Source organism: Onychostruthus taczanowskii, unplaced genomic scaffold (assembly GCF_017590055.1).
Source record: "Onychostruthus taczanowskii isolate IOZ18803 unplaced genomic scaffold, ASM1759005v1 scaffold52, whole genome shotgun sequence".
Lineage (NCBI taxonomy): Eukaryota > Metazoa > Chordata > Aves > Passeriformes > Passeridae > Onychostruthus > Onychostruthus taczanowskii.
In genome coordinates this window covers 1-144179 of record NW_024502791.1, presented here as the reverse complement: position 1 = coordinate 144179, position 144179 = coordinate 1, and the positions used below count along the sequence as shown (strand labels likewise).

At 38.5% G+C, this 144179-nt stretch overlaps 4 protein-coding genes and 1 non-coding gene across 7 annotated transcripts in view; 1 reads left to right on the top strand and 4 right to left on the bottom strand.

The window, feature by feature from the left end:
• Window positions 1–3995, bottom strand: part of SAXO1 (stabilizer of axonemal microtubules 1) — a 7580-nt gene extending 3585 nt beyond the window's left edge. Inside the window, 3 exon segments of the mRNA XM_041416471.1 lie at window positions 1288–1357; window positions 2548–2670; window positions 3898–3995. Of these exon segments, the coding sequence (XP_041272405.1) occupies window positions 1288–1357; window positions 2548–2670; window positions 3898–3995 (291 nt within the window).
• A 15859-nt stretch (window positions 3996–19854) lies between these two features.
• HAUS6 (HAUS augmin like complex subunit 6) lies at window positions 19855–39250 on the bottom strand. 2 transcript variants are annotated; one of them, XM_041416493.1, is made up of 18 exons: window positions 38812–39250; window positions 37624–37716; window positions 36824–36896; window positions 35719–35851; window positions 35006–35156; window positions 31688–31753; window positions 31513–31564; window positions 31154–31327; window positions 30406–30587; window positions 29686–29815; window positions 28970–29045; window positions 27097–27187; window positions 26413–26460; window positions 25797–25881; window positions 24912–25091; window positions 23958–24093; window positions 22641–23616; window positions 19855–20665 (listed from the first exon to the last, which is right to left on the bottom strand). In XM_041416493.1, the coding sequence occupies exons 1-17, from the start codon at window positions 38949–38951 to the stop codon at window positions 22673–22675; spliced, it is 2754 nt and encodes a 917-aa protein (XP_041272427.1). In that variant the 5' UTR covers window positions 38952–39250; the 3' UTR covers window positions 19855–20665; window positions 22641–22672. The 2 variants fall into 2 exon arrangements, with proteins under 2 accessions (XP_041272427.1, XP_041272426.1); XM_041416492.1 differs by lacking the exon at window positions 26413–26460 and having other exon boundaries at window positions 25797–25857.
• LOC121342276 lies at window positions 25942–26072 on the bottom strand. The gene has a single exon (XR_005953519.1).
• A 363-nt stretch (window positions 39251–39613) lies between the features above and the next one.
• PLIN2 (perilipin 2) lies at window positions 39614–53484 on the bottom strand. The gene is made up of 9 exons (XM_041416494.1): window positions 53364–53484; window positions 51283–51339; window positions 51007–51202; window positions 50274–50356; window positions 49485–49770; window positions 48966–49150; window positions 48070–48204; window positions 47150–47440; window positions 39614–40576 (listed from the first exon to the last, which is right to left on the bottom strand). The coding sequence occupies exons 2-9, from the start codon at window positions 51310–51312 to the stop codon at window positions 40442–40444; spliced, it is 1341 nt and encodes a 446-aa protein (XP_041272428.1). The 5' UTR covers window positions 51313–51339; window positions 53364–53484; the 3' UTR covers window positions 39614–40441.
• Window positions 53485–79213: 25729 nt separating this feature from the next.
• Window positions 79214–143006, top strand: DENND4C (DENN domain containing 4C). Of its 2 annotated transcripts, XM_041416526.1 has the most exons (31): window positions 79242–79349; window positions 83730–83828; window positions 98898–99224; window positions 105028–105280; window positions 106253–106322; window positions 106943–107112; window positions 108594–108835; window positions 109677–109743; window positions 110372–110430; window positions 111746–111890; window positions 112236–112411; window positions 115972–116072; window positions 119171–119389; window positions 120379–120524; window positions 121674–121709; window positions 121935–122065; window positions 122881–123013; window positions 123436–123642; window positions 124338–124466; window positions 125190–125334; window positions 125667–125813; window positions 127992–128117; window positions 128957–129097; window positions 130389–131536; window positions 132366–132546; window positions 134180–134289; window positions 136918–137093; window positions 138113–138295; window positions 139811–140000; window positions 140962–141207; window positions 142518–143006. In XM_041416526.1, the coding sequence occupies exons 3-31, from the start codon at window positions 98914–98916 to the stop codon at window positions 142641–142643; spliced, it is 5514 nt and encodes a 1837-aa protein (XP_041272460.1). In that variant the 5' UTR covers window positions 79242–79349; window positions 83730–83828; window positions 98898–98913; the 3' UTR covers window positions 142644–143006. The 2 variants fall into 2 exon arrangements, with proteins under 2 accessions (XP_041272461.1, XP_041272460.1); XM_041416527.1 differs by lacking the exon at window positions 83730–83828 and having other exon boundaries at window positions 79214–79349.
• Window positions 143007–144179: the final 1173 nt, after the last annotated feature.

Genomic DNA, 144179 nt, shown 5'->3' with positions numbered 1-144179 from the left:
TAAGTGGTACAGGAGGGAATGCAGGATATGAACCATATGTTGTTGGAGGGTTAGGCACATCTCCCTATAACCAAGCAAGGTTTAATTAAAATTAGATTACATATCTGAAGATAGGCAGAAACAGCTACATGTGTAGCCTGGAGGAGATGAGAATTTGAAACTTTTAGTTGCAAAGTCATCTGACATGAACTGTGATAAGCAATAGCAACAACTTAAACCTCCAGTGTCCTTTGGTACATGATGTGTTCAGTGGGAAAGAACATAACAATACAGTAGGAAAGGTAACTTAATACCAAAGCAGCACTATTTTAGATGCCGTTCCAATATTTTAGTTATGATAATTAATTGAATACAATGTTCCAAACTCTGGGGTAGGTGTGCTGGTTTTGGCTGAAGTGGAGTTAACTTTCTTCACAGTGACTGGTATGGTGCTGTGTATTGGATTTGTGCTGAACACAAGAGTTGATAACACAGAGTTATTTATGTTATTCCGGAGCAGGGCTTACGCACAGCCAAGACCTTTTCTGATTTTTTATACACCATGCTGGTCAGGAAGTTGGCGGTGCTTGGGAGGCTGGGAGGAGACACAGCCAGGAGAGGTGACCCAAACTGACCAAAGAAGGAACATTCCAGACCATATGGCATCATGCTCAGTACATAAAGTGGGGGGAAGGAGACTGTGGACAGGCATTTGGAGTGATGGTGTGTGTCTTCCCAACTCACTGTCACCTGTGATGGGGCCCTGCTCTCCTGTCAATGCTGAACCCCTGCCTGCCCGTGGGAAGTACTGAATTACTTCTTTTGTTTGCTTTGCTTTTGTGCACTGCTTTTGCTTTCCTTGTTAAGCTGTCTTTGTCTCAACCCACGAGTTTTCCAGCCTTTCCCCTTCTGATTCTCTCCGTCATCCAGCCGGTAGGGGAGTGAGGGAGTGGTTGCGTGGGGCTTGCCTGCTGCTTGGTGTTAAACCATGACAGTAGGGATCACTAAAACCTAGCAATGCTTAGAGAATAGTACAATGAAAACTTGCAATTTTTGTTGAATCTGGGCTTTAAGAGAATTTATTCAGTATGCAACTTGATCTTTGAGGGGGCTTGGACAAAGATTTCCATTTGCAGTGTTTGGAAAAATACTGTAAATTATAACCAAATGTGGCTGTGATACCTTTTATTAGAGCTCTGGAGTTACACTTAAGGTGCTGACCTAAACACTGAAAAAAGACGGAAATATAAATATGTTTCAGATATGGAGAAGTTAAGGATATCTAAACACAGAAGGACAGATCCATACCTTGCACATAGCAGCTTTTTTTATTGGTTTCACCAAAGTTATTCCAATGAATACCATCTGGTGACATAGCCTATGCAAAATAAAGTGTTCAAAAATTTGTAGATATGGATATTTTGAACCTGTGGGTCATAGTCTTCACAACTCAAGTAATTCTAAATGGACATTTCCTGTGTGTTTGATGTAAAAATTGCAGTTTATGCTGTTGTAAACATGCAGAAGTTAGAATAAAGTAAAACTTTCAGTCATTTCAGCCAGGTAATTTTAATGATGCATTCACATGCATATTATTCCTCAAATTCTTTCATCATTTTCACTTCCAAGAAAAATATTGTCTGTGTACATTGGGACAAATCTGCAATAATAAGCACCAGTCATAAGCTATTATATTTGCACGGCATAAGAAAATGAAATACAGAAACACAGAAAACTATTTATCTACCTATCCATGTTAGCTAGCTGAAAGGTGAGCAGAGGGGAGGAAAAATCCTCTGACTTTCTACTTATGACTTAATACCAAAACTAGTAGTGTTGCTGTAACTGTGTAACTGAAACTTTTCTCCCAGTGCACGGGGAAGACAATTTGTGCTGCTGAAGAGGAGAGGGAAAAGCTCCACAAAGACAAGCCATCAAGTTAGTGAAATTGAGAAACAGGGGCATAGTTAGATGCACAGCTCACCTGTTTTACCAGCAGTAGAGCTGGAGTGCATTGTGTTTATATTTCTTGTATACATCTCTTGTACATTCATGAAATAACTCTGCCACAAACACAGAAAGGGTCTCATTCTTCATGAACTGCTCAGATCTAGGAAATTCTGTATATTTTAGATGTGTCTCATCCAGTGAATGTGTGGATCAGCTATGCCGTACCAGGAATATGTTCAGCACATCCTAAAGATGCTGTTGTGGGATCAACATACAGGAATACATACATTCCTATGGCCCTGCTTCCAGCTAGGATTCCTGTAGGCCTGTTAGGTATGGAAAGGAGATGAATTCAGAGAGATCTCAATGCTACCATTAATGCTGTGCTGTATTACCAACTACATGTTTCTGTCTGCATGATTCCTGCACAGCGTATTAGCATACATATAGAGAAGGAATATAAACTGCACAATGTTTTGATCTGTCTTCTTAAAAAGTGAAGTTATCTGTGAAGTCCTGAACAAAGCTGCAAGGGCAGCTCACCTTTGTAAGTGGTTCTTCTATCCATCTTGGTCCTGGGATATGTCTCCTCATCCTCCAGGAGAGACATGAAGATACTTGAGACATAGTGTAGGAGGAGGTAAGTAAATGGAGGTCAAATCCATATTCTCATGTCTCTTGACATGCGTTTCAGATGGTTTAGGTTTCTGTGGCGACACTTCATGAGCTATGTAATCTCTCCTGTGAAGAATAATTTCATTACTTCTTTCTTGTTCCAGAAAAAAATATGTTCTTTTTTCTGGACGCACAAAGAAATGAATACTTGCTCTTACCTCCACAAGATAAGAAAGTTTGGATATGATACAAGCAGTTAGTGAGATACACTAACTGGCCTTTTGCATTTTAAAACATGGACACTGCAAAAGGAACAGAGGCAGCTCTTGATAACCGCAGCCAGGCCAGGTTTCCCCTTCTTTCCACCCAGCAAGGGTAATGGCTTTACTCTGTTCTACAGCGGAATTACACCAGAAGACATAACTCCTTTTAAAGGGCAATAATTACAGCAGGTTATCTAGTGTGTATAGGAAACAAAGGAGGGAGCAGCCTTCCCAGACAACACGCTGGACACCAGTTCAGCCCAGGCTGGGGAGGTAACATCAGAACAGTTTTACAACAAAACATCAGTTGGGCAAAGAAACATCAGCATGGCCAGATAGTCAGCTTTTTCTCAGCTATTGCTTTTAAAGAGCTACTTAAGATACAGGGATAGTGCTACTTAACTCTAGGACAACCTTGCAGAACCACAAGACTGAGAAGAAAACTTGGCCATCCAACATTCAACATCCTGAACCTATTTCAGTGCCCAAATCCTTTGGTACAGGGCAGAGAGTCTGCTGCCTGGCACAAGCAAATTCACTTTCTTACGTCAGAAGTACTTCTCCACTGGTGTGCAGATCTGTTTAGATCACTGGCAATCAGCCAGGAGAAGCAGGCAATATAGGAGCTATTATAGTATTAATATTGCTCTTTGCTTCAGAAGTGGTGATGCTGAGTGGGCAGGAACCTGAGCCTCTGAATACACTGTATTAGTGATACATTTTAGCAAAATACACAAGGCTCTCAAAAGTCTGTGTAAAGCAGAAGAAGAGAGAATTCACATTGCAAAGTATTAGGTATAGTGGTAAAACAGAAATTCAGAAGTAAAAAATAACCAAGAACATCATGTAGATGTCACACACGTTCCAGCCACTTGGCACGCTGTTTTCAGCAATCTGAAGCAAATGTAGTTTTTAACAAGCACCAAGAAAAGACAACCTGGAACACAACAGACATTTAGCATCCTCAGCGGCAGGGAGAACCCAGTAACAGAGAGGGTCTTTTCCAAGGTAGTCACTGCCCAGTTCCATGTTTGAAACAGTCAGTATGTACCAGAGCCAAGAAACAGATCACAGGTAGGCAATACTTTACCTGGGTGATGAAGTGTTTTCTGGCAGTAGATACAAGAAGGGGATGGAGTCAGTGAGTTCTACATCAGAATGGGTACTGCCAGAGCTGAAAGGAGTCATCACTAAGCCACTCTCCATCATTTACAAGCTGCCCTGACTAACCAAGGAGGTCACAAATGACTGGAGGTTAGCAAATATTACCCCTGTATATAGGAAAGGCTGGAAGGAGGATATGGGGAGCTACAGGCCTGTTAGCCTGACCTCAGTGTCAGGGGAGTCATGAAGCAGATCATCTGGAGTGTCATTGTAAGACAAGTGTGAGACAACCAGAGGATAAAGCCCAGTCAGCCTGGGTTTGTGAAACACAGGTCCCAGATCCTGCTTGACCAACCTGACTGTTTCCTAGGACAAGGTGACCTGGTTAGTTGATGAAGGAAAGGCTGTGTCTACCTGGACTTTTGTAATGCCTTTGATGCCATCTCCCAAAGCCTTCTCCTGAGAAACTGGATACTCCTGGCTTGGACAGGTGCTCTCTTTACTGTGTAAAGAGCTGCTTGGATGGCTGGATCCCCAGAGTGTTGGTGAAGGAAGTTAGATCCAGCTGGGGCCCAGCCACCAGTGGTGCTCCCCAGGGCTCAGTATTGGGTTTAGCCCTGTTTGGTATCTTTATCAATGATGTGGATGGGGGAATTGTGTGCACCCTTACTCAGTTTGCAGATGACACCAAGCTGGGCAGGAGTGTTGATTTGCCTGCCAAAGGATCAGAAGGCTCTGCAGAGGGATCTGGACAGCAGGATCTATAGGCCAAGGCCAATGGCATGAGGTTCAACAAGGCCAAAGGCCTGGTCCTGACCTTCAAATGTGTGAGGGACTGAAAACCTGAAATACTTAATGTGAACCTGAAAGAGCTAATGTCTCAAATATTTGACAGAAGAGAAAAGGAATGTTACCATGCCAACTAGACAAGATGTGGTTAGAAAAGAGGATCTTGCAGAGGCAGCATAGTGTTTCTCTGGGACCAGCTTCCTTATCTTGGGTAACTATTTTTAAGAACAAATTTGAAACCATGAGACCATCCAACCCTTTCTAAAAAGTTTGAGAATAACAAGATGCAGATGTAAGGACTAGCCTATAAATAGTGCAACAGAGAGAGGTGAGGGTATGCATCCATCATCCATGCACCTGCCATCCAGAGAAAAGAGACCAGAGGCAGTAATGGAGCCCTGGGTGGTAACACAGATCTGTTTTCTCTGTCTATTTTTCTAACTCTCCTTTCTTTTCTTTTCTTTCTTTCTTTCTTTCTTTCTTTCTTTCTTTCTTTCTTTCTTTCTTTCTCTGCTTAAAAGTTTGAATCACTGCTGCTGCAGGCTGTTCAAAAATCACCATTGTTACGTGCTGTTCAGAAAAGTTTAAATCATTGCTGCCAAAGACCTTTCAACTTACCATAAGGCTTAGATCGTTCCTACCATAAATAAAGCTTTTTAATTAATCACATGGCATTGTTTTGCTGTAATTCAGTCCATGAGTGCTGCGAACATGGGCTCCCTCAGAGCAGGAGGCACAGGACTGCTCTCTGGGGACCCAACAACAGCCCCAGGCAATGCTGCAGGCTGGGGGTGAGTGTATGGAAAGGTGCCTGAGGCAAAGAGCTCAAGGATGCAGGTCAACATGGGCTGAGCATGAGCCAGCATGTGCCCAGGTGGCCAAGAAAGCAAACAGCATCCTGGCCTGTGCCAGCAATAGTGTGGGCAGCAGGACCAGGGAAGGGATCATTGCCCTGTGCTCATCACTGGTGAGGCCACCCTATGTTTACTTTTGGGCCTGTCACTCACTACAGAAAAGACACTGAATTGCTGAAGCGTGTCCAGAGAAGGACAACGGAGCTGGTGAAAAGCTGAAACACGAGTCCTGTGAGGAGTGGCTCAGGGAGCTGGGGTTGTTTATACTGGAGAAGAGGAGGCTCAGGGGTTACCCTATCACTCTGTATAACTACCTGCAAGGAGGGTGTGGCCAGCTGGGGGTGAGTCTGTTCTCCTTGGAAGGATGACAAGAAATGGCCTCAAGTTGCACCAGTGGAGGTTTAGAATGGTTATTAAGAAGAATTTCTCTACAGAAATGGTTGTAAAAGATTGGAACATGCTGCCCATGGGACATGGTTGAATTCCCCACTCCTGGAGATATTTAAAATCCATGTTGATATGGCGCTTAGGAATAGGGTTTACTGGCTAAGTTAATGGCTGGACTTGATGTTTCTGGGGTTTTCCCAGCCTAAAGGATTTTCTGAGGCCAAATGGGTGGTGTTAGTTGGTAAGACTTCAGTAGCCATTGTCTTCTCTTAGATTCTCTACTTAGTTGTCAGCAAAGACAACAGTGGTGTTACTCAAGATTATGCCTTGGATGACACAGGAAGTAAACATCAAGATCAGGCAACAGCCACTGTTTGAGGAAAGGGAAGCTCTCAGATCCATTTTAAAGGATCAGATCCTACTTATGAATTCATGAGTTCCTTCTGTGGATAAATACTTGGAACATCATTCTCTGAGGAGTAGGGAAAAGCCTCAGAACTGAATTCCATCAGGGTAATGGGCACAGTGTAAGTATGAGAACTTCTAAACATCAAGACTGAGGAATAACATAGCTGAGAAAAATAAACAGCCCAGCAATCCAACAGTGACAAGTAGAGTTCCTCAGCATTCTGTATTGGGAATGGTTTTATTTAATATGGTTATTAATTACATAGTCAAAGGGATCAAGTGCACTCTCAGCAAATTTGCAAGTGACACCAAGCTGAGTGATGTGGCTGACAAACCTGAAGGACAGGATGCCATTTAGGGGGATCTGGATAAGCTCAAGAATTGGGCTGGTGGGAACTTCATAACGTTTGCCAAGACCAAGTGCAAGGCACTGCAGCTGTGTCGGGGAACCCCCAGCACCAACACAGGCTGGGGATGAACAGATCACAGCAGCTCTGGGGAGAAGGACTTGGGGGTGCTGGGGGATGAGAGGCTGGACATGACCCAGCCATGGGCACTCCCAGCCCAGAAAGCCAAACGTGCCCTGGGCTGCATCCAAAGCAGCATGGGCAGCAGGGCCAGGGAGGGGATTCTGCCCCTCTGCTCTGCTCTGCTGAGAGCCCACCTGCAGGGCTGCATCAGCTCTGGGGTCTAAGATGATCAGAGGGATGGAGCAGCTCTTCTGTGAGGAAAGGCTGAGAGAAATGGGGATGTTCAGCCTGGAGAGGAGAAGCTTCAGGATGATCTAATTGTGACCTTCCAGCACCTGAAGAGAGCCTAGAGGAAAGACGGAGAGAGACTCTACAAGAGGATGTACTGACAGGACAAGGGGGGATGACTTCAAACTGGAAGAGAGTAGATTTAGATTAGGTATTAGGAAGAAATTCTTTACTGTTGGGGGCAGTGAGGCATTGGTACAGGTTTCCCAAAGAAGTTGTGGATGCCCCATCCCTAGGAATGTTCGAGGCCAGGCTGAAGGAAGCTTTGAGCAATCTGGTCCAGTGAAAGGCATCCCTGCCCATGGCACCAGAGGAGGAACTAAATGATCTTTAAATTGCCTTTCAACTCATTCTATGATCCTGTGATGTCTCTGAAAGGAGCTCAGTCTGGGTAGTGCAAGACTGAAGGGGTGTCGGGGACAGACAAAAGTGATACAGAGATTCTATCATCAGAAGGCATTAAAAGGTACTTTATTATTAGAAATCCACAGTTCTTATAGAAACAATGGTGGATCTAAGACCTGAATAGCTTTTAGGAATATTCTCTCACCTACCAGTCAAGAAGGGACAGCTCCTTCTTGTAAACATTTTGACAAACAGAGATTGCCTGCCAGGTGTAGAGATTGAAATAATAATTGTTTTAATTCTTTCTCTGAGCTTTCTCACAGCTTCCCAGGAAAACCCTGGGAGAACTATGTCTCTCTCTGTTCAGAGATATTTGTGGTAATCATCCATCTCCACTACCTCTGCAAAATGAGGACAGTGGGAACAAACTGATTTTTTAAGTAATCTCCATACTAATCAAGCTAAAATGCCACCATGGACTGTCTATCATTGGTGACTTCCTTTTTTCCACACACTGGGACCAGGCTAGAACAGGGTGGGCAATGCTCATCCTCTCAAAAAGAGGCTTGGGATCCCACCCTCAGGTTTCTTCCCAGAGCCATAGAAGTTTATGTTCCTTTCTGCTTTGAGTCAAACACTCTACAGTGAATGTGATTTACGGATTAAGGACTTCAGGAGCCAGCCCACAGGAATTACAGTGAGAGGAGGAGACTGGTTTTATGCCTCATACATCATTCCTGGCAAAATCAGTATTCCCTAATGAATATATGTCTTCCAGTGTGACATTTAGTTAGATATGAATTAGCAATTTGAAAGGAATTCTATACTTAATACAGTCCCTGTTAAATTAAACATAAAAATGTAGCACTTTAGGGCCAGCAGGTGGCTGCCTACATTTGTACAGGTAACCTCTGGTCTACGTTTAAGGGTACACCTCCACATACTGAATCTTTTTCCAAAGCAGCACAATAGGGGAAGGAAGCCCCAGAGGGCTTAAATAAAGCTCACTGTCTTTTTGAGGAGCCAGTTTTCTCACTTGCATCAAAATTCCTTCTGTGAAATGGTAAATCAGGAGGAGTCCTTGTGGATTCATTTCTGTCTCAAAGGAGTTTTGAGTCAGGACTTGAAAATGGAAGTCCTTACAGGGAACAAGACAGAACATTTGTAATCCCTGACAATTAGAACATTAGAACAAAACAAAAATTTGGAGTCCAAATCTCAGGGGGAAAAAAAAAAAAAGATGAGCTACTTCCTTAAGAATTTTATAAAATTTCCACTTTAATGTAACTGAAGGAAAGGCAAACAGGAAGATGTATAAAAAATGACTGTGCTCACTCTTGCTAGTTCATGTGACCTTTTTGGAATGGATTTTTTAACAAAAACCTTCCAACACAGCACTGAAACCTTCTGGCCACACTTGTGATCTTCCAGCATTCTTTGGAATTATTCATCTTTCTTCAAGGGAAAATTACCTGCCTATTCTTTCTGCTCCAAATCTGCTGGTTTCACATTGCTTTAGTCCTCCTGCTCTCCTAAAGTCCACGATGCAGCAGGCCAGTCTTCAGCTTGGTTCTGGAGTGTGTTGAGGAAGCCCTTATGTCAGCTTTTTATGATAAAACTGCACTGAGACCTAAGCAGGGAAAAGAGCTATGCTGCCTAGCTCATCACGGACCTGCACATGGCACAGCCAGTGCCATCAGTAGCACTTTGCAAAGAAGGAATGGCTGCTGAGGAACAAATTGATGGCATTTCACTAATACCTCAGTTAGTATTCCATTACATCTTGGCTGTATGCATAGGAATTGGAGGGACGGGGTTTGGAGTGACCGGGAGGGTGAGGGGTCCTGCAGATCAGCAGGACAAAGGTGTGCAGTGCAGGAACCTCCCGGAACACCCCACAGGAGCAGGCAGGGAACAGCTGCCAGAACACACATTTTTTCCCCTTGCAGACATTCCTGGCCTTATGAATGCTAAGGCATTCTCAACAATCCACGATGGGAAAAGGCTGGGATTGCCTGCAGATGGCAGTAACCCCAGGCTGCCGTGGTCTTTGCTCAGTGATGATGTTTTCAGCATGATCTGGCAACACTATTGGTTTTACACCTCAAGTATTTCCCCCTCCCTCTTGTACATAATTCTGCTTTCTTCAGTGAATTTCAGAGTGAATTTTATTGAATTTCCCTAAATTATTATGTATGCCCTCAGATTTTACTGTAATACTCACTCTATCATAGACAAAAAGCAGCAGAGGACCATCAGTGATAATTCAGCACCAACATATGATAGCATGAAAACTTTACTTCTGCACCCACAGAAAATATTTTTTTACTGGAAAATAATGGGAGAAAAAGAGCAAGACTCTTAACAACAAGGAGTGGAACAATACTAGACTTAGAGGTTTGCTGCACTTTACTACTCCTTCTGGCATGATAAATATTTATAAAATAACTGCATGATTCATCAGGACTGAAGGCACTGTTTTGCGACTGCAGCAAGTCAGCACATTAATGTCAGTGCTAAACAGTTAAAATTACCATGTAAGCATTTTGATGTTGCAGTTGTCAAATCATCCCCTTTTTTCTAAAAACTAATGATACCTATATTTTGGCATCTGCTATGCTTGCTTGCTTAGCTATGGGGTTGGGATTTTTTGTTAATTATTCTGATTTTCACTGTCTTCTGATTTTCCAAATTACATTTTTTCTTGACTGAGGTCTGTCAACAATCTGCTAATAAGATAACACAAGTACGTAAGGATGGGGAGGCTTACTAAGAATTATGGAAGAATAACAGACCCCTTGAGGGTAAAAAGAATACAGTTCTTCATTTATCTAAACAGAAGCTGAGATGAAATTCATGAATAATTTTTCAGCTTAAATTAAATACTTGTTTAAACCACGGAGGACACCCTGAAGTCACAGCTCAGAACCAGAATTCAGGATATTTGCTATGTGGCTTACTGTTGATAACTGCTGTCCACAGAGGTCATGGATGCCATAGTACTACTGCTTGAGAGAAAAAACTGCAGCCCATAAATGTCTGAACTGTAATTCAGGAGAATTTAACTCTCCCTTGCTAAAATGAACCTTCACAGGGAAAAGCAACATCTCCTTAACCATGTAATCTACTTCTTGTACCACCTGTGAATGGTCAGATTGAAAAAACAGCATAGAAATCTCTTGTTTAGATGGCATAATGATGCTGTGAAAAACAAGACAGGGATGTAAAAATGTGAGAATTGGGAATTGGGATAGGCTCTAATAACAAGAACTGATTGCCCAGTTATGTTGTAAAAAAAATCACTGAAGATGAGCCTTCATTTTTGTAAATACCTTCTCTTCCAAGCTATGGAGATACAGTCAGAGGCCCAGCTACCTGACTCACTTACAGAAGAATAGATGAGAGATGAGATGCTTGCAAAAGAAAGAAGATCAACCATGTGCAAATATTACATATATATATATATATATATATACATATTTATATGTATATCTCATACAAATATTAAATATGGAAGCAAAAGGAGCATATGAAAAGTAAAATGTTCTGCTTTTAGATGGTGAATAGATTTGAAACAGACAGTGAATGTACAGTAAGAGAAGGATCTCCCTCGAGAGAAGTTTGAAGCCCTTGTGACCATACCAGTACAAAAGCATGTTAACCACAAACATTCGGAACATTATCTGTAATTCTCACACAAATCAGAAACTTTTTCCCTTGTGCCATATCAGAAGACTGAAATCTGGATGCCAAACATCACTTCTTTCATCCCCACATGTTAAAATAGATGGTTCAGCCACCTTCAAATTAATAAGTAACTGTTGAGAGTAGGTTTTAACCATTTACAAGTATGCAGTGTTCACTGCAATTTTAGGCAGAAGTTTAGCAAAAGAGAAAGGTATCTGTAGATGTATAGTGCTCATCAGTGCCTAAAGAATGAACTTCCTCACTGCTTAATCTTCCAAATTTACTGTCATGGAAAACTGCTATGGAAAAGTCCAGTGCATTCTGGCAACATAAACCTCATGGAAAGATCACAAGCTGCTCTATGAATCCATGTAGCTAGAGAATTGAATGCAAATTTTGGGTAATTGTTAAAAGACAATCACTTCACTTTTGAAGGACAGATGTTCTTAAGGTATAAAAACCCCTTTTGATGAGAAAAAAAACATTAAATGAAATAAGTTATACATTAGGAAGAATTCATATTTCCTGTTGAACTGTTTCCTCTATCCACATTTATCCTGCATGGTAATGAAGGCCTAGACTTTGTCATTGAGCAGCATGGTTCTGTCCTGGCAGCCAACCTATCCAATTCTTTCATTACAGCTGCCTTTAGCAGAAATTCCCAATGGTTTCTACAAAAAAGCTGGTGCATCACCGCTGTTATGCCTACGCATGCAAAGCCATGCTCTCTGCCCTTTGTGTTAATGTGGTCATACAGTTTTGTATTCTTTCTTATTCCTACATACATATGTAAAACTTTCCAAAGTTTGTATTACAGGCATACACTGCTGATGGGAAATTTTAATTCTTTGATTTTCATTTCCCTAATCTCTGCCACTGCTTTCCATATAGTCATTCCTATGCAGAAAAATTCAAATTATTCTGGAAATTTAGATTCAGAAAGTCTTACACAGTCACTGCTGTCTTAGTGCAGTATACATGCATTTCTGATCGAATCCCTAGGCTAACTCCAGAGTCTAGAATAATATCTCTCACTGACACAATGCTTTATATGAACAGTTGATACACAATGTAATTAACAAACCACATGGATATTCTCAAAGACGTTTCTGAAAACACTAGAAAATGTAACAGGGCTTTTCTCTAGGATTTTTCTGCTTTGAAGAAGCAATATGTAAGCACGTAAATAACTTGTGAGTCCAATTAGGACCTCCTCCAGCCCTTTTGACAGACAACTAGGATCTCAGAAGGAATACCTTGTTCATTCACTTTAAAATGCAGCTCCCACAAGTTTCCCATCAGAAAAGACTTTGCAGGAATCAGGTATGTGCAAGGAATCAGGCTGTAAGCAGAGAAGAGGAACTTCTAGGAGAAACTAGAAGGACCAAATATGCTTAGAGGGAGGCTGGGGAGAAACACTGAAGGCACTGTCTCTGTCCTTACAAGAGGACAGACAAAGTAAAAGGATTTGAACATATTGGAGGGTGAGATAGGGGTCTCCTCGAGCCAGGTCTCATAAGCTCTTGGAGATCTATTTCACACCCAAGATAGCTCAGCTGTCTTAGAGGGCATAAAATCAGCAGGATGGCTTCTGTAGTAGTGTTGGAACCAGAAAAAGTTTTAATAAAAGGGAAAATAACAAAACTCTTTACAGAGAAAAACCGAGCCAGGTGCAAAAGGTTCATGCTGCTGGTAAAACACCTCACAAAAGCGATTTCTCTTATTTTTTTAGTTAATTGCTCAGGCGGGACTTTTTGGCTTCTGTCCAATTAGCTATTCTTAAGTTTGAGGTGAAGTCCCCCAGGTCCTATGAGATGTCTTTTCACCTAATTGAGGAGAGAAAATTCTGGGCTTCTTTCCTTTTTAAGGGGACAGAGGATAGTTTTGTCACTCTGTCAACAGGGCCCACATTCCTATAGGCGGGGACTATGGAAAGCCCTCAAAGGGGCATCCAGGACTTAAGGAGGAAGGACAAAGTGTGCGAGAAGGGAAAGGTGGCACCATAACACTAGGAAGAACCATTACTTGGGAAACCTGGACTTTGCTTTCAGTGCTCAGTTTGATTATATAACTAGGTAGCTTTCATTAATTGTAGAAAAATCTGGCAAAATATACACCGTGTATTTGGCCTGTTAAAACACCCTTACAGTACTGCACTTACTTGCAGGTGCATGAATTCGTGATAGATCACTAGCCAGAGGTACTCGTGCCCTTTAAAAAACAAATAGAACATACTGGAAGTACACCCATGTGAAACCTTTTAATGCTAAGTAGAGTGTATGAAAATATTTATTAAAATGTACATGAACATTTGAAATCTGACGTTCTTCATTCCTGCTTTTCGGCTTACACTAAATTGGTCATCAGACATGAAACCTCATCACAGGCTTTAATGGGAATGCAAGTGCATGTCTTAAACTAACCAAATGTCACAAATGAATGACGCCTTGCATATTGAAAGGACTATTTCGATAATGACATTGTGATTACTTTTTTATAAATATGCTTGGAAAGGCTCTTCTCATATAATGAAACTTGAAGTTTTCATATGTAATTTTCCTATTAGGCCTGTCCTAGTTTGGGACAGATTTGGGACAAAACTTCCCGAAGGTGTCTCCTCTAGAAAGCAAACTCCAGCAGTCTCTCCCCATCTAGTTCAAGAAAAAAACCTCCTTGGAGAAAACTGGAAAAAAACTTTATTTAGCGAGCAAAGTACTCACAAGCATGAAAAGAATGAATCATATTAAACAATTAAACCTCTCATTGCTCTGAAGAGGTAGCAAATTCAGAAAGTCCTTCTGTAGTTCAGGGAGTCCTTCCGTGAGGTGCGGCTTGGCTCGCTCAGACTCTCTCAGTCCCTCTGGGGCTCGGGCCCACAGCAGTCCAGGAGCCCCCTGGCGATTGTCCTGGGGTTCTGGACCAGAGGGAAGCTGAACAGCTCCAGAAAAAAGACGCGGAAAGTCCTGGAAAAACCTTTCTTGCCATAGCTAACAAGGAAAACCAGCAAAAAAAGCAAAGAAAAACTCCCTCTCTCCCTCTCTGCAAAAGCCAAGAACTCAGAGAGCACTGGACTCCATATCTCTCTCTCTCTCTCTGTGCTTTGAATGCAAGCAGTGAGAAATTCCACCAGTTTCCCCCCAGCTCAGAAATCACAGAAATTAAGATTGTCTGCAGCACATCAGTCCAGACCCACTGTCAATATGGAGTATGGTATAATTAAATTTACACAACAAACATCAAATTTTCCACAGATGAAGTTTCACTGGAGAGCCACAATTTTAAAGCATTTGTACATTTTGTTTTTCTTGGGGTTTTTTGGAACTGCTACCATGTTTTGCTGTAAATAGGTCATTAAAGACAACTGCAGGAACATCCCTGTTTTGGATGTGGATTAGGAAATACAACAGGGAAATACAAAGGTTTGACAATAAGTTTCATCAACCCATGGTGCAATGGATCACACTGGTTGGATTTGCTGTTTTACTTCTAAGAGAAAAACCTGCATTTTCCTGTGCCTACATTCTTTGACAGGATGGGTTTGCAATGGTGAATTTATTCTGCAATATTCAAATGTATTGAAAATAGCATATTTATAAGTGTATCTAACTCTGGCATTTGGGCTATATTAAACATATACCATAGCAAAGATTAACTTATGGCTAGAGGGCAAAAGCCATCTTTGTTTCTCTGGCTAACCTGGCTTGTTTTCCATTAAAGATACCACAAAACAGCGAGCTGCTGAATTCCACATATTTTAACATTATTTACATAAGCTTTTCACTGAAAACAATAATTATTTCTGCACCATCCAGTATCAGCTCCAGTCCTTTCTTCTTTTTTGCTGTTTCCGTCAGAGAAAACGTGCATTCACATTTAACTGAAGTTTATTGCCAGAAAAAAATAATTCTAGAAACAGAATGGAATATTTTCTTGAGCTGAAATGCAATATGTAACAATTCCAGATTCTTAAAGCAACAGTTCTACCTGCTCTGTTCTTTCTTAATATAAATAAATGCTCTTGTAAAACTGTCAGCTGAAAGGACAGCACTGAGCAATGGCCAGGACTTGCAGAGCACTTGCAGACCAGCAGCCAGCCAGAGCTAGAAACCCACAAAAAACTTCACATGCAACAATTTGCCATGCCGGGTTTCTTGGTGTCTTGCTATTTGTTTTCAAGTATCTAGCGCAGTATCTCCACGTCTATCCAAAAATAAGCAGCAGAAATATTTGTGACTAACATCAGCCTGCTGCCATCTTCTGGTGGGAAGTTCAGGACATAAAACAACAGCAAATACAATTGTTCCCATTATCTTGGACTTTTATCCCACAGGAAGAAAATGTGATAGTATTTGTGGAGTAATTACGTAGAGAGAAACAAGAAGGTCACTGATCTCACAGGGATTAAAGATCCTTTTCATAAGTCCCCTTTAAATGACCCTTTAGCATAGATGCAGTAACCTGGGCTGTCAGAGGGACAAGGTGTCTTCAGCATCCTTTCTTAATCCGCTTGCATTACAGTTAGGTAAGTTTTGATTTTTGCAAATATTATTTTTGTAAATTATTAATTTTGTAAATTATTATTCAGTAAATATTTTCAAAATTTCTATTTTGAAATAACATGTAGAAAGACACTCCTACTTATGCAGTAAGTTAAAAAACTACTGCCAGAACATTAAACTGTGTCTGATATAGTCACGATTTTCTAACCACTAGCACTTCCTACTATCTGAAAAGCAATGTTTTTTTCAGAAATATTAACTGATGACTAATACAGGCTTCCAAATCTAAACCTTCTAAGCATCAGGGAGAGCACTTAGAGATAAATGATGAGTAAAGTTTACCTGCCTGACCAGTATTAACACACAGATTGTTCCTCTTACTGCAGAAAATCTGCCTAAAATGGTAACCAGCACAGCTGGTCAATTCCCTAGAAACCATTCTTGGCTCCCACCAATGCTTTTATCATTCTTCAAGGCCAACAGCTTTGATTTGCAAGAACTGGCTGTTCATGCTCCCTGACTACTCAAAATACATTGAAAAGAGAACGTGTGACCACTGACTCTCAGTCTAGGCCCTGGTCTCTACTGGTATGACTGGCTTTCAGCAACCCCATCTCCCTGAGATCCATGGAAAAGACTGGGTCAAAGAAGAGGAACAGGTTAGGAAGCACTTAAACAAATGGCATGCTTGGGTCCATGGAGTACCCGCAAGCCATACAGGAGTATTGTAATGTAAATTTGAGGCTATTCTCTCTGTTGTTAAAAGGTAGTGACAACCAGAAGTTCCTTATGTCTAGGAGAAAGTAAGCATCATTCCTGCCTTCAAGAAAGGCAAGAAAGATTTCAACCTGTCCTTGTAAAGAAGGTTGAGTAAATAACCCTGGAAAATCAATTCCCCACACTGGCTGTCAAGTGAGCTGACGGAGATCATTTGGGATGGTCAGCATGAAAGGGAAATCATGCCTAGGCAAAACTGAAACCTTCTGCAAGACTGGGTTGGTACAGTCTTCTGTAGGATGAGGGACAGAGCAGTAGATACTGCATATCTTGAGTTTGGTAAGGTTTTTGTCACTGTCACCCACAACAACCTCATCAACAAACTGACAGAAGCACAGGCCAGGTAAGTGGACCCTGAGGCAAAACAAATAATGTTCTGAGGTGCTGGATTCAAAAAGCAGTGATCAGTGGCACAAAGTCCAGTCAGAGGGCCACCACCAACTGTGATCCCAGTGACTGGGAAATGGGGTAAAAGCTGTTATAAATATATTTATAAATTACATATACAATGGGATACATGGCACCTTCAGGCAGTTGGCAAATGGAGAAGTAGTTGATATACCCATTGTGTGTGTTGCCATCAAGAGTGATCTCAACAGGATGAATAAATGGGTCAATGGGATTCTTCACTAGATTTTAGTCTGAAAGCCTCTTGGAACAATGACTGTTTCTACTTGTGTCATTACTGAACTCCTTAAAAAAAAAAAAAAAAGACGGTGAATAAATCAACTATTTAAGCAATTAATAATGTCCCAACACCAGTGAAATGATTGCGTCCCTGGCTCCTGGAGTACTTTATAATAAATATGAGAAACTTTCCTGCAGCTTTCTCTGACTGGTATTTCTACATGCAAACTAGTAAAATGTATACAGCTGTAATAGAGAGACTGCCAGAAACATATAAACTATGTGTGACTATGGATTAGATTCACACCTTGAGATGACTGCCTACACATAAAAGAATCAGAAACTAGTGTTTGTGCCACAGAAAAACACCATCCAAAGTAAGATCTTATTTAGAAGTGATTAAATGCCCACAGTAGAGGCAAAAAGGTATGCAAACACTCTGCAGTTGTGCTTTTTGCCAGTTACACACAGAATTCCCCAGCTGTAAGCCCATGCACAATCTAGCAGCCACAGCTGAACAGCTCCACATAGAGTGTAGTATTATCTCCAGGGAGGATGGTCTGAAAGCATTCCCATACGGAAGAGCTACCTCCAAACAGTGCCCCACTGGAGTTAACCCAGCTGAACTTAAGCACTGCAGGGGGTAAGACAGAGCTCTGCTACAGTGTTTTGCATTGCTACCAATAGAGTAATTTCTCCAAAGTTTTTCTAAATGATGCACCACAGAAGACTGAAGCAGAACTGTCAAGCCATGAATTTAATTCAGGCTTGCTAAAAGACTCTTTGCCTGAAATTAATCTAAGTACTCGTATTATAAATCCCTATTCATTCCATCTTCCCCCAGTCTGTTTTGGCTGGGGTAGAGTTGATTTTGTTTACAGTGGCTGGCACAGGGCTCAAACCACTAATTTTGTAGTTTTCACCCTTCTGATTCTTTCCCATTACTTGCAGAAATTAATTCACAGGACTGTACTTGCATTTTTCAACGTCCAGTAAATTAGTGACATTTCAAATGTTCTTTCAGCTTTACTTTTCAATAAAAATAATGATGTATGCTCAGAGGGAACATACAAAGCACAGACTGCAAAGTTATGTGTTATTCTGTATATAACTTTAGAGCAATTCATGTTTTGTCACAGCTACAAATTGATTATTGGATATGCTGCTACCAGACACCATAACACTTGATACAATCACAAAATGGGTCAGGGTGGACATGACCACAGCAGGTCCAACCTCCCTGCTGAGGCAAGGTCATCACATTGCACAGGATCACACCTAGATGGGGTCTTGAGTATTTCCAGTGAGGGAGACCTCCACAGCCTCTCTGGGTAATCTTTTCCAGTGCTCTGCACAGTAAAGTTCCTCCTCATGTTCAGATAGGACTAACTGCACATCAGTTTGTTGACTCTTGTGCTATTGCTCAGCACCACCAAGCAGAGCCTGGATCCATGCACTGACACCCTGACACAGACACTGATGAGCTCCCTTATCAGTTGATTCTTCTTGAGACTGAACAGGCCCAACTCTAGGTATCACATCGCTCACTATATAATAAATACTGTAGAACTTGGAGGAAAAATACTCCAGGCACTTCATCAAACCTTGTGAGCAATGCATATGAGCTCTGGGAAGAAAACCTAAGTATAATCTTCCAAAGTTGAAAAAAAAAAAAGAGACCAAGGAATACAGAAGTTCATAAAGCTATCCTTTTGGAGTTTACACAGTAATAACAGGCGACTAACGTGTGAAATACTGGCTGCTCTGCAGTGCTGCACAAAATTGCAGCATACTCCCCTCTGGAAAGGAAAGCAAGGTACTGTACCTTACATCATATTGCAGCTAATGATAACACAGTGCATCTAACTTCAGAAGCCCAAATTACATCCTTTTAGTAAGTCAAACAAAGGAATCTTTTGATTAGGAAGTTCATGAGAAACTGAATTTCTCCAAGCTTAATGGGCAAGAACTTCTGACAGGTATCTTAAGATATTTAACACTGTACATTAGGAATACTGTATTAATCTTCAGCAAATACCTAGCTTTAAAGAAGTCAGAGAAATACAGACAGAGCTGTATTTCTGGCTGCTCATAATACCTTGATGTTCTAAACTTCCCTTACTAATCAGTAAATTACTGCTCTAAATGAGAACCTAGAATTTCAAATTAATTATGATGGATTTCCAATATAAGCCTAACCAAAAATTACCTAAGTGTCCAACACAAACCAGTGGACAGGAGAGCTACTACTTACAATACAAAAATCATGTTACATTTAACTGCAAGGACGAAAGATTCTGCTTTTATATGTAACTCCAAATGTGAGGCCAGGTCTTCACAGGAAACTCAACATTTTTAAATGCCATTTTTAAATCCCAAACTGTCAATGCAGTAACAACACAAAATGCAGTTTAACTTTACTTAAGATAGGCCACAGTCTTATTATCCACATCCTTACATGCAGCTAGCCTACAGCCCATCTAGCTACCTAGGCAATGTTTGTGAAGTCACCAGTGCCAAGCTCTAGAGTCCAGGTGTGGACAGAACACAGCTGGGCCTGCTCCAGGCAGCCAGTAGCTAAGGTGTTAACAGGATCATAGAACTTAGGTTTGAAAAGACCTTGGGCTACTAAGCAGCAATTCCCTCTTATCTGTTAATGTACACAGCCATTATACATATTACAGCTTCCTCAACCACCCACATGCTTTTTTACAGAGCCTGTCAAATTCTCTTTACAAGGAAGATGTCAAATACAGGCGGAGCTTCTTCTTAAAACCCAAGGTAACTGTTTTGGAAGAAAGGAGGAAGACAATCCAGAACAGAAAAACAACTTTATTTAACAATGCCTCTAAACACATGAAATTAGGAGTCAGTATTTTTACAACAATAAGTTTACCTCTTGGAATCTAGAGTTGTATTTTCTCCCATTACCACAGGCTCTATTACCTTTTACATCACAGCATAACGTTAATATCAAGTAGCATTAACACCACCACAAACAATAGTTTTTTTTAACTTTAGTGTAAAGCATTTATTTGGTAATATAGCTAAGGAAATATGCACTCCAGTGAAGCTTAGAAAAAGGGAACAACCTCTATCAACAGGTAAAATTGATGGCAATATAGACCAGAAGTCTCAGTAAGAGAGATGAATGCAATGAAATGTAGAGCACCAAGAAAAATTTCAGTCTGTTGGGTTGAGGGTTGGGATGGGTATGAGATGTGGATTAGGAGCAAATTAACAGATTGCACTATTTCTCTTTTGACATCTAATTTTTCCATTTTCTAGGGTTATGCCACTTATTCAACATCTACTGTTCAAAATATGCTTAAAAAAGAAAGTACAGTTCTGTATATAAATGATGAACTGTATATAGAAAGCCACAGTGAATATGACACTGACAGTGTTAGAGCAGGGAAGTGACACTCTTAAACAAGGAGACTGGAATAGAGTTGCCTTGCACACCAAAAGGAGTGCAACTTCCCAATGCAGACAATACTTGGAGAAGACGCTACACACTTAACTGAAGTATAAAATGCATTGCTCTGGTTATGCTGCTGCTTTACAAATTCTATCCTGATGAAGGTTCCTTCATGCCCAGCTTCCAACTCAACTGTTCTTATCTGAAAGAGAAAACACAATAGTTTGCACTCTATAGTATTCAACTATTAAGACAGAAATACTGAAGTTGTTTCATGTATTACATGTATTAATAAAGCGTATATGAAATGATACTCTAATAACCATTTGATAAGTGCTCCCATCAGTTGCTAGTAACACAGTTAAAGTTCTAAATAAAAACTTTCTTGCACAAAGAAATAAGTTTCACTACTCCTTGAGATTAGTTTATATTAAATTCCAAGTACTTCATTAAATCACAAAATCACAGCACAGTTAGCATTGGAAAGGACCTCTGGTGATCATCCAGACCAACCCCCTCACCAAGGCAGGGTCACCTAAAGCAGGTGACACAGAAATGTGTCCAGTTGGGTTTTGAGTGTCTCCAGAAAGGGAGACTCCACAACCTCTCCAGGCAGCTGTTCCAGGGTACTGCCACCCTCAGTGTAAAGAATTTCTGCCTCAAGTTATGGTGGAATGTCTTGTGCTTTAGTCTGTGGTCAAGGCTCATTGCCTCTTTTTTGGGCACCACTGAAAAGAGTCTGGCACCATCCTCCTGCCACCCATCTTTGAGATATTTCTGTGTATTGGTGAGATCCTCCCTCAGTCTTCTCTTAATGTCACTGCCAGGGAGTCTCATGAATGGCCAGACTTGGTAAGTTTCCTTAAAAGCAAACAATATCCACTGCCCTCCCCTAGCCAAACCACCCTGCCATGTCATCTCAGAAGGCTATTGGTAAAGTATGATTTCTACCTGTCTACTCCCAATGGCCATCCTGACTACATGGTGAATCCATCCTGATATTCCTCATGACCATTCCTTCTACAAGCTTGGTGATGATCTTCTGAATGATCGGTTCCACCACCTTTCCAGGGATGATGGTGAGGCTGACTGGCCAGTGGTTTCCTGGTTCCTCCTTGCCCTTTTGGAAGATGGATGTAATGTTGGCTTTCATCTAGTCATCAGGCACCTCCCGTTCTCAATTTCTCAAGGATAATGGAGAATGGCTTAGCAACAGTATCTGCCAGCTACCTCAGCATCCATGGGACTATCCCATTGGAGCCTGTGGACTTATGGGCATTAAGTCTGTCTAGCTGACCTTTAACTGAACCCTCTATGACCAGCCTTCCTCCCTTATCTTTGAGATCTGGGATTCCTGAAGGACAGCCCCAAAAGTAAAGACTAAGGCAAAGAAGGCATTCACTAATTCCACCTTCACTGTGTCTTCCACCACCAGGACACCTATCTGCTTCAACAGTGGCTCCACACTTTCCCTAATCTTCCTTTTCCTGATGTATTTATCATTGATATCCCTTGCCAGACTCAAATCCAAGTGGGTGATGGCCTGCCTCATCACATCCCTTGCATACCATCTGTTTTCATGGAAGTCCTCCATTACTAGTTCATTTTTATCAATGCTCTTCAATGATTTAACCTACATGTAACTAAACACTGCAATACTGGTTAAATAGTTGACGTTTCTGTTGGAAATGCGATAAGGGGATAGGCAGGCAGGATAGTTCTATCAACACCTTAATGAACTCACAGAAGTTTCAATGACATATGACACATTTCTGAATAGCCAAATTTATTCAAGAATAAACAAAAAGCTTCGAACTATCTTTGTGAATTCTCAAAATCTAAGTTCTGATTATTTAAAATCTAACTGCAGATTGCAGTTAATGCACTTCGAGGCTTTTTTCATTTTTTAAACCACTGCAGATTACAGCACAAAGTCAGATGAACATCTTTTATTATACTTGGAAGATGTTTGATAGAACTCTAGAACTAGAGGAAGCATGCTTCCTTTATTTTTAATGTCTCATCCTCCATGAGGAACAAGCATACAAATAATTTGTTTCCCTCCACTTCCACAGCACAGTCCAAATACTCAGAGGTTATTCATGGTAGTATAGTCAGTGATAGAATGGACAAAATCTTGATGCATAAAAAACACAGACTTCATAAAAAACACTTACCCTTCAATTTATGTATTAAGTCTAATGGGACTTCATGTACCATCCACCTGTTGACAGGATACCAGCAAAGATGACACGGATTGTTTGCTCTCATCAGGAGAGTTTGGCAATGGCATCTTGGTAAATCCTTCATCCATGGAAGGATCATCCTCATTTTCCTCTCCTTCTGATATTGTACTTAGTTTAGCTCTATAACTTTGAGATTTGTCTCTATTTTGTGTTTGATGCAGCTCCTCTTCACTCTTAGATGCAGTCTGTTTTAGCACTTCATGTGAGTTGGACAGGGACTGTATATCTAGGTCCAATTTTTTAATATCCTCATTATTTTCCGAGCCATCCATTAAATTTTCACTGTCCATTGTAAAGAAAATGGAGTCTGAGTCTGCAGATATGTTGGGATCCATACCATCACATTCTGGAAGTGTCTCACCCAATATTCCCATGTCAGGAGATTCATGACAGAGAGAATTTAACACAGATGTATTCCAGCACAGTATCTTATCCATTAGAAAACTGCGACAGTGGTCTGAAGGTAGTGTATTTGTTCTACTACCACTTTTCAAACAACTATCTGGAGTATTCATACTCTTCTCTACATTTTGAAAAGTCTGGCTTAGATCTTCTACAGAACTTCCATTCAAAGCAGAATCTAGTACCTCGGATTCAGTTCTCTCACTTTCTTGAATTCCAGACATTTTTGCATCTGAAGATTCAAATGTGTGACTTACACTCACCTGCTCCTGAGAACTAGATTCTGTAGAATTTAATTGATACTTCTTTTCTGATACAGGAGGATCCAAGTCAAACACAGGAGACACAGGTTTAGAGCATGCAAAGGTAAAGTCCACCTCCTGCTGCATACTGGGTGTAGCATTCATTGAAGATTCTTCCGTCACCACACCAGCTGAGGACAGCTCAAGGTCTACTGAGCCCTCAGTCTGAATAGCTTTTCTCCACGAACTTCTGATTTCAGTAACTAAATGGAACAAACCAAGGTAAAATTTTAGTACTTTCAATCAGTCTGGTTTTTTTCTGTCCCCTCAGTGACATAAGCAATCCAAGAGGGAATATGTATAGCTGCTTTATACTGTTTATGTTTCCCCAACACAAAGGGGATTCTATGTAAGAAAAAAAATCTCTTAAATCAAATTCAAAGTATTCACATCTTATTAGGTCTACTGTGTTGTATTAGAGTGAGCCATTAGAAAAACATGCAACATCACTGAAATAGTTATCTTTTTCTTCTTGTGTGACAAGTCAATGAATTAACCACATTTTTTATCAACAAACATTATAAAAACAGAATTTCAAACTCACTCAGATTTTCTGGAGTTCGGGGTATTTGATTCCTTGTTATAAATGGGTTAAAACACAGTGAGCTAATGAGATCATCTAATGCCATTCCTTTTTCTTCACCACTGTGAGGTGACTCAGACATCACCGACTTTGCAATCTGTAGGATGTCAGAAAACAGCAAATTCTAAGAAATCAAAATTATAATCTCTTCATTTCTGTCAGTTATGGTTAAAAGTACATCTCATTCTCCAAATTATCTGGAGAATCTGGAATATTCTAACTTTTCTGTTATTTAATACTTAGGTTCACAAAACAAAGATAAGGGACTGAAATCAGATTCCATTCTCAGTTCACTCATCATCTATGAATCCACCTTTCAAACAAGAAAGTGTGTTCAGATAGAATATATTTAAGACATTAGCCAAGAACTGCATAAGCTTGAAGACTAGAGATATATATTTCAAAAATTTTAGCAGATGAAAACCAACTCCCATTTCAGTTAAAAACGCAATTTACTTTCCAAAATAAGAAGTGGCACATTTTACAGTAACCCTTGTGAAGGAATTCCTCAAATATTAAATAGAATACCTAAAAGAAAAAATATTTACATTCCTGTTTAAAATTACCAAGTCTCTGTTAAATATTTAACCTGTGTAACTTAAGAATTCAACAGTTCTTTTTGTTTCTGAATACATGCAGTGTACTTCACAGACTTAAGTGTAATCATACCATGATTCTACTGAACATACTATTCACTTCACCATGATTTTTAAGCATGATGCCTGCACAAACTCCATGCTTTCAGTGTGTACTTTATCAGTCCACTCTAAAATTCTGTGACTGATAACTATCTAGCACAAAAAGGTACCTTTCGATGCATGTGGATTAGAGACATATTTTGTTATAATTAGTGATTTGTTCTCCAAACTTAGTGATTGTTTACTTAAAAACAACAAAAAAAAATTACATCCTAACCTCTTCTGCCAGTTCATCTCTGGCTTTCTCAAGAAGTTCATCTCTTTCCACAGGAGACTTTGGCTGGGTAACATTTTCACCTGCATTCTCCTCCATTTCTGAAGTAGGGAATTCTTCCTTTCCATTTTTTAAGTTTTTTTGAGGCATGGGTTTTTCATTTCCTATACAAGTATTCAAGTTCTACAGGAATACAAAGGAATTATTAGTAGTTTTAAAATCAAGAAAGGATATTAGCGTAAACTGCTGTAAAATTTCTTAACTGCAATGGCCCCAGTGTATTTAGTCAACAAAAAATATTTCAGTCTTGAATTCTAACTAAATACAAAATATTTTTACAACTGTATTCAAAGTAGGGCCTAAGCAGTGACTAGGATAGGTGTTACATACAACATAGATGACTCACTTGCAACAACCCTGATCACAGTACAGTGAACAGCTGTGCAATGGACAACTGTACATCCAAGCTGCTTTTACACAACTTAAATTTTTTACACTTAAATTTCAGATTTTCACATTTAGATTTCATTTACAACTTAAAGAAACAAAGTCTGACCACTGCCCACATCAAAATCCTGTTTCAGCAAACAGGGAATCAGTCACATACTGTATGTTATACAGGAAGTCAGATACAAGGGCACCTACTTCCTACTGTTCTTTCCTAAAGCTTAGCAAAGTTACTGAGAGTTAGCTTTTACAATTTTGCCAGACTAACTCAAAATGTGTAAAAATACTGCTCAAAAAACAATAAAAAGCCACCCCAAAAACCCCACAAAACAAACCAAAGCCCCCAAAAAACCACCCCCAAAACGCTTTTCCACAAAGTCTAAGTTTCAACCAATATAAAAAGGACATGTCATAAGTTTAACTTATTTTAAAGATATATACATTTTTAATTAACAGGTCTCCATTTTCAGATGCTTCTGACGACGACGGCACCAATGAGCTCCTCAAGAAGGGAGAGACAAAAAAAACCCAACAATTTTAGAGACAAATCAAACAATTGGAATGCAAATCTTAGAAGGCTGTTATACTATGTGTGCTCCGTATCTGTCCGTTACGATTTCCCTCAATTCGTCCCGGTCATCAGAAAGCAGTTTTACTCTAGGGAGAACAGTGTGACAATTAGAGCAGCTTTAGCCCTAGTTGTGTATCAGCCTCCCAAAAACAGTAAATTGATAAATTCTGCTATTGATTAGCACACAGAAAAATAAGGGATTTTTCAATACACTTGTAAACAAATCTTCTACATTCTACTATAAAAGATAACTGGAAAATCTTCTGCACACTTGACAACATTCTTTTTCCTACATAGTCTTTGTCTGAACCATTTCTGGCATCCACAAGTCTGTTCCTATGTAAACTTGAAATTTAACAATCACCTGGCTACCAAAAACTTCAGCTTTATCACTTCCAGTAACTTTCATGCCAATTGCATAGCTCTCAAAACTGCACAGTCCTCACTTGCTAGGAAAAGCAAACCTGCAGATGTTTTTGATGTTATCTGTCTGTAGCCTCAGAAGCAGACAAGCCTCCATGCTGTATGAAGTTACTGAAAGAAACCCAGGATTTAATTGTTAACTACTTTGAAAGTCTCTGAGACTTATATGCAACTACATCTACTGATGTCTAAGAATGGATCGCATTCCTTTGCTACCTCCCTTGGTCTCTTGGTAGGTAATGTTCCAGCATTTGTAGGAGTCGTAATGTGAAAGACAGCATTATTCACAAGGCCAAGAAATACACCTGGTCTAAGCAAATGACAAAGCGGAAAAAACTTTCTAGGATACCATTGTTCTGTGTTTAACCCTTTACTGGTACTGTAGGAAGAGTAGCTACAGAACAATGTGACTATAACTCTCAAGAAAAGTAATGAAAAAGCCTTGTAGAGAAGAAGCTTCTGTTCTCTCCACCTGTCTCTTAAATCTTCACAGCTGGAAAGCAAGAAAAAAACTTTACAATTTGACTGCTACTCCTCCTATTCAGCAGCAACCAGTTGATCAATCTGTCATCAGCTGGAAAAAGCAGCAGTTACTTTAGGACTATCTTGCTAAAGCAAGCAGCTGTGACGTAAGGAACGGGCTACTAAAATATTTCACTAAGACTCAAGTGATGCAAAATATTCAGGTCCAGTAAGTAAACTTTTAATTCTTCTACTACTTTTTTATCAAATTCTCATTAGGCATACCATCTTGAGGGTACTAATGGTGTATGGATCATGGTTTCCAAAGGCTCATCACTTTCCTTATGGCATTCTTCATGATGATAGTCATAATTACCTAGAAAAGCAACCCAAAAGTTTTAGTATTGCTTCCATTTTCTTCACTTAGGCTTCCCATGTGACACAAGCTCACTCACACTACTTCTGTAGACTACACACTGGATGGATTTTACACTTCAAGAAAAATAAATACAAAAGCAGGATAGCACTATCAATCCTTCTGCTCAGGCAGTACCTGTAGTAACAAATGCCCCTAGCAGCCAGCACCTCTTTCTGTTGCTCCTGAATACATGTTCAAGAAGCATGATTGTAACTGCTGCCCTGCACATATCAATCAGACTTTTTACCTTCCTCCAAACTACAGTGCCAGCCACATCATCATTATCCCCTCTTTTCCACATACACCTCACTTGTACAGTACATCAATTCCACAAAGCACAATTTCATCCACCTTTACCCCAACTGCATTAATCAATAAATATCTCTGTGGATATACTCATCTGTCTTGCTGCCTCAGTCCAAGCAAGGCGAAACTTTGCATAAGTAAATGTTAGAGAAGTAAATGTTTTGAACATTATTGGAGGTGCACACACCTCAGTCATGGACTGTCTAGAACAATGTACTAACTCTGGCACATCTTGAATACACAGCCAAAGTTTAATCTCAGTAGTTCTCTACAAATCCTATATTTCAGCTTCTGCAGGGATAAATGGCATTTCCTGTCACATTCAACTCAACACATTAAAAATCCAAGCTCACTTCCAGTACTTAGCTGAGGTCAGTATTTTGCTTTTGGTATTGACCCTATTAACAGACAGAAGTTAAGTTTTCTTAATGGCTGTATTATCAGATAATGCATCTCAACCACAGACAGAATGTCAGAGACCTCAATTTGTCTCAAGCTTTCTGATTCTACCAGCTCATAGCATCATAGTACAGTGCTTCAATCTTTTCAATTTTTAAGGCAAACTATGTTCAAATCCAATTCTGTAGCCTTTCCTCTGCAGCTTCTAAGCCTTATACCCACATACACTCAGATGCATGGAGCAGTGCTTTCACCTTTGTAACCAAAACTATCTTCCCACCATTTTTTTTGCATATTGAAATTCCAATATACCTCTGCTATGCCATTCTTCTTAAAAGGAACTCCAAATTATATGATTCAAGCAGTCTTCCTCCTTGCTTTGTAGCTTTTAACTTGCAACTCTGTACTAGTTACAGTCAAGACTTGGTCAACAAGTAAAATGAGGTCACACAGTAAAATACCATCAGATCATCAGCCAATTAACATGTGCAACAACCATGCCTGATCAAAGTGAGCTCTGATCAACACTATTAACCTAATGACTGAATGCAACTAACACAAATCAAGTGAAGTCCTCACCAAATGGCAGTTATTCAGGAATAAAGTATTTCAGAGTGCACCAGGGAAAGACAGTTACGTGGGAGGACTCCTTCAATTTCTTTTCCTAGATGGTCAATGGGAAAAGTTTTACCTTCTTTCTCTCTTTATTACTCCTCCAACCCAAAGTAACCTTTACAGTTAGACTGAATGTATTCTCTCGAACCCATGAATAAACCTTTGTACAGGGACATCTGCCTCAACATCTTTTGTGCAAAACAACAAAATATCAAACAGCTCAGCACTGGGTTTTTGCCAAGCTTCAGTGAATCTCCAAGATACTAGGAAGCTGAAAAATGCAAGGCAATTTTGGCAGAGTCATTCAGAACCAATTACCACAGATTGCAAATGTAAGAAGGGAACCTTTTTGACTCCACGTAACATTTAGCAGCTGTGGTGGTGGGGAAGAAGGAAAACAAGTTTCTCCTGCTCACCCACCTGAAAATAACTGATAAAAGACAGTATCTTCATCTTCATCTGAAGAACTAGAAGACTGAAGTGATGAAGCTGGTTGCTTTCAAAAGGAAAAGAAAAAATTATATAAGCAGGCAGAAAAAGTCAGTTTATCAACAGCAATTAATAGACAGTTATTTAAAACAACTTCCTGCAAACCAGCTGTCAGACTCAACATGAAGTTTCTCCTCTGTCTGCTGGGTAGCTACATAAGGGCATAACCTCCGTCAGTGTGAGTATCAAAATGGAAATTACTGTTCCTTCATCAAACACATTACTTTAAAAGGGGAAAACAGAAATCAGCAAATATTCAGACTGAACATACTAAATGCTCAGCTTCCACAGGAACAACACAAAAACCAGTCTGCTCACTCTTATGCCAATCTACCATCTTGATATCTCCAGTGAATACATCACTATAATAAAGTCAAAGAAACACGTATTCTCTTGAATACAGTGCAATATAAAACTATTCCGTGCAAATTCCCAATCACCCAGCGTAAGAGAACAACTAAGACTGGTGCACCACAACACCCTCTTTACTTCTTAAAGCAGAATCGGGTATATTGCACTATGTGAGTCCCCTAACCTTACAAATAAAGCTGAAGTGTTGTAACAGAACACACTAGTTTAGACCTACATCCTCTCTCACCTTCACCCTTTTCTCTTTCCCAGAATCAGATAAAACAAATACTACTTACTAGATCATGTTTAAAGATTAAATTAAAAGGACACTGGCCAAGAATCGTTTTCCACTTTGATTTCCAGATTTCCTGTTTTCTGAGAATAGACTGATGTTCTGGCACACAATGCTCTTGCTTTCTTCTTAGACTGTAACATATAAACACAGAAAATTAAGACACTGGTTCGTAGAGATAACAATTCTACACAAAGAGGGAAAGTATTATGTGTTCTCCCTTATCTTGACAAACCTTTGATATATATCAATTTATTCACGCATTTATGCAAACACTAAGAACTGAAATTCACAACCAAAAAAGCTGCTGCTAGGCAGTCTTTGTGTTTCTTACAGCAGAACTGGAAAAACTATACTAAAACATATACACAATAAACACTTTAAATGTCCCTAAGCCAGTTACAGATGAAAGTTTTAAAAATCTCAGAACTTATTAATGCAAAAAGACAAAATAAGCAAAAATCAGATCAGCAAGCAAATGAGATCCCCAGAAACAAAGACCAAAGTATTAATGAAATAAAGGCAAAAAGATGAAACAAGCTAGAGAAGAATCTCAATAAAAAGTTATATAAATAATTAGAATAAACGCTAATTTTCCCAGAGGCTTAAGAAAAAGACTGAACCAACATGTTTTTGCTGTAACATCTTTCTAGAAAACACTCCAGTAGATATGATCCTACCATTTAAGAACAAGCAATTAGAGAAAATCTCCCCCAACAATTACCTTTCTGTTTTCAACTCCTGTAGTGCCTTCTTGTAGGATGTAGCCACATCCTCAATTCTGTGAAGTTCTTTCAATTCACATGGACAAGATTCATCTCTCAATGTCATTAGGGCTTCATTTAGCAACTGAATAACTGTTAAGAAATTCAGATTTCCATCTTCATATAAATCTCCTGTACAAAACTTGAAGTAGATAGAGCAAGCAATTAAAAAATAATTAGTACCAATCAGAAAGTTATGTCTCCTGTAGTAAGAGCCAGGACACTGGCTCTTAGATTCAGGTCCTGATAGTTTTGTTTTTCAAAAAATACATTCTAGGTTAAAGCAATACAAGCCCAGAAAATTTCAACAAAGAGGTATTCCGTTTGACCACTGCCCCAAAAGATACGGCCCAAACAGCGCTGATGCCATAACTGAACAATACCATATACTACAAAATGGAAACAAAAGCCAATTAGTTGAACCACCAGTTAAAACAGTCAACATAATTTTAATGTCTAAGTCAAGCAAACTTATTAATGTATTTACTAAACTGAAAAAGTTAACAGGTTAGAAATAATGAATACAAAAGAGCACTATAATAATAAGAAATCTCTGCATAGGAATTACATGTTTTTCATGCATCCTTCTGCAATTACCTCTAATAATCCATTAAGTACTTTTTAAATTTTTTAAGATACTTTACTGCATCCCTGGGGACTAAATGAAAGCAGTTTAGCAATTCAGCAAGAAGGACAAAAACCACTTACTCTATGTATGTTACTTTCAACTTGGTAAACCAACAACGGTGGAACACTCAAAACAACATCAGTTCCATCTAGAACACATGGGTTAACACAGTCTTCAAGTACAGAATCCACAACTTCCTTTTCCTTTTTCAGAGATGAAAGCATTTCTATTATAAGTGTCCACATACTGCGGACCTTAACAGGAAAGAAGAAAAACACTGTTAAAATGTTTGCTGTAACACCTATAATGACAGAGTATCAAAACAGCATGAAGGCAGATGAAAGTGGCATAATCACAGGTAGAAAAGTGCAAATAACAGTATCTGATGGTAGGTGCTGAAGAAATCAACACACTGTCACAGCAGGAACAAAATGCTCACCTTCTGAATTCTCTCAGTTGTGTCATTTTTGTTTTGGTCATTTTGCTTCATCCTACATGCACATGCAAAACAAAAGTTCAAGCGGACTACAATGAAATTACAGTTCATATTTCATAAAACTGAGCATCTAATCTATTTTATACATCTGAACTTAGTTACAAGGAATAGCACTTACCTGTAAAACTGCTTCTGCACAACTGCATATTCCTTCTTTGTCTGCTTTATTTCACAAATTAAAATCCTAGGAAAAAATCCAACAACTAGTACAGGCTTATCAGAATTGTTTACAGTAACTAACCAATTGTTTCTCATCCCAACAGCAATAAGTTACTACAAGTGTCTATTATCAATGCGAACTACAAATATATTCAGCAATTCTACAGCATCCAAATTCCTCAGTTTCAAAAGACCAGAGAACAGAATACTTGTACTGGAATACACGCAGCTAGACCACAGAAGCTCTTTTGTCAAAGTGCTTTTATTGACATTTTAAGCATGTAAAAACGTAGTAGTCTGATTTTCAGAAAAATTGGGTGCCTAAATCATGCTGCATTCAAAAGGATCTTCAGAGTTCAGATGCATTGTCAAGAATTAAAAAAAAAAAAACTTAAAAAGAATTACATTTTTGAAGGGTTTCAGTCAAAGAGTACACAGTAGTAATATTTCCCAAACAAGGTGATAGGAGACAAAGAATTACAGGAATCAGAGACATTTAGGAGACTTTGACCTCTGGAAATTGTATTTTTGAGCCTTCCATTGAAAGCAGAGCCTTTAATTATGCTACTCATGATCTTGGCAAACCAAGTCTTGAATATTTCCAATATTTCACTTCTGAGGGCAACCTTTTTCAGTTTAATTGTTCTCACAAGAGATTTTTTAAAATCTCCAGTGGAGTTTTCCCCAAAACACCTGCTGCTTTGTTCTGTCAGGACATATCTGTGTGAAGAGTACCTCTATGTTCTCTACAACTACTTTTTAGACACCGAAACTGATTAAACCCCTAGCATTGCCTTTTTCAAGCTAAACAAACCAAATTTCTACAGTTTTTATGCAGACATTTCACACTCTGAAATCCTTTAATCCACTGCAGTCCTCTGCTAGTATCTCTCCCATCTTTCATTCTCTACCTTCAAGTGGGCTGATCAAAACTGAACATAGTATTCCACATGTGGCATTAGAATTGCCACCTCCAGCCAGCAACTAAGTACCACATAGCTGCCCACTCACCTCCCACCTCCCCAGACCCAGCAGAATAGGAAGAATCTGAAAAATGGTAAAATTTATGGGCTAAGAAGAGTTTAATAACTGAAATAAAAATAATGTAACACAGATGTAAAGGAAAAAGAGAGAAAATAGTAAAACTGAAGAAAAATGTGTGATGCATAATATAATTGCCCACCATTTGCTGACCAGTGCTCATTCCCATACAACATGGCATGCTGCTGATCCTGATTACCAGGACACACTGCTGACTCATGGTCAGCTTGTGGCCACAGAGTACTCTCACTTCTGATTCTTCTTAGCAGAGCTACTCCACAGCTAATCACCCACAAACCTGCACTGCTCTTGGGGACTATTCTCTATCTTAGGTGCAGGACCTCACACTGGTCTTTGTTAAACCCCACACTATTTTTGTTGTGCAAGTCCCCAGACCCAGCAAGGTCTCTCTGTGAAATGCTTCCCCACTGCACTATCTTCCTTCCTCACAGTCTGGCACTATCTGCAAGTTTGGTGGGTCTGTATCCAAGCCTGTCATCCATATTCCTTAAGAAGACACGGCACCAGCCTCATAGGAACTCCACTCATAGACCAGTTACTTGAGTAAAATTTGAGGCACTGTCACCCTTTGGGCTCACCCCTTTAACTAGCCTTCTGTGTTTCCAAATATGTCAGATATGTTCTGAAACAATGTCAGGTAAGTATCCCTGACATTGGGCCGTTGGATGAAAGCAATGAAACCTTTTTTTTACTCTCTTCTGCTGTCAGTGTTCTGTTGGTTCTTCCCCCACTGCTTCTTGGCACAGACTCTGGGCTACCGATCTTACCCATGCAGACCAAGGCAAGGTACATATTGGGTATTCCAACCTGTGAGACTTGCAACTTACCATTTTGTTCAGAAGCAGATCCAAATCCTCCATGCACTTCCACCTCCTAATAACATACCACAGGATTCTTTATTCAAGCTCCTAGCAGGCTCTTGGAGGTTTAGCTGAACTTAGGCCTTCCTAGATACATCAGTGCACACCCATGAAACATTTCTGTATTTGCGTCTTAAGAGTCAGTTCCCTTTTCTGTATTTCGTATGTTGATACACTCTCTTAATGAGGCTGGTTCCCTGTTGCATCTGTTTGTTTTTTGACTTAAGAAGATGGATCACACATAAGCTTCAGCAAGGATCTCTGAAAGCATCCTATCACTCATGAGCTTTCCTGCTTTCCACAAGAAACCTCCTATAGTTGCATAGGCCAGTGGAAATACACTCAAATTAAAAGGCCAGTGTCATCAGTTTCCCTCTTGTCTTCCTCACATTCCTTTGCATTTAAAGTTCTACAGTCTTGGCTGCAGTGACCATGAAAGTCCTGTAATGTCTCCAAAGAAGTTGTTTCTCTCATTTACACATAGCAAGTTCAAGAGAGTACTGCTCCTACTCAGCACACTTAGTGACTGCATCACAAAGTCATCCTCCAGGTACTCCCCCTTCTTACATTGCTAATGCATCACTGAACCACTTTCCCAGTGAATACCAGGGTAAGCTGAAGTCCTCTGTAAGAATCAAGGTCAGCAGAAAGTCACCACAAGGTCTCCCTGGATGCTAAACCCTCATCCAAAGGCATGAAACATGACCGGTCCTCTTGTATGGAGCTATACTACATGCACATATAATACTGACACTGCTCTTTCACCTACAGTGCAACCCCTCGCCCTCTTCTGCCATTTACTAAACAACTCACAACTGTCCATGACAGTGCCCCAGTCATGTAAACTATCCTACACAAATTCTGTAAATTCTGCTGAAACACAGCTCTATGTTTGCAGATAAAGTTGCAGATCATGACATTTCTCAAGCTGGGAGTATTTGCCATAAACAAGAACTAAGAATAGCATACTTTTGGCGAAATAATTAAGGTTTAAGTAAATAAAATGTGTCTCACAGTCAATAAACAAATCCAAATGTTTCATCTTCAGAATGTTTTATTTCAGGATATGACCGTTCAGAGGAAATCATACTCCTATAAATGTAGAATTCTCTAACCATTTTAATGCCCAAGTAACATATAGCATCTCCTAAATGATTAATTTCTTTAGACTACTATGCTTCACAAAAGATATACAAGCAGTAGAACTGCTGATGAAAGAAAGCAAAGGGGGAAAATATGGGAGGAGTTCAACACAATGAGTTCTGTGATGTAAAGCATATATAGATTTTTCAAATCCTTCTAAAAACACATACACAAGTCAGCTTTTATGAAAAGACTCTCTTTTAATTACTTACCATACTTTTCTCTGGTATTCTTGAAAAACAAAGTCTTCCCTTTGAAGATTTTGCAGCAGTTTATTGTATGCAACTCTGTGTCTTGCTTTTGCTATGTACATATCCCGAGGTCTCCACATTACAGCTTCAGCATAATGTATACCACCAGTGCCTAAATAAAAGCCAGGGTTTGGATTGCATTATTTTAGCAAACAGACAACTCCTAATCTACCTAGATCAAACTGCAAGAATCACAAATCAAGACGCTAATTTTTACCTGGACTGAAACACAGCATGCAGTGTACTGCCACTTTTGCCTTTCTCTCTGTTGCATACATCCTCATTCCCACACTCTCATTCTCTTTCTATATTCTTTAGGTTACAATAATACAAGATGCCAAAACAGACAGACCTGATTTTTCAGAGTTCCTCAAGTGCCAAGAAAGAAAACAGTGTAGCTGTCCAATACTTTTGGACCAAACCAATACTTGTGTGGGTAATGGTGCAGAGCATTGCATAGGTGAACCTTGGAACAAGACCCATAAAGCAACAGAGAGTAAAACCATCTGCAGAGTTCTATCACCAGTAGCTCTATGCAAATGCGCAGAACCCCGTGAAAGACTTTCACCTGAGCATCCAGCGAAGAACTTCTTAAAGCTCCTGTCACATATGAAAGACTTGATACATTTACAAACACAACACATGAAGCATTTTTATTGTCCCATACAGCTTACCTACAGAGAGCTTTTTCATCTTCTCAATCATTATGTATCTTGCAAAACAGTAGAGCACATGAACAAATTTAGCACCACCAGGACAAATCAGTGTGGAAGGTGTAATCCGTGGGAGATTTAATTCCTTCTGCTGCTAGAAAAGTACAATCATTTAAAACACAAAACTAATCTGAGAAGTAAAGCATAAACAACAGCAATCAAAGCATACCAAAATGCTGCAGATTACCCATTAGCAAGCCTGATACAAAGTTAAATGACTTTGTCCACCCTTGTTAACACCTGCTGTAGTCAGCAGAAGAGGATAAAGCTTTTTCCAATGTTCCCAACACTCACTCTGTTCTGTACACAAGATGGTTTCTATGCAAAGAATGAAATCACTGTTGGATAAATATTAAAAATTGGTGCCCTCCTCATTCCTAATTGTTAACACCTACCTTTGAAAACACATTCAAGTTTTCTTTCTTATTTTCTACTGAAGTCATGAATCAGTGTACTTTAATCATATTTAAAGACACTGCATCATTGGTTTTCACCTTACTCACTATTACTAAAATAGTGAAATGTTGAGGAACACAAAGACAAGATTTTTAGAACGTTCATTAAAACAAAGGCAGCATAAGAAAGCAACATAATAACCAACAATACTTGAAATGTTTTTGCTTTATCTTTAAAAAAGCTTGCCTTACATTGCAGCCCCATTCCCATATACAAGAAAATACTATTAATTAAGTTTTTCATACATCTGACTCAGCTTTCACAATAAGAAACACCTTCCCAGGCAACTTAAACAACCCTCAAGATGAATGAACTTATTCCCACCCAGGGCTAAGGGACTCTCTAGACTTCCATTTAATCAAATACTGTTACCCAAAAGCAAGTCACAGCAATTTTAGGACCCAACTAGGTCTCTGTCTTCTAAATTACCCAATGCCAACGTCTTTTCTTTAAGGAAGATAAACCAAGATAAACCGTATGAAAGAATATAAAAGGCAAAACTGAATTCTTTGATAAAAAAATCCTTATTTAAAACTCTGATATAAAACAGTTCCCTCAAAAAAAGAATAAGGTCACAGAAACCAGTAGAGCATAACTTCTTAATACTCACTGAAATTTCCCTTAGCCACAGACAGCAGTACTTCCTAAATTTAGGACTTGGTACCTTTGTGCCTCCAGATTGCCTTTTCATTTAGAAGAGGAGAAAAAAAAAAAAAAAAAAAGAGCCATGTCAAAACACATTCAAATATTCAGATTCCTAATTAACCACTGTAAAAACAAGAGTAAGACATAGATTTTGTATTGATGCCAAGCCAGAAAATGAGTATACACCCTAGACCAAGAACAGATAAAGGTTTGTCAAATGACAATGTTTTCTTTCCGTAAGTTAATTACAGATTATTCCAGATTGTTTGTCTGCAGCTCTTTCTAACTTGGATCAGAGGAAGAAGATGAAAAAAAGAGTGCAGAAACCTGACCATTTTCATATCACTGGTCTTCCTCCTGCCATGCATGGAGACAGGTTTTTTTTGTATGACAGAGCTGTTTCAGCTTATGCATTCAAATGCATAAACTGAAACGGTAGAGTACACCTAGGCTATTAAAGTACATAAGGTTCTTGCCATGTTGAAGGTCCTGGAAACAATCCATAAATGGCAAATGTTAACTGTTTGGTGAGAAAGAACGGGAGAAGTAGATTATTTATCAGCTATTAAAATTTATATCAAAGTTGCCAACAGAAACAACTAATTAAGGCAAGGTTTCAGACTGATCAAAATGAAACAAATTCTCTGCCTCTATGCTCTTCTTGCAAAGTATTCCCCAAGAAACCACCTCCTTCCCCTCCAGCAACTATATAAAACCTATTCTTAATTAAGGGCACAGCAGTAACCTCAGAAGCCAAAAACTTACATGAAAGTTCTTGCACGGCGCTTATCCAGCTTAGTAAACAAGAAGTGGGCAAGGACAGAAAACGCTCTCCTGTTAGGTTTAGCAAACATATCCCTAATACACAAACAAATACCCACATCAGAAGTAGTTATGGCAACAAATTAACAGGCTGCTAAAGACTACAGAACAGTGTTATGTTACAGAATAATTAATTGAATGCTGTATTTGCTATGTAAAATTATACACCCTTCATCCTATTTAACATGGGTTAAATCCAGGGCTGCAATAAAAACTGTGGTCAACAGGTCAAATTCTGCCCCTCTGTTCTGCTCTTGTGAGACGCCTCCCACCTGGACTGCTGCATTCAGCTCTGGTGCCCCCAGCTAAACAAGGACATGGAACTGTTGGATCAAGCCCAGAGAAGAGGCATGAAGTTGAAAAGTAGACTGGAGCACCTCCCCTACAAAGACGGTGAGAACTGGGGCTGTTAAGGAGAAAAGAAGGTTACATCGAGACCTTATAGCAACCTTACAGTATATGAAGGGGACCTACGGGGAAGTTGGAGAGGGACTGTGGTGGAATTGTTGTGAAAAAAAGGAGTAATGGGTACAAGTTGAAAGGGGGAAAATTTAGGTTAGGTATGTTAGAGATATGGTAGAAATCCGTGCCTATGGAATAGGTATTTGGGAAAAAATCTTTACTGTGACAGTAGTGAGACACTGGAACAGGTTGCCCAGGGAGGCTGCAGATGCCCCGACCCTTAAAGTGTTTAAGGCTGGGGAAAAGTACCTTGAGGATGGGGAAGGTCTTAAGCAACCTGGCCCATGGCGGAGGGGCGGGAGTTGGATCTATGTGATATTTTAAGGTCCATTCCAGCCCCATAATGGTCACGGTGCTATGAAACAATTCCGGCAAGAGTGCTACCTTTCAAGTTAAGTTTTCAAAACACGGCTAGGAAGCCCCCGCCTTCCCCACTGGACTATGAGGGGAAGCAGGAGTTCTCACCACTCCTGGACTTCATTTCTTCAGAAAGTCTGAGACAATGACTGTGGCGGCACTGCGGGCATTTCCCGCGCGTCCTATGTCGCCAGGGGCACCGGGCCCCTCGGCGGCCATGGCGAGACGCTCCCGCCTCGCGCTCCCGAGTGACACCCGGGGCCCCGCTCGGACCCCCCACCTCCGCCCACCCCGGCCCTCCCGAGCACTAACCTCCCTAGTTTTATGCCACGGTGGTGTTTCGGGTCGAAGCCCAAGGCCAGCAAACAGATCCAGAGGTGATCGCTCTCCCACTGAGCGCCCACGGCAGCTCTCGGGCGCCGGCGCCCTAAAGACGCCGGCGCTGCCGCCATCTTCCCGAGCCCGCCAAATTCTCCCGCGCGCGGGCCCACCCATACGACTCCCCTACCCTCGCGAGACCTCCCGTCCGCCACCGGCGTCCGAAGTCGAGGCGAGCCGGACGCGCTGCCTCACGGGAGGTGTAGTCCCGGTGCCGGTATCCCTCCGGAGGGCCCTTCGTTTTTCATAATCGGATTGCAGAATTACGCGGGGAAACAAACAAACAAACAAACAAAAAAACCAAACCAAAATAAACAAAACCCAAGCAAACAAAAAACCCCAAAACCAAAAGAAAACAAAACAAAAACCCAAACGAACAAAAAGCCCAATACCAAAACAAACCAACAAAACAAAACCAATTTAAAGGAAAGAAAAAAAAAAAAAAGAAAACACAAAAACCCCAAACCCTAACCCTAACAAGAAAAACTCACACCGGCAAGTGTGCTGTGCGGTTCAAACTTTTATTCCAAGGCATTTCAGTGAGCAGACTTGCAGGCCCTCAGCCGGCCCGGTGCCGCAGCAGCATGCACACCGACCGCACGGAGAGCTCGCTGCCACAGCAGCTCGGCCTGCTCCTCGCAAAGAAATGTTAACAAGTCTGCCTCCAGTCCCGTCCCCCCTCTTCCCAACTCCTGGAAAAGGTACTGTGTGCGAGCAAATGCAGACTCACCAGCCCTTAGCAAATAACTGATTGAGATTTTATTAAAACATTTTTTTAAAATCACTGTTGCCCAGAACTCTCCTTACGCTCAATTCCCTCTTTTTTTTTCCAAATTTTCTTTTGTCCGAAGTCTTTCTTTACTCTCTGTTGTCCTTTCTTTTTACAATCTCTTCCTCTTTCTTATTTAAATGCTATTCTTATACCCCAAACACTTTAATATTGAAGCATTTACTCCCTTTAGTCTCAGGTGCCACAACTGACAGCATCATGCCAGCCATAATATTTGCACACAGAAGGCATGTGGAAAGAAAGGAAGTCCTTTTGTGCATAAAGCACTCTTGCCAAAGGAAAGCTCTAAGCCTCTATGCTCTGTAAGTGCAGAGCCTAACAAAAGAACCTGAGAAAATCTGAGATGGACAAAGTCTCTTACCCCTTCCAGCAGCAAAGAGGTAGATGCAGCACTGCTTTTCACACAGACTGAAAGTGGGCAAATCCTCATCAACTCCTTTTGTTGGCAGCCCTGTATGCAAAGCACTGGGGTGTTCTCATGGCTGCTACCAGCAGGAGAACAAATCATCAATAAAAATCAGATTAGTTGGATATACTGGTTAGGCTATACCTGGCTTGTAGAATTGGAGCCTGACACCTGCGATAACCAATTAATGTAGAGTGTACGCCTTACATTGAAAAACCCAGATTTTGATGCAGCTAAGTGAAACAGTACTGATTTTTAAAAAAGTATCCCCATAATCCCTAAACTAGGCAGGTTCATCTTTAAAAAGGAGGAATCTAAATTAAACATGGCAAAGGTACATTGTATCAAAAAGACATTTTTATGCTTCTCTATTCAGCTCTTTGCCCCGTAATGTAAGGACCATTTGTGCGTGAAAAATCCTGTTGATCCTCTTCATCCAAATCCAAATCGTCTGGGACATCATCTGACTCTGAAGACAGGTCTGTAATAGCGAAATCTGGAACCTGTGTAGGAATGAAATTTCAATCAATTCAAAAGTAAAACTTAACAAATTTGTGCAGTACTCCTTCACTGAAGACAAGACACAAAGGTGCTCAGCACCTCTAGAAATCAGACCAAACACCTGATTACAGAGTGAAATATGCTCAGACACAAAGGAAACAGGAACCATTAAGACAAATAAATACTACACAAAATGGAAATCAGTTGCTTAGAAGGTCAGATTTTATAGTAGAGATGGAAAAGAGCTGAATGTAGTGAAACTAGTCACTGGAAAATTAAGAAAGGAGGTTTTCAAACTAATTTTGCCTTTCTTCTTTTCACCGAAGCAATGGACTATACAAAGTAATCTGCCCTGAGGAGATTGATACAGGTTGCTGTGTTGCTCTGCCTGCCTACTGCATCAAACCTTTTCTGACAAAACAAATACCTGGAACTGCAATCTCACTTTGGCCTCTGTTTTAAGTACATGTATAGTATTCTGTACTGCTAATAAGCACAGGGTTTCAGGAATTGCCAGAAAGACATCAGTGGATACATGGATGTTAACAGACTTCTAAAAATGTTGGCTAAGACACTTAGGAGCTTAAGTCCCAACCCTTAAGTCCCCTTAGTAGGACTTAGATTACTTAGGCACTTCTGAAAAATGGGATAAAATTAAGCAATTTACTCCTAAGTTTTTTGCCCCAAGTGAAAAATACTCACATCTGTAATACGATTAATGGTTAGTTTTAATGTTGGTGATGTGACATACTTGGAGCCAGACACACTATCAGCAAATAACTACTGCTGCATTTTGACAAGACCTTGGTTCTGCAAGTTCAAAGCAACAATAGGTTGTAGGCATTTCTGTAACTTAAACTCAGCACGGACTAAAGAGGCATTTTGATGCATTCCCTAACTGCAAAACACCTTATAACTTACTTCAAGCAAGAAAAATCTGTGCTTTGCCTGCTACAATGATAGGTCAGAAGGGCAGACAATGTATCAAATAAAGGGACTACTACTTCAGCTACCAGGTTGTACACAATACAGAAGCACTACACAGTAATTTACTGGTCTTACAGAGTAGGTTGTCATTGGACACCAGGGATCTTTGAAATACTAATTATTTATTAAAACTGATCTTTAGAAGAACTTAAGCAGCATGTGACTAACCAGGCACTGCTGTGAATACCATGAAATGCATGTACTACTTTGGGAACTTAAGCTTGATCAAAATAAGATGAGCAATTTTTGTTTCCCAAAAGATCAAAAGGCACTAGGGAAACACAACTTTCTACCAGCAGGAATTATCTGGCATCTTTCTACTTATGGCAGTAGAAAGCCATTCTCATTACTGCACTTAGAGAAAGCAACAGGCTTCCCCATTATCAGCACTTGATCTTGTATTTCATACTGCAGTACAAATACAGGTGTCCTAAAAAGACGAAGTAGTCCATATGCAGTTTTTAAGAATGTGCCCAAATGTATAGTTTTATGTATTTACACTGATCAGGACACAGCCATATTCAGTAAGTGTGTCTGACCAGTAAGAATTTTCTCTATCATGCATTTAAGAGGTTTTATTACTTACATCCATTTTGTTCTTAGTGACAACAGAGTAACTGCTCAAGTTTAAGTTTCTGCTTTTTTCTTCTCCTTAATGCATGCAGTAGAAGAACCTGACTCCTTTAATGTAATAGTAAGATTTTGATAGCCATGAGAGAACTTCAAATTGAATTGTATCTCAGCATGAGTAAAACAGACTGGATGTCAGTATGACTCACCTCAGTTTTGACCATGCTAAATTGTATTAGAATATATCTGCACCAGTCTAACTAAAACAATGCCCGTGATGTTATGGGATTGCTTATGTAGAAGATCTTTGCTTCCAGCTGACTCACTGCTTTCTTTCAACTTCCTATCAATTACTGAATAAAAGAGTAAGACCAGATAAAACTTTTCTTCATGCAATTTCTCTGTATGATTCAGTAAATCATTTACAAAGATATAACACTTGCAAAATCCCTACATAGAACAGTGCAAAAAATACTATGGCATTTTGCTGTCTTCATACACAAATGCTGATGTCAATACTAACAACTTCAATCTGTTTTGGTTTTTTTTTGCTAAGTTTTTTAAACTGAGCCATTAGCATTTTGACACAGTGTTCTCATTTTGTGAGCTTTCAGAACAAGAACTTATTTTTAGTCATCAAGAGACTGTATGATCCAAAAGAAATAAAATTGCCACGAATCAGCACTAAACAAATATAACTTCATTTACGAACATTGTGCATAATACCTCCAGCAAGCTGCTGCAATGTTAAGACTCTGATCATGCAAATTACTAACCAAGCAGGCTTAAAAACAAGATCAGTTCAGTTTCATCTTTTTGAGGGTTTATAAAAGCCTTTTGGTGGTAGTTACTGCTTTTTTTTAAATAATGAGAAATAATTAATCAGTTGTTCCCAAATCCTTTCACCTATTTTACTAGCTATAAAATATTTCCCTAAGTTAAACTCTGGAAAAGACTATTGCAAAAATATTAATCTTGAAGAGTAGGAGACATTTCCAAACCTTTACACCTTTCTTTAGATTGAGGCAAACTAACTGCAACTCCAGGCCTCATACAAATCTTGTAATTTGGCTTTGACCAATGCTATAAATATGTCTGCAAAACTGGTATACCATAGGGAGCTATTTACAAATGCTTATATTGAAAGCTTTTCTAAAAAACAATTATCAGCAATGATAGAATAATAGTTCTCTGTTAAATGCACCTGGGAAGAGGAAATGTCAACTAGCATGAACAATTTTTGAGTGATCTCTGTAAGAGAAAAAGTAATTTTCTAAATAAACCCTAAATAACCTTATAAGTGATAATGATCTTTTTATCAGGTTAGTATTCTAACCTTTACCATCCCAAGTTTTGTGTGCCTAGAAGCCTTTGACATTCTTCCATTTGATCTAGTTTAACTGCCTTGTTGAATCTACTTCCTATAATTTTCAACACATCTGGTCTTACCTTTTTTAAAAGGTTCCAGAGAAACCTCAGTTTTCTAGACCAAGCTATATCCTCAAACATGATTTTGGACTGAGAGGAAGTAAGCTTCTGTGCAGTACAGCTGAGCTGTTTAATACATACAGTTAAACAGGTAAGATGGCAGTATCTCAGCTTTCCCTTCTTTATTTGTGAGGAAGCACCTCAGCTTCAGTCAAAAACAGTGGCAAAAAGACAAGACTTTGGAAGGCATAATTCTTGCCTCCAGTGGACATGTCAATAGTCTCTCTCTCTAGCTGCACAAGAGAAAAATCTTAAGTTCTGCCTGTAGAGCTGCAGTTAGACTGGAGTGTGGAATATGCTATGCTAAATTACATGCAATAAGATACCCATGCAAGTACAGTTGCAAATCAGTTTAAACATACAATGCTCTCCTTATTAGCAGAGACTAATAATCTTAACCACAGAACTTTATTATATTTAAAAAATCAGGAACATACCAATTTGCTACTACTCAGCCATCTCTTCCACTAGGGAAGAGTTCCTAATTCTGATGGGGGATTGTGTGTGTGTGGATAGAAACCTAAAAACATTGGGGGGGTGGGCAGCATCCCAGAAAACAAGCACCTATCACAACAACATGACACAGTAGCCCAACCATTAGGTAAGCATTTAACCAGGTCTTGCTCTGTTTGCAGCTACCAGTTGTAGGTCAGCTGCCATGAAGAGAAGCCACCCAACAGTGCCTGGTAATGAAGAAATTCTTTGGAGGTCTAGGCTGGTAACAAGTTTTCTTTGCTTTCCACTTCATCTGCTTGCTGAGATTTAGTAAAGCTGGACAGCCATGCAAGAATACAAACCAGTAACAAGACAGAACAGACACAATGGACTGCTCCTGCACTAATGCTAAATGATGTTGTTTATTTCTCAGTCCTTAAAATACATTGAAAAGTTTGAATATTTTATTTGATTGATCACATCAGGAGATGAAGTCCCAGAGCAACTAAACACGCATAGAAGAATGGGAATTCCCTTCTTTGAACAGCCCACTGCTCCCACCACTAATTAGTTCCATTCAGTTTCTGAACAATCTACAATAGTGGATACATGTTGAGGATTCCTCTCCGTGTGTGGAGACACGAGGCTTGACTCCATTTCAGAAGGCTGATTTATTATGTTAGATATTAAATTAAAATGCTACATTAAGACTATACTAAAAGAACAGAGAGATCAGAAGGCTCAACAAGAACGAACAGAACAGAATAGAATAACAAAAATCCTGTGACTGCTCACAGCCTTGGCACAGGTGGCTGTGATTGGTCATCAATGGAAAACAATCCCCATGGACCAATCATGGATGCACCTGTTGCATTCCACAGCAGCAGATAGTAATTGTTTACATTTCTCTCCTGAGGCTCCTCAGCTTCTCAGGAGAGGAAAAATCCCAACAAGGATTTTCCATAATATCATGACTACAGATACACTCTGAAAGTATTATTGCAAATGAAGATAAAGAGGATATTCTTGCTGGATCTATGCAACAGTAAAGTAAACATAACTTAACTCCTGAAAGCGCTGTCTCCAGAAGTCTTAACTCAGGCCCTAGCTGGAAAGGAGACTCATCATCTCAAGTTAATTTCATGTTAAACATTAAACACCACCCTTCTATAAAGTGAGTATTAAAAGCTGCTAAGCTACAGAATCTTTACCTGCAATCCTGTTTTGCTGTTTAATACTGTGCTTAAAACAGTCTTTCCTCACACTTCTAGGCCAACCCCGATCTAACAGCTAACCTTCTCACATTAAACAGCTGGACAACATGTAATCTGCTTTATGCCTACATCAAACCACGTGGAGGTATTTGTTCCATGAGCAATGTGTGACTATGTGATAAATTTTCTTTGAACTGCATTTTGCCTCAATATTTGGTGTCTTCTTTGAAAATGGTGGCTGGCATTGCTGCACTAGATGATTGTGACCCAAAGTTGTATAGGGCATGCATCAGGAAAAAAGATAAAACTTACCTGGACAGCCCTAACCCAAGAAAGCTTATTTCTTAGTAACTACTTCTTTTCCAGTGGAGGCATTCACAGGACTTACAGAGAACAATTTCACTGAAGTAGCTGAGCATTAACATATGCTCAAGTTCAAGAGGAAAATAAAGTTAAGTTAAAACTGGTGATGTAGCTGAGAAGTAAACACTGTTTATAGGGAGTCAGAAGACAAGGCTGGTAGATGGCCAAGTCAAGCACATACAACACCTACTGTGAAGGGACAAGAGGGTTCTTTTGTCCATATTCATCTCTTTTCAATATTAGAACGTCCAGCAGCTCACAGCTTAGGTCATCGTTAAAGGTGACAACAGCAAGGATCAGCAAAAGCAGCAGTAAAGCTAGGACTGATACACAGAAATTCAAAAGCAAGGAAATGCTGCAGCTGTATCTTACCTATCCATCAAACATTTTCAATGCACATCTACATCATTTGCACGTCAAACTTGCTTTCTGCTGGGCCCAGATTGAGAGCGTCACAGAAGAGCAAGTTAGATTGTTTCAAAACAAAGGAGACAGGCTTCGGCTACTAAAGCATTTATTACTAACATACAAAAATGAGTTACAAAACGATGGCTACAAAAACACACACACACAACAGCAGACACCTGGGTACAAACAGCATGAATCTTGTGTTTATACTGCATATTAAAAAATGTGTTGATAATTATTTGGTCAATCACTGGAACAGTGTTCATGAAGCATCTAGATGATGCTCTTAATCATATGGTTTAGTTTTTAGGTAGTCCTGCAAGGAGCAGGAGTCAAACTTGATGATGCTTATGGGTCCATTCCAGCTTGAGATATTCTATGATTCTGTGTTATACAATAATTAAATTTGTACAGTTAATGTTAACACTGCCACAGCATTTTACTCCAGCTGACTCATTCAGAAACCCCACTTTCAGCTTTGGCATTCTGCACTCACAGAACTTTTGTCAGGAATGATGTAACAACAGAATCTGAAATAGTCAGATGCATATTTATCAAATGTGTGATCTGCATAAACATAGCACTTCAGTGTACACAGCTAGACTGTAGAGCTGTTAAATGCATTTCACGGTATCTAAGGCTTGTATATCATTCTGGTATAGATTAAGCAACAAATCAAAGGTTTTCAGCTATGGTGGGTTTCATTTAGACTAATGGTATTAATACCACTGAAGCACGAGGTGCTTGACAGACTAATAGGGCACCCTGACAACTGTCAGCTGCCAATACTTAGGCACTTGAATCTCGTTTGAATTTTTAAGAGTGGCTTAACTACACAGGACAATACAGCCCATGTGTAAGTGTCCTTGCCTCTAGATTGCCTATTCCTGTATTTATGAATAATTCACCAAAAAATGGTGAAAACGGATTTTTTTTGACAGCTATACTTAGTAAGGCCACTCATTTGCTCAGTCAGCGAGTACATGCCTGCTATGCAGCTTGTTCAATAGTGTGTTCAGGCTGTTTGTCTTTCTGGCTGGAACTCTCCTTCCCTTCACCTTTGCTTTCAGCATGCTGAATGCCAGGCAGTTGTGGGTAAAAGGGACCTACCAGCCAGTTGAGCGGTGTGTTGTTAACAAGATAATCCATCACATCATCCAGAGACTCCTTCATTTTCTTCAGCTGTCCTTTGCTAGCTGCAATAAAGCTGTCTGATAATTCTTGGAAAGAGGATGCTGACCGAAAGCTCTGGTAGACATCACCTGCCATTGACCCAACACTGTAAACCTGATCCTGTACATTCTGTGGCAGACCCTGTAGGCTTGAGACCAGTGTGAGGCAGGTGGTCTGAAGCTGCTGAGTGAGGGTCCGTGCAATAGCTAGAGTTCTTGACTCAATGTGCTAGGAAGAAGAAACACAACAGCACATTAGTGTCTTTTTATGACTGAAGCAGCTTTATGTTGTTCAAGATACATAAAGAAGCAAAATAAATGGGAAGCAGGTGAAACAAAGGCACAGCAGATGATAAACCAGGTTGTAAGTCTGAAGCATCAAAGACTTAGAAGTACTTGATACTTCTTCAACACTCAAGTACTTTGTGAAAACAAACTGATAGCTTCTACACAGCAACAGTTAAGCAGATTCTTGTTTCAGCTCTGGATAACAAGTCACAGCAGGTAAGTACTTTCTAACCAATAAACTATTCCTGAAAGCTGTGTGTAGGACTCAATGAGTCGGTGCCTAGACTGCTGACAAATCATTATTTCTGGTTTGGACACATCACATAAATGGTTTCTAGCTAATCTACATACAGATATCCCAACATGAGCATTCTCAAGAGAGGAGAACGAACCCGAGTGTTTGCAGCAAGTAGACTCATTTAAAGAGTTCAGGTCCCCTAGTTCTCAGAAGTCAGCTGTCCTTAGCTTCAGCATGCAGCCTCTCTGTTGCACACTTTAGGGACTGTTAGTTTGCATTACTTTGATGGGATAAAATACATTTATTTCTGGTATACATTTACATCTATTTACCTCAGCACTATGCAGATCATCACCATCATTTTGGCCTGTATTTTTCTTCCATTCTACCCAGGACTGATAAAACTTTTCCTGAGCACCAAGAAGTCTCTTATTGGCACTATTCACGTTCTTTCTGGCATACTCGATCTGAAACACAGCCAAATAAGGAAGTAGAGCCAAGAGTCCAAACAGTTCCTTTAGGGCTTCTCCACCTTGACTGTTTTGTAACCTCCTTTTAAAATATGTCAGAAATTCAGTATAAACAACTTTGGGGAGTATAAGAGTGTGTTTAGTCTCAAAGAATTGAAAACTGAAAGCAGTTAAAGATGTTGTGTAGTGTTCCCCTCTGCCTCAACTATTTCCCCATCCCCCGCTGGCATCCTACTGGAGGAACTGAAAGTGTATAGAAGGCCATGACTCTGCGCAGTTTGTCATGTACATAAAGGTATTTGCTGGAATACTTCAGTAAGACTACTGAAGTACCAGAAACACTCAAGAGACAGAAGCAGCAAGAGAGCAAGTCCCAAAAGAATTTAAAACTGTACTAATAAAAAGGATTTAAAGGATTGTTGCGTTTCTAAATTGCATGACACTTTCTTCACTGAATTAAGTATGTGCCAAAACCAGCACTACAAATCAGGGTAAATTTAAACATGTCACTTCTGTTTCTGCAGTGCTTGCAGCTACAAGCAATTCTCATTAGTTCACAGCTTAGCCTGATTTAGAACTCTCCTGAATGGTGACAAAAATTACTTCATGGCAAATTCTTTGTATTTAATGTAATAATGTATTCGTGGATTTAGTCAGAGAGCAATCCCAGTTTTCCTGCAACACTTTCGGCTGTTTTCTTCACTCTAAACCAAGGCCAACGTATGTTTTTTATGTATCAAGTGGAAGTCTAGACTTACCAGACTAACAGTGTAGTGGAGCTGAGAGATGGTCTCCTGGCTTTTCTGTTTAGCATCTCTAACTTTGTTTAAGGCTTGTTGGTAGGCACGTGTGCGGACCTTTGAAGACAGGGATCCTAGTCTAACATAGTAGCTTGGCTTTTGGACTCCAACTTCAAAGCCTTCAACATTTGCAGCTTCTTTCTCTAGGTACATAGAAAGGAAACAAATTGATTACTGGAGGAAAAATTAAGATGACTGAGACAATTTTATCTGCCTAGTAACAGCTGAATACAGGGCTTATTGAGTAGTTTTTTAGCACCATGATTAGGCTGATAGAAATACAGAGAAACCTTACAGAGAAGTCCTTACTTTCATTCTGCTTCCTTGTGAAGATGCTTCTATTACAATCAGCAAAGCAAAAGACAGTTTGAGAAGCATGTGCCCCCTTCCCCACTATGAGTAAGCAATAGGTGGATGATTGTTTGCTTCTCTCCAGTATAAGCATTCCAACAAAATCAAACCTTCAAGTGATCTTACCTAGTTCTGCTTCTGTAAGTGGAAGATACTGGTCTACAAGGGTCTCTGATTTTGTGAGAGCACTGTCCACACCACTGCTCACCATTTGCACCACACGACTTCCCAGGACAGTGTTAATGCTGCCATTGACAACTGACTTGGTCATTTCTACGCTGTCTTGCACTGCTTCTTTAGTCTTGCCCACAACTCCAGTGATCGTGTGAGCAACAGTTTCCTTGGCACCAGTCACAGTGGTTGTTACAGCTTCTCTGGCTCCAACAACTACATCCTTGGCATTGGCAACAACCTGCCGTAGGACATACATGGATTTACTGAAAGTATTAACTAGTGAGAGCTACATAATCCAGGAAATAATGAATATATGCTAAAGCTTGTACAAGTATTGGTTATCTAGGAGAAAATTTGCCCTAAAAAATAAGTATAGGAGAAAAAAAGAACATGACTGCCACACAGCTTTTGAAGTTTTCAAAAAACTTCAGCGAATGTAATCCAGGCACTTCGTGCAAGAAAGAGACGAAGACTCAAGTTTTAAAAGACACCCACCAGTGAACTGCACTGGTAGAGAAATGTTGTCAAGTAGTGGAAAATTTAAAATATTAAAAAAAAGAAGTTTAATGGTCTCCCAAAGGCAACAAACAGTTCTACAGATAAATCTTTGACTTTCTTATTGCTTCCAAGCTGTGCTTCAGGCACAGCCTTTTGAAATGTGTCTCCCTTGGGTTTTAGTGATAATAGAAAAGAAGGGTTTATGGTTCTTCTGCTTAGCATACATAAATGGAAAGAACTTACCTTGTCGGTGGGTTGATTCAGTATAGGCAGTCTCTCTTCAATTTTGTCTAGACCTATACAGGCATAGTTGTTGGCAACTACAACTATAAAAGAAATTACAAAAGTTGGTTTTAATTATTTTTCACCTAGTAAAAATCAAACTGAAAATTCCTCTTAAAAAGAACTCATGCAACACCCTTGAAGTAGTTTCCTCCTCTTCTCAGTGAGATCTGAGTCAGCAAAGCAAAAAAAAAAGGCAGATTTACAGTGCCAGAAAAAAAATCCTCACTTGCAGGCAAAGAAAATTCATTTGATAATTTACAAGCAACTGGCAGAATCAGAAACACCTGTTCCTCTGCCATTCTATGAAACCAGGCTTCTGGTTACAACACCCTTGTGACACAGCTTCCAAATTTAACCAGTTCTCAGTGTAAGAAAGCACAAGAGTAGCATCTGAAACCAGGTGAAATGTGAGGAAGGTGTTGAGCAAGAAATTGCGTAATCATCTCACGTATGAAAGTCATCCATCAATTTAGTATTATGAAAGCTGGTATCTGCTTTCATGCTGGATTATTACCCTTTTTTTTAAGTCTTATCAATGTGTAATCAGTTACACAACAAGTAGGCAACAGGTTCAGTCAGCTACTTGAAATGGCATTCAAGACCAGCATGACCATGTTAAACCATAAGTGCATCTGGATACAAAAAAATAATCAGTTGAACTAAAGTTATCAACAGCTTATCTTTGCCTTACTTTGTGGTTCCAGTTTCTGAATGATAGGCATAGCACTTGTCATGGCTACTGAAGTAATCGTCTTCACTCCTTTCTCTGCTATCTCACATACTGACTTCAGATAAGGATAGTTATCCTTTGTGGTGATGTAAGCTGTGGACACCATATCATAGGTGGAGCTCACCAAAGGAAGGTTGGCAACCCTCGATACAATGTTCTGTTTTAAAAGAGAAAGGTATTAGTTAATTCCTATTTTCTGACCTAGACAAGGAGATTATGGGACTAACTTGGACATACCTGCTGTGGATCAATTGCTGCCAATGCCATTTTTTCAGGTCTTGAACCTTACACAGCCTGTGAACGAAGCATATATGAGTTATGGCATTGTCTCTGCCTCATCTAAGCACCAAACTTTGAAACCAACAACCTTCCTGTGATTCATCCCATTTACTGGGATCAGGATTTATGCATACAGGAATTAGATTCTATTGTAACAATTTACAAATCCAAAACTTGGTTTAGGTAATGCAAGTATAGCATATGCACGAGACAGGCTTTAAGGTACAGCAGTTCATTGATGAATAACCAGGTGGTTGGGTCATTTTTTTCTAGAAGAATTAAGACAGACTTATCTCTTGAGCCATGACAAACAAAAGCCAGGCTGCAAGTTACTGAAAATCTAGTTTAGAAGTCCAAGTCAGACAAACAACCCCCCACCAATAGCTTTAATTAGATTAGATCTTCTAGGGAGCCCACCTAAGGCTCATTCTGTTCTGCTTGCTAAGGAGTTAGCATTCCTGTGACACGGAGAGCATTGGATTTCCCTACTGCAGAAAATAAATCTCCTTTATGCTAATTTAGACTATACTATTACACATTCCTCACTGAAAAAACCTCCAAATATTGGTCATTCAACAAATCTACAGTACTCAACATGCATTCCGACATGTATTCCCATGGAGAAAATACTAAGAGCTGTCCCCAAAAGAACCCTATAGAAGGGGCAGGGTATTGCAGTACTACATAAGGAGAACACACTGAAGCACACTGTCATCCTATGTACACGTGCAGGCTGAACTAAATCTGCAAAAAGCACCTTTTCCATTAATGATTTCACATAATGCTGAAGTTCCAGAAGAATCTGCACGAATAAAGGTAACAAAAAGGTAAACTAGGAGTCTGTCCTCAAAAGGATTGTGGTTTACAAGGTTTGCCAGGTTTGGTTTGCTAGGTTTGTCAAAGAGCCAACAGCAGTTTTCTGTCTCATATGTATAACAGCAGAAAAGGAACATGTTAATATTCCATCTGAGGTAAAATGAAACATTTCCCCATTACATAACAGGCAATGAGGACAAAGGCATCCTGTTAACATCTTGCAGACATATTTGCACATATTAACAAACATGTGCCATAAAGTAATGCTGGTAATGAGATTAACCACTGTATGTGGAACACACCAGGAAAACAAGTAACAGACAATGGTTACGGCGGTATCAAAGAAGTTCTCATTTAATTTAACAAGTATTTAAATACCTGTAGGAACGTGCTGTGTTTTTTACACAGCATTACAAATCAGATGACTAGAAGTACCACTGTATTTCACCATGAACTGTAAAACATGCTAAAGAACAGGAGAAGATGCTAATGCCACAGAATCTGGCCTTAGAAGGAAGAAGGGCTGTTATTACAGGGATTATTCAATATTCGTAGTGTGTCTCATAAAATCAATCCACACATGCATTTGAATTTTAGTCAATGAACCAGTCCAGTTAGCCGGTAAAGCTATTCCTGCTCCTAAAGACAAGAAAGATAACTAGAATCTTGCACGCTTTCAGAGACCCCCTGAATAAGTTCAGCCCTAGAAAAAGTCGGATCCATCCTCTGGAGCAGGTGAGTGAGACGCCTGGAACCCAAGGCCAAGCATATTTCAGAGACAGTAAGAGTTTCTGGAGAGAAAAGCACACACGCTACATCACAAACTTCATTCCTACTCTCCCCCTCCCTACGGAAAGAAGTGCACGAAAGCAGCGCGATGAGCCACGCACAGCAGCCGCGGCGCCTGCTCTGGCTCTCCGCGGTACCCAAAGCAGGAAAGCGCTCCACTTTCCCAAGTGCCCCCACGGGCCGCTTCCGGGATGGGGCATTCCAACGCCGCTCTCGGGAGCGGACGAGGCTCTCGGGACATTCTGGTCCCGGGAGAACCTCGGCCAACGCACCGAAGCACGCCGGGCCGTGGGGCAGCTCAACGCCGCACACGGGGCCGCGCCCCTGCCCGCCCCGCTCCGCTCCACCATATTGCGGAGTCAGTCCGGCGGGCGGGCCGGCACCCGGTGCTGCCGCCGAGAGTCGCGCCGGAGCACCGGGCCGGCCGTACTCACCCGCGAGGAGGAGCCGGAGCCGCCGCCGACGGGAGCACGGGCAGGGTCGCGGGCACAGGCGCCGCCGCCGCTGAGTGGGGAGCGCCGGCCTGCCCCGCTATTTATAGGGCGTCACCGCCGCCGCGCATCAGCGCCGGCGCGGGGCGGGCCCAGACACGTAGGGAGCGCAGCGGCGGTCAGCGGGAGGGCACTGCCCTGGCCTGCCCGGGAGCGCCCTGCTGAGGGCAGCTCCGGTGCCGCTGGTCCTGCACAAGGCCGGTTCCCTGAAGCGCGGAATGTGCTGAGTTGGAAGGGACTCACAGGGATTGAAGAAACGTGTTTCCACTGGTGCACCACAACAAGGGATCATCGAGTCCAGCTGCTGGCCCTGCACAGGGCAGCCCCAAGGGTCGCAGCGTGTGCCTGAGAGCACTGTCCGAACGTTTCTTGAACTCTGGCACGCTGCTGCGGTGACGACTGCCCTGGGGAGCAGGGAGCTTCCCTATTCCCGTGTCCAGCCACTCTAGGGGTGAACAACCTACTTCTAATATTAAACTTTAATCTCCCCTGACAGCCGAGCAGAATAAGTGGAACAAACCAGAATTTTTCACTTGAACAGATTTATTACACCTCTGCTAGCATGCATACCAAACACTTAAATGCACTCTCCTCTTTTCATTACATGGTTGTCATCTGAGAAGTCTCTTTGTTTCTTTTCCCGGTCATGTGGCTTCTCAATTGTAAACAACTCATTGTGCCCGTGGCTACCACAAAATTAATTAACACCCTTTGTCATGAGTGTCTCTACTGGGAATTCTAGACCTTTCCAGGGATTTATTTACTAATAAGTAGCACCATTATTTGTAGTACAGAAACACCCAAGACTCTCACAGCCCAGTGACACACTGCCAGAATGCAGTAACTAGAGATGGTACCAACCCCCGACAGTCCTTGGCAAGCTAAGAGTGTAGATTGTGGTCATGTTTTCTTCACAGCTATGTGCCCTTCAGTATTTTATAAACTTGGAGGGGCTTATGTGTATGGTTGTGTTCGAGGGTCCCAGGACAAGGGAAGAGATGAGAATCTTGACTCCATGTTTCAGAAGGCTGATTTATTATATTGTGGTATTATATTAAACTGTTACACTAAAACTATACTAAAAAGAATAGAGAAAAGGGATCCATCAGAAGGCTGGAAAGGAAAAGAAGGGAATGAATAACAAAATCTTGTAACTGCTCACAGCCTTGACACAGGTGGTTGTCATTGGTCATCAAGTAAAAACAATTTCACATGCTGTGCAAACAGCTCTCCAAATCACATTCCAAAGCAGCAAAACATGAAGAAGCTGAAGCTTCCCTGCTTCTTAGGAGAAAAGATCCTGGCAAAAGGATTTTTCATAAGCATGTCTGTGACATATCTGAAGTTTTGAAAATCTACAAACATGCCTCTTGAGAGCATTGGCTTTGTTACAGGGGCAGGCAGATAGAGAGAAGGCAGGGGAAGGAAAGGGGAGAGGATGGCATTACATCTTGGATTGACCAAATTCCTCAAATATCATGAAAGAGAGAGAGCAGTGGTGTGGTCCATGTCAAGACTGATGAAGAGGAAGGCAGAAGAGTATCAAGAAAAGCAGTAGTAACAGATAACACAAAAGCATGACACACCAGCCTTTCCTAAAAGAGGAAGGCAATAATAGTATACCCTACCCTTCTCTTCCATGAGGCAAGGGCAGATGTTTAAAGTCATGTAATGCATCTAAGTTTCATTCTTTCAAGAAGTAACTCACAGTAATACATCAGCATATTCATCCATCCAAGTCCATTTAACTAACATTTTAGAAAACAATTCCTACTGATCCTTAACTGCAGAAAAAAATGTAAAGATATGAGTTAATTGATCAGAAAATAAACCTATCTATCCTTTGATGCATCTCTTTTAAACTCATTTTAATGCCCTTCCTGATACAGAACACCTCAGGTTTCAGTCTTCTATCTCTGTAACACAGCTCTGACAGAGATAGCAGCAATAGATAACTGGGTCCTTCAGCTTTTCTTACCATCTTAGTACAGCCAAGTGGAGGAGCTGCTGGAACATCAACCCTGGCGTCTAGCAGTGCTGGACGAGCATCCCTCCTGTGGCATCACTGGGGCAGGGGCTGGCAGCCCTGGGAAGCTGAAATGGCAGGATGTGGAATGCTCTAGGGAGAGCTGGGCAGGGGCAGTAAGCCCTGTCCATGCCATCGAGGCCCTCACCAACAGTTCCAGCAGGGGACAGGTACTTCCACTTGTCTGGAGACCACGTTATCAGCCGTTCCCTAACAAGGTGACAGAAAGGCCAAACGGGAGAGCAGTGCTAAGTCTGAAGGGACCTGAGTAGTCTGCTAGTATTCCTTTAGGAACAGATGTAGTTTAGTAGGTGATGTAGGGCTGACTGACGGCTAGAGTGTAGTGTATTAACCGGATCTGATTACTGATCCCTGTCTATTGACAGGGATCTTCACCTGACCTCAAAGCTGGTAGATGGAGGGAAGTCTTGGGAACTCAAAAAATGGAGGACTGAGAGCCCCCACAGATTGAAGTCACTTTTATTTGAAAGTAGTCATGCTTGCCCATCAAGATAGCTAGCCATAGCCTTTTCTCAGTCTTTAGGATGACCAAAGTGTTCAAATAGTGAAGTGGTGTCATACTCCTGATCATCTAATGAGAAACTATCCAAAAACTACCTGTCTGACCTGCAAACAGAGAGCAGAGAAGGGTGGCCTTTTGGAGCTGTCAACAAATTATGTCCACTCACAGCCTTAGGAAGCTGGCAGGCTTTGAAGGACTGCCTTCAGACACAGTTTTTGAGGCTCTCAGTAGGGAGCTAGACCCACAAGAAAACTGACATGCCTTCTTTGCCTCAAGTTCTTGCCAGTAGCAAGGTGTTTACAGCTGCGAAGGATGGATGGTTCTGGGTCCATAACATAAATAACCAATTCAATTCATTACACCCGTTCATTTGATCTCAATGATGTCTCATATTCAAAGAACATTTTTCTTTTACTTGTTTAGAGACGTCATGTGAGATGCAAGTGATTCTACTGAACTGGGAATCAACTTACTTGTGTTGGACACCCTGAAACTGCTAATTGTGAAATAACACAATTGTCAAAGTCTCTTTTCTCTCAGCTTTCTCACTGTTCCCCTTTCTTTCCAGTCTCACAGTAATTCCTTTCTAGTCTTTGTAATCCTGTCTTGCACCATTCTGTTTTGGAACTTGCAACTAACTTCTTATTCACCTAAACTGTTTATTTGCCTTACTTCTTGGGTTTGGGATTAAGCCTTTTGTATGCTCCTGTATGAAAAGCCTTCCCCTTGTCTTGATTAATCATGTAAATAGTTTTCCTGCTGTGACTCACTTAGTTTTCCTGTCTCCAGAAGAGGATATCAGATTTGTGAGGCCTGATCCTCCTTTTTTAAGTTCACACTAATTGTACTTAGAAAGAATAGCATCCTTATTGTGCTCTGCCCAGAAGTAAAGCACTCCACCTTTTGTTTCTGAGTAACACAACCTGCAGGTTTTCTTTATAACATAAATGTTATAACATTTATGTTATAAAGAAATGTACATAAATGTACTTTAACATTTTTTTTCTGGAACATACTTATCTTTCAGTGTGTCTTATGTTTTGTTAGCTGTCCAAAGATCATTACCTCTTTCCTCTTCAGCTGTAACAGAATTAACCTGACATCTGATTCAAAAGAGACTAACTGGGTCAAACTTCGTTCTCCTCTGAATAGTTAAAGAAAGGCAAAAGCGAGCAACAGTATCATCAATTACAGGCAGACAGGCACGATAAACCCACCCCCACAACAGATGTTATGTGTTTCATTAAGACAGAAGAAGGAATGGAACTAACTCATGCTGGCTTGATAAGGACAGGGAGTCAATTATGCATATTTACATATTGCACAGGATTTTTTTTTATTTGACTACAGTTCATCTATAACCCTGCCAGAATTCATCAGAAGGCTAGGCAGCAACCTGTTATGATGTCATGCTGCACTTCAGAAAGATAACAGCAAGCCTTCGTGTCTCATGTGACATGTAATTCCTATCAGCCCATGTGTACCCCTTTAGTTTCCACTCTTTACATAATAAAACACACTAGATGAGGCCATAACAGGACTTACCAATAAAGCTGTCTATTTTAAAAGACAAATTACTTCATAATAACTTGCCATCAGAAAGAAAATGTCCTTGTTTGGCCTTTATCTAGGTACCATCAGTTAAACAATACACCAAGCATTGTATTTATGCTAAAATCCTGTAACTGTTTCATTGTATTTCATTAACATCCAGGAGATGTAGGTATGGATAAGGATTTTGTTGGTAGATACAAAATGCACAGGACAAAAATGTCCAGGCCTGTTCTAGAACTAAGTAACAGTTCTAGGACTATTACTATAACTAATAACTTAATTAAAATGCAACTATTAAAATATAGCTATTAAAACTATAATGGCTCTACTATAAGACCTTTCCACCACAAAACCTGAGATACTTCATGTTACTCTCCACCTAAATAAACCACATTCTTTTTTAATGTTTTATCAACAAGCCACTTATTAACACCTAATAATTTCTTTGTATCTGAGAGTTTCCTTTATTAAGTTCCAAAAAAATCTACTTCCTTACTAGATGTATATTTATTCTTGTATACTATATAAGAATCTAAGGTGAATGCACTACAAAACATCCAAGCTTTCTCTACTTACATTTCTTTGACCTGATACAAAAAGAGGAAAGAGGGCCTGACTGTTGCTGGAAATCATTTTGGTGTTACTGACTTCCTGGGTTCTATTCTGATTTAGCTGCAAAAGATCCCGTGGCAAAAGCCTTTGGAAACAGAATCAAGTCTCAGGTTTGGCAGTGTGGAAGACATTATTCTTTTGCAATCCAAAGAGGCTTCCACAGAAGCCTTGCTGTTACTCTGCCAATGTTTGTGGAGGATACTCCTGATACTCTAAGTTTTCCACAAGCTCCTCACCTTAGTGGTTTCTCTTCCTTGAACAAGACTAAATGTCTTTCTCTTAGAAGCATTTTAGCATTCCTGGGTAGCTCTGGAAATGGTCCTTTTGACAAGATACTTACTTTGAATATGTGCTATTGATAAGCAACTCATACATGGAAATGTACACATGCCCTGGTTAAGGCCCACTTGGCTGTTTTGCCACAATCAATAAAAATGACTAATCTTTTTTGCAGTACAGAGTTCACCAACCTGCTAAATCAAACACTATCTTACACTATTAAATCAGGCATTGGGTGCTTGCTTAATGGTGCTGCACAATGCGTGTACACAAGATTATGTATTCTGGTCAGTGATTCAGGGGAGTGAAAAGCAGCAGATCTAGGTTCAAAATCCACTGGTAGCAATGAGGGTCTCCCCTAGATTCCATACTTGCTAAACACAAAACTAGTGATCTGGAAGTTCCTGTTGCTACGTTAGCACGCCATTCATTTCAAATTCACCAGCTCCAGTAAGAAGCAGAGTTTAGGTATCCCATTTTATTAACAGGGGCACATGGCTTCCTGTCAGACTGGAGCATAATGCTGTGAAAACAGAGGTCATCTGTTTTCACAAATGAGTGTTGACCTACCCTAAGTTACAGAATTTATAACTACTTACTTTGCTTCTCCATATAATCTCAAATATTCTTCACTGGGTTGCTGCTTACTTCTGTTTAGTTGCTTATTTCTGAATGCTATTCTTGTAGTCAGAAACAGAGCCACTCACTCCCAGTGCTCAAAACCAGAAGTGAACTTTATAAATCAGGAATGTTAATGTAACTGGTTTCAGATTCATAGCCTACTATGCTTCACAATCTAGTAGTGTTTTCTTTCAAATTGGCAAGCCTGGGCTGGTAGCTAACACAGCTTTGAACAAGGGCAAATTTTCCTCAGCTCTAACAGGAGTTTCCAGATATTCAATACCTCTGAAAGGCATGTCCAATTCAGATATTCAAAATCAGGTTGCCTTAGAAGCTGGATTCTGGCTCTCTTAGTGCTTCTGTTTTCCCAACTGTAAAATTAAAATTATGAGTTCACTTTGTTATTAACAAATAAATATGAAATGCACTCAGTGACCTCCAGTCTTTGTGAAAGTTTTGATCTGTAGTCCTATATCTTTATAACTAGATGATCTTTAAGGTCCCTTCTTGTTGTATTGCACTACACCTTCTAACCCAAACTATCCTATGTGATTTTGTGCTCTGGATCTAATCTAGCACTCTTACTGTTTTATCTTACAACTGGAGGGGGAAAAATTTTCTTAATCTGAGTAAGAAAGTATTCTTCATCTGAACTAGCTAACCAAAACTCCTAATGAAGGAAAAATATTTGTAGATTTCAAATCAGTGAGATAGTGTAGGAAGCCTGATAGTTAAACTGTAAATTTATGTGAAAACTATACCTTCATTGCCTGTACAGTCAGTAGGCAAATTTAAGAATACTTCTTTCCTTTTCTTTTTAAGAGCATGTGGAAAACTCTTTCCCAATCTCTTTATCTTTGTTTTGCTATATGAGGTTACTTCTTCCTTAGCTTTAGTGACAAAGGACTTCATGAGAGTGTTTCTTAATTTACTTCTGGCAAGATAAGTGTAGCTAAGCTGGCCTTGACAAGTTCAAGGCAGATAACAAGCAACTTGCATGAGGTTGTGGGATGATGTTTCTCAATGTTTTGTCATCTGAAGTTCAAGGAAAGCTAGTAAAACAGGAAGATGCTGAAGGTTGTTTTTTGCCAGCTTCTGTTTCTTCTTAAAAAACCAGAAGAACAGACATCAGCAAATCCACAAAGGTCCAAACCTGCATCAGAAACTGAAATGGAGTCCAGAAGGAGAAGAAGAGCACTTAGGATTAAAAAATAGTATCTCCATAAACTTAGCTGAATTTCTGAGAGTGATAGAAATTTAGCATTTATACTATTTTGCTAAGTATATTCTGAAGGTTAAAAAATCTGGTCTTCTTCCCCATGTGCCCACCAAGGCAGGATTCCATCACTCATGAACTTTCAGAATTTGGATAGCACAGCAATTACCCATCTTAAAGTATCCACTTTTATCAATTTCACGAATAATTAATGGATAATAATGCCTCATTTGTTATGGAGACAAGCAGCCATATTTGTTTGAGGGTATGATGACAATATTCTGAAGCCTGTACAAAGTTCACTAAAGAGGAGCTGAAAGGCATTTTAGTCAACAAAACCACCACGTTCTTATTTCTCTGCCCTGGCAGGTTAAATGCAGAGACAAAATGGTACAAAGAAATAGAGAAAAAATTGTTCCTTTAACATTTCCCAGGTGGCTCCTGTTCTTTATATAGAGATGTCAACACCTTCTCAGATCTGCCAAAAGAGAGAATTGTGTAATTCTCCCCAACCCATGTCCATCAAATTACACCTGGTTATTTCAGATAGCTTAAATAACATTAACTCATCTCACATTGCCTCATGTGGGATAATTAATGAATAATTTACACAAGAAGATCAACCTCTAGATCTGAAACCCTTGTAACTTAGTAGAGGATAACAATCTGTTCCATCAGCATTGGCAAAACAAAAAAGAAGCTGCATCTCCCCTGTACAATACTGCAATAATGCAGTAAAATCATCACAAAAGAGAGCTTGGAAGAATTACGTTCTCACCAAAGTATAATTTCATATATGAATAGTCTCCCAGGATTTAATTTTGGAACAGCTGGAATGAGGGCTTGGCACAGTACCCTGATACTCTCTTTGTAAAGCCCTGTTCTGTAATCAAATGAACAATAGGTACTGAGCCTATGAAAAACTCTGCAATAAGACAGTGAAACTGTGATCACAGAAGGTTCCAGGACTAAAGTAAAGTCAGCTTGAATTTTGTGTACAGAACAAGGTCATTTGTTGGAACTACATCTTCCATTCTTTCAAAGGAAAAAAGAAAAGGACAAAGCAGGATACAACACAAAAGCAAAGAATGTAATGGAATGATCAAGACCACCAGGCTCTTTTGTGGAGCATATTAATGCCAGGTGAAACTGAAGATGGACTATTTTGATGGATTTTTGTTTTTAAATATATCTTTTCTTAGATAATCCTGGCTATTCCTGCAAGGCATATGTGCCTTTGGTACGTGTACCTTTGTACCAATTACAGACTGTTGTAGTTCCCCTCTTTGGGCAACAGTTTTCTACAGCCAGACTGAAATCTGGTTCCTAATTTTCTGGGTTTGGAGAGACACCTTCCATTGTGCTGACTTGTTAGGTATGTTCACAAGCAGTTTGCTCCCAGGGTACCTATCAGTATGACTGCTTCAAATACCAAAATAATTGTCAAATTTTTACACACTGATTACTGTGAAAAATAAATTAAAAAGCAGAAGACTCGAGAGGAGAATTGTAAATTACTCAAATGACTTTGCAGCTGGGAATGTGTCTGGATAGCATATGTGAAGAGCAGGCCAGTGATCCTCTAGCATGGACTGAGTTTAAGAGTGCCTGCATGTCCACTTGTATACCAGGTGTTGCTTTGGGGATACCCCAGTTCACAGGGTAACAGAAATTAATTCACTCTTTGTGTTCAAGTCACAAGTCTGTGGTTGTTTCCTCTGCCTGCCTGTGTCAAATGACACACTAATGTATGCCAGTGTAAGTACTGTAAGTGCATCCCTCCTCACAGTCTGACTGGGTTGTGAGTTTAAGAAAGCCTGAGGTCACCACACTGCACAGGCTGGCTGCTCTGTTAGGGAAAGGAGCTGGGAGCTGAAGGAGACCCCAGAAGTTTGCCCAGAGCCCAGGACATAGGCAAGGTCAAGGTCATGAGACACGGCTGGGGAAAGCCAGGAATACAAGCCAGCAATTCAGAGTTAGGACCAGGCACTGTAAGGACAACCAGATAAGTGATCACCAGACAGGACCATAGTGATGAGGAGGTCCAAGGTCAGGATGGGACATCACCCAGTGCCTGAGGGTCTGGACCCAGATTAGCAGGCTAAAGGCCAGGCACAGACAGGATTGTGATGTAGTAGCACCTGTAGCTCAGGTAGGATCCAATCACTAGAGCAGCACCTTCGGCCAGTTCCTACAGGAAGGTAAGGACTTTCTGCAGTGCTGTCTACAAGGGATGTCTCTTGGAGGGATCTCTCCAAGCTTACCAGAGAGAAGGGACACTCCTCAATGATATTAAAGTAGCCCTGAGGCAGCCAAACCCCCAGGAGGAGGGATGGTCTCAGGGCCCTTTAAACAAGTGTATTTCATAGCCAGAAACCAACAACAACTGAGAGGAGAAAAAAAACTAACTCAAGGGCTGAGAGCTCTTCTTATTTCTGTCAAGCCAACTTCTTGCTCTTTCCAGATTTCTTTGTTTTTTTTTTTCCTTTTTCTGCCAGATACTTAAGGTTTCTATATATAAGTTTAAAAGCAGAAGGATGATACGAAGAGAAAACAGAAATTAATTCTCTAAGTTACTCCATGCCTTCTAAAAAAAGGTAACAATATGTCTCTTCCTTCAAGAGATTAGGACAATAGATTTATAAATTTACCACAATTTAGCTGCTTAGTAAGTAAATAGTGATAAGGCTTTAACTGCTCTTTCAAACAAGAATTATGACAGATAGCCACTAACAATTATTTCATTGAATTGCTGCTGGCATCACATAAGAATGAACAACTAGAGACCTCAACAAGTGATTTTTCACTCAAATCCCAGGAAGCATGCATTGAATCTGAAGGCATGCAAAGAGCCATTTTCCTACTCCAGCAATGGGAGAGTTCCAGGGTAACTACTTTCTGAACATCTGCAGACATCTCCCTGTAAGGGAGGTATCTCTCTTTAGTACCCTAAGCAAGAGGAACCTACCTACTTTAAGCTTTACTTACAAAAATATGTCTAGTCTTTTCCTGATATCTACCAAAAGCTTGTGTTTCTTCAACTTTTCTTACTTTATCACAATCAGGTTTTATTTGCACTAAGCATGTATGCTTTTGGCTTAGTCAGCATTTCTGTTCTAGCTATGCTGCGTTTAAAACAACCAAAAAAAACCCAAACCATATCATGTGGAGTTAAAACCTATTCCTTTATACTCAAACCCATGGTGTGTTTTTCCTTGACTTTCCTCAGAACAATTCAGCTAATTGTGAAGTCTTCTTCTCATATGGAACCACTTTTTCTCAAAGTGAACAGTGAGTCAGTGAGTCAGCAGACAACAAGCTTCCTGAGTGAAGTCAGCAGTCCAGTACAGTATTTCCCCTCTATTCTGTAATGCAGCAGGATGTGTCAGACAGACAGAAAGATTGCCATACTGCTGCATGTATTTACCAGAATTGCTAAGTACTTAATCTTTGACCTTTCCTCTAGTTTCTCTTTCCTTTCTTTTTGTACATTTGTAGTCTTTCGTATCAAAACCGACACCCTTGATTTTAGAAATAAGGAAGGACAACAGATTCACAAATTAGGGTATCTTCTCTCTGATTTTTTTTTACTTGCTTATCCCTCTGATCAGTAACTACATTTACACAAATAGTAAGGACAGAACTAGTCAGGTAGCAGAAATCCATTAACTTATTCCTCTAAATAATTAATGTCAGTACCTCACTTTTTGATAAATCTCATTTGCATGGCCTGCTGCAAAATTATGGAGCTTCTGTCAGTAAACAGACATCATGGCTTCCTTTACAGACATGTCATATTTCTTATAGCAGCTGAAACTAAGAAAAAGAAAGGGAAAAAAACCCCCAAAAACAAAAAACAAGAACAAACAAACAAACAAAAAAAAAAAAAAAAACCCACAAAAAAAAAAAAAAACCCACAAACAAACAAAAAAAAAACCAAAAAAAAAAAACCCCACAAACAAACAAAAGAAAATCAGCTCTGTGCTATTGCTTCATAAGAACTTTGAAATTTTGGAACCACTAACAGTGACATCTGAAAATGTAATTCCAAAGAAAAAAAATTATAACTTTCCAAAACCACAAGAACTTCTCAAATGTATTATACACTATTTAAAGCACAAAACATGGAAATTATCCTAATAACACTAAATAATAAAGATATTCAGAATGATTTTGCACCAATAATTAATAAAGTGTAGAAGAACTTAATTAGGAGCAAAAGGCCTTTTTAAAATCGTTGTCATTATTAAACAAGCATTTCACTTCTTAGAGTCCTAATTCTCAGACTTAAAAAACACATCAGAAACTTGTTATTAACTTCACTAAACTTCGGATTAGTATGCAAGTGATCTGTCTAACATCCCTTAATGACCAGACAGACGTTCCAACAGGCAAATCTCTCAGGGTTTGGAGGCCACTCTTCTATGTCAGTCCTTTTCCAGACAAAAAAAAAAAAAAAAATCCTATTTTCTTAGGTTATTGGCAGAAAATGGTTCATTCAGATCTGAATCAAAACACAAAAATAAAGCATCATGCTGTGAAAAGGCTGGTATTTGTAAGCTCAGCATCAGTATAAACCATGAGAGTACATGCAACTTAATAGCATTGATGCACTCTGTTCCCTCAGGTGGAACAGCCTCACAGTCTTGTATTTGCTTTCGTAGAATGACCTCACTTTCATGCTTACTTTTTCCTCCCTCTTTCAAAGACAACCCTTATGAACTTAAACTGCTCGGGCTTGTTGGCTTCTAGACAAACTCTAGAGTATCTGTATTTGAATAAAAAATGAGTGAGTGTGACCTGTGGACAGTTACGGTCACTAAGTATACAATTCTTAAGCCTACTAATCTTCCTCCTTCTTAGCACCTATGGCTTTATCAGCTTTTCAGCATTTTTCTATTGATAGTCTTCACCCATAACTTAACCCTTAACTGATCTTCCAAGCTTTTCTCACAAAGCTTCAAAGTACATATAAAATCCAGTATGAGTAAATTTCTTTTCTTGCTTTTTGATGTAGAATCATAGAACCATTAAGGTTGGAAAAAGACCTCCAAGATATTGAGTCCAACCTTTGACCAAACACCACCATGACAACTAAACCATTGCACTAAGCACCATTCCAGTAATTTCTTGAACACTTCCAGGAATGGTGACTCCACCACCTCTCTGGGCAGCTCATTCCAATGCTTGATAACCATTTCAGGTAGAAATTCCTTCTCATGTCTAACCTGAACCTCCTCTGGTGCAACTTAAGGCCATTTCTACTTCTCCTGTCACTAGCTGCCCTAGGGGAAGGGGCCAATTCCCACCTTGCTACAACTCCCTTTCAGGTAGTTATAGATAATGATAAAGTCTCACCTGAGCCTCTTTTTCTCCAGGTTTAGTAATCCTAGTTTTCTCAGCTGCTCCTCATAAAATTTGTGTTCCATACCTTTAGCAGCCTCATTGCCCTCCTCTGGACATGCTCCAGCCCCTCAATGTGTCTCACAGTGAGTGACAGGCCCAGAACTGAGCACAGGATTTGAGGCGCAGCCTCGCCAGTGGCAAGCACAGAGGGACAAGCACTGCCCTGCACCTGCTGGCCACACTGCTGCTGACACAGGCCAGGATGTCATTGGCCTTCTTAGCCAATTGGACACAGCTGGCTCGTGTTTAGCTGCTGTCACCAGCATGGCCAGGTCCTTTCCCACCAGGAGGCTTTCCACACACTTTTTCCCCTACAGCTTGTGGTGTTACACAGGGTTGTTGTGCCCCAAGGGAAAGACCTAGCACCTTACCATGTTTAACCTCATTCAGTTGGCCTCTTAATTCTGCTTACTGTTGTAACTTCACTTGAATTTCCTCCACTAGTCGTTTTTAATGTACCTATAATTACCATTGCTAGCAAAATTGTTTAGGTAGTGGATCTATCACAAGCCAAGGCTGTTCGTAAGTAATTTTAGTTTTATACATGTATTTACTAAATTCATAGTTGGATGTGAGCAATGCATTCATTTTTTTGATAAAAAATATTTTTGGTATCTTCTCATGGACAAACACTTAGCTAACATATTCTTGAATAAATTCCACATCATTTATAAAAGCATTGTCCTATGCTAAATATTTAAAAACAAAAATAGGTTTGGGCATTAGATGGCATTCCATGTCTACTTTAAAAAAATAGGAACTTAGTATAGATGTTTGCCATGAATTTTGTCTCACAAAGTTATTGGTGAACTTTTCTGTATTTAAGTGGAATTTATAGTTTCTCAAATTCTTGAGATGTCTTTGCCAATCATAAGAGCAGGAATAAAAAGACATCTATACTCTGAGGAATATAGTTGTAAAGCAGAGTATATTTTTGGTAACTTTCATCTCTATAACTTCATGTAATTTAGAATTTAACTTTTAACTCTATTACTGGATGCAAACAAATATTCTGAACACCAGAAACAAGTATTTACAAAATCCTTGGGAACACCAAGCTCTTCTAATTCCTCAGTATGTTTGATAATGACTCGATAGAAAATTTCTGACACAGTTTTGAGTATTAGAAAGCATGCTGGTCACTTGGGGGACCCTTCCTCCATTTGAGTGCCCCGAGCATTGATTGAACAGTATCATACACACTGATTATATATTCATTAGCTATCCCCACTTACTTGACTTTATTTGACATAATCACACCCCTTAGTGGAAGTCTTTATCTGATTCTTTGGGGTCTGTCTTCAGTGTCCAGTGTCCTTTCTATGTGGCTGATCCTTGACCTCTGCTTCTGATTAAGTGCAATATCATTGTTTTGCACAACTTCTACTTTGCCAGCTGTTATCATTAAAAAGGAGAAAGATCTCCTGCCCTATTTATGTCACCAGCCTTGTAAAGCTGAGTTGGCATCCTGCTTGTGTTTTTCATGACTTCTGTTTGCCTGGGGTACATCCTTTATTTATTTCTCCAAAGTTGTGCTGTTGTGTTTTATTGACCTTGATAAGAGCAAATGTTGTTCTCTTTTACTGACCTTATCAAGTGAGTAAAATGCTGTTCTCTTCTGCTGTCCTTACCATGTTGACCAGCAAATTTCACAGACTTTTCTCACTCTTCAGTCATTGTAACTTGTGGCAGAATGACTGCAAGCTGCCTCACCATGGTCTGCACCATGTGCTGAACTGGAGGGGAATCTGACATCTGGAGCCTGGAGTGCCTCTTCCCCCTCCTTCTCCAGTGACCTTGGTGACTGCAGAGTTGTTCCTCTCACACATTCTCTCCCTGCTCTTCTCTAGCTGCTGTTACATCTGCTCAATACCTCCTTCAATACGTTATCACAGAGGCGTTACCACCACTGTTGATGCGACTGGCCGTGGCCAGTGGTGGGTTCCTGTCGGGGCCGTCTGCCATTGGCTCTGTCAGACATTGAGGGAGCTTTTAGGAGCTTATCAGAGAAGATAATTTCCACCTGCAGACCCCCTGCTATCAAAACCTTGCCGGGCAAACCCAGTACTGATACACAGGATAAAACCTGTCACTAACAGGAGTCCAATCACAGTTACATATGAAAGTAGGAGATCTGGTGTGCAATTCCACATGCAACAGTCTATAAACTAGCTGTACAAGAGTGAAACAGTCATTCTAGAAGAAATTATTCAGAAGTAAGTGTACCATGATGCATAAGACATATAAAAAACCCACAGCCATTGTAACATGACAAAAGTGCTGCCCAGTTCAGCACAAAAATAATCACTGAAGTGAAAACTTAATTCCTGTTACATTTATACAAATCTGCTTAGTAGTAAGATTAACATACCATATGAATTCTAAAAAAATTATGTCATTCTCTGGGTAACTACTCATTTTCATCTAAGAAACACTGTTATTCTTATTAAATACTAAAGGATGGCCAGCCCTAGTCACGTGGTTACTGTGAAAACCCATTCTTAGAGGTCAACCAACATCAACCTAAACCACATAAAATTCCTCCTGACTTTTCAATACTCCTCAAACACACTAGATTTTACTGAGACAAGAGGCAGGAAGAGTCTCTTATACATTACAAGAAGCTTCAATGAACTGAGACAATTAACCAGGACAGTTTCACTCAGGAGAATCAGTCTCCAAATCAGTGACAACCATTAAAGCTTGCAATTATCTTCTCAGTGAAGACAGTATTAGGCAAGTGATGGGTTACGATTTCTGTCCCTTAAATACCACTTTATTTCCTAAAAAAAAAAAAAAAAAAAGTGTTTTCTCCTCCATAAAACCAGTTATAAGATTTGCTTCTGCCTTACAAGTATCATTTAGCCAATTTAACAGTATTCTATGGCTTGCAGTTTACAGACTCTTAAAACTGGAAACCATTAACTGAATAAATTAGAAGAATACTGGCTTCTGTGTTTTATATTAGATTTGGAAAGAAATGTGTCACAGCAGAAATTAAAGTTTAGACTATTAACCACAATTTAAAAAACCTTATGAATACTACATCATTTAAAAAAATTACAAAATCTTTACAGAACCTTATATATAGTGTGAAGGACAGTGTGAAGGAACATGCAGGAATTCTTCAAAATATCTCAGTGGAATATAAACAGAATAGAATGCAAAGAGAAGCTTTGTCTATTTTTAATAACCACAAACTTATTTACAGACATTCAGAAGGAGTAGCTATAATTTGGAATACTTTTCCTCCTCTTCCTACAAAAATCACACTATTGCTAACATGTTTATAATCTCTCGTGCTTCCCTCCCTCATTAAAAAGAGGAATTAATCCTATAAACCACAACTTGTCACCTTTGTCCTTCAGGTCAGGACAGCTGCATGCCCTGTTAATTACAAATAAAATTAAGACATTTGCCCTCCTGTTTTAATTGTATATGTGTGTAGCAGCACCTTGCCTAAAGTAAGTCCGTACAACACCAGCAGGACACAACACATTCAAATTATGTTTAAGTATCAGGACCTCCCAGATCACAAATTTTAGCTGGTTTTAACAATTTTAAAAATTGACATCAGAAAGACAGGTAATTAGGTATTTAGGGTCCCTTTGATAAAAAGGCTTATTTCACCAGATAGATATTTTAGTGCAGCAATCCAGACATATAATGAATATGTAAGACACAACCCAGTAAAGTGCTTAAACATTCGTTTAACTTAAAAGCTTGACAACATCCATAATTAGGGAAGCCTTTATTATTGCTGAACTTTAGAAAATTGTCAGCTTTTTAAGTAACAACAACGCCAGTGTCTGAAATTTCCTGAAAGGAGATTATACGATACTGCCACTCTCTGTCAAGGAAAACTGAAAACACAACAAAACCAAATAGAGGTGGGGACAATTTGATGGAAAGAAATCAAATCCTGTATAAGAGATTTTTAGCTCCACCTAATGGTCAGAAAGGAAAAGGCTTTTCTGTACGCTTCCTATTTGCTACACAACCACTGTTTGGAGATACAACTGAATTGGGTGCATCAAAGTAACAAACATAAATCTATCAAAATAAAACTGTAAGTAGAACTTACAGCAGCAATAACTGAGAAACACCAGCAATTTTACCTCATGCATTCAACAGCTAATGGATTTTTGCTATCCTTGGGACTAGATCATGGTAGTTTCATCAGCATTGTGGTAGTTTCCAAAGAAACTACAGGTAGTTTCTCTGAGTATTGCTGCATTTGTACATTAAATAATGGGAACGGTCGTTTGTGTGTAAAGCGTGATAGCACTTGAGTGAACTACCTGAACTTACACTGGTGAAGATCTTATGTCATGTTTGTTTGCTGAAGCTTTGTTCCATACTGTACCGATCACTCATGTAACATGCATTCTCCAGATAAAACCAAAGTCCTTCACACATGCCACTCAAAGATCTATGTGCTAATTCATTAGGTACTTGCAGGTATGGGGTTTTCTTTCATTAGGTTTGAACCTGCAGCACAGCCCATCAGATCAATTCACTGACGTCTTCAGATCAGGTTGGTGGTTGGTTTTTTTAATGTAGACATGCAAAAATTCTGTATTTACTCCAGTGGATATAATTAAAAACACCTTTCTTCCACATTTTGACAAAAACAATGTGAAGGTACCTTAGGCTGGATAAGAAGGATTGTATAGCAAGTAGTCCTGTTTAAATAAATGTATGAACACTGCAATATGTAATAAGATACAACAATTTTTCCCAAAACACCATAAATTACTGAGGGAGGTTTGAAGTAAAGGTTTGTCTTTTTCCAAAAAATAATTCTGTTCTCAGGGTTATAATATCTAAATTATCCATACCTTTACAAGATATACACAAATTACCTTCAATAGTACACCTTTTAGTCCTACGGTATTTGCTTCTGGTTCTAGATACTAAGTTGCCAAGTATGGTGACTTAGATTTGGTCTTAGCTAAAAATTTTCTATGGAATACCAGAATACAGCTGAAATGGAAATTCCAAGGAATTTGTGTAAAAACATGAAAAAAACCCCAAACAACAACAAAAAACCCCCACCACAATCACAGAGATGAGAGGAAAACCAGCATTAAATAGACAAGAGGAATGACCAGACCCTAAACAAGTAGATTAACAGGTCCTGACAGAATTACATTTAATAGGCCATTAAAAATTCTCAGTTTGCTCAGAATTAAGAAGAAATCTTGCTGTACCTAAATCAGCTACTCCAACCAAATTTTTATTAGATTTAAAAAGAAAAATATGTTATTATTTTGTTGTTGTTTTATAATTTTTTATTGTATTATAACATTGCTTTAAAAATTGGCTATTCTGCAAAATGTCATGTTTACAAAAACTCAGTAATCTCATAGTAAAAATACATGAAATTGTGGAATACACAATACTGACTTCTTATTAAGACACTTGTGATCCAGTGATCCAGATTCTAATCACAGTTGAGTTCCTTCACCTTTTTTTTTTTTTTTTTAATATGGTAAGGAACCCTTCTGTTGCTACAGTTTTCCAAATAGGAAAGCCTATTTTTTTGAAAATGTATGTATTTTAGGGTATGAATAAGCAATTTTAGACTTTATGCTACAGTACACAGCTATTCTGAAATTGATTGATATTAATATTAGTATCCATGTACTAAATTGTTTATATATGTTTGTAATGTAAAATGCCAGAGAAACAGCTTCTGCTGCTATACAACAGTGTCAGTTATGGGCCTTTAAAGCTCTATCATTCTATTGTTTTAAATATAGCCAAAATAATTAAAACCATAGACTAACGGGCCGCGCACTCAGTTACATCCAGTTGTGCTTGGGCAACATGTTAGCAAGGCTGACTACTTTATCAGGCAACTGTTTTGGAACTAATTCATGGTTTTCACTCAGTGCTAACTATATGTTTATTCTTGCTGTTACTCATTCTGTTTGTAAAATAACTTTTGCTTTCAGACAATTTGAGGAAAATCTTGTTTGTATGTGCTTGGATAATCTCTGATTGAAACAAAATTTTCACAGGACTTTGCAATGTTCCATAGTTATAAACCTATGGAACAGTTAAATGAAGTCTGAAAACATTGTTCTAGCAGAGAGATATTTTTCTGTTTGAGTACTAGGTTTTGCAGTTAGTCAGTAGTAACATAAAGTTATAACAACAGTTAACACTTTTGATGTGTTTTTATACTGATATCACACAATGCTACAGAAATTATCAATTATATAATATTATGATTAGCACAGAGAGATTAAGGAATTCATAAGAGGTAGTTAAAAATCCTGGGGGAAGAAATGGAAATACAGGACCTGTGTGTATTACTTGTGCCTTTGTGACATGCTCTGGCTACTAGATTTTCCTGTTGCCTGAAAAGATATAAATGAACAGCATGCATCTGGAACCTAACTGCACATTTTGCCATCAAATGGCACTGATCATACACCTAGGCTTTCTCTTTGTTATGCAATATGTTACAAATTTAGGAAAGAAGTGGAGAACCGTAACAAAGATTCAGGAAAAAAAAAAACGTACAATGAGTAGTTACTCTTCTGAGAAGAGTGAAGAGAAGTACATGGAGCAAAGAGAATACAAGCTTCTAAGGTCATGAGTGAAATCACCACCCATGGTATGCTGCAGAGAACTCTATTTATTTACTTGAGAAGATGAAAGGCTGAGTCACTCCTGAGCCAATGGGTACAGTAGCGTAGGGAGATATCCAACCTCATTTCTCACTCATCTGATGCCAGAAATATGTTACAAGGTCATTCCCTCCAGCTTTCTCAAGCAGGAGATAGAAAACTTGAACAGAGAGACCTCTGGGAATGCTGAAGTCTTTTGTGTTCAAATGACAACACCATTAGCTCAGAAATGAAAAGGGCTAAGCAGCATTCACATAGCTAACTGTTTACCTGCAGAGTCCTGCAAGAGAATAATTTCTGTACTCTGGGACACTCTAATAGGATCAAATATTCTATTTCTGTACACAAACCAGCCTCTGTACATAGTCTATTGACCCATCTCAATTCCCATCCTTTCCCCTGTAAGGCGCCTAATAAATGAAAAAGGAACTGTGAAAAACTGTGAAAGGAAAAAAAACAAAACCAAACATACACACCCATTTGCTGTATTTACATATGCTCTGGAACATGGGACCAAACTCCATTAGTCACACTGAGTGATTATTTTTCCTGTTGAGATTGGGTCTCAGATAAGTGCTTCCAGGATTAAAATCTTAAGAGTGAACTTTACTAAATCCACTTAGCTTTTAAGTTCACTTACACCGAATGTAAATAGGTTTTTTTATACAAACTCAAACTGTCTGGATAAGGCAACTCTACCTGCTGCCCAACACATCAAACAGTACTTACCTGCTTCCACTGTGACTAGACCTACTATGAGTCTCCAACCACTTTTCAAGGGTGCTTTCTGAAGGACTCTTTAAGCAGACTGAGTGGCTTGGGAAGGGGGTGGTCTTACTGATGTCTTTGTTTTGCTAGGAAAACAAAACCTTTGTTTTGATGTCTTTGTGGCATCTGTGGAGCCACAAGAAAGCTAAACCTGTGCTTTTTTTGCCTCCTCCATTGGCTTGAAGTTTTTGTGGAATCACAACCTGAGTTAACAGGTCTCAGATTGCATTAAGATATCTGTCTCTGCAGACACAGAAAACCTAGTCTTCATTAGTATATAGTCAAGGATTCTTGATATCTTAATAGGATAAGCAAGGATGCTGTATAAGACATGTTGTCATATGTTGTATGTGACGGAGTTTTCCTCCTCATATGTGTCCTCATGGAGTCAGATGACTGAGGACATACTGCTGTCACTTTGATTAGAGAACAGGCATTAACAGGGAAGAAATCACTAGTGGGGGGTAAAGTCAGAGGACAAAGTATTGAGAAAACTACAGTCAAGCAACAGAGACCTGTGGTTAAATCTCAGAAAGAAACACCCCCATGTATTCCCAGTGAGTTAACTGATGCTGTGTAGCTCCTAGACACCTGGGCTCTTAGCCAAAGACCCTCACAACAGTAGTCCCCAGCCACATCCTTACTCCCTTCCCAGAACGCATTTTGTACTCCCCCAGTGTAAGAATTGTTGCTTCTCTAATTCTTAAACAAAAACAGTAACAGAATGATAAGGTTTATGTTTACTTGCCTCCAGTTCTTTTTCTCTTGTGTCCTATTTCTCATGTCTTCAGCTTTGTACGATCATGCCCATTTCCAGCAGTATCTCTGAAATTCAACAAGGAACAAGGAACATCCTATTAATATTGACAAGGTGTAACTTCTATCTTTCTGTTAAGTGTGGATAAAATGACAAATTAATTTGGCTCAGTGTTATGCATTTCCAGTCAGTGCTCAGAGGACCAATTAAAGACCAACTCGGTGGACCTATTTCATAAAATAAATGAGCTGGATTTAATCATAGATGTTGAAGCCAAGATAAGTTATTAGCTCATATTGCCTTCTTTAGACTACACATAAATAAACAATGCTGCCACAAAAAGCATCTAGAAATTAAATATCCACCTTTTTTCAGTGGATTCTGTCACTTTCTATTGCACAGTAAGAAACTATGTTTTATTTCACATCTGAGTTTCATATAATCATAGGATATCTTGGGTTGCAAGGGACCTTAAAGATCATCTATTTCCAAACAACTGCTGTGGGCGGCAATACTTTCTACTAGAACAGGTTGGTCAGAGCTCCATCCAGCCTGGCCATAAACACTGCTAGGAATGGGGCTTCCACATTTTCTCTGAGAAACTTGTGCCAGTGCCTCACCACCCTCACAGTAAAGAATTTCTTCCTAATATCTAGTCTAAATCTGTTCTCAGTTTGAAGTTGTCCTGTCACTAGAAGCTCTTGTAAACAATCTTCTCCGTCTTTCTTCTAAGTTCCTTTCAGGTACAGGAAGGCCATACTTAGGTCACTCTAAAGCTTTCTCTTCTCCAGGCTAAACAATCCAAATTCTCTCAGCCTGTTCTGTTAGGAGAGGTACTCCATGCCTCGTCTGAACGCTCCCAAACAGGTCCATGTCCTTCCTGTGCTGGATGCAGGGTTCCAGGTGGGCTCTCAGCAGAGCAGAGCAGAGGGGCAGAATCCCCTCCCTGGCCCTGCTGCCCACGCTGCTTTGGATGCAGCCCAGGGCACGTTTGGCTTTCAGGGCTGTGAGTGCCCATGGCTGGGTCATGTCCAGCCTCTCATCCACCTGCTCTCCATCTGTTCATCTTCAAGCCTGTATTTATACCAGGGATTTCCTCAACACAGGTGCAATTTGCATGGCATTATATTCCAGACATTATTTTTTGTTTCTTCTCTCTAAATTAAAAGGTCCTATTTAGTCTTTGTGAACGTACCTCTTTATTTCATTCAAGTCAGCCCAGATATTTTGATAAACTGAGCAAGTTTTTGCTCAAGAAAAAGAGTTCTCATTTCCAAAAAGTGAGTTTTCTTGGAAAATGAATAAAAAATGAGGTTATGTTACTAAAACCAGCCATTAAGATCTAAGTACCAACAGCTAAGAAGTCAGGTTAGGTAAATGAGGGACAAAATGAGTCAGCATAAACTGACCTGAACTTTAAAACAGAATTTATGTTCAGAGATGTTCCTATTAGGACAGGATCAATTATCTCAGCAATTACAGGCGGATCAAAAATTACACAAAACACAAATCTGAGTGTACTTAAAAAATTACTGTCTTTTCTGCCTTTTTGCTCACATGGGCTGATCAGTCAGGTTCAACATGCATAGAGAACCTTCTGTGAGTATAGAGAAGTGGTTGTTGTATGACAGCTAACCCGGGAACCTGCTAAAAAAGTCCAGAACAAAATCTAACAGCAAACAACAGACAGAAGCATTTCCTAGCAAAAACAGACATTGCAACAAGCTTGTGCTTTCTGAAACACCCATTTTCTATGTGCAGCCAAAACCAAGAGCGATCATGCTCAATACTTTTTAGCAGGAATAACCTCCTTTTCCCAACTACTGAGTACTTACGTAAGAAATTATTCTTGGGGGAATCATAAACCTATTGAAAACAATTCTAAACCTGTTGCTTTCCAAACTGGACACAGAGAGACTCTAACCAAATGCTTTTACAAGGAAAAAGGAACATGATATTTCTCAGAAAACTATACCGAGAAAGCCCTTGGAAGAAAAGTATCTCAAAAAATCCTGCTACATTCCATGCAGAAAAGATCAAGATTACCAGGTTTTTTAAAATTATTAATTTCAAACTATTCTTGAATTTAGGCCAGTATTTTAAGCAGCATATATTATTCATTTAAAAATAATTAATATAAAGAAAGGTATCCCTACCCTCCCCTGCTGGTGTTCATGAAGACCTTTCCAGCAAGAATAGCCTAACTTAGGTTTTGATCTCATAACACAATGACAACTAGCAAAAATTTATAATACTGGATTGAAGTCCTGACACTTTCAGATAATATGGTGGTTTTCCAACAGATGGGTCTGTTGAAATAGAGTTGCCAATTACAGGATACATGTTTTAAGCTGAAGCTATATATGACAATGATTTTATGTTTATCCCATCTCTGTACATCACTGATTAAATTACTAAAGCCAGAGAGAGCCTGTGAATCTTCAACTCCCACCCATACCATACAGTCTGAGCAAATAAATTGTGAAACCATAACCAGCTGCACAATAAGAGGAAACACGCAGATTCAGAGCTTTCTGTCTTGTATGGAACTGCAGAACACAGCTATAACTGTTTAAAAGTAAAGAGAGATCAGATCTTCTATGTATTACAGTGATGGCATTACCTCACAAATCTTTAACAGATTGCGATAGCAGAACTCCCTGGGGCAGCAGGCAACCATCCCTTTATTCATTTTCACTACCCCCTTTATAGACCCAACTCCTACTCCATCTGTCAGTTCCAAAAGCCAGAGAAGATGAAGTGGTTTCTGATGTAATTTCCATAATTCATATGAGTGGAGGCAACCACAGGATTAAGGAATTAAATGAAGAACTTTTCAATTGTTCTGTCAGAAATCTGAAAAGAGAAGGTATTTTTACTCCCAAGGACTCAAAATAAACAAAATTATTTGCTTCAATGAGTTTGAAGGATCAGGCCTACCTGGAGTATAAATTTGGCAATTGCTGATTAATCAAATTCAAGGCAATTTTTGAATACTATCTGAAACTACATTGAACAGAGGGAGATTTTTTTGCTGTTCAAATAGAAATGAAACAGAATAAATAACATAAAATTCTTAAATTATTGGCTTTCAGGGTCAGTTACAAGCTGCCTGGCACATGCATGACTTAGAGGATTATTAAAAAAACAAAACATTGATGCTTAGATTATCTGCTTTGGTTAAAAGACAAAAAGGACAGAATGGATCCAGAAACTCATGGTATTCCAGAAAAGAAAACCAGCTCACTACTTCTTTGGATGCAAGGATTAGAGTTAACCTCTCTGGGTGAAATAGGTTCAAAACCACATAAATAAGCTGCTTTTCTCTTAGCTTCTCTTAGACCTTGGGTAGGTGGAATTTAAGGATGGCGCAAGAAATACTGTGACTAAGTGCTGCCAAAAGGATGGTCATCTCATTTTTTATGGCAGATCTACTACTCAGTGGCTTTTTAGGATACTTTTTTCAATCAAGAATTCAGAAAAAAAAATAACACTTTAAAACACCCCTTGAGCTTCCTAGTCAGTTATTGATAAAACCAGAATAGTGAAACACCTGATGTCAGAGTTGCTGAGAGGTGGTAGAAATCTGCAGCCAGAAAGGAAGACACCTTAGGGTAGAACCAAAAAGAGTACTATGGTATAGTTCCTCTTGGAAGGGACCTACAACAATCATTTAGTCCAACTGCCTGACCACTCCCAGGCTGACTAAAAGCTAAAGTCCTTTATTGATGCCAACATCCTAAACCCCCTCAAACAGTGACAGGCTTAGGGCACTGACCACTTCTTTAAGAAGTCAGTTCTAGTGTTTGACCACCCTCTTTGTAAAGAAATGTTTCCCAGTGTTCAGTCTAAACCTTCTCTAGTGCTGCTTTGAGTCATTCTCATACATCCTGTTTCTGGGTCCCAGGCAGAAGAGATCAGCACCTCTCTCTCCACATCCCCTCCTCAGGCAGCTGTTCAGGGCAGTAAGGTCACTCCTCAGCCTCCTCTCCTCCAAGCTAGACAAACCCAGAGTCCTCAGCCGCTCCTCACAGGACATTCCTTCCAGCCCTTTCACCAGCGTTTTTTCCCCTCCTCTGGACACATTCAGGGACCTTCCCACCTTTCTCAGAGTGTGGGGCCCAGCACTGCACACAGGGCTCAGGGTGAGGCCGCACCAGGGCTGAATGCAGCAGGATGATCCCAATCACAGCTGGTGATGCTGTGTCTGATGCACCCCGGGATGGGTTTGCCCTCCTGGCTGCCCGGGCACCACTGCTGGCTCACCCTGAGCTGCTGCCGACCAGCTCCCCCAGATCCCTTTTGCAGGGCTGCCCTACACACACTCCTCTCCCAGCCTGTACTTGTGTCCAGTGTTCCTCCAGCCCAGCTGCTGAATCTGGTATTTATTCTTTTTAGACATCATTACACTAATATTTTCCAATGATACTCTGATACATCCAGATTGCTCTACATCCAAAGAGTCCCCCAAGAGAGTCAATAGCAGCCCCAATGTAGTATCATCAGCAAATATACTAAACGTGCTTTCAACTCCTGCCTCCTAACCACAGATAAAAATGTTAAACAGGACTGGCCCTAGAATTGAACCCTGAGGAACACCACTGATGAGCTCCTCTCAGCCAGATGTAGCCACATTGACTACTACCCTTTGAGCTCTGCCCTTCAGCCAATTCTTCACCCACTGCACTGTGAACCTGCTCCTCTCACTGCTGGACAACTTGTCCAGAAGGATGCTGCAAATACAAAAAAACCTCATTAAAATACGGAAAAACTGTGTCTACCATCTTACCTTCACCCAAGGTAAGGTCCTCTGACCTTGTCTATAGCACTACACTTTTTTTTTTCTTTCAGAAAATGTTACAAGCACTATTTCGTTAAACTAGAGTCACCTATGAAGTGCATAGCTTCATCAGGGTAGGTAGCTGAAATGATCATGGCCATACAAGGATAAGCTGAGGTAATTTGTCTGTTCAGCCTGGAGGAGGCTGAGGACAGTCCTCATCAGAGTCTACAGATTCTACATGAAAGGAAGCAGAGGCGCAGGCGCTGATCTCCTCTCTGGTGAACAGTGACAGGACCCGAGGGAACGATATGATACTGCATCAAAGGATGTTTAGGTTGGATATTAGGAAAAGGTTCCTCACCCCAAGAGTAGTTGGGCACTGGAACAGGGTCCCCAAGCCTGCACCAAGACAGAGTTTAAGAAGCATTTGGACAATACTCTTAGTTTGATTGCTGGGGCTGTCCTGTACAGGACTAAGAACTGAACCTCCCCGGGCCTCCGGCCGCTCCCGCCGGCGCCCCCTGGCCGCCACAGCGCCGCTGCCCGGCCCGCCGCTCCCGGCCCCGCCGCCACCGCCTCCTTTCGGGGCGGGCCCTGGACCCGCCAGTAGGCGTTGGAGGGGGAGAAAGTAACATGGTGGCCGCTTCCTCCCCAAACGGGAGCGGTGACGGGTGCGGCGGCTCCTGAGGCAGCGGCGGGCGCGGGGCGAAGCGGCGGGGCGGGGGCGGCGCGGCCGGCGGCAGGTGAGCGGCCGCGTTCGCGGCGGCGGCGGCGGCCTGACAGGCGGGAGCGGGGGGAGGCGGGCGAGCCGCCGGGTCCGGCGCCCGCTCCCGCCTCGGGGCGCAGCGCTCGGCGGGGGAACCCCTCTCCTGCCCCCGGCTACATGGCCCCTTCCTTCCCCTCTAATGTGTCCGGAGGAAACTGCCCTCCTCGCCGGACAGGCAGGGAGGTTCGGGGTGTTCCCCCGCGCCTACTAGGTCCCTGGGAAGGGCTCCTGCCCTGACCTGCCCCGGCAGAGCTTCTGCGCCGGGGCTCGTCCTTAACCCGCTCTGCGCGGCCGGGAGGGCGGAGGCGCTTTCTGGACTTTTTCACTATAATTATTACCATGATAATTGTTACTTTCCCTGCTCTCGTCGGGCGCGGCCGCCCCACGGGAGCGCGGGGCTCTGCAGCGGCGCAGGTGGCAGGCGCTGCAGGTGAGTCCTGGGGCAGCTCCCTCCTATATTTCTCCATTTTCCTCTCCCTTTCCAAGCCCCGGCTCCTCCCCTAAGCTCCGGCGTCAGCGAGTTTAACCCTTGCGGTGGTCTGTGCCGAACTGGAGATCGTCGCCGGCTGTTGGAAGGCTGTTAGGATAACAGGGATCGTCCTGACTAAGTCACACTGGTATTTTGGAAGCTAGTCGTATGAATGAGAAACTTAAAGTACTGAAGATGTGAGAACAAGGAAAAGCTAAATGCATAACTTTTAATCAATCGGTATTACCATCTGAGGATATCTCGTGTGTCTTTGCTGCACAGCCAGATAGCCTATGGAGCGGAAAGATCTGGTGATATGCTAGGGCTTTCATGTGTCAAATGGTGAAAAATATTTGCAGACGCTTTAAATATGACGTAAGCTGATTAACTGTGCTTTTAATGCCAAACACAGTCCTCGAAACTGTTGGTTCTGCAGTCTCAGAAGGGATGCAAAAACTGAACAACATTATATAAAATCTAAAGTTAATGTCAATTCTGTACCAATCTTTTTAACACTGTTAAGTCCTCTTGTTAAGATCAAACGTGTTGCAGACATGGACTATTGTGCTGCTGTCCACCAGTGCCTGTGGCTAGCCTTTTATACCTGCATGAGGGCAGGACAAACAACAAACAGGACATTTCATTTGACTCTTTTTTCTTTTTTTTTCCCCCCTCTAAGTTGTGTTAGTGTGACTTGTCTAATATTTTCTTGGCTTACTATGAAGTTTTTAGACTTCATAGTAGTTTTAAGTTTAGGTAAATTTGAGCCTGCATATGGGCATGTTAATAAAAAGAGAATTATTTGCTGTTAGTTTTGTTGGCTGTTTCTTCATGTGAACCAAACACAAAGTTAGTAAAAGTTTTCGCATCACTCTTTTTAAGGTGGCATGTTAGGAGTTAGGGTAGTAAATGTTTTGTTCTTGTGGAAAAAAATAATGGTGGAATACAAACTACTTCATATCTGTTTGGAAAATGAAAGATTTTTTTGGTTTTTTTTTTTTGAAAAGCTGTCATGACCAGACTTAAGTGATTAACCAGACTACTAATCAGCTGTACTAGCATATATATTTCAAATCCTTTGCACAAAGGACACTGACTAAAAAACCTAATAACTGTTAGATAGTTTGTGGATGTTTATATTATAAATATGACTGTAAGTGGTTTTTAAGATTTTTTAACATTTTTTTTAAGAATTGGCTGATACACTGCTTTTTACTATTCCAGTAGATATGAAATGCTAATAGTGCATGTCTGTCTTGAGCAGTACAATGAAGTTTAGTAGAAACCAGAAATATAAATATTAGCCTGCCTACATGAGTTCTGACTTCTGTGTTAAAATACTTACTGGAACAACTTACACTGATTACTGCTAAAATCTCAATGTTTGAATCTTTAAAAAAAAAAGAAATCTTACAAGTTAAGACGGGCATTTTCATAAATACTTATAGATACGTATAATGTTACATGTGACTGTTTATTCTTTGGTTAAGATTGGTCCCTCCATAGCCCAAAGTAAAGTATTGACATCTTTTTGGACCATGTCTTACATATTTGTTTTCTTATTTGAAGACTGTGTGTGTGATTTCTTTCTGATCAACCTTTACATGGTTTTCATTAAAAACAAAAAACCTAGCTCGAGCAAAATTGGAATATTAAATGTTTGTATGTGTAGCATCCCTCTGACTCAACATATATTTAATTCTCATTTGGAGTGATGGTGCTACATATTGTTGAAATATAGTTCTGGAAGTGGTATCTTTTTAAGCTTAGTTCTTCTTTAGGTCTGCATTTGACCAATGGAGAATTGATTTTGGAATTCAACCTTGATATGCTTTAAGGAAAAATGTTCAAGTGTTCATCTTGACATGCCATCTGGGTTTGCTTAAAAATGCAATAGGAGAAAAGTCTCAGTAAAATTTGGTACAAAAAAATATTGAAAAAGTTGTAAGAAGAAGGGAAGGTAGTCTTTTGACTGTTATGTGTAACGGTTAAGCTTTCAGATAGATTTCCATGGTCCCTGTAGGTACAGAGCAGTGTGCATAAAGGCTAGCATGTTTGGTGGCCTTCTTACTGGTTTCGTGGCCTTTTGACTGAAATAACAACAAAAAGTGCCTGCAACCTCTAAATCAGGTCTATTTGTCTAAGGGTAGCTTGCGCTGTCGAAGGCTATCTTTTTCTTCCTCTGCAGGCTAGTTATCCCAAGGCAAGGATTGTCCACCTTCAGCATGCTGCTTTCTTGGATGATATTCAAAGTACTGGAGATCTTGGCATAGGTGACCTGTAAAATAGTTCTTGGGGGTTGTAGTCATGGTTACTAAGTTGTTTCCCATGTGACTTGCCTGATGGTTGTCCATACTGCTTATTCAGATGTGTAAAATGAAAATCAGCTTGCCGCGCTTGCATCATGAGACCTGTTTTCCTCCTGTAGTGCTTCAAACAGTAAACTGAATTTTTTAGGGTTTTCTATCTGCTTTGGAATTTCTGGTTTGCTACAAAAATAATCCCTCTATTAAAATTGTTGCCCATGGTTGTACAGAAATGTGATGCTGCTTCTTTCCCATCTGATAAAAAGGTAGTGTTGTTGGAAATGCAAACCCCTGTAATGATAATGAGAGTGTTTCATTCTGCAAATTTGTGTAGATAAAGGTTCCCAGTTCTCTGTTCTTAGAACCAAAGTGACTTAGTTCAGGAGGGTTTCTGGAGTGTAACATAGTTTCTGGTGCAGTGTTACTGTTTCATGTTCAGTTAATTCTTGTTCATCTGTCACAAAATGTGAGAATGTAGATTTATTCTAAAGTTTCAGGAGTACAAGTTCGCTGTGCTCTGCATTCCAAGCTCTGTTTAAGCAGAAAGTTTTGTCTTGGTTGGTATCTCACTTTAGCCCTTTCTTTCTGCTTACAGACTTTTTGAGGGTATGAATGTAGTCCCAATGTTTACTGTTTGCTTTGGCAGGCAGGAAACTTGAAAAGAGTTTTCAGAATGACTAAGATTATGATTATGGTCTCTGTTGAATCATGCAGCTATTTTCTATATTTTCTTCTTTTTTTAACAGCATCTCAGAGTTGTTGATCAAAAGAACAGTAAAAATGTACCCACAGTATCTTGCTGAATGTTGGCTTGCATTTCATTAAACATTCCATTTGCTTTGTTTCACTTAAATGCAGTGGGCCAGTTTTGCCTTACTCTGCTTTCATCTTTGCATTTAGTGACACTTCAGTTCCTTTCCTTTATTCTCAAAAAGTCTCTAAAGAGACTTGATGCTTTTCAAGCAAAAACCAAGAGCCTGTGTTCCTCTGCCTAAAAGATATTAAAAATAGTGGATTAAAATAAAGGATTGATGTGCAAATTAAAGTCATTCTCTTCTAGCAGCAAAAGCTGAGTTTACAGCTACAAGTGTCCAAAGGCATAGAAGCTTTCATCATCTTGAAATGGAAGTGTTTTGCAGTTGTGAACAAAGGGCAGGTATACCACAAAAATCTAATAATTTTTTTTACCAAAGAGGCAAAACTCCTGATATTCTTGATTTTTCTCTGGACCAGCTCATTTCAATGGTAGTTTTTGTCTTTTTAATTAATTTCAGCCTTTGATCAGTAATGCATAAGCTGAAGTCTCTCTTCTGATGCATTCTTCAGTGCTGCTCTTCTCTTTTGCACATCTTTGTAATGTAGAGGAGTTGACTGCTGAAAGCAAGATTTTTTTTTTCTTCCCTGTTGAGCAACCCAGTGCTGCTGTTCCTGGTGTCACATAACATGGCTCCAGCCCTCATGTCTGTTCTCTGGGGAAGAAGCTATACTCTCAAACAGATAAGAAACCTGACATAGATTGAAGTCTTGTGATTAAAATATCCTTCTGCTTTGTCTACATAATGTGTATATTTTTCTGCTTCAGGAAGGGATAAAAACATGGGAGAAAGAGAACACAGCTAGAGAGCAGCTACTTATGAGCAGCATATGAAGAAGAAGTTCAAGGACTTAATTAATGTTTCAGGAAATTCAATAATTCAAGGCACGTGTAGTTTTATAGTTAAGCCCTGAAGCTTCTGCAGGATATCCATTTTGGTCTAAGACAAGGTTATAGAAAGGAAATATAAAGTAAAATGCTGAGTCACAGCAATAGATTATTCATTTATTTACTCTAATCATCAAAAGGGACTATTTCAAAAATATGGAAACTGGTGTGGCCAGTTCTCAATAGCTGATCAGTCTGCCATCCTCGGAAATAGCAGCAGCAGCTTGCCTACACTACAGAGTCATTTGTACCTGTGCTTTCACAGCTGATAATGAAATTTCATAATTACATTTTAAGTAATTAATGATTCTAGTGAGAATGTAAAATTCTGGTTATCTAACTGGAAGTGGCTGAAAATTGTTGTATTTGCAGGTAATATGACCTTAAGTTTGCTGAGGTGTATTTTTTTCACAGCATAGATAATACCTTTTGCAGGTTTCCTTGAAACAAATCCTAGAAAATAAGCTGTGTCTTTGCCAGAGGAAGTGCTTTCAAGGAGATGAAAGAAATTGAGAAATATTTAATGTATGTAAAACATGTGTCTTGTACCTGTTAAGAGTGCTAAAGCTGCCAAAGATGTGACTGAAGAGCAATATTGGCAGAAGTTAATTTTATCCCAGGGAGACTCAAGTTTCTAGGCTTTCTTCTTCCCCTGTTATCCACCTCCTTTTTTGGGGGTAATTCTCAATGAAAGCCTAACTTTAGGTGCCCTCAATTACTAGCTGAAGTTCCTCTCCCAGTTCCTGCAGAAGGAATATGGGAAGGCTAACCCTATGAAGTTCAGTTTTCTGAACAGGTACCACATACATTTAAGAGAAGAATTTGTATTTGGCAGGAGGAGGAAGAGTACAAGTGCTTTTATTATAAGGTTTCAAAGTAATGAAATCACTGTGATGTGACTTGCTTGTGCTTGGGAACAGTTTGCCTCTCATAGGTCACATCCAGGTTTGTTTTCAGTTCTTAATATTCAAAGGTTAGCAGGACATAAAAGATAAAACTTTTTAACTGCATAAATGTGTTACTATTTTCTCAAAGTTTTGTTGAAACCAGAAAAAGCAAGTGTATATGTCTCCTGTACAATGTTCATTTGACTCAAAGTGAATTCTTGAAGTTAGAATCATCAGTGAAAGACTTTAATTTTTTCTAGCCTTAAAATCTTGCTTTACCTTGGGGATACATCCTTCCTTAGCTTTTTTCTTTTCACTTTTTGTTATGTCTTAGTAGTAAATAAGTAAGTAGTAATTTTCCCTGTACAAGACTGTTCATCTTTTTTTGTGAATAAAGTATAGACATACCACTAACGTTTTCCAATACTAATCAACAGTGTATGCATACCTGGAGCTGTACTGATATAAGAAAATCTCAAGACATAAGTAGAACAGATTTTGCAAACAAAAAATTTTTTTACTAGTGGTGGTGTACTTTCACAGGGGCTTATATTGGAATTCTGAAGAACAGAATTCTTTTGTGGACTTCTGGCTATGCTACTATAATTCTAGGGATAAACAAGATGTACCTAACACAAAATAAAGGGAGAAGTATGTAGTTCAGGATTGGGTAGATGAAATAGCAAGTTCACCTTTGAAAAAAGGCATGGTACACAAACTTTCTTGAAAGAAATACATACTTTCTTAAAAGGCATTTCAAACTCTGATACATATACTTTGCTGCATTTTTGCTTTGAACTCTGTTTGTAGAAATCTGCTCGTAAGATAATTATATGTAAATGTCTGAAGTTCTTTTGGTCTATGATGAACCTGTGAACCTAGTGGCTAATGTGACGTTTCAGTTTATTTTAAAGAAAGCAGAACAATTCCTGTTCAAAGACATTTACAGATTTTCTTTTTTCTTCTGTGAGATTCAGATGTACAGTGTATGTACAGTGTATGTACTATACATCTCAAAACCTCTTCTTCTTAGGCTTTTTGATCCAGCTGATTCTGCTAGGAATAAAAGATCTTACTTACTCAGTCACTCCTCTAATTTTGAACTGTTTTTCTAGTTATATTAGTAGCCAGATGATTCACAGATCTGAGGAGGGAAACTTCTTTGATCCTCAAGTGTCTAATCGTCTGTTGTTCCTTTTTAAAATTCTCACCATTAACTAGCATGCTTTCTGGTATGAATGTCTGAGTTGAACTACTTTGCATTTGTGTTGTCCAGGTTGTTAAGTGTAAAAGTAATGTCACTCCATTTATATTCCTACTCCCATTGTCTATATGGAGCATTGATACTGCCCTAGACCTGGCAGAGGTTAAAAAAAGAGTGTAAAAGATTAAAGCTATCACAGAGGACAGGCTTATGCTCTCTTTTTTGAGCAGGGACTAAAATGATGCTAGCACATCTCTAAGGTAAATCTTCTGACTCCACAACTGTCATCCCGACTGTCCCTTCCTTGAGTGAACAGTATAGTAAAGTGTACAGTGGAGCAGTACAACTGCAGGAAAATGAGGACATTCCACTGCTGAATGCTTGGGAGCACATTGTGAAGGCTGGGATAGGTGTCTGGTTTTGTGGTGGTTTTATTTGGTTGGTTTTTGTTTGGGTTTTGGTTTGGCGGAGGAGGGTTTGAGGGGTTTGTTTTGGTGGTTTTGTTGTTTTGGGGCTTGGGGTTTTTTTTGTTGGTTTGGGGTTTTTTTTGTTTTAGTTTTTTGGAAAGGAGGAAATTGTGAATTCCACTCCACCCTGTGCAGAAAAATGAATGTACGGCGTCTCAAACTTTTTGTGCATGCTACAGCAAATGAGCATTGGGACTATGCTGTTCTGTAAGTCGTGTGGGATCAAATAATGGGATTTCAAAAAAATCTGGAAAAGTCTGAGATCAGTTCTCTAAGAAAATCAAATTAATTCATTCCTAAATGGTTAAATTGGAAATAGAAATGTTAAAATAGCAAATTGTATTCACGATAGTCACAGCCCACTTTAGGAAAACAGGGGCTTTTATTTTAAACCTATTACTAAATCAGTTACTAAATCCAGAAATATATCGTGTGCCAAAAAAGTTTAAAAAACCCACAAAAACATAAAAACAAGTGTGAAGAATATTTTAAATATGAAGACAAGGGCATGTGTTAAATTATTACAGCAATTAATGGCATGCTCTTGACAATGATTTGACTTCTGCTGCCTAAAATTTCTACAGTTTATCCTAGAAAATGAAGTTCCCTGTAACTGTTTTGTCTGAGAATTCTACAGTGTGTTGAGTAATACAGTATTGGTATTTTGAGTATCATATGGTGATATTAAAAGAAGGCTCAAAATAGGTGTAATGTCAGACTTCACATTTATCATGTCTGGTATGTGTTAGGACTTCATGACAGAGAATCACAAGCTTGCTACCCTTGATAGCTTTTCTTCATGTTTGAGGAAAATATTTATTGACACATATGTCTGTATAATTAGTATACTGCTGCAGCTTAAGACCAAAAGCATATTCAAAAGAATATTCTAACTGCTGTCAAATGTGTGCTTTGGACTTAATTTTAAAACATCTTGGCAAATTAGAATTTCTTAATGAGGAGTTGGCAAGAGGATTAAAAGACAGACTTCTGAAGTGTTAATAAGCTCCCACCAAGCTTGAAAAGCAGCTGAGGAAGAATGAAAATGCTGAAGCCAAGTGGTTTGAGGCTGGTTAACATAGGCCAACCAGAAATGGGAATCATACCTCTTGATCGAAACAAGAAGAGCTCAGTGGGTTGGGGATAGGCTGAAGGGCTCTGAATGTGTTTGGTGTGTTGAAGCTGTCAATGAAGAGACCTACAGAAAAGAAAGATGCCTTCCTGCAGTGGTGTGGTTTTTTTTACCGAAAGATAAAAATGAGGAAAGTTGTGTTCTTCAATACCAGTGAGAGGGTTTTTTACTCTGGTTTTGTGGAGCCCTTAGATGATGATTTTAAGTCACATGTGGCTGATTGTATTGTACAGAATACAATCAGCAGAATTCTAGTCAAACCATGATTCTATGATCTGGCAAATCTCTGTGGAGATTCTGGCAAAGTAATTTCCATGTTAATACTTCAATGCTTAGGAGAGAGAGCAATAAGAAAGAGAATATATCTGATTCTTACAGCTTACTTGGAGTAACCTCTTAAGTGAATTTGAAGCAACATTCTTTCTTCTCTCCTTTGTCCTCTGAAAACCAAATCCTAGTCCCCAGTCATCCCAACCAAAAAAAGGCACCAAAATAACTACAAAAAGCAGTCTTGGAGATTTGGGCTCCAAGAAGAAGTTTAGCCACTGGACTTTTTGTCTCTTGACTTTTTTCTTTGCTGTTTTGTTTTTGTTTCAGGCTACTATATTTGGCTTTTTTCCAAAGGAGTTTCCAATTACAGAAAGAGTTCTCTAACAAAGAATGTTTCCAGGGCAGCAGATGTTTCACTCATTACATAATACTGAGCATGGCTAACCTTTAAAGCTTTCTGCTGGGGCAGTAAGTGCATTTTATAAAGTACTTTTCTTGCTCTGAGAACTATGTTGTTGTTGTTGGAGCTATTTTCTTTGTAGTCTTTGGAGTAGTTGCCATCTTCTGTTATGTGAAAGAACACTTTGGGTATAACACTGATGAAACAAGATTAAACTGGTTTATTAAATTAGTATAGCTGGACTGCTTGCTGATTATCATTCTTTCTGTCTCATATCTTTTCCATTTCTGTTTTCTGTTCTTGGCAATAGAACTTAGTTTGCTGGTATCAAACTTGCCTTCATTGGTTCCAGCTTCTTCTCAAGACTGTGAAGGTCAGTTCAGAATTTGAGTTTTGACCTCACATATCTATCTATATGTGCTCCAGTTTTTATACCATTGGACAACTTGAAATTATCATTCAATAGGAAAAATTAAACTGTTGAATATTAATAAGATAGCAGTAGCCTGGATGGTCTGGATTAGGTTGGGTATTTCTTAGATTTACGGGAATTTTTTTTTGTTTGAATTTGTTTTCTTGTAGCCTTTTTTGTTGTTTGTTTGTTTTTTGTGGTAGTGGGGTTTTTGGGGTGTTTTTTTTGTTTGCTTTGGTTTTTGGATTGGGGTTTTATTTTCTCAGCTTAGAAATTTTTCTGAGGTGAAAATTTTCAGACCTCTGCATGTCCTGGATTACAGTGTCCATTAACTTAATGATATTTTTAGTCAGTTTTAATTCATGAGTAGCTATTCATCTTGCTGTCACAAAACTTTGCTTCTGAAAGCTTTATTATGTTTGATACAGGCATTTATATAATCACGTCATTGCCCCACTATTTTGTAGGAGCGCTAACTGGTTTTGCTGGCAGTCAGAAAAAATCAGATTAAAAGCACAGTTCCACTTCTTAAGACAGAATCTTAAATTGTTAGTAGATTGCTTTTCTATCTGATTTTGATTTATTAAACATAAACCTGAAAAATTATGGCTAGTTTCCTCACTTCCATTGAGCATCTTTGCACACAGGACAAGAAAAGAAATGCAAAGAAATTTCAAGGTAATGGGGAACAATAATATATTTTAGGACCAAAGTGCTCTCCACTTTTTGTAAAACATGTGTGAAAAGCTGTGGGACTTCTCAGTAACAAAACTGATGCATAAGTGGCAAAATGTATATGATTGAGAAAACTAGATATTTATTGCTATGTCATTAGCACTTCTTACAATACTGAATTTGCAGAGTCAGTTTATTTCATCTCCACCTCCTCTACCTGTGATGTACACCTTTGCATCATCGGAAGTCTATACTGGAAGAACACAGACACCTGTTTCCCATTATATGAATGGTGTATTTTTTAGTGGCTCTCAAGAAAATGTTAGTAACAAGTTGCAAAAAAGGGACACCAAATACCTGTCCAAATTTTTAAAAACAATTGTTTTCTTTGGTCATTGTAGGAGTAACAGATGAAGTGTGAAAAACATCTTTGCATTTCTTACCTGTGGTGTTCTAGGCTTTGGTGTTTGGGTTCTAACCATGGCAATTTGATGTTAAGATTTATTTATTTAATCAATTTATGTCATACAGATTTTTTCAGTATTAACTGTATTAGATATGTTTGACGTACCAAAAGCTTAATGCAGAAATTATTTGGTTCTCAAACATGCACAGTCTGCAGAACTCAGCTGCTCTGAGAACTGTTTTCTGTACAAGTGGAGGGGAAAAAACTGCTGTATCATCAGATTTTTTTCAGGCTTAGTGGCTTTGCTTCTATGGGAGTTGCTTACCTGAGGTGATTTGCTGTGATACTTCCTACTGTAGTGGCCTGATCAGTTTGGAGTGCTTTGGAAAACTTTACCATCAAGCCTGGTTAGATGCTTTTTATGCCTGGTTTTTGTGTTCATATACAGTGAGAAAACAATCTGGTACACAAACAGCAACTGCAAAGTCAACGTTTTATTCTTTGCATGTGTTCAAATTTGCAACAATTTAGCTATCTGATGCAAAAAGCCAGTCTAGATTATTTTCGGTACCAGACATGGATACAGGTTATTTTCTGGATGAAGTTCAATTAATTCAATCCTAAATCATCCTGTAGGAATGCTTCATTAAAATGCAATAGGCAAGTCTTTTATCTTTCACCTTGTCCTTAAGTTTATTTTTCCAGTGTTAGAGGCCTCTGTAAGATAATCACGATGTAGGTTGTAATATTTTTTAGTTGTGCAACTACTATATTCTCCAATGTTTACTTGAGAACTGCTAGGAAGGAAAGGTCCTGTATTTGCATATTTGCGTGTTCTGACCAAAATGCAGGTGACATCCAGCCATTCCTGTTCCATAGCTGGTTCTGTTAAGATAGGCAGAAGGTGGGCATTCATCTCTGAAGTTATTTTTGCAATTCTGTTTTTTCTAATCCTGAAGTAATTTAGCCAAGTGACTGTAGCTGTTACTTTGTTTAATAGTTTTCATAATAATCTGGTAATGCAATCCAAAAAACAAGGTCTTTAAAAACATTTCTAGTAATTTTTTTCTCTTGCTATTGACTGACTGGCTAATAATTTGTGAACTACTTTTTTTTCTGTTTTAATCCTGTTCAGTCCTAATGGTATGCTGGAAGTAATCTTGCCTTACCTTGTCTTTTGTTAAGGTGTGTATATATTTGTGTGTGTATATATGGATGCATTTTATGTTCTTACACATTGTAAAATATGCTTCAGAGAACTTACCTATAGATATGTCCCTGTGACTTTCCTGTGTGCTGCAATTGCCATTTTAAGTGTTTGATAACTTCCTTGCTCAATAATTCCTCCTGAACTCACTTAATGTTGTGGGATAGTCTAGTTTATAATATTAAGTAATATTAAGTTGTCTGTAATACGCATGCAAGGTGTGATTTCTGCGGTGAAAATGACATGCATGAGCTGGAATCGCACACTTATCTGAGTATAAATGGGTTTGCTTAGAAGTGAGTGTGGTATGGACAAGCACAGTGATGTGAGCAGCAGCACTGAAAGGTATGCTGGAACAGACGAGCAACTGGACTGCCAGCTGCAGTACGCTCTGGTTGTTAAATGGTAATAGTGGGGGCTGTTTGCACTTGCTGTGTACATTTAAGCCTGTGTGGATACATGAGTGTGTTAAAATCATAACTGGATTTCGTGTCTAGAAAAAAACCCCACCAAATAAAACAGTATATAAAGTTTTGATTGCCAGGTATAATCCATAGTTGCATTCCTTACTGCTTTTCGGAATGAAAAACTATCGGAGTCAACTATCAACTTCCTAGTCTTGAAATCTAGTTAAACAGAGACAAAAATTGAGGCAACTAGAATAAGAACAACCATGCAGAGTTATTGAATGTAGTTAGCATTGAGAATCACCTCACTGTGTTCTGCCTGTTGCTGTGGAATATGGCTAGGAAAGGAAAAAAAAAAAAAGCTGAAGGAAGCACTATTGTTGATGTATTCCACTGATGTGTAATAGGAATTTCACTAAGGTGAAATAGCATTCCTACAGGATGACTTAGGATTGAGTTAAAATTTAGGATTTTAAAATTTTAAGATTTTAAAAAACTGAATTCATATTATTAATGCTAACTGCTGTATCCAGTAATACAGCCCTTCAGCATTTTTGTTTAGATTTGATTGTTGTGAGCAGTCCTAGAGACAAAACTTTAATTTATTGTCTAGAACCTCACTGCTGATCAAACTTGCTGTGTTCAGGCCTTCAGGTTCTGCTTTCTCTTGCCCCGTGTGATTAAACTTTATTGTTCTGATTTAGGATCACCTGCTTCTACAAAAATTGGTCTTCTTTGATCATCTGTCATCATCTGTTTCTTGCCGCCAGCTTTGTCATGCTGTTGTCTTTACCACTGTTGCAAAATTCTGCATGGAGCTTTTTATTAAGAAGGCCTGTAGGTCACTGAATAAGGGGTAGCAGTTTTAAACTTAAAGAAGAGGAGTTTAGACATAGGACATAGGACACAATGAGGCTGGTGAGGTGCAGCTTGCCCAGAGAATCAGGGTATCCAGAACTGTGGATGCCACATCCCTGGAGGTATTCAAGGGCACATTGGATTCAAGGGCTGTGAGCAGCCTGGTCTAATGGAAGGTGCTCCTGCTCATGGCAAGGGAGGTTGGAGCTAGATGATGTATCAAGTCACTCTGCTCCCAGCCCAAATAATTTTATGATTCTGGTATTTCAAATGTGTGCAGAAGAGTGACAAGCTGAAGGCTTAATGCAGCTCAGCTGTATCTCTTTGCTGGGTATGAGAGTGATTTAACTTCTTCAAACATGTATTTAAAGGCAATTAAAAATCTTGTTTAAATTTTTTTTGTCCTTTCAGCTTGAACAGAAAGCTGATACTGTTTATCTCAAGAAGTACCTCTTTCTTTTTAATGTGCCTGTCTGAAGTGTATGTGCATACTGTAAAATGCTTTTTATGTGTTTTACGGCACACTTCCAAATTCACTGATTAAAATAAATTCTGCACTGGTTGTTTTGTTATAAAATAAAGATTTAGCTGGCATCAATGAATATTCTTTTATACAAAGGGAAAACACATTGTTCTTCCCATTCCTTCACAAATAGTGCTATTTAATCTCAATACAAGATAAACAATGGTCTGTGTGAATAAAGAATGATATATCTCTCTTCTTTAGCACTCCAGGGAAAGTTTCTGTATTCTCAGAATCTGTATACCCTTCTTCTCTTCTGATTAATTAATTGGAAATAATAGAGAAGACTTGGTCACATAGCTGTATTTTTGTGTTGAGGAGTGAGATGCCTGTGGTAGTCATTGTTTTGTCTACAAAGTTTTGCCTAGGGCAGTGTTTGAGAAACACAGTAATGCTTCTGTCTTACTCAGATGGTAACCAATACGTTCTCCAAGTCTCCTAATGCACTGTCTTCTATCTATCCAGTAATGTCTTTCTCTCTTAAATTAGTGTAGTAAATTCAGTGTTTTCAGTGAATTTAGGTCAGTTCATTTTAAAAGTAAATGTCAGAGCAGAGTGCATGTGCATTTTTTAAACTTCTTTACTGCCAATAGCCAAGTACAATTCTCTTGCTAAGTTAAAGAATTGTACAGAAGTCCTGAGTTAATTTTAACATCTACCTTGCTTGAAATTCTAACTGTAGAGGCTGTTGACAAAATAGATGTTTCAACCCCAGTGAATAAAAAGTGCTGAAGTTATTCTTTGGTCTGGAATAAAACTCATTTCCTGTGCAGTCGGGTTACAAAAATATTTCTAGTTATGAAGGAAAGAACTCATCTTTGTAACTTCTTCAGTCATCTGTGTATGCATGTTACAGGCTTCCACATAGCAAGTAGTTTGTAAGTAGTAGTTTCCACACGCATAGTAGTTTGTGGGTGAGGTCAGTATGTGAAAGAAGATGCAAGTTTAATAAATTGCAATGCCGTGTGTTATCGATTAATCACTTACAGACATTACTACCTTTTCAGGTAGTAGAGTGCTTAACTGAAGTGGAAATACAAGACTTAAAGACCAACTTGATTTTTCTCAGTAAAGCTGTGCTAGTTGGCCTCCTGAGCCCTGTGCTGGTTTTCTTGAGAACACATAAGGTTAGCACTCCAGTTAGAAATGAACTGAAAAAATACCCCTTGATATCCACACGCACTTTAGATGTAAGTTTATTTTGTTGGTTTTGTGCATTGAGATAACAGCATTTGCAACACTTCTTTCCAGGAGCTGAAAGGAATAAGCAGTACTCAATGATTTGCCTGCATATAGGCCTTAAAACCAGCTATTTCTGAATCCAGGTCTTATTCTGGAGTGGGTATATACATACAGTTTTCCAAGAATGCCACCTTCTTGTTATTTGAAGGTGTTATTATTTGTATGGAAATTATCAGATTGGTGTTTGTAACAAACCCTTTCCCTTGGTTGCTTCTGTAGGCGGTTTCGCAAAGCTTATGCTTCCTTTTCTCTAGGACGCTTGTCAAAGCTGTACCATTTTCTGAAGACTTATGCTGACTTTCTAGCCTAATTTTAGACGATAATTTGACACTAAATACCTTTTTAGAATTTAACTGAAGCTTAAGAGACTAGTAAGGAACTGAAGCAAGTTCTAATGTAGTCATTTTTTTCAAAAAATAATAAAAATTATTTTTATAAAAATTGAATCCTTTTCACCAAAGCAATTTCCCTATGAAACCTCTCCTTAAGAAAGTTCCGTGACCTTTGTAAAGATAACAGCAACTTAACTACATTTTTGCTAGAACTTTATGAAGAATTATAAAATTGCATTTTGATTGTGAGAAAGACTATTATGTTCTTAAAGCAGCCAACCTTAAGTGAACTGTGGGAGAGCACACTTTGTCATGTTTCTGGCATTTAGCACTGAAAATATGTTATTTTCTTCAGTGCTGCATATTTTTGCTAAACAAATCTTGTCTTAAGCTAGATGTACTAAGTGCCTTAAAGTGTGGTCTATGCTGGCTGGTTTTGTTTTCCATCTACAAAACTAATTACTGCCCATGGGAATTCCTTTTAGAGGAACATGGGTGGGGGGGGTAGTGGGTTAAAAGTGCATCTTTTATTCTGAATACATTTTTCCTTTTTTTCCCTTCCTTTATTTAAAAAATAATTTTGTTCCTAAACTGCTCTCAGCAAACCTTCCTATTGTGGACTATGAATTAATTGGAAAACAAACTTCACTTAAATAGTTTTTTTCATAACCTGTGTGGGTCCATATGGACATTGGGGTTTGCAATTCCTCGAACACTACTGCTCATGTTCTTAAAATGGAATTCCCAATTTTTGTTTTCAGTTTATTTAGCTTAAAATAAGGTGTCTTTGTAGACTTCAAAAACAAGATGTTTCATGGGACTTGCATGTTTACTTTTTTTCCAAGACATTCTGCATTGTCATTGTGCAACCTGAAGGTAGCAGTTTTTAATTTTAGAATTGCTTTTGTATTTAAGTTTTTAACTGCAAGGAAGCACACTATTGTGTGTTACAATAGAAATCCCAATATTTTCTAATTGTTGAGGTTTTCTCTCAGTCTTGTGATGTACTCATGCTTTCTATGAGCTGTGCTCATAGAAAATGGAGGGAGGACAGTAACTTTTGAAGTTTTTCTTGGGAAAAGTTGCTTTGATAAAACTTAGAATAGATGGGCTCTTAGAAGAATATTTGTTCCCCTGTCTATTAAGAGGAGCAGTGTTCATACTTGTTCTTATGTGAGTCATCACAAAAATAATGGAAAATAATAGTGGATTCATTTTGTTCCCCGCAAGTCCTATGGGGTTTTCTTCCTGCAGTTCAGAAGGCAGAGTATTCTTGGACTTGGTGAATTCTGCTGTTTCTATTTGTATTGGTGGCTGTCTGCTAATTCTTTGTCTATTTATGTTTCTAAAACTGTTGCATTAGTGAAGATCACTATCACTTAATTAAGAGCTATTACTTTCAGGTGTCTTTTGAGTGAACCTGTTTCTTTAAGTCTTTTTTGAAACTGGAGAACAGATTCCTGAAGAGCTGACTTGTAGTGCTTATTTGAAACCTTACTTATCCTTGTGGAAACGGAACTGTTTTGAGAGACTTGGAACATTTGGAAAAACTCACTAAATGTTGTGCTGACATAAAAACTTTTGTGCCAAGTATCTCAGCTGAATTGTCTGGTGACTCTGACTTTTGCCTGCCACATATTACACAGAGATTCTATGAGGTAAAACATAGCCATGGCTAAGAGAAAAGGGTAATGTACACAAGGAGATACAAGTGTATACTCCTTAGCAGCTAATTTCTACAGTTTTATTGATCCCCACTGATGAAAATTTAGCGGTGGATTCTCTTAATTTGCATTCTAACTTTCTGAATCTTTGTATTTACTTTTTCAGATGCTTTTAAATTGTCCTCCATGTGTTTTCCCAAGAAAATTTTCCATTTAACGCATATTTGAGGATAACAGTGCAATTCCAGGAACTTGAGCTGTGATTAAAAATATAAACTCTTGTGAGGTTTTTGATGTATGCTGTTATTGTTACTGTTTGGGTTTTTTCCTGCTCTATGTGCTAAAAGTGAGTGTAGGCAATCATTTTAATGCTGCATTGAGAGAGCATGATACTGAGCTGTGTGAACATGACCCAGTTAATAAAAGGCTGGAACATTTAAAAAAGGTTTTGGGTAAAAAAAACCAAAAAACAAACAGGAGGATGCCAACTGTTGCTGTTTTTATCAGCTTTTTCCAGTAATTAGATTTCAATTCAAATGGTATTTTACAGATTGCAAGGTATTCTAGCTCAGGACTTTAAGAGGAGCAGGGAGTGGATGGTTTATTTCTTTATTTCTTTCTTTATTTTTATGATTCTGCAAACAATTCCAAGCATCTGAGCGGCAAACTGAAACATCTTAGACTTCACAGTTTTATGATTAATCCAGTGTAAGTCAGTGCTGCTGCTGAAAGGGTCATACTGCTACTGCTTTTGTGCTGACACAGGCAATTGCTGAAGAGTTGCTCTGGTTGAACACTAAGTCTCTGCCAGGTTAGCATTCAGTCAGAGCAATTTCTTGTTCCAGTTCATGATATGGCCACACAAACTGTAGTTCTGGACAGAAGCGAAGGTGGAAACTAGCAGTGGCAGTGAGAGAAGGGACCTTTTAACTGAAGACCAGTTTATAGAGATGAAGTTGAAGCCACTCCCCCTGCATTTCTTCTGACTTGCTTAGCTGTAAGGCACTTTATTGCTGGTTTATTGCTTTTTATGACAGTAAAAGTAAACTGAGGCAAATTTGTCCCTAAAGGTGATAGGAGCTTCACAGGTAGCTGTGGCTCTGGGGTAATTTCCTTGTTCTTCAGGAGATGTAGGCACTTGAAGAACAAGGAAATGATGACCTGACACATAAACCTTTTATTATTCCTGTTGATATGGCATCCACATGTTTTAGGCATAAATACAGTCATGTAAATGACTGTCCCTTGGCCTTCTCCTTTGCTTGGGAGCCAGACTCTTCTCTGTCTCTGTATGGATTGCCCTACAAAGCTGTTAGCCAAAGTGTTTAGAGAACATTGTAGCAGCAGTGTGAAAAGTATTATGGAAAAATATTTTACAAGGTGCAGGTACATTTCCTTTCAGGTTTGAAGGGATTTGAAAAATTGTTATTTCAGTGTAAGAAAATAAAAACTGTAGTCAGAATATAGAGGTACAACAAATTTACATGAAGTTATTTCCCTTCCCTTCCCTACTTTCATCTCATGCTACAGTAGTTTACAATATAGTGTTGGGCACAAGTTGCATAATCTTACGCTAAAATTTCTTAGTAAATATGCAGGATGGATAACTGATTTTTGCCTCAGATGAGTATTTAGTACACTTATTATCAAAAGTCTTAGACTTGTGTGCTGTGAAGATCAAAAATACCTTTTAAATATAATGTTAGTAAGAAAGAGCAGGATAGGAACAGGAGCATAAATCAGGTTGCATGGAACAATGTTACACTGCCTTCATCAAACCACCTTTCTTTCAGCAGAGACAAGTGTTTCTGCAGTTTCTGCAGTTAGACTTGGGCATTTTGAATACAAGAAACTTCTCAATGTTGGTGCACTAATTATTTTGGTGGTAATACCCACAAACCACTGCTTCTTGGTAGGTAGGACCTTGGCAGCTATGGCAGTCTTGTTTTCAGAAATGGGAACTAGACTTCATTACTCATTACCTTTTTATGTGGGATTCCTGGAAATCCGGTGATGGAAACAAGGAGATCCAGAAGAAAGTCATACTTAGCTTCCTGAAGAGGTACAACAGTATTCAGGCTCATTGCTTGACTGCTACTGTTTAAATATGTCTTACTCATCTTGTGAAAATAAAAGATTTAATGGGATTTGGGTGCTTGAAATTGTACTTGAGGTAGTTGAGCATAGGCTGTCAGCTAGGTTTGCTCTTAATAGAAACTTATGTTTCACTGCTTTAACATTATGTGCTCAGTGAACATTAGGGGTGTTTAGAGAACAGCTCTTTCCAGATCTGGAATGTGCAGCTGAGCAGTGATGTGTACTTTCTGATCAGCTGATGAAATGTGGGTTTGGATGTGTGATTTTTGTAAATGACTTCCAGATGTTACAGTTGCCAGCTGAGTGTCTCAAGACTGCACTGTTAGGTCTATGTTATAAAACAAAATGGATGAATTATGCAGAAGATAAAGTGGTGAGCCTGTACTTGCAATTGTTCTCTCTCTGTCAAAAAAAAAAAAAAAAGACAAGGTGATTCTGTGGTCATATTGCTCACAAGCAATGGCAGAAAAATATGGATGCTCTTAGACTGGGATGCCTACATGAACATATAGCCCGTAAAGAGCTTGGGCAGTCTAATAGATAGCACAAAGGAATTTTATGTGTAGCTGAAGTGTTAAGAGCTTTGAGTTATCCTATATCTCACTTCAACTCCTTGTGCTAAAACGTTACAGTTGTGGTGTTAGAACTGAAATCTGATCTCCCGCAGTGTCTTTCAGTATCGTTTTTGTACAGCAAATGTCAAAGTTCGTTTTGCAGTTTCCATAGAATTTTCATGAACTCTGTATATAACTCTGTATTTTTCTATTTGCAAAAATTTTTTTCAAAAGATCTAAACACTCATAGTTGCTGGGAGAAGGGTTTGAGATTGAAAGCAGAGTTTGATTTCTCTCTTTCTTTTGCCCAGGAGTTCTGACGTAACCATGATAGAAGACAAAGGTCCACGAGTGGCTGACTATTTCGTAGTGGCAGGGCTCACTGATACAGACACCGCAACCCTCCTGGACCAGGAAATCAGCCGACATGAAACGAAGTCAACTGGTCCCAAGGCTCCAATTACTGACATTGCTGTGATAATTAAATCAGCTGGTGAAACTGTCCCAGAGGGATATACCTGTGTTGAGGCCACCCCTACAGCCCTCCAAGCCAACTTAAACTATGGGAGTCTAAAGAGTCCTGAACTTTTTCTGTGCTACAAGAGAGGCCGGGACAAACCACCTCTTACTGACATCGGGTGAGATTTCTATTGCAGTTCAGTTCCTCCTTCAATAATGATAAAATTTTACTCTTAATAGATGATGGTGAAAACAGACGTGAAAAAACTTCTTAAAAAGTCCTCTTTGAATCTGTATTCCTGAGTGTGTGTTTCTGTATCGAATTCATTGAACAAAGTGTCAGTCTTGTAGTGAATATGTCTTTTTACAATTAATGATAATGTTTTAATTTAAAAGATGGGAGAGAGAGATGAAGCTGATAAAATATGAGAAATTAAGTTCTCTGCTGCAGTTTTGTGAAAGATGATTGAATAACACAGAATTAATTTGTAGAAAATATGTAGTCCAAATCCAGAAACATTAACATGCTGAAAATTATGACTTCAGAAGTCAAAAATTATCGCTTTGGAATTCACTTTAATGCTTATGGTGAAAGATATAACTTAAAAATATATAAGGACATTGTAGAACTACTGGGGATGTAATGAGAAAGAAAATAGAGCCTGGTTGTGGGGTGGTGTTAAAATTATGGCAAAATAAAGAATGTGTATTTTTCTCCCTACTTAGTTATTAAATAAATAGTAGGGAGTAAAAATCATGCATCTATATATATTCTATAATACTTTTAGTTATTTTCATTTATAAACGTAAATGCTTTGGCTTGAAGCCTACATACCCTGTTTTTGACCTATAATTTATGTGCTTACTGACAAACAGTGTCCAGTCATGGGGAGACTGATAGTGTAATCTGAATAACAAAAGCAGCTTCATGGCAAGACAGTTCACTCCTAAGGATTATAGTTTGAGTTGTATAATTAAGCTGGTACATTCTAACTTGTGTTCATCTTGGTCATGTAACCTGCATTCCAGTAGGTGATTTTTAACCTAATCTTTTCCCATGTGTATGACTGGCACTGCAAGAAGAGACACTACAGTGTGAAGTTACATTTTATCTGATTTTTTGTACTTCATGAAGTTCTTACAGAAGAAAGAATTTCTACAGGGAGTGTTTCCTCAAAGGAAGTAATGAAAAATCAGTCTTCAGCATGTGCCTTTAAGGAAGCAGCTTGGCTAGCATATGTGTATTTGGTGTGTCTCCCACCTTAGGAGCTTGAGTGTTTGGGGAGATTTTGTAAACAAAGTAGGCAAGTAGTCGGCTGAGATGATGGCATTAGGCAAATAGTATTTATTCTGTATTTTGTTGTAGACAGATCTAGTTAGGATGTCACACCTAACACATTATGGCAGTCTTTTCTCTCTGAGCAATGATGCATATTCTCCCCCTGCTGTTCCTCCTGCTTTGCAACTATATGCAAGAGATGGGTAGAGCAATCTTTTTTTATTTGGGTTTTTTTTTCTGTGAATTCCATTGTGTTTAGATAAAAGCAGAATTCAGGCAAGAAATGTATATCCAATCTGAAGGCTAATTTATGCTGCTTTCTGTTACTTTGTCAAAGAACCAGTGTGAAATAATATTTTACCTTTGAGCCAGTCTGACATGCTGAGTGAACTCAATATGTACAGGAAGAGTACGTCACTTCAAATGGCGAGATGTGTATTCTTACATTAAGAGTTAAAATTGAGTTATGTCACAGTCAGAGCATTCAAATGATTCTTGATGAATGTTTTTGTCTGTCTATGTATTTATTTCAGTGTTCTTTTTAGGGAAAGTAGTTAAACAAATGCTATTTGGTGAAGAGGGAGATAGGGGTATCCTCTACTGTTTGTCTGCAGCTTTCCTTGTGTTTGTATTTCTGTGTGCTACATCCTCATTCCTTTCTATTTGTCCACTGCTTGTTGAATCAAAGTGTCTGTAAGTTGCTAGAGTGAATTTTTGCTGCAGTTACTTCCTTGCACACAGTTAGGCCATGGATGTTACATTTCCCAGAATTAATCAGATTAATTAGTTGGACAAAATATTAGTTGGAAAAATAAAGGTTCATTCCTAGGATAAAAGATCTCTAAGATCCTCTTCATAAATGTGGCTGTAAAATGTAGTATCTTAAGCTTATATGTCTATGAAATAATTAATTTACTGTCATTCTGTTGTTTTCTTCACCAGTTTTTTTGCTGATGTTCCAGAAAAAGACAAGAACTGAGATTAGAGATCTGTTTTGGTTATGTGGAGCGAGACTTTCAACCAAAATCTCACTTCTTTGTTTTACACTTCAGTTAGGAATCTGTTAGCACTCCAGCATATGTTTCTTACACTGAAGAAAAAACAGACAGAAAAATGGTTTTTTAAAGTAGAAGTGGTTTTGCAATTCATAACACTTGGTATAGAAAAGAAAGAATATCAGATTTCTTGTCTGAAGCAGAGGTTCTTGTAATACCAAGTAATGCAAAAATTAGGTAGCTTGCTTTATGTAAGTAAAGAAATTATGATTTTTAAATTTCTAAAAATTTTTTTAAAGTGGTATGGGAGGCTTTCATTTGCTTAGGGTTTCTTTGCTAAGGACCTTGTGATTCTATATGTATGATTTCTGAAAATGTCTGCAGGTATATCATTTGAACAAATTGATGATGATGATCTTCTTCATTAGAGATGTGTTTCCAAAAAGAAAATGAACCCAAATTTCAAGAAGGGTGATAGAAACTGGAGGATGTTCTCCGCAGTCACCGTCTTCAATTGTTCCTTAATCCCACCACTGTGACAAATGCAGCTGGGTGTTTAGAACAGTGTAGGGTAATAATGATGAAGCTAGTAACTTGTTTGTTCAGACAAATAATAATAAACATGGCAGTAGAAATAAAAGTCTTTTAAATAATAAAAGTCTCTCAGTCTTTTCCCTTTTCTTGATCCACCACTTTTCTGACCTTACAATATTTACGTAAGTTCCTTTATTATTTCAATACTTGAAAAATGAAAGAGGAAGAGGAGTTATAAAGGCGTATTTTGCCTAAGAACTCTGAAAGACAGGATCATGTTTGGACCTAGAGAAGGAGGAGTCAAACTGGACAGCAGTCTTACACAAATGCAATTCACAAAAGTTGACTGTTTTGAAATGGTTTTCCAGAAGCAAAATTTTCTATGGTTTATGGTTTTTAACTCAATAGCCACAAGGTTGTATTTCTTCTTTCTAAACTCTGGTACCTGATGCATAGAAGTACACTTTTAAATCAGTAGAACTGGGTGTGAGAGAACTTCCACATACAACGTCAAACAGTCTTACAATGAGATGATAAGATTCTTTTGGTCTTTCTTGCAAAGGACTAACATCTAGAGGAAACTGGTTTTCATTTTGCTTGAAGTGAAACTGTATTGACATTGATAGAATAATGTAGCAAATAATGTGTACTTAGGATCGAGAGCAAACTATAAATGTAAAAAGGCAGGAAACAAGTCTAACTGTGATCAGTAATAATTAATCAAAGGCAGACACTTGGAAGTTGAAACAAGTAGAAGTAAACTTACCCTGTCAGGGAGGACATTGTATGCACAGGGTGTCAGGTGCACTATTTCATGCATCACTTCTGAATATTTTCTCTGAATCATTAAAACCATTGTTTAATTTCAGTAATTCATGGGTGGTGGCTTTCTTCTGTTTGCTTGCAGATACAGCATCGTACTATAAGTTGAGAACTATGCATGAGGTTAGGAAGTAGTGTGGCTTTAATAATACTTCTCTAGTGTACATGTAGAGGTGTGTGTTGCTTTCATTTTCTTTTTTCTTTTGGTGAGAGGTGAGCCCACTGATAAAGTCTTGAACACTTAAAGTATTTTTCTTACAATACTTGTAAACCTATTAAATTGGAGTGCTGGAACAGTCTGATTAATTCTGTCCTTCTCATAAGCTGACAGCTGACAAATCTTTCTGGAATAAATTTATAATTTTTATTTTATTTAAAATACATGAAACTGAAATAAAACTGAAACTTTTATTGGAGACTGCTCTGTTAGTATTTTCTTCTGATTGATGTAGACAGTGATGTGAAGAATTCATGTAAACGCCTTATGCACTATGGATGTGCCCTGAGAGCTGCCACCATTGTAGTTGTTTGGGCTCTTTAACTTTTGTTTAAAGTTTGTTTGAGGTTCTTTAACTTTATGGAAAGGGTAACCCAACAAAAAGAGCAAAATAAGTGTTTTTCCAGAATGTTACTCTAGTTTAGAAGTAGTTCAGATACACGTACTTTTCTATAAATATTTTGAACCAGCAGGTAGTATATTAACACTAATGTTGCGACCTGGAAATGCTGGTACTGGGCTGGTTCTGAGAGTACACGTTGTTTAAAATGTTCAAAGTCTGGTGGTCAGACTTTGTTGTAAAGACAGAGTCTTTGCAACTGAAACCGTTGTTGAATATTGTTGTCCTCCATGAACGAGTTGAATAAATTGGCAGCCTGGTAGCTGCATCAGTCTAGTCACAACTCATGTGAGTTCTTTGTTTTTTTAAAGTATTCTATGACTGTAATTTATGTCTGTCATCAATACTATGACAAGATGTGTTTTTTCTCTTAAATCATAATAAACAGTAATATTTGCATATTTCAATTTAACGATGGAAATAGTCTTTAAGTCATTTTGGAAGTTTAATAATACTTTTTTTTAAAGTTCTGAAGATAGTTGGATATGAAAAAAGACTCTTATTTTGGCTTAGACACATGACTTTTTTTCGAATGTGTACTTAGTACTAGTCTGTCAAACATTTAACCAGAGGGAAGAGTAAATATGTATTGCGGGGTTATTTCTTATTTTAACATTGTGAGGGACTATGAGTGAGAAGCTGGAGATCACAAAGTACAAAGGTTTAATGTGTTACCTTTATCCTAAGTCTTGTTATGATAAAAACTGATTTGAAGGTGACAAGTTCTCTGTATGTACTGCAGAGAACCAAGCAAATGGAGCCACTGCTTATTGGGGTGTGGAATGGGAGATAAAGTTTGCCCTGTAATAGCATCTGTGCATTAAAAATGTTCAGATGTATGTTTTGACTTCCACATTTTTTCTCACAGTGACTTTCTAATAGCTTATGTTAGATAGAGAAACGTTATAGCTTATTTAGCTGCTGTGAAGCTGTTAAGGATCTTTCATTTTTTGCTAAAAATATGATGATCTAAGTTAGTGATCTTGCAAAAATAAAGAAGTCATGCACCACATGAATGTTGCTGTACAGCCATGTATAAGATATACAAGATATATAAGATATATTCTGCTTTCTAGGTGTACAGTCAATTGTACTTACTATTTCTTCCTTTACTGTGGAACAAAGTATTAGTTTGTCTTCCTGCCTCATTGTCTTAAGCACTGTTGTTCAAGCTGTGAATGTCAGTTATTACTGGGCTTGGATTGTTTTTTTCTGTAAAAATTCATCTGGGAAGCAGACTTCTGTCCTCTGCTATGCTTTTCCAAAAATATTTATTTAAAAAACCAACCAACCAAACAAAAAACCCCCCAAAACCAAAAAATACTTAACAAAAAACCCCAGAAAAAAACCCAAGTTTTAAAAGATTTAGCAGTAATTTTAGTGATTAAATTATCCACTGTGGTGTGTCCAAGCAATATAAAGTGGAATTTGTATTTATTTTTCATTGTTAGTGCAGCATCTCAACTAGTTATATAACTAAATCCTTTTCAATGTAGCTTGATTTTATTTTTCTGTAACTCTGGTTTGTTCCCACAGAGAATTCAGTATAGTTTGAAATATTTCTGAGCAGTTTCTTCAGCCTCAGGTGCTGCATGATGAAAGAGAATATGAGATTCATGTTAAAATGTTGCAATGATGACATAAGTTGCTAATGGATGGACAGTTTCTCCAAATTCACTCGAGTAACTTCATATCTATTTGAATGCACATGATAGTGTTTCCTTCCTGTGTGCAGAGTTCTCTACGAGGGGAAGGAACGCATCATTTCAGGCTGTGAGGTGATACAAGCTACTCCGTATGGTCGTTGTGCTAATGTTAACAACAGCTCGGCTTCCTCGCAACGCATCTTCATCACCTACCGAAGGGCCCCTCCAGTGCGACCCCAGAATTCACTGGCAGTGACAGATATCTGTGTTATTATTACCAGCAAAGGGGAAACCCCTCCTCACACGTTCTGTAAAGTGGATAAGAATTTAAACTGTGGGATGGTGAGTATCTGTAAGCTTGAGTTTCTTTTTCTTTCTTTTTTCTTTTTTTAGCCCAACACATGTATTTAAATGAGGAGCTCCTTAAACTCTTCTTAGCACTATTGTAATTGTGTTCTATTGCTACATCAGAATTCCTTCATTCTTTATACCATGTGTGAGATGTCAGTTTTGTAGGTTTTGTTGCTTTGATTTCCTTTCATGTTGGAAATTACTGTTTCATACTGATTATTTGCTACTTCAGTTTCATGTCTAGGTGCTATTTAGGAGTAGTGCAATGAAGTTTTAATTTATTTTTTTTAATTATCTCTCCCACACCCTTTGGGGATGCTGACACTTGGGATAAAGCAGAAATGCTTTTTTCTTAGTTATTTGTAACACCTGTGTTACTAATACATTATAAGGATGATAATTACTGTTTAGAGTTTCTCACTGTACTTTGCTTTAATTGGTTCTCTTTTATTTAGTCTGTTTTGCATTTAATTTACTTGCAGTGGAATAAGTGAGTTTTTTTGAATGGTAGAGTATATGTAGCCAAACTGCAAAAACACTGTGTCAATAACCAGTTTATAGAAGTACAAGAAAAGCTTCAAATTATGAGTTATGATAATTAGAACTTGACTTCCTGTAATGAGGTCCCCATAAGAGTCTACTTTTAAATAACCAAGGAAACTTGAAGGTGGAAATGAATCTGCCTCACTTTTGCTTGTTCTTTTGTTGAAATAGGTCAGAGAGCAGTGTGGTTGTGTGTGATGTGGTTATTTTATGTAAATCCTGTAATCTCTAAGAAGTGAGAGAAGGGTGAATTCTCATTTTTGTCATTTACATGCACTCAGCAGCCTGCTGGTCATTTTGTTCTGTAATGTTTTTTGTTAAAATACCTGATTTGTTTGGAAAGGGAGTATATTCAAATGTTGGATTTCTGTTGCTTGTTGTCATCTTTCCTGGTTCTGAGATGAAACTTGTGTCTTTCAGTGGGGTTCCAGTGTATACCTTTGTTACAAGAAGTCTGTGCCAGCTTCTAACTCTTTAGCATATAAAGCTGGTAAGTAATTTTAGAAGCTGTCTTAACATGTTACCAAAAATATTCAAATGCCTTGTTAAAATAAAATAATAATTAAAAAGATTTAAGTGTTGTCTGTCAGAATACTGGTCCTGGAGGATGTCAGTTGAAATCAGCTTCTATAATGCCTTCTTTACTCAACCTATTTTTTCCCCGGGAAAAAAAAAGGGAATAGCATTTCTCTTTATTATTTTAGTTCTTATCATGACAGGCTTGCTAACTGAGGAGCTTTAGCAAACTTTTGTCTTTGCAAACATTACACATATAAGAAAAGGCTTCCTATTTTTTGTGTTGGTGATAATAGAGAAGGAGTAATAAAAATCCTGTTCAGGTTTATTTGTATTTTATTTTATGCCTAAATATCTTCTGTTTATTTTGAAAGTTTAATGTGTTTCCTCCCTTCAATTCTGAAACTATTTTGTTGTTCCTTAGAAGCTGAAAGAATAGATAACAAAGTTGGTGTTCCACAGAAGAAGCAAGATGAGCAGCAGTAGTAAACCCATGGTTGTGTAGATGTAGCTATATTTTGTGGAAAATATATTGCTTGCAATATTTAGGGCCTACAGAGGAAATGTGCTTACTTTTTTTTTTCTGTTTTTGAGGCTTACTTTTCAGATACCCTCAAGAGAACTATGAGTCATTTCCGCTATCAGACTCTGTACCTCTATTCTGCCTTCCTATGGGAGCTACTATTGAATGCTGGGACCCTCAAACCAAATATCCACTACCAGTGTTCTCAACATTTGTACTGACCTGCTCTTCAGCAGAAAAGGTATGGCTCCACACCATGTTTTTGCTTTTATTTCAAATGGCTGTTATGGAGCTAGATAAGAATTGTTTCTTCTGTGTTTTAGAAATACGTTGTCTGATACTTCCCTTATAAAGTTATATTTCTTAAGCCTTCATGTAAGATGAAACTGAACCAAAACAGGAAGCAGCTGGAAGAGTATGTGCTGTTTACTCATATGTAGGTTGAACCATACAATTGACAAAACCAAACCTCACAGAACATGGTTTTCCCTGTTCTTCCATGTAATGGGAATGGAAGCGTAGGCTATATATTAAAGAGAATTTAACACGTGTGATGTAGCAAATTGTTACAATTTTCACTTGGTTGCCTTAAAAGACACTTCTATGTGACTTTATATAACAGGGCTACATGACTTTCTGTAATAGGGCTCTATACATACCTCTGCAGTGAATTGAAAGCTAGTTACCGGAAGGCAGGGAGAAGAAAAATGTGCACTGAGAGGTAGGATGTGAAAGACTCTAATTTGCATGATGGGATAGATTCAGAACATCTGAATTCTATCTTCTAACATTCAGATTTGTCTGCTGAATCTGTATAAGGCCATCAGCACACAAGGGCACCATAGATGTGTTGTATGACTTAGGTTACAGGCAGGAAGGTAATAGAGGTACTCCTGATGAAGCAAGGGAGCCTTTGCTTAGGGTTGGTCTCCCAGGTGTTGTTTCAGCTTGCCACTTGTGAATGTGTGTGAACTGTATGAGGGAGTAAGTGATTGTAATGTGTGATCGGCTCTGTATCAATGTGCGATTGATTAGGTCTCCAGTAAACAGCAGTTTGGCTCTGTTGATGATAACATCTCAACTTCCACTCTGTCTCACTCCCCTAACAAAAAAATTTACATACTTCTCCATTTCCAAACAGAAGAAAACCACATTGCTTCAAAATATTAATACTTCTTTTGCAAGGAGGAATGCAGTAGCTGTCACTGTTTTTCTTTCCTTATTAATTTTTGCTAAGCTTGCCAGAATAACTCAGTTATGAAACACAGACAAATAAGGAAGGAATATTAGAAATTATCTTTTTAAATTGATAAAATGAGGGAAGTCAAAGATATAATAGTTTTATTGTTTAGTTTGGTAATGATAGGGTAATTTACTGAACAGAAACATTTCATGAGGGTTTGGGTTTGAGATTTTGGGGATGTTTTTGACCCAGATGATTAATGGGTAAGGTTTTGTCACAAAATGATGGTTTGGTTCCTTCCCTTTCAAGTGAGTATGAATACTTTGTTGAGGAAGGTGCAATGAAAATGAGGAAGAGTTCAAGGCATTTTTTTTATATGGCTGCTTTGTGCATGTTATATAAATAAAGTAATTTCATAAGGTACCAGCAAAAGCACTATAGTGTGTACAAACTCCAAAGACTTAAAGATGCATCAAAAGTTCTGGGCCATATTCCTGTTAAATACTGGGCCTGCTTAGTTGTTTTTCTTCATCTTGTAGGTTTACGGTGCTGCTATCCAGTTTTATGAGCCTTATCCCCGGGAGCTGCTAACAGAAAAACAGCAATCACAGCTGGGTCTTCTGACAACTGTAGAGAGAAAAGTGATTACTTCCAAGTCCATCAATTCAAACAAATGCATCTGTCTTCTCTCACACTGGCCCTTCTTTGATGCATTTCGAAAATTTCTTATGTTCATCTACAAACTCTCTGTCTCTGGACCTCATCCTCTTCCCATTGAAAAGTATGTAAAAGATTTTTGAAGTTGCTGTGGGAATGTAGTTGTAAGCTCAAGAAATCATGTGATTTGTACATGTCACAGTTGCTTAGTTGCTATAGTTGATCCACCATCATGTTTGCGCTGTTTAGCTAATGTTGTACTGATAGAAATTATTGCTGCTTCTGTGTAACAGTACTGGCTCTTGCAGTGCCAGCAAAGCTAACTGGATTTTAGTCTGGGTCTTTTTTAGAATATGTCAAGCCTGTTTACCTTTCTTTTAGCTACATCAAGCACAGAACAGGCTGTGCTGTGATATGTGCTACATTTCCAGTCCTGTGCTTTAGCTTAGTAAATATAAAGCTCAGGAATGCTGCACATCAGCGGTGAATATCTATGTCTGTTTCCAGGCACTGCAGCTAGTTCATGTCTATGAATATGTGTGCAGACTCTGCAGAGGATGCTTGTCATGCTCCTGAAAGTTTGCTGGAAAATGGTATTACCTTCTAAACTGTTAAGAAATCCAGCAAAATACTTTCTCTTAGCAGAATCTCTTTAGAAACTGGAGAAGAGGGTTAGGCTGCCTGCCTGGGATTTGAAGTGGCTTGCCTAAATGCCACTATGTTCGTATCTTTTGCTTAGATATCTGAAGCTGCCAGTATTAATTTTCAGGCATGCAGTTGAGTGAATGAAGCTTCTTCATTTTGGCTTGCATAAATAGGCTATTAGACTTATCAAAACAGTAAAGAAATCTTAAAAAGTCTTTCTAAAAAATGCTACCATATTAATTCTAAAATGTGGTTAACATTGTTTTGAGCCCTTCGTTACACCCTGGTGCTGTTTTTCTAATATCTTGTCTTCTTTGCAGGCATATATCCCATTTTATGCACAATATACCTTTCCCTTCACCACAAAGGCCAAGGATTCTTGTGCAGGTAAGCAAAAGTTTTCATCCATTTTAAGCTACAGCTACAACAAACCCTCTCTTGCCTTTGGTTTCTTACTTTTTTTTTTTTACTTGGGTTTGAATACATACTTCCCAAAAGGGAGAGGTGAGGAGGTAGATGGCCTGGCCTTCTCTCTCATTGATACAAACCTGGTGCAATTTAGCAAGGGAAACAAACTATTTCATACTTCAGGTAGTGTGGATGGCAGAAGTGTGCTAGTTGCACTTTTGAAATACCTGCCATGTATTATGCTTTCATTTTATAGGCACCATTTGCATTACCTCAGTGGTAGGGTTGTTTTCTGCCTGCCCCTCATTTGTCCAACCACTGCTGTGGGGCAGAGGTTAGTCTGTGGGGCAGTGTCTCTTGTGCTTCTCTGCTTAATCACCTAGCAGCAGTTGCATGCTCAACACTGAGTCACAATTTCCTGTAATTCTCAGAATTGTTTTGGTGACTAATAAGAGCTCTGTTCGCTTAGTGAGCCTGAGTCCCAAAGTAATTGTGTCTGTATGCCAGGCAGTTTATGAGACTATGGATGTATATTTATATTGGAATGTAATATTGTATTAAATTTGGGGTTGTTCTTGTCAATCTCTTATTACTTTATGTGTTTCAGCTTTCTGCCCATGATGCATTAATATTGTCACAGCCAGTTTCTACACCGTTGCCATTAAGGTATCATTATTAATGCTTATAATGTATGCTACTTGAAAAAATCAGAAGCAAGCAGGAGTCAGTCATAGAAGAAAGTCAAATATTATGATGTTATAAACAGGAAGCTCGGTATGCATTTATAATGTCACATGGTCTTGTCTTGACATACATGTGCCCTTGTGGAAGTATAATATCACTAATTATCCTGAAATAAAAATGAATTGCCAGATTATTGCAGGAACTCTACAGGATTAATACGACATTTGTGAGGAGAAAAACATATCCATATTTAAAGATCTTATATTTTCAGAACCAGTGTAGTAAGCAAAATTTAATAGCATAGAGACTGCTATCTTGCTTTTTTCCCCTTTTTGGATCCAAGAGAGACAATAGCATCAAGCAGTTAGGTGAAATCCATGAATACACAAGTGTGCAAACATTTCAGGAATTCAAGGGTATACCTCCAAATTAGTATTTATGCTTGAAGGTTGATGCAGTATCTGTAGATGCTTCCTGCATGTTCTGGGTTAGATTCTATGTTCATAGTTCTCCCTATGATTGTGACATGTGGTTTTATTTCAACCCCTCTGTTCATCTTTGGTTTCAAGTTAAAAACCAAAATCTCCTCACTTTTTATTCTCTCCACCCAAAACATTATCATATGATATTCTTTTTGCAGAATCCCATCTTTAATAACATTTGTTACATGAGCATTTGGATAAAAAAATTGCAGCCAGCCACTAAATTGCAAAACAACATGTAAGAACTTTTATAAGGACAGATTTTACACCCTTGTACTCACAGATGTCATTACAATTCCTAAATGTGTACAGTCTCAACAAATTGAATGGAGGCTAAACCACATAAACTAAAAGCATGTCGCCATTAGAATGATGGATTAATTTTGACTCGCACAGGAATTTGATGCTGTGATTCTAAGATCAAATGGATGCTCTATTTCATGATTCTTGTGTGAGGTAACTCATCATATGAAATGCTGGTGTTATTTTTGTTTGAATTAGCAATTAGCTTTGCTTTATTAGTATGAAGACAAGATGCCAGTACATCTCTGAGAGAGAGTGCTGTAAACAACACAGATTTAGCAGTAGCATGGTTTAGTGTATGTTTCTTTAGCAATAGAATTTAAATTTAGGTTTCTTTGGGGTAGTACAAGCCCTAAAATGACATGATAGCTGTTAGATAGGTAGCTATTTGATATGTATTAGCACCATTCAACTAGTCGATCCCAAACATTGACAGTTGTCAGAAGTTTGATAGTAGTGAATCTTTTTTAAACCCTCTAACATTTTTCTTCTCCTTTCCCATCACTCCTTAGTGGAGCAAACTTTAGCACTTTGCTCATGAATCTTGGACCAGAAAACTGTGCCACTCTGCTACTCTTTGTATTACTAGAAGGCAAGATCCTCCTCCACTCCCTTAGACCAGCTGTGTTGACAGGAGTTGCTGAAGCTGTAGTAGCTGTAAGTACAAAGTGTTCTGTACAGCAGTGAGAGAAATTGATTTAAACATCATAGTTGTACAAGGCTTTAAGTTAAAATTACTGATGTACTAAATGGTCATTTTCCCCAGCAATAGCATTTACTTCAATTGCCCTACCTAGTAACTCTTAGAAAGATAATGATTTTTGCATAGCTAACTGAGAGTTATACTGTATTAAAGTGACAAACTTGGGGACCTTTTTCCGATAGTGTTACAAAGCTTTTAGTAATTTCATTTCAATGTGCTGTATGTAACTTCTTGTTTTTTCATGTACAGTATCTGTTGTCTTGTTTTAATGCATTTATTTCATTTAATTTTTCCTTCAGATGATATTTCCATTTCAGTGGCAATGTCCATATATCCCCCTCTGTCCTTTGTCTCTGGCCACCGTACTCAGTGCACCTCTTCCATTTATTGTTGGAGTTGATTCACGATACTTTGATCTGTACGATCCACCACAGGATATTGTGTGCATTGACTTAGACACAAACATGGTTTACATGTAAGTTCTATGGAGATTTTACATTTTTCTGTAGATGAAGAGATTGCTGAAGTGCTCAGGAGACAAAATTGTTAAACACTGTTTGATCCAATGTGGTTTCTTACTGTCCCTTTTTTTCCTAATTTCTAAAGCTTTAAAGTAAATTAAAACTTAGTAAGTCAAGGATCAACACTTCACACTTCCTACAAAAATGTGATGCAGATCTTGCTATAAAGGTAGTAACAATGGTAAGTAACTAGGGAAAGGATTGTCCCCTGGTACTGGGTGCTGGTGAGGTCATATCTCAAATTGTGTGTTCAGTTCTGGGCAAGAAAGACATTGAGGTGCTGGAGTATGTCCAGAGAAGGTGGTGGAGAGTCTGAAGCACAAGTGTTGTGAGGAGCAGCTGAGAGAGCTGAGGTTGTGTAGTGTGAGAAAAGGATCCTGAGGAAGTGATCCTTATTGCTCCCTACAACTGCCTAAAAGGAGGCTGTAGCCAGATGGCGGTCAGTCTCTTCTCCCTGGTAACAAGCAGCAAGACGAAAGGAGTTGGCCTCAAGTTGCAGCAGGGGAGCTTTAGATTAGACAGTAGGAAAACTTTATTCACTCGTGGTCAGGCATTGGAATTGACTGCTCAGAGAAGTAGCTGAATCACCATCCCTAGAGGGTCCTTAAAAGACATGTAGATACAGTGCTTGTTTCAGTGGTGGACATGGTTTGTGGTGGTCATGACAGTGTTATGTAAGTTGTTGGACTTAATAATCTTAAAGCAACCTACATGAACATGAATGATCTTTCATAATAACTCTTGACATTGTCTTGCACTTGGGCTACTTCATGTTAGTGTTAATAAAGAAATTTTTCTGAAGCTACAAGGACCATTTTTTGGTGAGATCAATCAAGCAAAATTTGGTGTCTTCGCTGCATTAATTCTAAAATATTTTAATGTATTGTATTATAGTACTTTTCTTAAATTAAAGTACTCCTTGAACAGTTTCTTTGCGCCTTCTTGAGGAGAGACTAATTCAGAATAATTCTTCTGGGTTTCTATATTGTGAGCACAAATAACAGAAATGAAAAATCAGTTTTTTCAGTGTTTAGTAACTACTTTTCAATTTTTAACAAGAACATAAATAGAAAGATGGATCTAAGCTAGTTCAAGATGAGGGTGATCATCACTAAATCAAGTGCACATCTTTACTCTGTGAAAATTTAGCTTTACTTATCATGTAAATTTTTAACTCTTGACTTTTTTTTTTTTTACTCACTTGAATTAGAGTTAGTAATTTGACCTGTGGATCAGTGAAATTCTTACTTGATTTTTACTGTCTCAGAAGGATCCTTCCTCTACTGATGCTAATGTTTCCTTTACATTACTGACATACATTTTTTTGTTAGTAGTATCAAAGGAAATGGTAAACGATGAAACAAATTGTCTTTGTTTTTTCTATCTGGGGTGTTTTTCTCCTTCCCCTAAGTCTCCATGAAAACACTGCAAAAATAATTTTCATTAGTTTATAACAAAGTATTATGCCACCAAGAGAATAATTGTAGGTGTTATGAAAGAAGAATGTATTGAAGAAAGTCATGACAGATAACTTAATAATTGGAAGATACTTGCAGGGAAAAATACCTCAGTATTTTCATTTATAAGTAGAATGGAAGTTGAGGATTGCGTTGCAGAGATAAAACCAGGAGATTTTGCAGGGAGATAGGGATATCAGGATGCTGTAGGACTGTTAGAAAGACCAAGTACCAACAGTACTTTGATTGGTTGTTGAACTAAAAATCTACTAGTGGCTGACCTCTTGAGTCAGTCAACTTTCCCACCCTTTCTTTTACTGTCTTATAAGCACCCTTCTCTTTCAATACTGAGTTGATCTCTTCTGGTTTTGCTACCCATTTTGCATTTATCCTATCTATACATGTTTGACTTCCAGAGGAGTTTAGCATCTGTAACTTTTTACTTTGGTAAAAGTGAGGTATTGGTAGCTGTGTTATAAAGCATTTTTAACCTGGCAATGAGTATATCTTTCAGTTTTGGAGGTGTATAGGTAAGCCCAAATCTCCATAAAGCACTTTGTCTTGAAGATAATTTAGAATTATGAAAATACTGTGTTATTAGTGAATAAAGATTTTTTTTTTTCGTTTTGTTTTATCCACATTGGTTTCTGCCCCTTTTTAGTTTTATGGCAATGCAGTAGTGCTGGATTGATTTGCTTGCTTATTTAGGTGTAAAAGCATTTGACAGAACTATTACTGACTTGGAAAGACTGCTTAATAGAAAAATCCATTTCCAGAGCAAGTATGCTGCTTTCTTAAGCTATACCAAAAAATACTAAATACCTTTTTTTCAAAATAAATAATGAATAAAATACCCAAATACCTAAAATAAAATAATTGAAAAAATAAATAAATATGCCTTTTATTCATTCAGCATCTTCCTTATTACTTTTTAATTTTTTTTAACTCTCTCTGTGATACTTAATGATCTTTCAATGTTAGCTAGCCTTTTTAGGGCAAAGATTTGAGAGTTTGTTTTATTTTCTAGGCAGGATTTTTTTCCTGTCACTTTTGGAATGGTACTACTTATATTGTTTATACGCATGCCATTATTATGGGGGAAGAATGGGCAAAGGCATCCATAAGCATGGAATTTTTCTTTAACTCCGTGAACTTTGACTTCCTTCCAAAGATATTTCTGTGTTCATGCCAATAAAGCAAATAATAATGGAACAAGTATTTCGCAGATGCAGAGTGCAAAAGCAGCTAGTCCCAGTATCAGCTTGGGTACTCATAACTGATTAGGTTTCATTTCAAAGGGGTTTGATATATTCTCTGTGAGAGCAATTCTCTCCCGTCTTCTGCCTTCCAGAAAGAGGCATAGGAATTCTTGGGATTTATTCCCTTCTCTTTATTTATATCCAACTGCTAAAGAAGGTCTTTTGTATCTGTTGTTGTCTTTAAAGAAGATGAGCATCCCTTTAGGCAATTTACCCCACTGCTTAATCAACCACATAACTTTCCAGCTGTGAACTGAATTCCTAGTCTTTCTAGTACCTGTTAGACTGTGAAGATGGGACTGGGTTGCCATAGGAATATAGCAAAATACTGTATGACCATCAAGTTCTCAGACTGATCTGGCCTCTTTCAGTATCATGTTGTACTCAGAACTGCCTTTATTTGTAGGAGCAGTGGTATGGCAGATTTATGCTAGAATAGAGTTTGTATAATAATCACATCCAGAAGAGTGTTTAAATAATATTAGCAAGGCTGATAAAAAATCTGAAAGAGAAATAGTCTATAAAGTCTAAATTAAATCTGAAGGCAGATCTCCTTGCAGACTGGAAGAAACTCTACTCATTACTCACCTTATACTGTTGTGTATCTGAATAAATGAAATTCTGAGTTATGTCAGTCCCATTTTTTTTTTATTTTTACCAAATAGGTACAGTGACAAGATTACAAAATAATTTTAAGGTACTGTCTTCTGTAAGTGAAGTGACTTAAGGCTGTTGATATTGTTCTTTTTTATACTGTCTCTATTTCATATGTCCTTTTTTGTCTCTCCTGTGTTTTAGATCAGATGATAAGAAGAGCACCAACTGGAAGCAGTTTCCTAAAAAGCCATGTAAAAGTCTTCTCAGCACCTTAAAGAAACTGCACCCACAGCTTGCAGCAGGTGAAATACATAAAATAAGAACTTCTAATTAGTATATAAATGTATGATTTCCTCCTATCACATGCAGTGTGATTTTTTTGTTAGACTCTTTAAATGTGAATTCTTAGAATTTAATCTCTTTTTTATCCTTTACTCATGGTCATGTCCAGCCTTTCATCCACCAGCACCCCCAAGTCCTTGGGGGTGAGAACAGAGATCTGTTCATCCCCCAGCCTGTGTTGATACTGGGGGTATACTCAGGATGCAGCATTTTGCACTTGGTTTTGTTAAATCTCATGAGATTTCCGTGGTCTCAGTTCCTGAGTTTGTCCAAGTCCCTCTGGATAGCATCCCATTCCTCAGGCATGTCAACAGCATCACTCAGCTCGGTGTGATCTTCACCCTTGGCTGAGGGTGAAGACACACCCAAAGGGTGTCTCTCACCCTTTACTGAGGGTGCACTCAATCCCTTTGTCTGTGTTATTTGTGAATATATTTAATAACACAGGCCCTGATATGGACCCCTGAGGGACACCACTTGTCGTTGATGTCCATCAGGGCTCTAAACCATTCACCACTGCCCTCTGGATAGGACTAACCAATTTCTTATCCATCTAGCAGTCCACCTGTCAAATCCATCTGTCTCCAGTTTGGAGAGAAGATGCTGTGAGGGTCTTTGTCAAAGGCTTTACACAGTTCTGGAGATCTGTACCCCTTCCCTTGCCCAGTGGTGCAGTCACACCATCACAGAAGGTCACTGGGTTGGGCAGGCAGGACTTGCTCTTGGTGAAGCTGTGCTAGTGTCTCAAGTCACCTCCCTGTTCTCCCTGTGCCTTAGCACACCTTTTAGGCGGATCTATTCCATGATCTTCCCAGGCACAGAGGGAGGCTGATGGAGTGGTAGTTCCCAGGATCCAGTGCTAGTAAATATCTTCGATAATAACTTTTCTATCACAATAATGGAGTAGCTAATTTTTGACAAACTGTTTTGTAAAAATAAAAATAAAGACTGGCTGTATTCAGCCTAATGTCTTTAACAGATAGGAGCAAAGTTCTAACTGACCTAACAGTTTTCAGGTATTGTTTCTTTCTAACTGAAAATAGATTCTTTCAGGTGAGATGGTTCAGGGTATGTTTGGTTATATTGTTATGTGGAAGGAAACTATGATGACCTCATAGGTATACCTAAGATACAGAAAATTCATAAATGACAAAAGCAAAAAGATTATATTAATTAAGAGATAGGTGTTCCTGCCTTAGTTTTCTATGATTTTTTTTTTCAAATAGCCTTTACTTCATCTGTTAGAAAATCTGTACATTTATCAGCAGTGTGTATCATTCATTAGGAACTAATTCTGTCTTGAGCACAACCAGTGGTCTCTCTTAAATATTTTTTATATTTTGGCAATATTATAATAGCTACATTGTAAAATATATTTCTATTTATGTAGAGGTATTTTATTATTATATCTGATATTTTGTTATAAGTGTGCAACTGTCATTTTCAGCAATACCTGCTGCTGTCTTTTTAAGAATGCAAGAGTAAACTCTAAATGTCACTTACTTGTTTCCACCATTTGGTGCACTAAAATGTTAGGATTGATGTTAGAAAAGCAGTTTTAGATGTGTATTCTTCAGAACAGGAAAAACACAGTGTAACGAGTGAGTGATTTAGGTCACTTAAAGAATCAGTGGCAAAGCTATTGGCAAAAGCATGTTTCATATGAATTTGCAAAAGCACAACAAAATTCAGTAGCAAGATTCACTCTGTCACTGATGAAGAACAAAAGGAAAATCAGATTAGAATCAAGGTAGAATAAGTTTAACAAAGTCTGGGAATGCAAAGGAACAAGGCTATAAAGAGCTAGGGGAGACACTTCAGTAGAGTCAAGAGTTTCAGAGAAGACCCACTTGCTTTCTAAATCCCTGATAGAGCCTAGGTGCAACTGAATCTGAACTCAGGCTGAGACCAAGGGGCCAAGTCCAAACTAAGCCCCAGGTTTGTCTAAAGGATTTAGCAGCATTTAGTCGTTGACTGATATAACAAATTGATTTAATAAGATTTACTGTAAGCACCACCATAACTTCATTACAGATCTGAGATGGAAATATTCATACTGTACTTGCCATAGGGTGTTTAAATCCATTGACACATACATGCACACAGACCCAAAGAATTGTATGCAAATGTGTTTGTACCTATTGAAAATTCATTTTGAGTTCAGTGAGATACTCCCATCCCTTGACAACACTCAAGGGGTGACAGGTTGAGCTTTGAGGACTGGGTGGTACCCAGTACTGTTGGCGGGGGTAGCCCAGGCCCTTTCAGCAGGTTTCAGCAATGGTCCTCAGAGTATGGCATGGCAAACTAGGGAGCTGGTCTGCTCCAAGAGGTACCACTGAGAATTAGGCACTGGTGCAGTCATAGGTGCCCAGGAGAGCTAAGAGGGACTGGCTTAGGACTAATTTTCATAGTGTCACAAAAGTATTATCTTTAGTCATCTGTCAGTCTTCATACGGTGGACTGAAAACTACTGGAATTTTCCTCAAAAGTCCACTACTACTACTACTGCTACTGCTACTACTACTACTACTACTAATATTGTTCTGTTTAAGCTGTTATTCAGTCAAATAGTGTTCCAAGACCATCCATTAAGCAAAAACTGTTTTTTAGGCAGCAGCAGTTCCTGAGAACAGGCAATGTTTCTGATAAGCTGAAGGGGACCTTAACTGCTCAGGAGGCATTAATCAAGGCCAAGGCCTGGAGAGAATGCCTGAGGAGACTGGAGATTGTACAGGAGCCCAAAAGGAGCTCGGTTGGGGCAGGGAGTGTAAAAAACTACCACACATGGTTCTTTGTGTTGATTTACTATTTAAAGACTATATTCAGTTGACTATGAAGTAACGTTAACTGAGCTGATGTCCTTGTTTTGTGTCACAGACTGCTACATGAGGTAGAAAAATACACTTTTGAGGTAACCTTTTTTGTCAACCAATTCAATTGGAAAATAATCATGGGATTTCCTAGTGCTTATCACTTATGAACATGGGCAAATAGAAACAAATTTTTGAATCCACTGAATTCTTATTAAAGGCTTGTATGTGTTGCTCATTTCTAGTTCACAGGAAAACTCAAGAAGGCTCTGCAGTGGAAATGACTCCTATAGAGGCAGATTTCTCCTGGCAGAAGAAGATGATAGAACTTGAGATGGAGATCCAGGAAGCTTTTCTCCGTTTCATGGCATCTATCTTGAAGGGTTACAGAACATTCCTCAGGCCAATCACACAGGCACCTTCTAATAAAGCAACTGCTGCCGATTCGTTGTTTGATCATCAAGGTGAGGATGGGGCAAACAAGCTGCTGATAGCATTGGCAGTGTTACAGCTTCAGAGCTGAAGAGCTGCATAACTTTAGAGGTCAAAGTTCCCTTTGGTTGTACAGTTCTTGGCGGTATTTAAAATTGCAGTTGTCTGAAGTTAAGCTATTCAAAGTTGATTGGAACACCGATACATACATACAGGACTGCAGATATGCACTAGCTCAAGTATTAGAAAAACCTTTTTTTAGTACCATGATGCCCTCTCATCATGGCATGTTCTGCAAGGGCATCTCTTGGGAATAAAATTAATATTAAAAAATATTTCTCAGTTCATATGATGCAAAAATGCTAAAAGCCCAGTAATGAGGAGTAATGGTCTTGATAGAAATGGAAAAATTGTAGAGAATGAGGCAGAAATTAGAATTATGGTAAGCAATAAACGAATGTCACTTCCCTCATCACTGTTAACTGTTCAGATCTGTTCATGAGGTGGACGCTACATAAAATGTCAGAGGGGTATTCTGTGTGATGGTGTTTTGGGTCTTGTTTCTTCTTTCTTTAATTTTTTTTAAATTACTGGATAAGATATTTGAGAAGAGATTTTTAGGTAATCATTTGTAGAGTTTTCAATTTTATCAAGCCCATCACCTTTTAGAATAATGTAATTTTAATTTTAGTATTGTTTTAGCTGTTGGATGCTTTTGTACAAGGTCATCTTTTTCTTGCACAATGAACCAACAAACAGGGTGAGAAGGGATTGCATGAGTGTGATTGATTGCCACAGATGTAAAAAAATAGCTATTAAGAATGCTGTTATTTTAATCTTCCAAATGCAAATAGGTATAAGTAGTTGTTATTGATACAGCAAATACTTTATGTATTAGCATCTTAAGTAATTTGTATTGATTATATGATTTATGTCATTTATGTTTATTAACTCACTTCATGTGTTAATTTCTTATGGAACTTTAACTGGTATTTAGTCGTGTGTTCCTTTTTATAACCAGGATTTTTAAAAAGCAGAGACCGGGCCTATACGAAGTTCTACACGCATCTCACCAAAACACAGATATTCAGCCGCTTTATTGAAGAGTGCAGTTTTGTGAGCGACAAGGATACTGGCTTGGCATTTTTTGATGACTGCATAGAAAAGGTGAAAAATATGCTACTACATAATATTCTTCTGTTCGCTTTGTGTTAATGTCCTGTCCTTTAGTTGGGAAGGTACATAATTTCTGCAGGAAGTATTCAAAAGGATTGGTGGTTATTGCTGAGTAATTTTCCTTTCTTCATCTTCTTACGTGGCCATAATTTCTGTGTTGTTAGAGGAAATTTTAATTAAAGGCCTGCAGGATTTCAGTATATTAAGATAATGTGAGAATTACCAGTAGCTGACACTACAGCAAAATACCATCCATGTCTTCCCATTAAATGTTCAGTTTCTCCCTCTAATGTAGAATTCCTACCAGTGGTCATCTGCCATGATCAAAAACATCGTTGTGCTTTTTCCCACAATTTCAACTTTAAATGAGACTGGTGGTCAGGACTGCTTTATGTAGATAAGTTCCCCTTTCATTACATGCATTTTGTAGGAGAAAGCTTGCTCCATTTTTTTTTCTTTTTTTTCTGGTTTTTTTTTTTCTTTTTTTTTTTTTTTTAATTTTTTTTTTATGTAGTCGAATCAGTATGGTTCTGGTCTAGGTAGGTTATGGAGTTTATAGCTTCATCTTTAAAATTACAATTTCACAATATTAAAGTTCAGAGCTAGGGAATTGTTTTTATTTTTTAAGGCATATGTATATGATTCTTTCTCTGAGAACCTTCATTTTAATAACAAGTTTTTATAGACTGTGAGTCTTTGATTCAGTATTGATTCTAATCAAATTAATATTTGTGAATGGACAAAGTGTATTTGCCTTTCCTTTTCCCTGCTAAATGTGGGGTATTCATCTGGAGAATACTTTGTTAATAATTTGTTACTACTGCAGGTTTTCATATTGGAAATAGCTTCAGAACAGGAGTTTATCTCAACTAAACAAAATGAGAGAAAGCACTTTTCCTTTGATAAATTAAGGATTTTGTATTTAGTAGGTAATGTCAGCAGATTGAAGGCATGCTGATTACTGAATTCTTCACCGAAGTATTTGAAAAAGAGCTTAATTGCTTCTACAGTAATATGGAAAATCACCATTTCTTCTTTAATATTTCAGCAAGTGGCACAGCTTTAATATAATTATTTAGGATTTTGATTTTGAGTTGAGAAGAAACTCTTAATCTTCTTTTTTTTTTTTTTTTTTCCCAGCTCTTTCCCGATAAAGGAACGGAAAAAGGAGAGAAGGTACTTTTGCCCTTGAAAATGTTTAGGAATATCTGGTCATGAAATAAAAATGGAAGTACAAGGCTGTGGACTTGATATTTGAGTAATTAGAACAAGTATAATTTATATATATCCAGTCAAATACAGTGTGTATTAAATATATTTTTTACACATACCAACATAATTGACATTGAAAAGGACATTTTGTTACAAACTCTGTATTTAATGTACAAACTCTGTTTTCAGGTCGATGTAGATTCTGTTGAAGATACACGCTTGATTGAGCTTGATGAGTCACAAAAAAGTGAGCACACAGTGTTCATAATGCCACCAGAACCACCTGCTGATGATGGACAGGACCGAGTGCCAAAATACAGGTACAGTTAGGCAGTCACATAGGGTGAAACTAGAGTGCCTGTGATGGTTAGCAGGGCAGATGCTCTGTGCTAGTGCAAGACTCGCCTTAGTACAATATTCAGAAGAACTCTTTGAAAGATATGAACTGCCCAGATTCTGGTAAGTTTCTAAACCTCTAGAAGTCAGTGTTTTGGGTGTGTATAGGTGAAGGCATGTGGATTATGGTATTACTTTTTCAATAACTTCTTGCCAATTTTATAGTAATACTTTTCTGCATATGTTCAGTGTCATTCTTCCTGTTTGAGCCATTTGTGTGTATTTTGTAGGAAGTGCAGTGCTCTTTGTTCCATGGTGGGAATGATGAAGGGTGGGTTATGAGTTTACCCAGTACTACTGATCTGCAGATGATGAACCAAAAGAGCAAAACATGCATTCCACTTTTCAGATTTCTTGCATTCAGTCTTTTTTAGCTCTGTGCAAGAAGTGTGGAGTTTCAGACACTCTGGGTACAATTTATTTCTTCCTGTCACTCTTGGAGATCATGAGTGTTCTGTTTTTTGCTGTTGTCCTTGTTAATCATCATCTGTGCTTTCCTGACCTTCATGACATGGTTAGCAGTCTGGTTCTTCCATTTGGAGGCATAATGTCCAAGGCATCTTCCTGTAGTATTTTTATGAATAAGGCTAGAAGTATCTTGCTGTTTTCTTTTTCTCCTTGTTCTTTATTCTCCTGTTTGTCGTTTTTTTTCCATATCAGTTGTCTTTGTATGGCTTTCCTGCTATGAGCAGGTATGTGAAAAACTTTTATTTTCTCTTTTTTTAAATCATCTATGTAGCTATAAAAACTTCCCGCGATTAGATTTCAAGCTCTTTGACAGGCCACAGGAGCTCAAGCTCTCCTTCAGCAGACACCCAGCTGGAAGCAGCATTTCAAATAGTCCAGCACTCATGGCAAAGAGGACAAAACAGGTCAGATGAGTGTCATTGTAATCACTGTGTGATCACTGAAAGATACAAATTTTCTGGGTAAAACTGCCACTGCCGTTTATACTATAAGTAAATGTTTTTAGAGGTTTGGTCTTTGTAACTTGCAAATAAAAGAAGAGATTAAAAAATTATCATCTGAGATTACAGCTTATTGTCAAATGCATTTTTAAGCTTTAGACTGTAATATAAAATTAAATTGAAATTAATGCTTAGTGTGGAAAAAAAGATTGATCCTGATGCTAGTTTTTGCTTGCAGAGCATCTTAATTAGGGAATGGTAATAAAGGATCTTCAGCTGAATGTGTGTCTATTATTATTAAATGCTTACTCTTAAGAAGTCAGTATCTGAGTTAGATTTCTAGATTCAAGAAGTTATGTCTTTTGTGTTTTGTTTCACCTTAACAGGAGATAAAAACAGCCCATAAATTAGCCAAGAAATATTATGTAAGCCCCTCCCAGTGGGCTAAGTGTCTCTTCAGTCATAGTTACAGCCTATGGTTTATTTGCCTGCCAGCCTATGTCAGAGTTGCACATCCTAAGGTCAAAGCACTGCAACAGGCCTATGATGTTCTGATTAAAATGAGGAAAACCGAAGTGGAACCACTAGATGAGGCAAGTACAAATCAAAAAAAGTTACCATGACTCTGAAATAGAAGACAAGGTGCAAAAGACAGTGTGCTTCGCTGACACCACCAGGTTAGCATACTTATGGTTAGACCTGTGTTTAAAGCCACCTTAAAATCATCTCGTCAGCTTCACTACAGCAATTGGAGATTAAGTCCCTTTTTTATCCCCAGTATAGTGTATGCTGGGTCAACTACTCCAACTCAGTGTTGCTAGTCTTCTCACAGATGACTTCCAGAAGGAAGTTCTTGAATATCCCTGTATTTATTGCACTTTAATTAGTGCTTTGCAACCTTACTGCACTGAAGGGATGATGGGTTTGTGTGCAGCATACAAACTTTCGTTCAGTAGTATCCACAGGCACACAGCAGCAAGTTGTGCTTTTCACGTGGGCACATTACCTCCTTTATTTCTCAAATAGAAGACCTGAGTGGAAAAAAAATAATTGGCATGGTCAACAGTATGACTGCTGGTGTTATTTCTGTTTCTTGCTCTTCTTCTGTTATTTCTGTGACTTGCTCTTTAATTTTTGCTCCCTCTTCTGGCTGTAGCATGTTATGGACTAACGAGTTGTTCTCACAGTTTTCCCTTTTAAAAGTGTAAAAGTTGGAAATCAGGAAAGAGCTTAAGACACTTCAAAATGCTTGTCTTTAGTCCATTTACTTATTTCTGTATCTTGTCAGGTCTGTTACAGAGTAGTAATGCAGCTCTGTGGACTGTGGGGTCAGCCTGTTCAGGCTGTGAGAGTCCTTTTTGAAATGAAAAATGCTGGAATACAGCCAAATGCCATCACCTATGGTTATTACAATAAGGTAAGGGAGGGTCCAGTACCTTTTGCATTTGTCACTCCCAATGTCTCATAGCATCTTTTCAAGGTTGTTCCTTGCAGCTCTTCACTTGGATTTGCTGATTCTCTTAGTCAAGCCATCCTTTTGGACATGCTTACAGAATGACTGAATCTACACTAAATGTTTCTACACTGTTAAATTTACATTCCTGTGCTGTTTAGCTAACCAAAAATTCTATTGAAATACAGATTTACACTGTTTCCATTTACAAATTTTGGAACCATCTAGTGTTTCCATATCCAATAAATCTATTCTAAGGTGTATTCTTTAAGATAGCAAGATCCAAAATGGATGAAGGCTGGAAATAGGCTACTTGAAGTAGCCTTCCTCTTCGTCCTTGCTTTCAAGTTCCTGATGACACTTCATGGTAAACTATATAAAGGAAAAAGAAGGAGATGTTACTATGGTCTTCTGTCACTATTAAAATATATAGATAAAAACAAAACCCACCTTCCTTAATTAAAGTAATTTTGATCTATTGTCTGGTTTTACTCAACTGTTTTGTACTGAGCTGTGAAATAAAAGGGAAGATATTTGTCCTCTGTCCAAGTGTTTGTCCCATGGTTGGCAGTAAATGCTTTTTTTTAATTTGGCGGGGGTGGGGGGGGCGGGGGTGGGGTGAAGCTTCTCAACCTACTGTGGTTTTTTTATATAATTTCCTTACTGTTTTTGTTGTTGCTTCTGCAGGCAGTTTTAGAGTCTTCTTGGCCTAGTGGTAACCGCAGTGGCATATTCCTGTGGACAAAGGTACGAAATGTAGTTCGTGGCACAGCGCAGTTTAGGCAGTGCCTGAAGAAATCAATGCAGAGCCCACAAGTGCCTATGATACCAGGTAATAAGTTAATTGAAATAGATTTATTTCTGATGAACAAGGGCATAACATGCTTTCAGAGGGATTGCAGCTAACGCTGTGGCTTCTGAAAGTGGGAAATCTGTCCTTAAATGTATAAAAATTGATATTTGCCAACTTGATGCTTGTAACATACTGAAGAATTTTTTGCGTACTGGAGAATTAATTATCTTGATTTCTGTTACCAGAATTTCATATTCTTACTTTACATGTGTGAGCAGAAGTATTTACTGTTGTCTGAAGAGGTTAGATGTATTTACAAACCTGAACAATTAAGTCCTCTCTTACTAACCAGCTCTTGTTCATGTCTTTAGCTCTGCGGAGTCCCACGGGTGGAAGTGATGGGGACATGGTGAGCCATGGTAGCGTGGATAGTTCTAATGATGCTAACAGTGGGGAGCACACCCTCTTCGTCAGTGACTTAGTCAGGCTTGATTCCGTTGATAATCACTCTAGCACAGGTACTAGATTCTGCTGGGTTTACTACTAACAGTTCCCTAAAAGGCTAAATTTTCTAGTCTCCTGTTGATGTCCCCTTCACAACTACTGCTTTCCCTTCTTGAGGCTGTAGAGGAGTGTGGAGTCAACTTGTTTCAAAAAGAAGTAATGAATTGTTGAACATTTCTCCTACTGCACATCATGCTTTAATTCAGAATGTACCATAGCAGAAATACTATTATATTAAAATAAATGTTTTGCTGTGGTCTCACGTACCCTGCTTTTTGTGTTAACCTTCAGAAAAGGTATGAAGCCTCTGACACATGAGGCTGTTTAATTTTTGCATGTTGTCATTTATTCACAGAAGTGGTAGTCCATGTCAGTAAAATCTTTCCATGAAAGGAGTGATATTTGCTCAGGTGATTAGAAGGCAACACTTGAAAATTTTTTTCCTTGATAATATCTCAGAAAGGTCTAATTAGCATTCATGGGATTAGTATGGTATGTTAGGTTATGGTAAACTGTGCTTTTAAATGCCATATTCAAGTGTCTTAATAGTAGTTGCTAAACTTTGAAATAAGTAGAGAAATTGTCAGAACCTTGTCATACAGTTTTTAGGAGACACCATGGGAATGGAAAGGCAGGTGTTAAGCTGGAGAAAAACTCCATGTTAAACAAAGTGTGTACTCCTCTTGACAAACTGAAGTAAAAAGAGTGCACAGGAGGTTAATAATTTAAGATGGCAAGACAAAATGCATGGTTTTTCTTATCTGCTCTAGTACTGATCACATCCTACCTGTGCAGTTTCAACTAAACTCCATTTCTGTGTGTACTTCAAAACTTAATGCACAAAATGATTCTTGCACACTCTTCATGTTTTTAATATCTTGAGCCCTTCTGTAAAGAGAGCTTTGAGTCTGATTCCTGTGCTTCATCTGATATGTCTGCCTAGATTACTGAACTTCCCTTCTCTCTGCTCTTTGTTGCTCTGCTTTTTGCTCTTTGCTGTCTCTTGGGTGCCGCATTTGTCCTTGGCTATCACGGTGTGGGGTGCAGACTTATGGTGTGAAGCCTTGGATGCGCGTGTGCATTATTTCTGCCCTTGAATGTTACTTCTGCAGGTAATTCACCCATTTATTGATGGGGTTTGGCACTTCTGCTCAAGGCAGGGATACTAACTTTATTGAAAATCTGACAGAGAGAAAATAGGCACCTAAGAATGTCAGAACTTAATTTTCTATATAAAAAGTTTTTCATATAGTAGCCAAATGTATTAATTGATGGCTGCTCATATTCTTAATTCTTTTTAATATAGTTGTTATTTGTTGGTAAAATAAATAGCAGTGATATGTATGGTAGATGAATTTTATCTGTCACCCAAATTTTATGGAGCTTCCTAACGCTTTTCATGCTCAGTAACTTACCTTGATCTTTTTTCTTGCAGTAATTAGTGCTAATAGGTACTCTGAAGCATATGAACAATCCAGTTTAACATATTGCTGAGAAATCTGTCCATATAGTATTTTTGTCTTTTTGCACATGCAGCAGCCATCAGATAAAAAATAACAGAGAAAAGAGACTTTCTGTACTTTTTCGTGTGACAAACTTCTTTGATTACTGTAAAGTTTTGGGTTTTTAGTGAGTTACAGCTGGCAAGTTTAACTGGTATAGCAGAGGAACAGACTTTTTAAAAAATGTTTGTAGTTTTACTTTTTTTTTCTATTACAATTTATACTTTGGCATACAGTGAAAAGATTTAGCACAGTTTATAGTACAGGTTTTTTCCAGGGCTTTTTTCACTTGTTAGAAGCTTGCTTAATTATGACTGTGCTTGTCTAAATTTCTTTTGTTAAGGCTTTGAGAATTTAGCTTACCCAGCAGTTAAACATTTCATGCTAATTTGATAGGAAAGGAATGAGAGCAGATACAATACATTAAAAATAGTTAGTCACCCTAGTGTGTCTAGGGGAATAGCTCATATTTAGTATAATTAGAAAAGTAAATTTGGATTGGTATAGCCAAATTATCTCTGGTGTTATTATCACTGAGTAGGTCTTTCCACAAATTATACATTTTGGAGATCTTAATGTGAACTTTTCTGGAGAGATAACAAGTGAAACAAATAAATTTATTTTCTTATTGAAAACACATTTAGGAAGGGAAAATGAGCTTGAAGCATGTGTTTGTATTTCTTCCAACAGGTGATCAGTCAGACCAGGGTTACAGATCCAAGGATGAACTCTTGAGAGATGGTGAGGATAGTCTTTCTGCAACTGAAACACAAGTAGAGAAAGATATTTCTTCTAACCTTGAAGACTTAATAGGAGGTTAAGTATGCCTGTTTGTGTTGGTGAAGGCTTTTGGTGTTTCATGCATTAGAATACCACAGATACCCAGCACATTGAATTAATAATGTTCCCAGGCTCAGAATATAATAGATTTCATATAGTTATTTTACTTCTGTGCCCTAAATTATAGCAGTGGGATGTGTATAGGTAGAAAGAACCTTTTATTAGATTAATTTAATATAGATGGAAAAAATGGACAAATGTTGGGGTACACAGTAATTTACATTCCATTTCCCTCATTTATCTGTTTGAAATCTTGACAATTTTTTTAGCTGTACCTGTTGACCTAATAAAAGGTGTTACTTTTTCTTACAAACTCTTCCCAGCTATAGATGGCCTTAGGGTCATCTCCTGTCTTCTGTTCACATTTTTCCCTTAGTTTTTCTGTATTTTGTTGTTTTCATTACTGAATTTGTTTCATATCTGGGTTATGAGATCCTTTATGTGAGTTAGGGCTTTTAAAGCTCTCGTTAAACAAATTGCCCTGCATGAAAATCTGTGAACTACTTATTCTGCTTTGGTTAGTTGAAGTAATACCATGGGGAGAAATTGGCAAATACTATAAGCCTGTGAACAGCTAAGCACTCTGCATAATGCTGGCAGCTGTAACCTTTCTGGGTATTGCTCCCAGGAAATGCTCAGTACTTAGTAGGACTGATCCTTTAGTTTGTTATTACATAAGGCAACAGTTGGAGTTTATATTTTACATACCAGTGCCAATAATTACTAAGTTAAATCTTAACTTTATCTATCTATCTATCTATCTATCTATCTATCTGTATGTCTGTGTACTAATGTTCGCATTCTCTTTCTTGCAGAGATTTCTACAGAAAAATCTTATGAAAAGCAACAGCTGAATATAGAAACTCCGAGTCCAGCTGATCCACATGCTTGGGGTAACAGTATTGTGAAAGTTCCATCAGGCATTTTTGATAGCAGTGGAAGAAAGAGCAGTGATGGTGAGTCACTGGATGAAACAGAGCTTGCTAAAGTCCTGATCTTCTTGTGCTGTAGTGTTTTGCAATCTGTTTCATGTTATGAAAAGAAACAAAACTTCTGTTCAAGGTGCAGATGTCTTGCACAATGTTTGCTTTCCACCATTATCCTGTGCAGGTAACATAGAAGGAACCTCTAGATTCTAAGGTTGAAAATCACTATTGTGTAGACTGAAATCAAGATTGTCCCTGCCCTGCACTGAGAGTGTTTCAGTAATATACTAGGAAACAAAGAGAAATTGTGTCTCCAGTCTTTATTTTGTCATCTAAATCTTGCTGATCTTGGACAAGTTTGTCCTGCAGCTTACATTGTCAATCTATAATGCAGGAACAATGTGTGTTGTCTTTATGCTGTACAAAATTTATTTACTTATCTCAGAATTTGTGATGAGAAAGATTTACGGATATATAAAAGCCAGATCTTGGGGATCAATTTTTTTTTTCTGCCTTTGCATCTGTCCTTTACTAAGACAAGGTAGTCCAGCTTCTTTGTAGCTTGATAGCACAGAATGGAGTTGGAGGTAAGAAGTTGCTTGAAACATTTTGGCAATTATGAAAACTGATGGTTAGCCAAGAAGCAGCATTGATGTGAGACTCAAACATGCTCCAGCATGTGGATATGGCACAACAGGTCTTCTCTTGAGGTCCTAATATAGTAGAATTTCCATACGTATGAAGATTTTAACTTTGCTAATACAGCTATCCAGGTAGTAAATATTCCCAATTACCCATTGGAAATAGGAACATATATAAGATTAGTTTATGGCATCCATGTGCTAAACTTAATTAGTATTTTCTAAATATACATCTGTGTCATAAATGAAATAACATATCTGTATTGGGCAGACACACATTATAGTATTTTTCAGAACCAGAATGAACTATGTAGTTTGATGTTTAAATCTTGAATGTAGCTCTTGGGTTGGGGGGGAACCCATAACCAACCAGAGCAACTTTTACTTAAAATTGTAGTTTCCTTTAGTTCACAGATGTAGTACTTACTCTCTGGGTGTTGGCACAGGGTAGAAGCCATAAACAGCTTTGATTCTGAAGAGCAGGTGGCTTTTGATCTGCAGGATGTGTTTGCAGTGAAATAATGTGTTCATGATAGTGTAACTTCTTAATGGATATCTTGGGACTGTAGTACATCCAGTCTTCTCTATGTAAGGAGATTAAGGAGATTTGACATGGTTTCAGGAAATAAACATTTTTGGTGGCTATGGACACCATATTATTAATGTTTTTTCTCTTTTAGAAACTGTTTCTAGCCCACTGTTCATAACTCAGGATTCACTTGAAGATACAGTCTTTGGTAATGTTTCTCCTAAGAAAACAAATGAAAAAAGACAGAAGAGGCAAAAACTCTTTTCACAGAGAAGCTGCAGTTTCAGCAGTGAAAGCAGAGCTGGAATGCTGCTGAAAAAAGGCAGCTTGGACTTGCATTCTAAAGAAATAGCAATAATGATGGGAGCAGATGCCAAGATCCTAACAGCAGCTTTATCTGGGGCCAAAACTCCACCTTCTCATATGACTAAATCACACAGTTTTGAAAATATCACTGACCAGCAGATTTCTGACGTGAGTGGCACTTGGAGAGGTGTGACTGAGAGTGATTGGGAACTAGAACATAGGTCTTCACCAGTACTGGAAGAACCTGGGGAAGGGCAGGAGGATCTTGAGAATGGAAGTGATGGAAATATGACCACAGTGGAAGACATGAATCTTGAACAGTCAGATGAGTCTAAAAGCCATAAAACAGAATCTAAAGATGCAACTGCTAGAAGAAATAGCTTTTATGGATTGGTTAAGCCTATTGAAAGGGAAGATGTTGAAGTAGGCTTGGACCCTCTGTCTTTGCTAGCTACTGACAGTACACAAACAGGTTATCCAGAACCTGGAGAAAAGCTGATGTCACCAGTTGCAGCACGTAATTTGGCAGATGAAATAGAGAGCTATATGAATTTGAAGAACCCATTGGGTAGTAAGTTTCCCAGCATGGAACTGCACAAGCCAGATAAGGAAGCAGATACTTCTGGTACACTTGGTCACTCCCAAGAAAGAAGGTCAAGCCTGCCTTTGGATCCCATCCTGCCATCCTCCAAGTGTTATGAAAATCGAAGAAGTCCTTCTGTCTCCAGATCCAAAACATTCGCTGTACGATCAAAGCAACAAACTCACCCACAAGTTCAAAAGGAGCGGTCTTCATCTTTGACAGGACTGGGTCGCTCTTCCCCACATGGCTCACTAGGAACTGTTGTAACAACTTTATCCAATTTGAAGTTAGACAATATACTGTCTGGACCAAAAATAGATGTTTTGAAAACAGGCATGAAGCAGGCTGCTAATGTGGCCAGTAAGATGTGGGGAGTGGTAACATCAGCATATAGTTACTCAGATGATGAGGTAAGTGTTTTTCTGTATGAAAAATTTGGGGACACAAAGTTAGAGGGCTAACTTCTGTGTCCAGAAGACTGCTTCTCTAGGTGGTGTTTTTTATTAAGTATTGACTTTTATTAGCTAATAAAAATTACACTTTATCTATGGTATTTTTCCTTGCCATTAAAAAACCCCACTTTTCAGACAAAAGGAAAGGCTGTTTGTTCTCAACAAAAACCTCCTCTTTGTTTATTAATATTTTTTTTATACGTAAAGAAACTGAACTAAGAAACCCTGGTAAGTACAAATTTATGTCACCTTAAATGATGCCCTGTCTTACTTTAAGAAACTAAGTTGTGAAATTAAATTACAAACCCAGGAAGTCAGGTTGGTGAGGGTCAAAGTTGAAAGTAATATCAGGAGTTTGGAAACTAAATGTTGTGGTTCTTCTGTGAGTAACAGAGTGTTTTTCAGACTAAAACATTTCACATACTAATGACAAGAATGAAAGAGGATATAGAGGGATGAATATTGTAACTTCCTCTTTTTTTGTGTTATCTTGTTATTGTGCCTTCAAGTGATATGACTACATCATTTTTCCTGTTTCTTTTGTAATGAATAAATTTATGTCACTATTGTTTTGTCACTCCATTTGTCAGTTTTTCAATATCCTCCGCTTTGTCCAGTATCTGCACTTTTAGAGGCTGCATAGATTTATCTTTTATCTGATAATTTTTTTACAACAAGATTTCTCTTAATCTGTTAGTTTAATTATTTATTCTTTAGGAAAAAAATGGAAGTCAAATAATGGATGTGGAGGTACTCAAAAATGCTACTTTTTCTTCTTGCATTAAAGGAAGAAAGATATCAACCAGACTATAACTTCCCTGTGGGCTTTGAAGACACTATTTTAGGAGATAATCTGTCATCAAGAATTGGAGTCCCAGGCCTACTTACAAATGAACTTGCACAAAGCACTACTAGTCTTGGTAGTAGCAGCAGTGGTGGTGATGTAGGAAGACAGCATTACAGTGCAGGTGAGATGATTTGGTTTTATTTCCCCCTGATAACTTGATTATAATACAACAAAGAGGGAAAACTGTTGTTTGTGAAATCACTCAAAACAATGGAAGCTATGATAATGTGAAACTATTTCAATCCCTTAAGAGTGTTACGAGCAAATTTTTACTTCCATTCTATACTCTTTCCTTGCAGTAGCAAGTAGGTAATGATTTTCTCTTTGTTGAATGTATAAAAAGCTGATACAATATGCAGGAGTTTAACCATGAAAATACTTACTGTGTATGTGATAGGAAGATTGCTAACTAGTTATAGCAAGAAACACCTGCTCATTCATGTAAACTCATAGGACCCTTGGAAGTATTAATAGTGAAATACTAATACAGAAAAGCTGAACAGTTTGACAGCTGCAAATAGTTGCATAACAGAGACAGATCATTTGAGGGAGGAAAGAAGTAAACCAACCAAAACCAAATCAACAGAACAACCCTGTAGTTCCATGTGCACAAAAAGCCTAAAGCAATACAACACTAAAAGTTATGCATCTTTACCGTGGAATAGGAAGTGTTGGATACATACTTGATTTGAACTTATGTAGGTGAATAGTTGATGGCTGTGAGCCAGTTGCAAACTTTCCTTCCCTCCTCCCTGCCAGATGTAAAACTGGAATGAATAAATCTAATTTACAGTTCAGATTTAATTCAGTTAGATTTTATTATTATTTTGAGAAAAAATATGTGTTTCTGAACCTGCTGTGGGGTTGGTTTAGGTCTCTTTGCAATACAATACTTCAGTGATGCAAATATTGTGAAGCTGTCTGCTTTACAGAGAGAGAGAAAAATCAAGAGAGGAAGAACTATCTTGCATAATGGAGATAAAGTGCCCCTGTATCGCAAAATCTTGACAAGATATCTTGTAGTTCCATCTAGTTAGGACAGTTATAAGAGCTAACTATAAAGAGTGGCAGCCAACAGGGCATGCAAAATTTGTTCACAAACATAACCTTGAGCTGAAAAAACAGGAGCCTTCTTTATGATGACGGGATACTGGTGGTGATTTTTTTAAAAGAGAAATTTGGGCTTGTGAAAAACAATTCTGATAATTTTGCCTTCTCGGAGTGATTCCATCCATTTCCTTTTGGTGAATATATTCCAAGTATCTTTCCCCTCTTCCTGGACCAGGCTCATAATCGTAAAATCTAGCATTACCAAAGAAAAAAGATTTTGTTTAATGCAGTGTTAATCAGGGAAAATCTAAGTGCCGTAATGGCATTTTTGGTATCATACGCCTCACCTCGTGCTGTCCTTACATTGGCTGTTTACATATGGATGTATTATTCAAGAAATCATGACTTGTCAGCTTTTTAGAATTGGTCAATATACATTGAGCAATCTTACTGCTCTTTACCAGTCTATTTTTTGTGGTTTTCTTTTACTAATTTGTGATATATTGTGTTAGAAAAGTAACCTTGAAATGTTAATCATGAACATTATATCTATCTATATTGTAATTGCAATGTCAGTGAGATACTCATATCTTTGGAGATCTTTTGGTATTATTTTCTAGCCTTGGTTGAACAGAAGTTATTTTCTTCGGGAATGGATTAATTCTTTGCTTGAATACAAAACTCAAATTACTCTTTTTGTACAGGTGAAGTTTCATTCCCAAAAAGTATGAAAGTTCTAGATTCTGAGAAATCAGAGCACAGCTCTTCACATAATACTAGTTTATCCAGCATTTTCCAGAACTATGCAATGGAGGTAAGATTAATAAACTCATAGATAAAAGCTATAATTAGTCAATAGTACTGTATGCATTAATTACCTGTTTCATTGCATTGTGGTTGGTTTTTTTGAAACAATTTTTTCCTTGTTTCTGCTGCAGAGATGCTTAATACTTGTAGCTTGGAGTGCGACAGCAGCTTTAAAAAAGAAGACTGTTTTATGTATCCATCATATATATAGAGAAAAAGTTGTTCAGGGAAGGGCCAAAACTTGAAGTGAAAGAGAAGTTAGAGATGAAACTGGAGCTTTTGTGGGGTTTTAGATTTTATTTTCCTTATGAAAATTTTGTTGTTAGTAAATAATTGTGATGAGTTGACCGCAGCCAGCACCAAGGCCCTCACACAGGTATTTGCTTATTCCCCTTTAAATGGGGGACAGAATTGAAAGGGCAAAGGAAAAAAGCTTGAGAGTTGAGATAAAGACAATTTAATACATGAATTCTGGGGGAAAAGATAAAAAAGAGGGATACACAACCAAAAGAAAATAGTAACGCAGAGATCAGTCAGCACCCTGATACCTCAAGGAAGAGCTACCTTGGAAAAACACAGAGTTTTATCTCTGAAATTGATGTTACACAGTGTCATTTGATCAGCTGAGGCCAGCTGTCCTGGCTGTGTCCTGTCACAGCCTGCTGACTGAGTTGTGCACATAATGAAAAAAGTCCATGATGATGTATAAAGCCCTGTGCAGCAATAACTAAAATGCTGGAGTGTTATCAATTACCATGGAGCTGGTTACCAGACTGAAACACAGGACTGTAAAGAACACTAACAAGAAAATTTATTCTATCCCAGCCAAATCAAATTAAATAATGCTTTAGTATAGTTCTCTGTTTCAGAGAACTACCTGTAGATGCTTTCAGATTTCAGATACATAGGCAATGGTCACTGCATTTGCCTTGGTTGCTTTTTTTTTGAGCTGCAGTGTTATTTTGCTAGATCCTATGTCATTTTCATTTATGTTTGGACATCTAGGCTTGTCAAGCTTCTGCACTGCATTATATAAAGGGTATAGCATAGTAAAAGTGGCATTATAATGAATGTCTATTAGCTCTAAAATTTATTAGAAGCTGTGTTTGATGCTGTTTTTTGGGGGTTTTTCACCCATCTGACTGAAACAATGAAGTAAGAGAATAGAGTAAGGTATAGTACAGAATTATCATTTTTCTCCAGTTCTCTATCTACCTTAGTAGTGAGACTTCTCTTGGGTAAAGACACAACATTCTGATTTTCCACGTGTACTGGGTTTGCATGGCAAGGATTGGGTAGCAGAAGAGCTGCCAGAACTTTCTCCCATGTCCGACAGAGCCAATGCCAGCCAGCTCCAGGTTGGACCTTCACTGGCCAAGGCCAAGCCCATTAATGACAGTGGCAGCAATGTTGGGATAGTGTATTTGAGAAAGGGAAAAGAATGCTGTGCAACAGCAGCTGCAGGAGAGGAGTGAAAACACATGATGGAAAATCCCTCTACAGATACCCAGGTCAGTGCAGAAGGAGGGACAGGAGGTGCTGCAGGCACCGAGCAGAGATTGCCCTGCAGCCTGTGGTGCAGACCAGCGTGAGACAGCTGTGCTCCGCAGATGTCCTGCATCCCCCTGCTCCGTGCTGGAGCAGGTGGATACCCAAAGGAAGCTAACCCTACAGACAGGAGCCAATGATCCTGGCAGGGCCTTGACCTCATGGGGAGAGGAGCCCAGGCTGGAGCATGTTTTCTGGCAGGACTTGTGATCCTGAAGGAGATCCATGCTGGAACAGCTAGTGAAGAACTAAAGCCCATGGGAAGGGCTTACCCCAGAGACGTTTGTGTTAGTAGTATGTCCTGAGGGAAGGACCCCATGCAGGGGAACAGTGTGAGGAGGGAGGAGTGTCAGAAAAACATGGGATGAATTGACCACAATCGCCTTTTCCCATTTCCATGTGCCATTTCAGGGAAGAGGGTGGAGAAATCAGAAATTAAAGTAAAGCCTGAGAAGAAGGGAGGGGTAGGGGGAACATGTTTTAAAATTTGAGGTAATTTCTCATTAGCCTACTTGAACTTCTTATTGGTAGAAAATTAAATTAATTTCCTCTGGTGGAGTTTGTTTTGCCTGTGACAGTGATTGCTGAGTAATCTCCTTGTCCCTATTGTGACTCACAAGCCTTTTGTCATATTTTTCTTTCCCTGTTCACTTGAACAGGGAGATTGCTAGAGTGGCTTTGGTGAGCACCTGGCATCCAGCCAGGGTCGACACACCACACTATTATGAAGGTTTCTTCTGTGTTTGATTGATTTTGTGGGAATATTTTGCTCTTTTGGATAAGTAGACATGCATTTACTTATACAATTCAAAGCGATTTGTATATGCTGAAGTCTTCATAGAAGCAAGCAATTGCAAATGCTAAATTAGTAGCCTTTTGGGGTAATTATTTTTCCATGTCAGAAATAAATTACTTATGTCTGCATTTCATAGGTAAAAGTTAATGTGGATGAGATAATTCTGAGTATGGTGAGAAAGAAGGGGTGAACTCATTTCTCCCCACTGGCCTTCTGGTACCTGTTAAACTTCTATGTACTAAGCCTATAGAAAACAATTGTAAAATTAGCATTAATTCTTTGCTATTCTAGGTCTTGATGTCAAGTTGCTCTCAATGTAGAGCTTGTGATGCTTTAGTTTATGATGAAGAAATCATGGCTGGGTGGACAGCAGATGACTCAAACCTGAACACTACCTGCCCTTTCTGTAAAAGTACCTTCCTACCTTTTCTTAATGTTGAATTTAAAGACCTCCGTGGCTCTGCAAGGTCAGTGCATTTTATAGATACTCTATTTCTGCCTTTGTACCTGTGTGTGATTATATTTTGCACAAGAGGACCTTTGATATCTTTCCCCATCTAGATGTTAGCAAGAATGTTACTGCCTATTCAGTGGTCTTGATTGCAGTGAAGGAAATTATAAGTTGTGTAAACTATTCAGTTGCATTATAAAACAGCCAAAACCCAAAGAACTAGTTGCCTTTTTTAATTTTTTTGTTTCATAGTTTCTTTTTAAGCATATGGAAGGTGTGAGTCAGTTTTCATTTTGTTTTGATGTTAAGACAAAGCCTATGGACTTTAAACTTTATAAAAACATAGGAAGACGTTTTTAAATCTGTCAGCAAAGAATTTTTCCCAGACCAAATTCATCATCAGCATTTAGTTCCCGATGCTCAACCTTGTTGTTTCTGCAGTTTAAGCTTCTCTGCTTGCTGTTTTTAACATCTACTAATTGCACTGTGGAAAATGGAGCTTAAAATTAAGTTCCAGTTCTCACTGTAGTGGTTATTGCTGTGAAGCAGATGTTCCACTAGTTCTCTAATGCAGAAATTTAATATCTGTATTAACTGTAGAGTGTGTACTTAAGAGAATTAGCAAAGCAAGACACATTTGTGTTGTCATGTGCTTGTAATGGTGTATGATCATGTAGTCTGTAATGTCACATTACAATAGCAACCATTTTCAGTGATGTGTCACCTATTAAAACACTGTTTGTGATGGCTGATTTGAAGCCATCACAAACGAAGTTCATGTGTAATGATTTATGTCTAGTGTAGGATGCCTTCCTTTGCAGATCAAATCTCTCTATGTGTTCATTTACTCTGCCTGTATAAGTTGCAGGGGTGAGAACAGGATGAAATTTATGGTCTGTTGTCAAGCTTTTTAATGTTGTGTTTTCTTCTTTTGCTACTTCTGAAAAGTAAATGTAGAAAATAATAACTTTATGATTTTATGCTTATATCTTTACTTTTGTATTTTTCTCCCTCCCATTCATGTTGTAATTTCAGCTTTTTCCTGAAGCAAAGTACCTCAGGAGATAGTTTACAGAGTGGCACCCTTCCATTAACCACGGATCCTCTGGAGCAGAAACCGTTGTCCAGTCCAGCCGTTGCTGACTTGATCAGTTTTTCTGATCACCTGCAGTCCAGCCACACCATAGCTGAAGAAACTAGCTCTGCAGCTGAGCAGGGGTAGGTAAAACAGGATTGTTAGCTCTGTCAGAAATGCATCAGTACTTCCATACTTATAAGGGTAAGGTTGACTTTTATACCAAAGGTGGTGAAGTACAGTTGTAACTTGAGGATCATCTCTTTCCTTTCTCACTTTCTGCATGTTTTAAGTATGCTCTTATCAGTTTGAAGTAAACTCATTCCACCAAGTGAGGAGGTTCTAGAGATACAGCTATAGAAATGAATCTTCATGTCCATCTGCTATTGATGAATAGGTAAAACCTTTACTCAGTATGGTTAAAACCCAATCACTGTTTAAACTCACATAGAAATTCAAGCATTGCTTCTCCTTTCATTGTATGTATGATTTAACAATAAGGCCACTGCACTATGGGAAAAAATAAGTCCATTTGCTGGAACACTTTGCTTGAGAGAAAGTTTTGGGAGCACTCAAGACTTGTGCTGAGCTTGTGTTCTATGAGAAACCTATGTAAAACTGAAATTCTGAAAAACAATATTGCTTTTGAAACAGTTTGAGGAAAAAAAGCATTAAGGGGAAGGTGTCGTGTTGGATGAGGGAAGAACTAAAATAATGTTATGAATTGTGACCTGTTTGCTGGGATGATGACATTTTTTTGTAATTGTTTGGGGCTTTTTTTAATCATCATTCAGTTTGAAATTCTGGAGTATTAGTGCCTCAGACTAATAAGCTAATGCCTGTTTGAGACAACTAAAACTTTTATCAATGCAGTAGTAGTTAGTCTTAATACACTAAACATTGAAGGTGGTACTGCTTATGTTAACATCTTTATTTTGTGACAATGTATTTTTAACTAAAATAAAATTTAGAACTAAAAGTCACTGCTAAATAATCTCTTGCCTCTCTACAGATTATCTGGAAGCAGACACTTTCCTGTTTTACTTTGTTTGTACTTCTTTACTGTAGTTAAAGCTGTAGCTTTATCCATTATAATTATAAGGAGCACAGAACAAATATTCCCAGATCTGCAAATGTCTTGATTGTGCATTAAATCTGACGTGCCTGACATTACTTAAGTTAGCTTGGTGGATGAGTTTGACACAATTTTTTTTATTATTACTTCAACATGCAATTTTTAAATTGGTTTCTGCTATACTGTTGTTCTGTTTATGACACTTAGAACATAAAGGGAAAAAGAAGTAAAGGTGAGTGTAGTCAAAAGGAGATAATCTTCATAGATTGACAGAACTGTGCATTGCTGGTTTTTTAAGCAAGGTAAAGCTGTACAAGAGTAGTGGTTTCTGTACAGAACTGCAGTGCTTTCAAATTCATATATTAAGTTATACCTAGCTGCATTTCTGAAGGGATGTTTATACTGGTCTGAGGCACATTTTGTTCTGTGTTGCCTAAGCAATGGAGCTAAGTGGGAAAATACAATTTCATATTAATAGAGAAAATTGGTTTGGGTATCTTCACTTGGCAGCCTTCCTCTGCTTCCTTCCTGTTGCCATAGAAATGCTGAAATATTAACGTATTTTCTTCTAAAATTCACACAGTGATTTGGCAGAAGAACAGACTACAGATCCCACCACCATGAAGACACATGCCAATAATCCACCAAAAAGGGGCGTGTCCTTGACTCGGAGCCACAGTGTGGGAGGTCCACTGCAAAACATTGATCTCTCCCAGAGACCATCTCATGGCATTTCAACAGTTAGTCTTCCAAATAGTTTGCAGGAAGCTGTGGTAAGTCTAGAAGCTGCATATTCAGTTAAAAGAAAAATATTGAAGACAATGAATTTTATAATATTCCACTGGCAGTATTCCTGTCTATTTGCAGAATGGGAATGGCCGTGCATATTTTCACCTTCTTACAACTGAAAAAAATCTTAGTTCAGTTAATCAAAAATTGCTTTTCCAATACTTTGTCAAGCAAACAGTTCTACTTGAATGAATGAAGCTATCTTTGTCTTTCTAAATATGGAAGTTCAATAGTAAAGCAATGCCAACAGCTGACTAAACACAATTGCAAGATGGAAAGTTTGTTCTGTTTCTGTGCATGTACTTACACTCGTGCTGTATATTCTGTTAGGCTGACCTGTGGAGTGGATGGGAGAAGGTGAGAGGCAGTATTAAGACTCTTACCTTTCTTGTGAAAAAAAACCTCTCTCTTACCTTTCTTGTGAAAAAAACCTCTCTCTTGGTACTTGTTATTTTCCAGAGGCTGCCTTAACATGTGAAGTAATGATTCAGTTCCACAGCTCATATAATTACTGACATTTCTCTTCACTTTCCATTGCTGCAGGCCTGGGTACTGGCTACCAGCTTAAATAGCTTAAAACTGCACAATCAGGAATAAGTCCTAACAAATTAGCATTTTTTTTCTTGTTCACATAATAGAAAAAGCATAGGTGATTGACCTTTAAGAAATCTCCAACAGTCAAAACTGGTGGTGCCATTAAATTTATTTTGTGTTCAGTAGCTCCAGAGCTTCTTCCAAGTGTCAAAAGAAACTCTACAATGGAGGTTTCCAGGGCACATAATCCTGAAAAGTATTTCTGGAAGAAAAATCTTCTTTGATTTAGTAAAAAACAAAAGCAAAAGCAAACAAAAAAACCTATCCACAATAAACAAACAAAAACAACCCCAAAACAAATGAAACCAAAACACCAAAACAATTATTTTTTTGTGCATGTTCTATTTTTAGGATCCTTTAATAAAACAGCGGAACCCTGCCCCTGTATCTGTACCTTATTTGAGCCCTTTGGTACTGCATAAGGAGCTTGAATCACTCCTGGAGAATGAGGGAGAGCAAGTAATTCATACATCCAAATTCATCAATCAACATCCCATAATCTTCTGGAACCTAGTCTGGTATTTTCAACGGTTGGATTTGCCCAGCAACTTACCTGGACTCATTCTGACATCTGAGCACTGCAATGAGGGAGTGCAGGTAAATGGCATCCTCGTGTTAGACCGGCAGGTACTACAGTGAGCAAAGCTGGAGGGCTTGGTTCAAAACAACTGCCTAAATAATTCCTGAACAGCTGAATATAAGTTCTTGGGTTTTTATCATACAAGGAGATAGCTTTGTTTCCCACAAGGATTCTTGAAGGGAGATGTGTGAAAACAGTCTTCAAATTCTAGTCAAGATGGTCCCTACTGAAAAGCCAGAGAGTAAGACTCATTGAAGAATAGGAAACAAGATGTGTCTGCAAAGAACTCAAAAACTGTAATATATTGCAATACACAGAGTGAGTTACACACTTGAGTTTATAATCCTTAAAGTTACTGCACAGTTTTTGTTGTTCTCTTCCAAGAATAGGTTTTGCTATTCAAACTCCACCAAGTATGTAGAACAGATGTATTTTTTGAGTATTTTGGCTTTCTGATTTAAAGGAGTGAATTGAAACCTATATAATTTTTATGTGTGGGTACAAGTTGAAATTAAATATGTATTTATACCTGACGCATGCCAAAAAAGTAGTATTTTCCTATATACTTGTACACACTTCAACTTTAAATTCTTTCCCTCAATTTTCAAAAAACACCCACCTAGAATTGAGAAAAATGTTCCAAGAAATTAAGGTGAAGGCAATACTAATGAAATCTAAAGCATCCTGGAAAACTACAATGCATTAACAGGGAAAACAGCAAGATGGGACGTAATATCATGTAATTATTATTTAAATAGACACATTAAGTGATAAGTTTTTCTTGCCTGGTAATTCTTATTGTATTAGTGATTCCAGAGGCACTTAATTTTATAAAATAATTACATAAGTTGTTTTGACCACCATATGTTTTTAATGGCAATAAATAGTTCATATTTGTATAGATATGAAGATTCATTCTGCTTTTTGGGAAGGCCAATACCTAGACATGAATACCAAAATGTTCATCAGGTCAGAAAATATTGCAATATGGTATGATTAGTAGTACAGATCAAGTACTATGTCTGGTGCACAAAAGATATTTCCAGATACATACTCAAAAAGATTTTCCTCAGATGCCTGTAGAAAACTAAATGGTCTTCATACATTAGAATAAACTATAAAAGATAATTAAATGCTGCAGTACTTGCGACTGCTCTGGTTGAATGCAGTTTACTGTAGAGGATAACATCTGCTCCTGTTTGTTAGATTCAAGTTAAATAAAGTTAACCTTCTTTGTTCGCAAAAATAGTAAAAGGTCAGGAGTTTTAAATAATGTAACACTGTACTGGTGTTTTTAAAATGTATTCCCTTTCCTCGTGTGTTTTAGCTTCCTTTGACATCTCTTGCTCAAGATAGCAAGCTAGTATACATCCATCTTCTATGGGACAATATCAACCTCCACCAAGAGCCGGGGGAGCCCCTCTATATATCTTGGAGAAATCTCAGTAAGTAAAACAAATGCTACAGAAAACAGAGGGAGAAGAGACTATGGAAAGAAACCGTTGGTTTATACTAGCTGAAGTGTACACAGCCCATCAATTTGCAGTATTTTTTTAGTATCTGAAGCATCTGCAATCCCTTTACATAGTATGGGTATCAAATTAGTTGTGAAAATAAGTTTGATCTGCTCATCACATGTCATACACTTACAAGATGCTCTAGACATGGTGCTAAATAACCCTCACTTGATTTGAATGCATTAAGTTTCACTTCAGTTTCACTGCATTATCTGGTAATAGCTACACAGGCATGTACAAGAAGGCTCTGTTACAAAAAAGTATCTTTTGTAACATCACCAGGCCCTTTAATAGGTACATTTGGCACCCCTCCTAACTGTCAAAAAGTGATCAAAGAAAGCCTTGTCTAGCATAAAAACAGGCAGACTGGTTAAAAAAACTTAAGGACTTTCTTACTTCTGATCATCAGAAAACCTTCCAATTCCATGTTTTTACTTTTAAAAACTATGCTAAGAACTATGTCATGTGCTAATTTTGGTTCTAATGAATTAAAAGGCATTTGTTGAAAAATGTCCTTAAAATAAAGAGGTTGATCAAAAATTACAGTCAAGAGCACAGAACATGTGTTATTTCCCTCAGATTCTGCAAAGCATATTGATGTAACCACAATAGATGAAAAGCATCCCCAAATCATCTAGCCATGAATGAAGATGCATAAATATATATATATATATATATATATATATATTCATGTAAACAAAGGAGCAAAGGACCTGTTTTAGATGTGGAAGAAAAATAGACAGGCCATATAGCAGTGTCAGAAAATATTCTGAAAACACAAAATTATGTTTTGTAAAGCATCATGTATGTCAATTTGATGAAAACATAATGTTGATGTGGTCAAGATTACTGGGCTTGGTCTGCAATTCATTTGCACACCATGTATTCCCTGCCTAATCTGTAAACTTACTTCTTTGCCAGTACATGGACTTACTATTCCCTCATGAGTTGCTGTCTTTCAGAAAATAATAGTTCAGTGTTATTCTGAGCATGGCATTTTAAGTGACAAATCATGATGGTAAATGTCTTGGTCATTTTCTTTCCTGTTTGATTCAACTGTGCATTATCTATTTCAATATGTATCAAAAAGTTGTCAGTTGATTATAGGTGGCCTTTAAGAAAGGCTTTGATAAGAAAAGTTTCTTTGCTAAGGAAAGTGACACTTCTGTTTTTTTCTTTCCCCTTGTGTAACAATAGTCTTCTTGCAGTGAACCTAATTTTTAAGTACAGCAATAATACTGAGCTAACCAGCCATCACAGGCAACATCTGATGCTGGGTATTCTTCAGTCTTGTGTATTTCTCTGTCACGTGGGACCTCTTGCACACGGATACTTGATGCATCCTGTAACTTCTGGGTAGAATTACTTTTGAGTGAAGACTATGAGCAGACAAGGTCCTTCCATTATAACAAATTTCTCTATATTGACTAGAGGTTCTCTATGTGTGCAGCCGCGTGTGTCCCTTTTTAGGG

Coding starts and splice junctions, on each gene's coding strand:
- HAUS6 (XM_041416493.1), bottom strand. CDS start 38,951: ATGGCGGCAGCGCCGGCGTCTTTAGGGCGCCGGCGCCCGAGAGCTGCC. Junction 35,852..36,823: donor TGTGGCTAAGGGAAATTTCA/GTGAGTATTAAG, acceptor GTACTTTTCTAG/CAGCAGAAGGAATTAAATCT. Junction 31,565..31,687: donor GTGCAGAAGCAGTTTTACAG/GTAAGTGCTATT, acceptor ATGTGCATGTAG/GATGAAGCAAAATGACCAAA.
- PLIN2 (XM_041416494.1), bottom strand. CDS start 51,312: ATGGCATTGGCAGCAATTGATCCACAGCAG. Junction 49,771..50,273: donor TGAATCAACCCACCGACAAG/GTAAGTTCTTTC, acceptor GTCCTACGGCAG/GTTGTTGCCAATGCCAAGGA. Junction 49,151..49,484: donor ACTTACAGAAGCAGAACTAG/GTAAGATCACTT, acceptor CTATGTACCTAG/AGAAAGAAGCTGCAAATGTT.
- DENND4C (XM_041416527.1), top strand. CDS start 98,914: ATGATAGAAGACAAAGGTCCACGAGTGGCTGACTATTTCGTAGTGGCA. Junction 124,467..125,189: donor CCTATGGTTATTACAATAAG/GTAAGGGAGGGT, acceptor TTGCTTCTGCAG/GCAGTTTTAGAGTCTTCTTG. Junction 128,118..128,956: donor CCTTGAAGACTTAATAGGAG/GTTAAGTATGCC, acceptor TCTTTCTTGCAG/AGATTTCTACAGAAAAATCT.